The sequence below is a fragment of the Lonchura striata genome, chromosome Z (genome assembly GCF_046129695.1).
Source record: "Lonchura striata isolate bLonStr1 chromosome Z, bLonStr1.mat, whole genome shotgun sequence".
Taxonomy (NCBI): domain Eukaryota; kingdom Metazoa; phylum Chordata; class Aves; order Passeriformes; family Estrildidae; genus Lonchura; species Lonchura striata.
The window spans coordinates 57,547,827-57,692,005 of record NC_134642.1 but is presented as its reverse complement, the minus strand read 5'-3'; the positions used below and the strand labels follow the sequence as shown (position 1 = coordinate 57,692,005).

At 39.2% G+C, this 144,179-nt stretch overlaps 5 protein-coding genes across 6 annotated transcripts; 1 reads left to right on the top strand and 4 right to left on the bottom strand.

The window, feature by feature from the left end:
* Nucleotides 1-10,288: 10,288 nt before the first annotated feature.
* LSM5 (LSM5 homolog, U6 small nuclear RNA and mRNA degradation associated) lies at nt 10,289-14,835 on the bottom strand. The gene is made up of 5 exons (XM_021546184.2): nt 14,732-14,835; nt 14,218-14,313; nt 13,964-13,991; nt 13,285-13,357; nt 10,289-12,366 (listed from the first exon to the last, which is right to left on the bottom strand). Exons 1-5 carry the CDS (start codon nt 14,775-14,777, stop codon nt 12,334-12,336), a joined length of 276 nt encoding a protein of 91 aa, XP_021401859.1. The 5' UTR covers nt 14,778-14,835; the 3' UTR covers nt 10,289-12,333.
* A 9,270-nt stretch (nt 14,836-24,105) lies between these two features.
* TMED7 (transmembrane p24 trafficking protein 7) lies at nt 24,106-31,683 on the bottom strand. The gene is made up of 3 exons (XM_021546206.3): nt 31,460-31,683; nt 28,937-29,182; nt 24,106-27,044 (listed from the first exon to the last, which is right to left on the bottom strand). Exons 1-3 carry the CDS (start codon nt 31,625-31,627, stop codon nt 26,808-26,810), a joined length of 651 nt encoding a protein of 216 aa, XP_021401881.1. The 5' UTR covers nt 31,628-31,683; the 3' UTR covers nt 24,106-26,807.
* Nucleotides 31,684-70,498: 38,815 nt separating this feature from the next.
* CDO1 (cysteine dioxygenase type 1) lies at nt 70,499-80,513 on the bottom strand. The gene is made up of 5 exons (XM_021546203.2): nt 80,272-80,513; nt 78,057-78,134; nt 75,951-76,108; nt 73,386-73,555; nt 70,499-71,266 (listed from the first exon to the last, which is right to left on the bottom strand). The coding sequence occupies exons 1-5, from the start codon at nt 80,451-80,453 to the stop codon at nt 71,237-71,239; spliced, it is 618 nt and encodes a 205-aa protein (XP_021401878.1). The 5' UTR covers nt 80,454-80,513; the 3' UTR covers nt 70,499-71,236.
* Nucleotides 80,514-87,012: 6,499 nt separating this feature from the next.
* ATG12 (autophagy related 12) lies at nt 87,013-92,684 on the bottom strand. Its single transcript, XM_021546187.3, has 4 exons — nt 92,498-92,684; nt 92,213-92,349; nt 89,495-89,557; nt 87,013-89,143 (listed from the first exon to the last, which is right to left on the bottom strand). The coding sequence occupies exons 1-4, from the start codon at nt 92,667-92,669 to the stop codon at nt 89,084-89,086; spliced, it is 432 nt and encodes a 143-aa protein (XP_021401862.1). The 5' UTR covers nt 92,670-92,684; the 3' UTR covers nt 87,013-89,083.
* A 5-nt stretch (nt 92,685-92,689) lies between these two features.
* On the top strand, nt 92,690-122,028 carry AP3S1 (adaptor related protein complex 3 subunit sigma 1). 2 transcript variants are annotated; one of them, XM_021546186.3, is made up of 7 exons: nt 92,690-93,036; nt 95,156-95,247; nt 97,844-97,955; nt 106,396-106,467; nt 111,460-111,567; nt 114,552-114,593; nt 120,724-120,835. In XM_021546186.3, exons 1-6 carry the CDS (start codon nt 92,968-92,970, stop codon nt 114,585-114,587), a joined length of 489 nt encoding a protein of 162 aa, XP_021401861.2. In that variant the 5' UTR covers nt 92,690-92,967; the 3' UTR covers nt 114,588-114,593; nt 120,724-120,835. The 2 variants fall into 2 exon arrangements, with proteins under 2 accessions (XP_021401861.2, XP_021401860.2); XM_021546185.3 differs by lacking the exon at nt 114,552-114,593 and having other exon boundaries at nt 92,693-93,036; nt 120,724-122,028.
* The last annotated feature ends 22,151 nt before the right edge of the window (nt 122,029-144,179 follow it).

Genomic DNA, 144,179 nt, shown 5'->3' with positions numbered 1-144,179 from the left:
AGGAGTCAGTACTCCTGCTGCCCCACCTTCTCCCTTTCCTTCCCCTGCAGTGTGGTGAGACCTCTGGAACCCCTGTGCCAAGGAACAGCCCAACTGCCCAACGGCCACAAACTGCCCAACTGCCCAACGGCGTCCATGCTGTGCCTGTCACCCTGTGGCCCCACTGCTTCTACAGCACAGGCTGTGCTTGCTTTCACATCTGTTTGGGTGCTGACAAAGATCGTGTCTTCACTTGAAAGGTCTCAGCATGGACTGTAGGAAGGTACTTGTAGTCTTTTAAATGAAGAGGAGAGTTTTCCTCTACACATTGAATGTTTAACAAATTGTAAGCACTGCATAATTTTAAGATGGCAATCTTGTAATTACCCAAATGAGAAAGGTTTTTCATCCCTTCTTTCACCTAGAATAAAACTGACGGGGAGAAGGAAGAGGAGTTTTTAGTGCAAAATTGTGCTCCAACTCTTGAGTCACCTTCCACAGCAGCTGTAGCAGAGTGCAGTAACCATCAATCCACTGTCTCTGGGAGTCTGTCACCAAATCAAGAAGGGATACAAAGCATCACAGGTGAAACAGATGGCATGGCAGAGGCACAGAATACTGCAGGGCAGATGCAAGATCTACAGTCTCAACGAAATATTTCTTCAAAAGGTTTTGATGCCAGTGTCAGCTCCAATAGTGGTAATCAATCAGAGCCAGAGCATGCTGAAAATGGTACAGGAAAGGCTTAAAAGAGCTGTCTTCAACCTAAGCAACTCTCATTTTACCATTGCTTATGTATCTTCATTTTGTTATAGTTTTGCTGATGGGAAGTGAATTTTTGTAGGAAATAGTAGCCTCCTGTCTACTTCAAGTGTGTGGAAATGGTGTAATTATCTAGTGAAAAAAATACAACTGCCAGGAAGTTTCTTGGCCTTTTGTTAGGAATTATGAGGTTTCAATGAGGAAAAAAGTATATAAGAATGATGTTTTATACTGGACCTGACAAGAAAGGTCCAGAACAATCTGTAATACATTGTGTAAGGAATATTTATTGTAGCAAGATGAAAGCACTTTGAGTGCCCTGCTTACAAGTAAAAAGATGTTGTTTCTTGCATAAAACTTGATTCTCTGTAAGCTATTTCATTTGGGGGAGAAAGTGCCAGTTATTGCATATTTGGGCAACCATTGCCCCTTGTGAAGTTAATGTTCTGAAAAATGGAAGTCAAGCTGATGTCAAACACTGACCTTCTTAGTTGGGTTTCACATTCATGTGATTTTGAGATTCATCTTTAGACCGCCAGAGAGAAGAGGATAATAGACACAGCTAACACTTGTGCAGATAATGTCAGTGTACTGCTGCCTGCATTTTAACTGTTGGCAAGGCTGGATCCAAAAGCTTTCTTGTGAAAGTGACTGACTCTTTAAGCACCTGTATTGTGTCAAAAATACAGCTTTTTTCACTGTGCTGTAATGCCTGAAAAATTTATAACACTGATGAAGAAAACGCTTGTCTGACTAAACTTTTGAGATTACAGATTTTTTTTTTTCATTGCAACAGATTTCAGTTAACAATTAACTGAATTTCCACAAAATGCCTTTAAAGTGTGTTACTATAATTCATCTGTAAATATTGTTTTAAAAGAACGCAATATTTATCTCTAATATCTCTAAACAATATCTCTATTGTTTTATTAATCACAGACATACATACTTTGAGAAAAACACAAAGAAATGTAGACTTTTTAAAATAGTTTTTGTTATTTCTGTTTCTTTCTACTTTTTGGGGTCTTTTTCCTCCTTTATAGTGCTTAGTGGCCAAAAAAACCTTCTAAATGCTCAGGGAAGAAACAGTTCCTCCAAAAAGCAGAAAACAAGCCTCAAAACATCTGTGAACATCAAAAAGAAGAATAAAAGTAGTAAGTACAGGAGCTCAGTGTGAAATAAAATATGTGAAAGTACCATGTCATTTATTTGAAATTAATATTAAAAAAGGTGAATAGGAGCTAGGATGTAATAATCAGTCTTGCAAAGTCTTTTAAAGATGATATAGCTCCATAAGTAGAAACGTGGAAAATTTTGGCACCTACATGAACACATTACAGTGCCTCTTTACCTTATTTTCTGATGCAGGCAATTTATTTATGGCTGTGATTCTAAAGCAGTAAGTGCACTGCTGTCGTGATCCAGTTGGAGAGTAGAGTGGACTATGGCTATACGAACCTTGAGCAGCTGGATCGTATTCAAGAATCTGCTTCCAAGAAGTGTGTCCCTGCCCTACCTCCTTATGTTCCTGCACACACACATTCAGTTAAATACCTGCCAGTTTTTGGGATGGATTGTGGAGCCATAGTCTCCTACTTTTATCAACCTTCTATGTTTGTAGGACTTTGGTTCCCATAAATCCCATAAGATCTGAGTCTACATGCACAACAACTAACTGGCCGGTGTTTCCAGTGCAAGGTTTCCCTTTCCCAGCATGTCAGAATTAAAGGGGCCCCATTACAGACCAGGTTTGCGGTCCTGTACCTGGGCACCCATGGCGCAGAGAGCTGTGTGCAAAGCTACTACACCAGGATGGATTCTGTCATGTTAGAGCAAGACAGCTCCTGGTAAGCTTTGGGTTGGGTGGGAAAGTTGCTTTGTTTTGTAACAATCTACCTTCCCACAGGAAAATGTGAGCAAAGTGAAGAGAGGAAGTCTGATGTAAAAGAACACGATAATCATTTGCCCAAAGGTTGCAAATGGAGTTTTCAAGTGTGTAAGTATCTTCTTTGAAACATGTCTCTTGTGGTCTTGCAATATACTTTAAGAAGATTTTTGGAATTTTCTGGTTTTGAGGATTTTTTACCTCTAAAATCACTCCATCCCCAGTTTGCTTAATTTTGTCATATATCCTGATAATTTTCCTTTCTTGCTGCTTTACTCTTTGTTCTCTGTTTCTTGTTCCCCCTCTAAGATTATTAATTTTTAAATCTTCCCTTTCAATTTTGCCATAATAAACCAGGACTTGTTTAGTATTTCTTGTAAGAAGAAGTTTCAGTGTGTTTGTGTCAATCAAGGTAGTGATAATAAACAGCAGTTGCTGTTTCTCAGCTTTGCTGCCTGCTACCTCAAAGCACATCACTAAGATTTGAGTACCTCCCCGTACATTGAATCAGAAGGCTTGGGAACTTCTGCAATGCAATAATTAACAGAAATTGTTTCACTTGCAGCTGACTTGCAAAATTTGAGTAGCAACGAGTGCATAACAATTCTCCAAGCAAAAATGCAGGAAATCCGGAAACGCTATCGGTTGCTGAAAGCTGAGTTGGCTGCCATTGACAGGAAAAAGCATTTAAAGAAAAAAAAAGAGCTGGAAAGTAAGTGCTGGGAACTAAAATCTATTTTTAGAGAGCTAACTTGCATATCACGTTACTAAGGTTTTAACAAGAGTTGGGTAAACTTTAGGGAGATTAGTGCTGTTATGAGTGTGTTTAAGCTTGCTGTTTTTCTGAAAACACTGGATACATTTATTTTATGACCTTTAGAAGGTCCAGATCAGATACCCAGTGATGATGTAAGGGGAGAAAAATTAACAAGGCAGTCAATCCAGTTAATTCTGTTAAGGCAGAACTATTTTATACAGGAAACAATAAACAGAAAATAAACTTTTCCAAGCAGCGAACGAATAATGGTTGTTAATAACTTCTCATTTTTTTGTCAAGCTCGATTTATTTTCTGTAGCATTGCCTTTGTGCCTACTTAGTGCTTTCTACTTAGGATTAGAGAATTATTTCAAGAGTGTAAGGGAGATAATCAATAAAATGCCTCATTTTTCTGAAGATGTCTTGCTGCAGGAACTGTTCTAGCGTGCCTTCTGCTAAAAGTGTTAAAAGGATAAATTTTTCTCATGTCTTGTTCATGCATGCATGTAAGAGTTCACTGAGTACATGAAGAATAAGTGAAATCGCATTAAGATTTTATGGCTGCAGCCATTGCAAGGGAACTGCAGCTGCTACTTGGTTGCCAGAGGAGGTACAGATTCAGTAGTGGGACAGGGTCCTATCTGTGCCAACTCCCAGAGGAAAGAAAGAGAATAGCTGACTTGTTGGTGGGTCAGGAATGAACTCTGGTGTCCTCTGGCTAGGCTCTTGATCTGCATGGCTTATCAGTCAGGGCTTTAAGGGGCAGCAACGCCAAAACTGGGGGAAAGAGGTTTTATTTCTTGAACATCACTAGGGGCTAAATACTGAAGTCAGTATATATGTCCTCATTTTGGCCAGGACAGGGTTAATCTTTTGCAGTAGCCAGGAGGAAGCATGCTTAGATTATTCCATACCACCTCATATCACTATAAGGAGAAGGGGAAAGGGATCCTGTTCTGGAGAGGAGTTCTGGTCAAGAAAATGTGGCAGAGGAAGCTGTCCAATATTGTCTATTATCTGGGGGTTTTTCCACATGAATAGTTTCTTTGCTTATACCCTCTGACATTAGTATTGTTGCTGCTACCATTTGGTTTTATATCTCATTGCTGTTTCAATTAAGTTGTTCTTATCTTAACCAATGACCAGTACCTTTCATGCTTCCAATTCTCCTCTCCAGCACACTGCAGCAGTGTGGGAGAGTAAGAGAGAACAGTGTGTGGTTTGAAGCCTCAGTGGGGGCACTGAACTGGGAAGTATCATTCCTAAACCACAACAGCCTTGTTTGTCTCCTAGTGTAGGGCTTGAAGGGTTGAGATAATAACAGATCTGCCCAGTGTGAACTGGAAATAATTTAATCTAAACATTAGTTTTATTAGATATAGAGCCACTGGTCACAATGCTGCTTGGTCTACTCATGTGGGTGCGCTACCTAACCCCATGGTGGGTTGACCTTGACTTGATGCCAGACACACACCAAAGCCTCTGTATCATCCCCTCTGTGGCTAGACAGGGGAGAGAAAATATAACAAAGGGTTCATGAGCTGAGGACCAGGAGAGATCACTCACCAAATATCGTCACAGGCAAAACCAGCTAGAATTAGGGATACTAACTGAATTTGTTACTAACAAAATCAGAGAAGGATAAAAAGAAATAAAACAAAACACCTTCCCCCTACCTCTTCCTCCTTCCCAGCTCTACCTCCTCCCCTTCAGCATCTCAGGGAGACGGGATGGACAATCAGCTCATTGTGTGTTTCTGCTGCTGCTCAGGGAGAGGTGTCCTTCTCCTGCTCCAGCATGGGGTCCATCTCGTTGAAGACAGTTCTCCATTAACTTCTCCACTGTGAGTTTATCCCATCGGCAACAGTTTTTCACAAACTGCTGCAACAGGGATTACTCTTCCACCATGCGATTCAAGAACAGGCTGCTCCAGCATGGGTCCTCCAAAGGGTCACAAGTCCTGCAGGAAACCTACTCCAGCATGGGCTACTCTCTCCACAGGCCTGCAGGTCCCTGCTCCAGCACAGGCCTCCCATGGCTTCACAGCCTCTTCTCAGCATTCACCTGAGCATGTCTCTTCTCCACAGACTGCAGGTGGATCTCAACTCCCCACTTCCTTCACCACTTACCTTGGTGTCTGCAGAGTTGTTCCTCTCAAATATTCTTCTGCTCTTCTCTGGCCACAGCTACATCTGTGCAGTAACTTTTTTTTCCCCTTCTTAAATATGTTGTCACAGAGACATTACCATAATTTCTGAATGGCCCAGCCTTGGCTAGTGAAACACCTGTCTGGGATCTAGTTGGGGGGAAAGAGGAGGATGATTTTCCCCAGTCTTTCACCCACTTCTCCCCTTTCAGGCCTATTACAACAGCTTTTAAGAATTCTGAATTCCCTTTAGATGTTAAGGAAAGTATGTTCATGTTGTTAGGTCTGCTAGGTCTCTTCAGTGCAATGCACACCATATTTAGAGCCAAGAAAGATTTCTAGGGAGGTTATTCAGAGATCTGCCCTGAAGTGGGATAGTAATGAGTGGCTTGGAATATAGGTGGACATGAGCCAGTGTTGGGAGGACTTCTCCAATGGTTTAGCAGTTCACCCATTAACAACTACAATAACCTGTCAAAGTGATTAAATATGTCAAAGAAAAATGCTGTAGTAGCTCCAGAGAGGCATGAATTTGTGCAACATGTTCTGTCCTGGCTACTGTTTACTGGACACTGCTCAACAGCAGATATTACCCCCAGGAGAAGGAGAAAGAAAGCAGACCAATCAGCACCATGGCCACTCAAACTGCTTCTGAACCAGAGGAGCAACCCCTGCCAGTAGCAGTCAATCCTATTCAGAAAAAGAAATCCAGCATGTAATCAGCTCACTTCATGAGGGATGAAGAGGAAGTAGAACCCTCTAAACAGGAGGAAGAGGCAGCGCCAGAGATAATCACCCAATCCCAATCTCCAGGTGAACTGTAAAATATACAAATAAGATTTCAACCACTAGTCAGGAGAGCCCCTGGTGACCTCGCTGGTCTAATTCTGGGATGTTGTGGCCCATGATATGCTACTGGATGGCAGTGAAGCCAATCTCTGTCCTGGAATATGAGCATTGACAAGAGGATTGGGAAGAGCACAGAAACTCTCAGCCTCTGGAGATGGTTCTTGTCAAATGTGAGGGAAAGGTATTCTTGCCTGGTCTCTCAGAGGACCCTTCTGCTGTGGGACTCCTGAGGGTTGAAGAACAACAGGTGCTGATGGTTACTACAACAGTGCAGTGTTGGCAATATCACACCAACCAGGACTCCTTGACCCCCATGTAGAAGAAGATTTGAGAGCAGGAGAGCCAGGAAGTGGTCAGCAAGATTTGCCGACCCTTTAGTAGTCCTATATGGCCAATGTGTAAGTCCAATGGAGAGTGGAGACCGAATAGACTGTTGCCCCAGTGGTGGAAACACAGGCCCACTATTTGCCACGTGCCGATCCAGGCTGGATTAGAAAAGGGCGAGGCTCCAGAACACTTGCAGTACATCAATGATATTGTATGGGGCAACACAGCAAAGGAAGTTCTTGAGAAAGGGGAGAAAATAATCCAGATCCTCCTGAAGGCTGGTTTTTCCATAAAGCAAAGGAAAGCAAACTCAAGGGATCTGCCCAGGAAATTTAGCTTTTAGAAGTAAAATGGCAAGAGGGAATGTCACCAGATTCCAAAGGTGTGGTGGATAAACAAGCAGCTACATCCCCACCAAACAGCAAGATGCAAGAACAGGTTTTCCTAGCCACTGCAGGTTTCTGGAGGATGCATGTTACAGACTGCGGTCAGATTGTAAGACTTATTATATTATTATATTATTTTATTTTTATATTACATATTATATTATATTATGTGACATGGAAGAAGAATAATTTGAAGTGGCATCCTGAACAACAACAACCTTTTGAATGAACTAAACAGGAGGTTCTTCATGCAGTCACCTTTGGGCCAGTCAGGATAGGAGCGTGTGTGAAAATTTTACTCTATCTGCAGTCGCAGATAGGGAGAGTGGTCTTTACTGGAGTCTCTGGCAAAAAGTACCCAGGGAGACTTCAGGATGACCAGTTAGGTTCCAGACTTAGAGATACAAGAGAACTAAGGCGTGTTACACCCCACCTGAAAAAGAGATCCTGGCAGCTTATGAAGGGGTTTGAGCTGCTTTGGAAGTGATTGGCACCAAAGCACAGCTCCTCCTTGCACCCTGACTGCCAGTGCTGGGCTGGATGTTTAAAGGGAAAGTCCCTACCACATATCAGCGTACTGATGCTACATGGAATAAGTGAGTAGTGTTGATCACACAGCAGGCTCAAATAGGAAATACCAATCACCCAGGAATCTCAGAAATCAAGGAAGCCAAATATTTTGGACTATCATCAGAGGAGGAGGACAAAAAGGTGATGTGCTGAGGAGGCCCCACCATATAATCAGCTACCAGAAAAAGCAAAATGCCCTCATCATTGACGATTCCTGCCATATGTTGAGGATAAATCAAAAATGGGAAGCTGCTATATGGAGTACTAAACGGCAAGTTGCAGAAGCTACTGCAGGACAAGGTGGATCAAGTCAATTTGCAGAGCTGAAAGCCATCCAGATGGCTTTAGATATCACTAAACAAGAGAAATGGCCAGCGCCCTACCTCTACACTGACCACTGAACTGTAGCAAATGCTCTGTAGGGGTGGCTGGATCAATGGAAAGAGATAAATTAGCAGCAGAGAGGTAAACCCATCTGGACTGCTGAAATTTGACAAGCCATCACTGCTGGATAGAAAATCACATCACGTAGATGCACACGTACCTGTGAGTTGGCTACTGAAGAACATTACAACAATGGACAGGTGGATTGGACTCATGACTGAGGGGTGGGCTTAACCATGGATACTATTTCCCAGATTATCCTTAGCTTTGAAACATGCACTGCAGTCAAACAGGCCAAGTAAAGCCTCTATGGTATGGGGAGCAACGCTCAAAATACAAATATGAGAAGGCCTGGCTAGTTAGACTGCACTCCCACAAACTTGGAAAGCCAAGCGCTATGTGCTGACAGGGGTGGAATCCACCACCAGATAGCTGGAGATGTACCCTGTGCCTGAAAACCATCTTGAGTCTTGAAAAGCAAGGCCTGTGGTAACGTGGAACCCCAGAAAGAGCTGAGTCAGCCAATGGAATTAATTTCAAAAGTAGTCTCATAGACCCCTGGACCAGAGAGCACAGCATTGAGTAGGTATCATATTCCTTACCGTGCATCAACATCTGAAACTATGCACACTTTGGGAGAGCCTCGGTGGGGCACTGAACTGAGGAGTAACATTCCTAAATCATGACAATATACCAGTGCTTACTGAATGGAAAAACATTTTAACTGCTTATTTATAAAGCTTTATAACCTGTGTTTTCCTCTTCCTGTGCAGGGGCTGCTGCCACATCAAGTTCTTCACCAAATGGAATGCCAGGGGAATGCAGGTGACAGCAGGACTTGCCAAATCACTTTGCACTTAATAGCTGCTGAAGGCCACTCTTTTTAATCAGTACTGAAAAAAAAAATGTTAATCCATTAAAAGAAGCACACAAAACCAACCAACCACCCAAATACTGACTAATGTTTACAGGTTTGATTAAAAAGGTTACTCTGTAAATTCAGAGTACCCATTAATTGGAATAAAACTAAAGTACCTTGCCATATTGAAATGTATTTTAAAATTTTGATTAAATACATTATTAAAAAAACAGCTAACAAATTGTATTAAGTACTGATGTATGAAGATCCTATTCAATCTGCTTGAAGTATTTCTTCATCATAGATTAAAGTGTTTTCTTTTAACTGTTTTCCTGTGAAAACAACAAATACTTAATTTATAATGCTTATTTTGAGCTTCTAAAAGGCTTCAAGAGAATGTGAACTTACAAAAATTTATAGAAAAATGCTGTATTGAGTTTTGCATAAAAGGGAGATTTATGCAATATATTGTACAAACATAAGCAAGGACCTCTGAAACAAAATGGCATAGTTTTTGAATACCTAATTTTGTTTCTAACAGGTTAATTAACCAACCATAGTGTCTTCATGAAAATGACATCATGCTGCAGAATTCGTTGATAAATTATTAATTCAAATCCATTCTCTCTTTTAGCAGAAAGCAAAAGTGTGGCCCAGCATTAATGCAGCACCAGTCAAAACAAAGCTGAATTTTGATTCCTATTCATTATGGTAATTAGAAAATGTCAAAGTAAACTCCTGAAAATATTTGCTGACTCCTTGTATCAACTGTCTTGAGGTCAGATTAATTGGAATTGAAACTGGAATAAATATTCTGGTGTTCTCTGCTTACATGGTGTCTGGCTGTAGTTCAATTGACCAAAATATAACACCTGCAAAATGACACATTACTGATAAGACTGCTAAATTACAATGATAAGCTTTGGAAGCACTGTGTTAAGAATTACCAGTGACCTGGGACTGACAAGAGTCATTGTAATAATTTCAGTGAGGATATTATACCCCAACCAGAATGAGCAAGTATACTGAAATAGTAGGTAGAAGGGAACTTTCTCCATACTAAGATAGCCAGGTAGTGGAACTAAAGATCACTGCACCAGCACTATCCTAAAGAAAAACAGAAAGCAACACAAACATGAATCTGAATAGAATCACCACTGTGCATTTCATAACATGCATTTATCTTGGAGTTATCCTGCCCTAAACTTAAAGGCTCATTCAATTTTCTATCTTTTGAAGTCTAAGGTTATTATTTTAAATGACCTACATGTGGTAGCATCCTGAATAGTATCTTGGAGATGATCCATATACACAAGAAGACAGTGCAGTATGATTAAGCACTTGGATTTCTAGGGGGGGAAGAACAAAAACCATGACTACTTAGTTGCTGAATGGACAAGTTTATTAGCTGCACTTCCAAAGCAACAGGCTACGGGAATAATGAATGCAAAGAAAACCAGACCTACCTAGAATACTTTGTATTCTCAGCTGATAGTGAAAAAATGTTTTATCTTACAAAAGACTAACAGCATTTTGCATGCATAAACTCTTTAGAGGGATCTCTGTAGACCTGTGAGTCAGGAATTAAAACGTCTTCCTAAAAGTCTTAGCACTCCTTCTGGAGTGAATGGAACAAAACACAGCAAATCAAGCAAGAACTGAGGCAGTACCAAGTTGTTTGGGCTTTTTCAAGGCAACAAACTTCTGAGATAACAAGATGTTTGTGCTGTCAGAATAAAAGCTGCTTTTGAGTCAAGATCTACTCTTCTCTCAGAAGCGTGATTGTTTCCAGAACACTGAGTGAAATAGAAATTAAGTGCATATACTGGAACAAAACCAAAATGTTATTCTACAATAACCCAACACAGTAGTTCTGCCCTGACTAGATATCTTTGAAGTGCTCTCATTTCTTGTGAAAACTCAAATTATTTCTAGGAAATAAAGTGTTTGACACAAACACTCATAGATGATGCTTCAATCAAATCTAAGTTTTAAAAACGGTATCTTTTTTAATACATATATTTAAAAAAAGCTGGAAAAAGAAATGGAGACAGAAAGGGAAAAACCAAACACACTCAAGGAGTAATGGTATAGATTGCCAGGACACAATCTAAACACTGCAATCACAGATCACTTACTTAGAACACATGAGCCAGAAGCCAGACTTTCCCTGTGAGAGAGGAGGGACTCCCTCTCCCTTTTAACAGGCTTTCTCACTGCTTTGGGAGCTCACACCCAGCTAGCAGAAGGCAGCTTTTCTTTCAGATTAAGCAAGGCAGAAAGATCCAGTACAGCAGCTTCCTTGCAGAATCTTGCTTTTGAGCCCCCTTCTTCAACTCTTTTCTTCTGGTGATGGGAAGGAAAAGCACACCCTGTCCACATGAGCCCATGCTGCACCCACCTTGTCTACAGTGACAGCAGGCATCTGTGATTCCTCTCCAAAGCCAGCTGAGAGGTGTACTATGGAAGCATAAGCTGCACTGGGAGCATGGCATCATAACATAACAGCAATTACTTACAGAAATTATCCTAACATAGTAGCTTGCAATATCTGTCACACTTTTATATCACAGGAGAACAGATAGAGATACAAGGCTCCTGTTTACTCTAAAATGAATGTTTCGAACTATGTAAGCAGCCACAGGTACCTCCCAATTTGAGTATACACAGAATCATCGAGTGGTGAAAGCAGTCATCCCTGACACCAGTGAGAAGTCTGAACACCAGCTTTGGGGATTTTTAGTCTCAAAACAGGAAACAGGTCAGGTCTGTCTGTTCTCACTTGCCAAATGCCATTGCAAGGCCTTTGCTATAAGGAAGCATAACCACCAAGCAAAATGGTCCACAAAAGTTGAACCTCAAGGCCAGCACAACCAAAGGCTGCTAAGCATCAAACAGATGCACCCAGTCTGAAGGGCTTTCAGAACTCTACAGAATTCTGCCACATGGTTTCCAGTGACACAGACTTTGAACAAAACATCCAGTTCAGTATCTGCCTGTATGCCAAAGCACAGTAATGTCCTGGCTCATGACTTCTGTATTATATAGACTTTTATATTTTAGGTCAGAAACAAACACAACAGATGTAGAAAAAATGAAGACTGATGGCAACCGAAACACAACTGTCATTTTTCTACTCCATCAAGTAGTTATAAAATTATCAAACTAGTGCACTCACCTGACAGAACACAGTAACCAACAAAGAAAAAGCCTTTTATTCAGAAGAGGTTCAGGGGTCTTTACAAGAAAGTAATGATTTCAACTTACAAAGTCAACATTACCACTAGCACCTTTCCTAAAGAGCTGTCTTTTGTAAAATGTCAAGCATGTAAGTAAAGCAAACAAACAATCCATAGCCAAACACATTTCTACCCCAAAATCTCTATTTAGATTTTGCATATATATAAAGTACATCTGAATATCATGTCTTCATACTTCAGGTCCTTCTCCTCCAGGAACCAGCTACAAAAGAGTAAGACATTTTTGCATTAGTGCCATAGAGTTAAGTTTTACAAACCCATACATGACAGCTCTTACTTTGCAACAAACATTTGAGGACATGAAGATTTCATGCTAGACCACAAAAGTGGCTTTTTGACTCTCCCCTCCCTACAGAGGAAGTCAATTATTTCCCGAGATGCACAAACCAAAAATGCAACAGGGACTAAATCAGCATAGCACATCCTTGCAAAGGAAACAAAGAACTGAAGAACAGAAAAAAAAAAAAATACAGAAGGGAAAAAAAATATTAACCACTACTTTTACTGATATCTTTTTCATTATCAGCTGAGAACTTCTAAAGAGAAAGAGCTTCACTGGTTTTGGGATCAAAATAAGAGTAAGTCTAAAGCATGGACTTCCTCCATGGGGAAAATATGTCCCCAGAAGAGACATGAGATCTGATGCAGACATGTATCTATGTCTTGCTGAAAATTCAGCAGGTTCTTTTTCAAGGGCAACACAGTGTACCCCAGTGTAACTGGATGGTAGGAATTTCACACCATACAGGGAGTCAGAACATATGTTATCCTTTCAACATGCAGAACAATCATCAAAGCAGATAAAAGGCTTAGAAATTAACACAGGATGGCACCTGCTCTGACACACAATGGAGAAGTGCAAGATGGGTAAAACAACACAATGGAGACAACTCCTCATTCATACAGAGCCAACTTAGACTCAAATATTTCCACTTTAGCCCTCCTCTAACCACAAAAAAAAATTGGAAGTCCAGGCTTTGTGGCCAGCTATGCAGATAAGCTACTTAAACTTCCTGATGTAACGGAACTACCAGGAAAGCTCAGCTTAAAGGAGTTGAATACCATCACCAGTCGATTAACAGGCACAGAAAGTCAACACACGCAGCCTCTGATGACTCACCATAGTTATGTTATTTCCATTGAGCAGAATCTGGTCCAGCTTTGTGATTCTTCTGCCCTCAGGTGTGATCTCACTGAAGGAGCATTAGAAAGAGTAAGTAAGAACACAGAACCAGGGACAATGGCTCCAGATTCGACCATAGAACTGACAGAAATCTCTGCATTAAGGTGACCATGGTTGGAACTAACAAATAAATCAGCTACACTGCAGCATGATCTTGATAAATGGAGCACCTAGGTACAGAAAGCTAACTGAAAAGGTCTCTTCTACTCAGTACATGGAGATGTGTATTCACCCTCTACAGGCTGACAATTTTTTGAATATACATATCAACATGATATGATAAAGTAAAAACATTTAAGTTAGCTACCTCGCTGAATATTTGCCTAGGTCTTAAAGAAGTGTAAAACCAAATTAAGTACTGGAAAGTTTCTCACACAACCCATGCATAATTAGGACTACAAATAGGATCCCCATACAAGTATAAACCACGCAATAGCTACTCTATGACATGGCTGTCCTGAACAGATCACCTTCTATAGTTTTAAGTCCAATGTTAAACTAGTTAGCTGGTAATTATTCCATAAATGTAGAAACATTTTTCTAGCAGACCTTACATAGTGTTTTGTTTCAGTGAACCAAACATTAAATAGCAACAATAGGCAGAAAACGTACTTACAATTCTGTAACATCTTCTAGCACCATATCTGAAAATCCAGTTTCAAGGAAAATAACGCCCAGATTTTAAAACTAGACTAATTAATGCTATTTTCATCTTAGGCCAAATGCAATTTTACCTGAAAGTTGAAAATACCAGAATACAACCAATCCATATAAAAAGGTTCTAGTCAGTGAACTAAAAACTCTGAAGAGCTATAAATCACTTAGACCAGAGCATGAATCAGACAGACTTAAACATCCATCAAAGGATACTGACAAAGTCATCAAATCCTAGAAGTGTCCCAACTATTTCTTTGTCGCTTTTCATCACGATGTGAATGCGTGAACCGATGCACTTGTCCACAAGTTCTGTAGATACACAGAAAAGCATAGGTTCTACAAAGCAAGTGTTTCGTGCCTTACGGGTTTTTTTCTGCTTATTTACACAAACACAGACACATTCCACACAACCTTACACACTCCCCCTCTACTCTCCCACACAAACCACCCACCCCCCCGATCCTTACACCCATCCCCACTCCCACTGGCCTCCCTCAGACAGTCCCACAGCCCCACACCTCACCTCAGCCCCCCGACCCCAACACCCCCACACCTATCCCCCACTCCCATCCTCCCGGGCCGTGCGCGGGCCCCGCCGCCCGGCGCTCCCGCTCCCCGCCCGGCGCCAGCGCAGCTCGGCTCCCCAGAGGGGCCGCAGCCACCGCGGCCCCCGCACAAGGACCACGGGCCGGGCCCCGACCGGGGGCCGGGAATCCCCCGTGGTTACCGAGCGGCAGGAGCTGGGACGGGTTGGACACCGCGCTCGCCGCCATCTCGGAGCCGGCCCTGGCCAATGGCCGCCGCCTCCGCCCACAGCGACGGGGCCGGGCCGGCGGCCGCACCGCCCCCGGTGCAGGCGGGGCCCGGGAGCCGCGGGCTGCGCTGCCTCCGCGTACGGACGAGACTCGAGCGGGGCTCCCTCTTTTCCCTCTTCGTTCCCGTGCTGCCGGCCCAGGCTAGCGGCGCCGGCGGGGCTGCCGCCATTTCGATGTGCCCCCGCGCCAGGACCGCGGGCTGTCTGCTGTGCGCCGGAATGGCTCAGCTGCTGCGGCACCACGGAGCGGGCAGGTTGGAAAAGATCTCCCACGAATCCCACCACGTCAGCCAAAACATAGCACTCAGTGCCACATCCAGTCTTTCCTTATACAACTCCAGGGACACTGACTTTACCATCCCCTTGGGCAACTTCTCTGTGATTCTTTCTAATGTCCAACCTAAACCTCCCCAGCACAGCTTGAGGCTGTCCTCTCGTCCTGTCACTTGCTACCTGGGAGAAGGACACCAACCCCTGCCTGCCTCTGTGTACAACCTGTTTTTGGGCACGTGTAGAGAGTGTTGAGTCCCCCAGGTTTCTTTTTCTTGACACTGAACAACACAGCTCCCTCAGCAGCTCCTCGGGGAACTCGAGCTCCAGTTGCCCTCCTCTGGATTCACTCCAGCACCTCAATATCCTTCTTGCAGAGAAGGGCCTATTGCCAGATGAAGAATTGTTTGCACAATGGGTGGGTTAATACAACGCTTATTCTTCAAAAACCATTGACCTATGGAACTGCACAATGCTTATTCTGTAGGAAGAAGAATTGGAAAGCAGCCAGCCCAGTTGTGCCAACTTTTACCAGTTCAATAAGCCATCAGCTGTGACTTTGGTGTCCCTGACCACCAGGGATTACCAAAGAGACCCCCAGGACAGAGCACATGGAGAGAGGGGAGGGAACGTATGTTAATGACTTCAGGGAAATGATCCTCATATATATGGTTCTTCTAGGAAATCCTATCAATATGTATGTAAAATACAGCATGAATAAGATTTCGGAGGACCTATCCCGTCATGCATCCAGATGAATAAAGAATGCTGGCTTCTTAATGCTACATTAGTGTTAAGGAGTTTTTATTTTCACTGACTTTTGGTAACAGGCCCACAGCTGAGCACAGGATTTGAGGTGTGGCCTCACCAGTGCTGAGCACAGGGGAACAGTCACTGCCTGCTGTTGCTGGCCCCTCTGTTTTATGTGCAGATTTTCACCCCCCACATTTGTCCGTTGACTCACTAGAGGTGGCCATGTGGGAGGTTTTTGAAGCCATTCAGTAACTTCATCCCACCACCATTCCCAGCTGGCTTCATCTGTGCACAGTAGCCACAGGGGGCAGAGACAGCCCTCTGGGCCTCCTGGGCATGGGGAATGCTGCACATGGGGGCCACTGGCTATCACTCTGCATCACAGGAAGCCCCCAACCCTATTCAGAGAAGGAGGTGCTCACTGAAACTGTGGACACTGGAGTCACTGGCACTCACCTCTTATCCACCTGCTCCTGTCCTGCTGGGCACAGGCACCAGATGGCATCACAGGAGTTGTGCCAGTGGGAATGGGCCGTGAAGGCCCAGGCAGTACTCTCACAGGAGCAGAAGAGCACTCAGTGGACATGGGGAGTATTCTGCTGGTGCTGGGAGGTAGGAGGGCATTGGCCAGAGCTTTGCAGAGGGGAAGGAGGGCACTGACTCCTTCCTCGCCATGAAACTATCAGCAAAGTAACACTGAATACTATTGATCGTCCATATCCCAGTTCTTGTGATGGCCATTATTACTGTTCTTTGAAGGTAACCATTTCAGCATCCCTAATTTCGTTCTCCAGGCTCCATTCAAGGATGTGCCAGGTTTGCCCTGACACCAACATTTAATTTTGCATGTGAAAATTAACTGGCATTAATGGTCTGACTTGCTTATTGCAATTTTTATTTTAATTTTCTTTCTGTTTTTTCCCAAGAGGCATTGAACCCTAGATGTATCCACTTTTTAACATCACATCAGTCTACACTACATGCTCTTCTATGCCTGTTTGCTTTCCCCCAGCTTCTACTTTAAATATTCCTCTGGGAGCTTTTGAATTTTTAGGCCCAAAAGCCTTCCTCTCTTAAGATCAAAGTGCAGCTTTTTCCTCTTGTTCAGACTCCTCTTGTCTCAGAAGGCTTCCTAGTGCTCCATGAACCTAAGTCCTTGTTCTCTGCATCTCATTTGGACACTAAGACTCTGGATTTCTGTATATTCCTGTCTTCGTGCATGCAATTGACAGTGTTGCATAGAGTGCAACATCCTCATCCTCAGCTACCTCTGACAGCTGAAACTTGGCCCCTTCCATTGACCAGCATCAATGGAACAGAGATGGATCAAAATACCAATTTGTGACCCTGGAGCCTCTCACCTTGATGTTGCATAAAGCCTTTGTGCCCAGCAGCTGCCTCTCATTTAATTTAATTTAATTTTCTTTTAATTCTTTTAATTAAAAGCACAGGTACCCAGGTCTGTAACAGAATTTTCTGACAGCATCAAGTTGCTCCTTGCTGTTCTTTATGTTCCTTGCTCCTCCAAGGTGCACTGCAATCTTTGCTCTCTTGCCTAGAAAACTTGGGCCACCTGAGGAGAATATAAGTTTCAGAGGACTGCTACTGCCCTGCTACTCTCCTGAAGGTGTCTGCATTTGTCTCAGCTGCTGCCATTTGGAGAGCTCTCCAGCTGAGAAAACAAATATCCTTTCCACACAAGCAGCAGATTCTTGCCCCATAGCCACTGGTAGGAAACTATCCCTCATGAAGTAATTCCGACTCCTGCAATGCTGACCTTTGAGGGAATCTCTGCCTTCTTAAATGCCTGCATGTGCCATCTGGGGAAATCTTCTGTTGACTGAACTTCTGTAGTTCTACCAATTCAGCTAATTAACTTCTGTTGTCCTGTCCCTTCAGCTCCACACCTTACCTGTGCAAATGGCCACAGCATTTTCCCTCTTTGTGGTTTCCAGTGCTGCTCAGTTACTCCTTTACTTCTGCCTGGGTTTGGGAAAGATCTGGCCTTGCAGCCTCTACACTGTGTTCCCTATCTGCCCAGCCACTCTACGCAAAACTGCCAGAGTGATCTGTTTGCTGTCTTTCTCCACTTTCTGGAATGACACTGAAGTCTTTCTCTTTAGGCTACTGACATGGAAAAACATCATCTTCCATTTGGGTCCCAAATGCAGTGCAATAATCTCACAGCAGAAGTCTTGCAGCCCAGCCACAGGGCAGGCAAAACTATGGCAAGGGCATTGTAGTTTTGAAACACCCAAGCCAGCTTCAATATATACACTTATTCTGAGGGGAAGGGGCAAAGGAACGTATGTGGAACTCAAAGTCAGAGCTACATAAAAACTATGGAATCCTGTCTTTACTCAGAGTACCTGGTAGAGCACAGGAAGTATTATTTATTGGTCTAGAAAGTGTAAAGATATGCTCAGAGTACCCAGCTTCAGGAGTTTGCTGTCACACTGTGTTATCTCACAGACCTTGTTTCATTAAGCCATCTAGCAACAGTTTCTTCTGTCCTTGAAAGTTTCTCAGTGTTGGCAGCAAAAATAGCAGATCACTCTTTGCATTCACTTGCTGTCATGCAGTATTAATGTTAGAAACCAATGACTGGGTGTTTCCTGAAAGCAGTTTTTGGAAATGAAGATATGAAGGAAAAATCCTGACAGCCAATCAGCCAAATTGGAAGGGAAACATAAATAAAAATAAACTTTCCAAATCAATGGTTTCTTTTGAGGAGCTGGAATTAAGGAGCAGCCACCTGCTCTGCTTTAAGGCATCCCTGGAGCGCAGCACCACACTCAGACAGGTTGTCCAGTACTGTCTTCTGTCATTTAGATTGTTTCAACCTCTACAACTACACCTCAAGACTAGAACTAGACATTGTGCAAGAGTTTTGAACAATCATCAATCACCATGGACTCAAAGATACTCCACATTCCCATAGGCATGGCAAAGTGCTGGGAAGCAAACTGCTCCACTTCCCTTCTCCCTATCGCTCTTCCCTGGCTACCCTGTGCCTTCACTTTCACTTCCCAGTGACTTAATCTATGATCCCAGCCATGCAGGCCTAGCTGCGCTGAAAGCATAAACAAGAACAAGACTATGGGTTATTAGGTTTCACAAGGTGGGTAGAACGGTTTCTGTGCTGTCCTGGAGTCTGGAAGTTGTGATGAGTTGAGAGTCTTGTTCTATAGCCCGACTCAAGTATTACCTTGGAATTATTTTTACAAGTTCAATGAGGAACTTGAGACAGAAGGATTTGCCCTCCTCAGATCCACTGCCTAGTCTGCAGAATGGTGAAAAAAGAACCTTTGTTGCTCCAAATCCACAATAAAAGGAAGTAGTGTTTATCATGAGGAAAGGAAATACCTGTTCAAATGCACCTGTTTCTTCTGCCCATCTTGTACCACCATCTAGGTGTCCACATCTGGTTGATTCAAAGACTGTGAAGAACTCTAAAGGATAGCCACAAAAAGTTTGAAAGCCGGAGTTGCGAATCTGTGTGCAGAGCTGTGTTGGGTCTGCTATTTCCAGCACAATGTCTAACAGTGACCTAAATGAGCAAGTCTGGGAGTGCAATGGCTCTGGGTCTTTCAGAATTTAATTCTTTCTGAAGAGTTTAATTCTTCACTTACCTTTGTTTCAGATCTGCTAAAGGTTTTCCAGTGGACTAGTGTCTGGGTAATCTTCATGGAGACTTGTGAGTTTGTATTTTAATGACAGGCCATTTGCTTGCCATTGAGTGCTGAAGGCTGTAGTAGCTGGAGGATATTCTTTGAGCCTTTCCTACATAAATACTCATTTCATGGCTGAAGCATCTGAAGGAGGTATGATTTAGTAATCCAAATGATCCCTATTTTTATCTTGACATATTCCTAGGAGTTCAGGGAAAGTAGATGGTTCTGTGTGCCATGAAATGCACAGATGTCCTGAGGAGTAGGAGTAGGAGTAGGAGTCAGAGTAGGAGTAGGAGTAGGAGTAGGAGTAGGAGTAGGAGTAGGAGTAGGAGTAGGAGTAGGAGTAGGAGTAGGGCCTCAAGAGGAGATGGCACATCCAGTTAGCTTAAATGCCAGGCTAGCCCCACTCTCCTGGGGCTTTTGTTATGACTTCAGAACTACTTTTGGTCTAAGGGAATTTAGGCTGTATCAGTATACACCACAGATATGACAAAGATGAAGGGGTTTATAATTATTACTATTTGAATATGGTAAAAGCTCATCAGAGCTTTCCCTGTCCAAACATCCAAAGGCAGTGAGAGTGTCAAGTGACAGTTTGTATTCACCAAGCAGGGATCCCCTTACTACAATGCAGTGTTTGGTCTGCCAGTAAATGGAAAGGCAGAAATATAGTTTCTGTAGTGATTTTAGATGTTGAAATTCTCACATTACAGCAAGACACCCCAAGACTGTAATTTCTGAATACCTTCCTATGTAGAACTTGGCTCCTATCACTCATGGACACTGGTTTTCTTTATGCATTAGTAAAGAAGATGAGTTACCAATGCACCTATTAGCACTCCCTGCCCTAGATCAGTCATCCTTCCCTGTATGGAATTTTACCTGTATGACTGCCAGAAGTTCAATATTTCTATTTAATGTTGTACTTAATCGGATTTTTTTACCATGCACTATTGTTGGGATTTATGGTGGGAAAGTTCAGTCCTACAGAGATGAGGTGAAGGTAGGGAGCAATGTTTTTATCTTGGCATTCATGAAATGTATTGATTTACACTTGCAGACATGTGCCATTCATCCTATTTCTTTATTGCTATGCATTCAGTGTACTTCCAGAAAAGTGCTTCAGTAAAATTACTGATTCCAGACAAGTGCTCAGAAGCAATCTTAGTTTATAGCAGTCCTGCTTCCACTCAAGGTCATGAGAAAATATTATGAAAAAAAATAGATATCATGAGCCCAACCCTACAGAGTGATACAGATTCCCAGGACACCCACAAGTGGTTTCATTTGCTGTTGACTGCACTGCATGCAGGACTCTTGGCTGACAGCAGCTCAGCTTTCAACTCTTGGAGTTTTGGGGTAAAAAGTAAGAGGAAGTTTTTGGTTTTGAGTATTCTTGCAGGGAAGTATTGTAACGTAGAGGAAAGAAATATTTTAGACATCCTGCCATGTGCTGTGTTCCAAGATATTGTAAACAGTAAGTCTCTAATTGAAATGAAACTGCAATATTTAGACAAAAAATGTCATTTACTTTGCCTAAAAGCATTATTTCCCAATGTTTTTTAAAGATGCTAATTGCATTTTGAAATTCAAGCAATTTCTTTCTAAAGTGAGACTTGCAAGAGGGTAAAAACTCAATTCGCTACACATTTCCACTTAATGAAGTGTATCTCTCTAGGGGCTTGACCTATGGATTTTTACAATTCATGAAACATGGACTCATTTTCTGCTCTGTGAATTTTTGGATTCTGATGCCTTTTGTTCAAGAGAAGGGCAAGTGGGGTGTAGTAATAAGTGAAGTCTTTAATGTCTTAGGCATCTCCATGAGTGAAAGGGACATGCAGAACGGGTGGGCAGCTGATGATCTCGAGTCAGTAGTTCAGGACAATCACTGACAGAAATGCAGAGTCACTGTGGGTTTATATCAGTGCATTAAAGGGTGGTTTTAGGCAAGGCAGAGTATTTCACAGCTGACAGCACTTCACATTCCCTCCCTGTAGCAGCTGCCTGCTCTTCCAACTTTCACCTACCCTTTAACACATGCTTCTTCTGAGATTCCCCAGGGTAATTTTCATTGAATTCCTCATTATATTTGTGACAATATGCATTAGAAGAGTTGATTCTCGTGTGATTCTCAGCTATTTGCAGATTGTGCTGCAAACCTGTACTGGGAAAAGCAGCCACCAAAGGCCACCAGCATCCCTGGAGGGGGAGCACCTCCTGACCATAGGGAGCAAGCTAGGCACTCCTTAAGCCTCACAAACCCAGCACATGGGCTCCTTTCTCCACTTTGTCCCATCAGTCCTCTCCCTTTATCCCTTCCTTTTATTACTCCCTAACTCCTTCTTCTTTCTCCTCTCTTTTCTGCCTCTCTTACCCCCTTTTTCTGTCCCTGCTGAGTTACTTTTTTGACACCTAGTGGTATTGTGTTCTCTGAACACCAGAGCAAAAGCCAGTGCTGTGCCAAAACCACTCTAGTCTCTTAACAATGTAAGCCTTCCCAACCCCTTTTTCCTCATGTTTGATTTTTCCAGGAAGAAAATGCTTCTCTTTGGTTTTTCATATCCTGCATGTCAAATATAATAATATAGTTTCTTTTTTGGTGATTTATAACAAGTATTCATTTACAGTAAAGTCTAAATAAATCTGCTGTCCTTGGTGCCAGGAAAATCCCTGTACATAAATTTAGGTAAGAATGTCCAAGATATGCATAGAAACCATCCCTAAAAAAAAGGTTCTTGCTAAAGCCAAGAATACTCCATCAAATGGAGGCCTCTTAAATATACAGCTGATAACAGACTATGCACTGTCACACATGTCTGCAGGAGGCCACTGCATCCTTCTTGTGGAAACACACCAAAAAATGCATTCAGCTATGGAATGTGTACCTGAACAATGCAGGCTGTTGGAGGTATGGCATCCTGCTGTACTGCCTCTCATTTGCTGTATTCTGAACTAGACAGGGTCTCACAATGAGATTCAGATCACAAAAAGGTGGAAGTTCTGTTCAATGGCCTCTACTGATAACCAAACACACAACAACCAACAGTGAAATTAAGGAATTTGGTGTTCCTGTCAGGGTTAGTTTCTGCATTCTGGTAAAACTACAGTTCAGAAGACTAATTTAAAGACTTTCCATCCAGAAACATGAGGCTGGCAACAAAACTACAGCATAACTCATGTCACTCTCTTTCCTGTTAATTCACCAGTAAAACAGCCTGTAATAAGAAACAAAACATGGACACACAAGGCAGTCCATTTTGCTTAAAAATGTGTTGCACAATAGATGCTGACCAGGCAACTCACATGGGTATGTTGGTTCCTGTCAGCAGGTAGGGAGATGGCATGAGTCAAATCAATCTGCTTGTAACTGTTGAAAAGTAAAACCACCATAACATCTTGGAGTGCAACGAGGACTTTTTAATACAAATAATGAACCTTTTAAGAGCTGTTACTGTCAGGAGTTCTTACTAAGCTAAACTGAGTCTTTCCTTCATGTCACTTTCCTTCATGTCTCACAACACTTAACTTGATAAAAATCAGTAGCACCTTCAGTGTGCACATAGCATAACTTTCTTTTCAGGAATTGATTCTGAAAGTCAAAGGAAGACTGTGAAAGACTTTTCATCCATCTCATTTAGGGCCTGTGTTAAACTCTTGATTTCATATCACCCCTGAAGGAGGTGGTTGTGGTAGCCCTGCTGCACCTGTGCCCTCTGGTAGCCTGGAAGTTCAGGAATTGTTTAAATTTGTGGTGGTCCAGAGCATGTTTCTCCTCCCTTCCTTGATAAAAGCCTTCATCATCATCATGCATGTCACTTGATCCACTGACTCATCTTTTCACTTTGTCTATTTTTTTTTTTTTTGGTACAATTATCACCTTTCAGCAGAAAAGCACTTTAGACCACAACTAAAGTTAATTCAAAATCGTGCACATTAAAATCACAATTCAAAATCAATGCACATTAAAAAGCCCCAGACAACTACTTGGCCATAACAGTAACACATCACTGAAAGAGAGCTTACTCATACTTCTAAACAGAAGCTTTTCTTAATTCAACTGCTGCATAAGTAGTCTCAGAATTTTTTTAATATATAGCAACTGACTTAGCAAGAAATGTAATTCTGGAAGGTGTCCACACAAACAATGATGCCTACCACATCTGTTCTTTAAACCAATGCAATATAAAGTACCTCAAATCACACATTCAGTCACTACTTATTTGAAGTTCATATTTTGTAATTGGACAACACTAATTGAAAGCACCTTTCCACTTCCCTCTGTAACTCTGTATGTGAAAACATGCAGTAAGTCCCAAATAAGTCCTGGCATCTGCAATTAAATACTTTGAATTCTACTCCAACATGAAGAGATTTATGACTGTGACTGCCTGCATTACAGACATACTGAGCAAAAGAGCCAGTAACCAGACTACCTTGCTAAGCATGGCTGAAGTAATGACCAATTGTCAGGAGGTAGATTAACTGCAGTACATTAAAACACAAGCTGACTAATCAAATTATGATTCAAAGCTTTTTTGAAGAATTATGTTTCCCAATCCCATATGCAAACAAAACAATCAGACCACATTCATATATTAATTTTTTATTTTCCCATACAATATTCACAGGGTCTGCTTTTTGTCTTACTTAAAACTAAATTTCCCACCCACCCCCCCTCCCCCCACCTCCACCACACCCTCAAACTAAAATTCCAGGACACCAAACAAAGTTTTGTAAACATAAAACATCCAACGCATAGCTGAAACCCAGAGCATTTAGCAATTAAAAACACAGCTATATCCCCTTTAACGCAGGGTGTTTTCTTGTGTATCACACCATTAACCAAACTGCTCACATATTAAAAAGGTGCAGTTTTAACCAAAGGTCACAATGCACTTCTTCACCCACTGCGTGTTAGCATGTGTGTTTTATTATATCCTATTCAGTCAGTTAAAAACTATATACAGCTGTTTAAATGTGTGTTTGTGCCATGTTTTTAACAACACAAAAATAAAGGCATTTTTAAGCTGTTGCTGCATATTATGCAGCAGGATGACAGAGCACTGGTTCAGACACCTAACTTTAATGGAAAAGTCAAGTCCACTAAACCTCTGCTGTGGGAGTAACATTGAATGGAACAGTCCACACATTCAAACATTATGAAAGAATAAAGAGACATGTATGCGATAGCTGATCATCATCAGTTTTATAGCACTATTTACCACTTTTGCCAGCACACATAACAACTCGGTGGAAAAAAAACCCAACACTATTCAAACCTTCAAACAAATGCCTTTGCTGGGATTAAAGCTACGTAATATTCAAACTCCAGAAATAAAGAATACTAGCAAAAGTAAATAATGTTTTCATTTGACACTTGCACCTGAAGTGTACCACTTGCTTCACTACTGTGTGCAAGACAACACAAAGTACTAGACATCAGTTGCTGAAGCACAAGAAGAAAAAGCACAGGGGTACAATCAAGAATGTTGTGTGCAGGCACAGAATTGTATCACAAGACAAAAGCAGACTTTTGTTTTTTTGTATTAGTGGGTCTAACTATTTCTGGGGAACCTGCATCCCAAAATGTGACTGCAGTATTCGAAATTCAGTACAGGACAGCAGAACTTTACATCCTGAATTTTACTTAATTATTTTAAATACCTCCATGACCTTCTAAATAATCTTTGAGCTGTCTGATGTTTTCCTTCAATCTCCCAAAGAGCAGTCAATCAGTTCACAACAGAGTAGGAGCACTTTTATTTTTTTCAACCATGACATGATCTAAAATCAAGTCATCTTAGATCAATTCCTCAGACTGCTCAAGAGTAACCTGAACATGTAATTTCAAATTTTTGCTAGAAATACTGTTGACAATTAATAAGGGTGTAGCACTCTTTCTCTGCTTGTCAAAAACTTGTGTAAGAAGCATTCTTTGATTTAGCTAGTAACACATGACAAATTTTTCACTTTAGTTTATTTTGTGTGCATTTAAGAATTGGTCAGCCTTATTAAATTCTTTTTTTTCCCAGAGCCATTTAAGGAGTTTAGCCTTACTACGACCAGCTCAGTTCAAACTATGGGCATGTACATACATTTACTGCCTTCCACAACCAAATAAAACAGAATTTTGCAGTACATAAGCTACTGAAGACATAAGCAGTGAAAACAATGTAATTCTAATAACTCTACCAAAAAGATAACCTGAAATATTTAAAACATTTCCCAACCACTAACAAAACAGAGGGGCAATTATATGCACAAGGCTGTCATGTCTCAGTGCACCACACAAGAGGAATATTTACAGCACTTGTGCAATGCAATATCAGTATCAAATTGCCCTCTTACTAGGAAAACAATTTAGTAAAGAGCTTTGTACTTGACTAACAAGTACTAGCCTCATCCAGCGCTGGTGCTGTGCTGTTTAACAAACCAAACTACTTCTGGTCTTAAATCCAAAAAGCCACTGCAGCAGCAGCATGTATGAGTACTACACAGGTTTGATAACAAGGTCAGAAGACTCCCTATTCTATTGCATGTTTTTTACATAAACTTGGAAATTTGGATTTTTTTTGTATGCAGAAGTGAGTTTCCTGAGTAGTCTCAGCTTATAATTTCTTCAGTAAAACAAACATTGCAAAACAGAAAATGTGTTTATTTTAATACAGAAGAATGTATGTTTAAGCAATCATAATGAAGTATAAAATTCAGCAAATTCTGAAGACTTTCTAGTCTGACAAAGATGTGTAGTACCACAGTGTAGTGCCAAGCTTTCAACAATTTTACAAAAAAGCAAGTGGTGTGATTCTATTTTTTTTTTTTAAACAGCAAATCAAAAAACAGTGCACTACACTGTTAGTTAATCACATTTTCTTTTTTATAATCCAAGATATTCAGCCTGAACATTAAAATGAAATGAGATTTTCATATATATAGTCCCCTTTATCAGACACTAGACTGTTGGGTTATTTTGAAGTATTACACTGCAGATGACTAACTGTACTGGTAAAAATCAAACTTGGTTAGGATTAGTATCAGTAGAAATAAAGAGAAACTAGATACTGCCAGATATTTTAATATAGGAATTAAAACTTAAGTTTCAAAGGATCCTTAAAAATATTTCAGATTATGTGTCCCTTTCATAACTTTTTGGATCTGTTTTGTGATTTTTAAGAGATGATGAGTATATACATTTGAATGTTGCATATATTCAGACCTCTGTACCTACAGTTAAATTGGAGAACTGCTAATCTTAATGGGTAACACACCTGAAGCATTGCTGCTACTGGTTATGATCCAACACGCGTTGTCGTGGTTCTCTTATCTGAGAAGAAGCTTTTAAGGAGAAATACCTGCCCAATACTAACAACAAGAAGGATGATTGCTTCCCCTATTGACCAGTAGGCCACCCTTGTGTTTAAATCCTCTGCTCTGCTGCGGCCCTGTGCTTCCCTCAAGCGGAAGTGAGTCTGATAGTCGATGACAGACTTCAAAGCTTCATGAATTGAAACACACGCAGACTCCATCTGGAGAAACAAACACACAACATGGAATTAAGAACCTTTCTCGTGATTTTGTGTTTTGATATTTAAAATGAGGAGTTCATGTAACTTTGCAAGGTAAGAATTAACTCAGACCAATGTCAGATAGAAATAGTGCAAATACAATAAAATGTAACTTATACTAATGAAACTTTACACACAAAAATGTGACACTGTTAAATACACAAGCAGATAAAAACACAGAACTAATAAAAAGCACTGAGGTCTTAGAATTAATGAACAAATTCCAAATTCATATTTGGATTCAAAATGACCCTCAGAAATATTTTTGAAATGTCACTGATCCTCCAGCTGTTAATTCTGCAGGAAAATAAGCAGTAGGTTATAATATTAAGCTGCACACAGCATATAGTATATGCTTCTGTTTTCACAAATATGACATTCTTCATTGATTAATTCTCACTCAAGTTGTACAATGTCTATTCTGTTGTCAAGGAACCATTCTCTAGTCATCTATACAAAAAGTTGTTAGAGAAGAGACAATTGTTATCCTCCAGTGCTCCTGAACGCTCAATACCTTACTCATACAAAAATACTTACCAACTTGGCCAATTTCATGATTTTTCATTTTAAAAAAAGCATTATTAGTTTTCCAAGTTGTAGATTATTTTTTATATAAACTTCTTGCTGTTTCAGTTTATCTGCTGTAAGCAAAAGTACTCCTCTCTTTGTTTTGATGACTAAGAAATAGTCAATAGATCTCCAAAATACTTATTTTCTACTCACAATTTAGGTTTCTCTTTAATGGCTTCAAGTTAGTATTTCCTGAAGATCAAACAAATTACTATTATGGAAATGTTTAATGCCCTTGTAGGGCTCCTCTCAGTCCCTTATACCTGTATCTAACCACATTGTGATGACTTTCAAGACATGTGTCTGAACAAATCTAAGATAATCTTCTCAACAAAACTCAAAATGAGTTTTTCCAAACTAAGCTTTGCTATTGGTAAATTGTAGAAATATCCTGATCTGCACAAGGGATTTAAACACAAGGTCACTCTGGTTTTATGGATTTACCTTTAACTGTTCCCATGAAAGGCTGCCCAAATTTGGTCATGCCACAAGCCTGACCAGAACTGCAAAAAGAACCTCCTTCCAAAGAAGCAAAAAAAAAAGAAACTACAAGATATAGTATCAAGAATTTAAACACCAAATAAAAGCACTGCAGCAATTGATGAAGTGTTTCAAATAAAGTTTTAAGGTATTTAGATTGTGTACAGGTAGTACAAAAATCCTGAAAGTACAATAACAGTAATGCTCTGACACTTCGTAGACTTATAAAGCCCAAATATCTGGAAGCCAGATAAATACAGCGGACTTTATTGATTTATTTTGCTAGAATTTCCTTCTCCATTTTAAAACCAGCAGTTACATCAGTTGTCCTCCTAAAAAAACTCTACTGTTTTAAATATAGAAATAATTCTGAGAGTTTTTACAGAGCTTGAAAATTTTTAAAATCCTATTCCACCAATATCTCTATAGTGAAATCCACATGTCAAGAGCCACAAATACTGTATCATTAAAAGGATGTTTCCTCGGAAACGCCAGAAAAATCCCACCAACCAAACTGAAAACAAAAAAACCCCCAGAAACCACCTAAACAACAAAACCCCAAACAGCAGCGGCATTAAGTTTCTGTCCTAATTTCCTCTTAGACATTTGGCAATTCCTTCTCAGCTCTGTTTTGTGTTCTATGAATCTTATCTTTACAAAGAAAGCCTATTTGTTGCAATTCAGAACATTTTAAAGCTTCAATTAGTTTATTTTCAAAAGTTACGTTGATAACTAAAGCACCTGAACTTGAAGAAAAATTGCCTTCACCTAACAAACTTTCGTCAAAAACAACAGCATCTTACCTGGGTAAGTGCAGTTACTCTGTTCTCACTAGGAAACAGTGGTGGATCTTCTCCCACCTGGAAATCGAAGTACACAGTTTTGTGTGTGAAAGTAGAGAACTCATTGCTGAAGCAGAACTTGTATGTTCCATTCCTGGATGCAGTAAATGTGAAGCTATCATATTGTTTCTTCATCTCTTTGTACAGTACAATGCCATCGGGATCTTCTAACCGACAGTCAACATCATAATGACCTCCAGTGATCACCTGGAAACAAAAACCAAGAAATTGTCTTTTTTAAAAAAATGGACACTCACAGATTTCTTTAAGAAGTATGGTCTGGCAGGTGGAACTGCAAAGCTTTTTGCCTTGATAGGTGTTTTAAAACATAATGCATTCATTTGAGAATCTTTCAAAGCGAGTCTGCAAAATTATTTTCCCAAGAACAACAAACAGAAAAAAATTAAAAGTACTTCAGGTTCAGTATTTGCAATGTCAACTGTATTTTCAAACCCTTAGGAGAACAATTTTAGTTACTTTGTTATTACTAACTGTGCAACAGCAAAAGCTGCAGTAGATGAAACTCCATGGCACAGCAAAGACATGACAGGAATGAGTCTGACATTTGCAGTACACTCAAGTCCTCCGTGGAATTGATTTATCCAGCTGAGACTGCTAACACGAAGCAAGACAATTCCTACTGTGGGCCAGGAAAGTGTAACTGCCCTGATATATATCAGCTGCATTAGGCTGCAGGAATGGTGTTTGACCAGTATAACAGGAATTTCCATCTGTCCGGTTTTCCTGTCAACTGCTATCAACAGAGCAAGCTCTGGGGGACCTGCAGTTAGACAGAGGAGTTCCTCCAAAAACCAGCACATCCAGATAATGCCTGCAACTGACTCAAAACTTCACAACTATTCCAAGGGGGTTTTTGAGGCTTTGATTACTGTTGGTCTACAGTGTATTACTACCTGGATTCTCCAGAAAGACTGATCAGGAGTTTAGGTATTCACAACTTGGTATTCTGATGACTCTTACCATAGCAGTTTTACACTTCATCTTTGCTGCAAACTTTTTATTTTCAAATTAAAGCAGGTGGAAGGAGGAAGAGACTTGTTTCATATGTGTGCAGAAATCATGGAAATATTTTAGTGTCTCTGTATCTGCACTTCAGTCCACATGGCATTGTTTAAATGCTAATCAGTTTACTGAAGTATCAGGCTATTAAAATGATTACATTAGTGGTACAACTGAAATAGCAACAGACTGGAGCAGCAGCTCTTCCACAAAGGCAACGTTTTAGAAGTATCCAGATGGCAAGCAATAACACACCTCTCCATTTTTGAAATGTGATCTACAATTTGGTTAGTATGTGCTTTTTACCAATTACACGGAAGTCACTTGAATTCAGTTGTGTAGGCACCCTGAAAAGATCAGTTTAGAGAGATCGTAAAGACTGGCCAGAACTTTAAAGTTCCTCTAGGATTCCTTGCCACAGAACTTGCTTGTGCTGCCTGTCAACCCTTGAGACACACTGCCAAATGATATCCACACAGCACTTCAAGCTGGCTGGTCAAATACAGACTTTTCTTTTAGCAATGCTAATCCTGTTTTGGTCACCAATAAAAATGGCAACAGCATGCTTATCTGTCCAGTGACACCCACTTCAAAACTGCAGGGTAAAGTAGTGCACAGAAAAGACTGTGTGGAAGAAACAGTCAGGGCAAAGATATATTTGGGTAGAGAAAATGATATCTAAGACTTAGACCACACAGGACAGAGTAATAAGGACTGATATTTGGCAGCAACATTCCCCAGATATACTTGAGATGGGACAGCAACTGAGAAACTAGAAAGCACAGGACTTCAGCAAGAAAAGTCAGCCCATAAAAATTACTTAATCCTTTCAAAAGACCCCAAAGATAACTGTGATTTTTGTCATCAGGCATGAATTTTCTCTCATCCTGCTACTCTACTATCAGTGAGTTCACCTACTAATGTGGCAGACTGAAAAGTTCCAACCCTGCAGATACACTTAAGAGACACCAAACAGTGATGCTGTACCACATCCTTCTCCTATCAACCTTTCACTATTTAGTATGCAACCCAAACCTGAATTGTATTCTGAAATACAAAACACTAGCTCTTAAGATGTACTGTGTTCATCCTGTCGATGCTTCACAAACCACAAGGAAATTACGTCTGCGGCACCTTGGTCAGGTGTGCTTTAGGTATTCTCTGCGCTGTTCAGGTGGGGCATTACGTGGCAGCGACCAGGCTACAGACACTGCCAGTTTTCAGGGCCAACTCTGTGTCCCACTGAGCCCTGCACTACACAGAAGCCTCCCAGCCGCTCCCGCAGAGTTTTCCATAGTTAAGCTGGAAACCTCTCATTGGATGCAACCGCTGCCCCCTGGCCGGGCGCTGCTCCCACGTACTCGCTACAGGAAGGGAGCCAAGGGAGAGCCCCCGGCAGAGGCCCGGCTGCAGAGCTCGGGGCCGCGGCCCAGACGGCCGGGCCGGCTCCCGCTGCCGCGGTACCTGGAACTCGAGGGTGCACTTGGTGCCCTGGGCGATCTCCTCGTAGAAGCACTGCTTGGCGTTGTCGGGCAGCTCGAATGTGATCTCGGAGGCCCGCGCCGCGCAGGCCGCCAGCGCCCACACCAGCAACAAGGGCGGCAGCGGCCCCCGGGAGCCCCGCGGAGGCATCGCCCGGCTCGGAGACAGTGAGGAGGGGGCGGAGGGGCTGCGGGGCTTGGGGCCGCGGGGCTTGGGGCTGCGGGCGGGACGCGGAGCGGCCGAAGGGACGAGCGGCGGCCCCCGGAAGCGCCCGCGCCTTCCCAGAGCGCTTCCGGGACGTGTCCGGCGGGGCGGGGCGGGAAGCGGCGGCGCGGCCTCGGCCCTTCTCGCCGGCGTGTGGCGGCGGGCGCGGCGTCTGCTCGGCCGCCCTGCCCGCAGAGTCACTTTTTGAGAGTCCCGCTAGGCCCTGCGGTTGGAAATGGCGGGCATCGAGCTGTCCTAGTTTAGGGCAAATTTGAGAGAAAAACCTCTGGAAGGAGCCCCCAGAAAACAAACCCTCACGGCCCCTCCCCACCCACTTGGTTCGGGAAGAATTTTCTCGGAGAGAAAACCTGTTTTCTTTAAACCTGTTTATTTAACAAACAAAGCACGCCCAAGCACCAAAAAAACCCAAAAATAATGAACAACACCAGACGACAACAAAACTCTTTCACCACTCTGAAGAGATGACAAATCTAGAAAGTCTTTCCTGGGAGTGGTCGCCCGGGTCTGGGCGCTGGGGATTGCTCTGGCACTGGGAATGGCTGCTGCAGATCACAGAGCGCAGGCTCTCGGTGCTCCTCAGTGTTTCCCAGGTACCAGACCGGAGCAGTTTGGAGTGATAGTCAGGAAAGGGAAAAAAAACAGTCCAGGGAAAGAATTGGACTGCTTAGCTAAACTAACTGAAAAGCAAAGGTAAAAGCAGAAGCAAGCAAGTAAAGAAAAGCAAAGCAAAGCCAGCCAGCATGAGCCGCTTCTAGACAACAGACCACGGGGGGATGTGAACTGGCTGATAACAAGACAAAAGAAACCTTCACTTTCAGAGTCAGTTCTGAAAGCACAGAACATAATATCAAACGTAAAACAGAACACACGACTGGGGATACAAGCATCATAACGTCACCCCATGACATGAGCACACGCAAAGAACGACCTCGGTGCCCTCCAAGAAGAGGAGTCTGGAGAGTTCTGCTGTGCAAATCCTTGAATGTTCATTGCGGAGAGTGAATAAGAGATGAATGAATAAACAGAGATATAAAATGTTGATTAAAGTGCTCACACTGCAGGAGTTTTGACTTTCCAAGTTCCACTCCAGTCAGTCATGGAGTTGTAGCATGTTAAAAGTTGGAAAGATCAGTGAGTCCCAACCCACCTGCCATGGGCAGGGACACTTTCCACTCGATCAGATTGCTTGGAGCCCCATCCAGACTGGCCTTGAGCACTGCCAGGTTTGGAGTATTCCCAGTCTCTTCCTCTCCACTGTTACAGTGTCTCACCACCCTCACTGAAAAGAATTTTTTCCTTATGCCTTATCTAGGTTTCTCCTCTTTCAGTTAGAACCCATTATTTCTTGTCCTACCACTACAGATCCTGATGAAGAGTTCCTCTCCAGCTTCCCTGTAGGTCCCCTTCATATAGTGGTAGGTTGCTACGAAATCTGCACATAGCCTTACTTTCTCTAGCCCCAACACTCTCAGCCTTTCTCAGTTATTTTTTACAAATTAAAAAAATAAGAAATCAAAGAGACCCTCCATTCTTATTATATTAAGTTCTGTGGCAAATCAGCAGAGTAGGAAAAGGAAAACTCAGCTCAAACCTTGTAGGGAACTCTGCACTCCAGGATGGCTTAGATGAATGGAGATGAGAGATCTCTGAAGGCTGCTCTTAGAATATAAGGTTTATTAGGGATGGAGAAAGGTCTTGCTTGGAGCTGCCAGACACAGCACGTGGCAAGGCCTGAGGGGATGGGGGAGGGGAGAGACAAGGGGTAGAGAGGATTCTCTAGGAGAGGGTGGAAGGTCCAAGAGAGTGGGGATTCCAAGAGAGGGGAAGATCCAAGAGAGCGTCTGGCCCCTCGGAGACCCCTTATCAGGGAGCTTCAAGGTGGGCTGGAACAAGACTTGGGCCAATGGGGCCACAGACACCTGATGCTTCAGGGGAGGGTTACAGGTGTTGGATGAACCATACATTTTGGGGGGTGAGGTAGAACAGTCCATTTGACTTTTGGACCTATCTGTAGGTAAGGGCATTGTCCAGCCAGTAGGGGGGATTGTTTTCATCCTGGCTGTACTATTGTGAATCTTCTGCCAGGCAATTATATTTATCCATCCTTTCCAACAAAACCTCCCAGGCAAGAGCATGAGCTTCTAATGCAGTGGGTCTGGTCGCCCATTTTGCTCCTCTGGAAGAGGGGCTGAACCTGCATTAAGTACCTATTGCTAAAAGAGGCACCACAATGGGGTGCTGCTGCATAATCCTCTAGCCATGGAGAGAAGTCCTGTGCTAGCTTGTGAAATGTATGATTTTCATCCTCACCACTGCGTAAGAAACTTGGGCATCAGTTTGAGGATTGTGGATTTCATAGGGAAGAGGTACCCAAAATTCATGTATAGAAGGCTCTGATACGTATGCAGATGTGGATTACAGTGACACGGAAGGTGCTTTACCAAGTACCCACCTTACAGCTGAGGCAGATATTTTCCACTTACAATTAATCCTCAGGTGTTTGCTGTTTTCATTTAAACACACTGTTTTAAATGGCATTTAAGTGTTGGCTGATAGCTGAGATGGCTCAAAAGCAGATTATGTATCTGGGGCATGCAGATACAGCTCCAGTAATTAAATCAGTGACCAAAGATTTGCAGGATCTGTATCAACTGATCATTTTCTCCTTTATGTGGCAAGAAATACATTTTAGGAAGACTTCCTCTGTGTTTTTTCACAGCAACTGAAGTGATCATGTCCAGGTTACAGTTTCCTTGTTCATTCTTTCCAGTCATTTTCTGAAAGTTTCACTAATGGGCAAAATGAATCTTACCTAAGAAATTATGATTGGAAAGCCATCACCAAATAATCAACAACACAGAAGGGGAGAGATAGAGAGCAGGCAAGAAAGGAGTCTGGTGAGACCTGCAGAATAAGCAAAAACCCAGAAGGTGTTTCAATCCCCAAAATAAATCAGGAAGAGCAGATGAGATTACATCAATTTCTTTTTGGATTGGGGTCAGAGATATAAAACATAATTGGAAAAAGAAGGCAAATGGCATCCAAGAAGCTCTCCAGCCTGGTCCTCTTTAACCCTGGTGACTCCTCATTATACCACCACCAGGCAGAGCTGTCAGCACTGTCAGCTCCACTGTGTGGTGTGCTTGCAGCTCATCTGGTGTAGGTTTGTTAAATACTAATTAGTTTATATATGTAGCAATCATGATAGTAACTGAGAGCTAGTTAATAGCATTATGAACTGATTATGAATTATAGTAATTTTTTTGCAGCTTGGAGTAATATGAAGAATTTTCTTTTTCTACTGGACAATCTGTTTAAGCAGGGTGGGAATCAGTTTCAGCATAGTTCTTGCCTGAGAAAAATCTTTGTAGTTATTTTTTCTCTATTGTGACAGCATATTTGCCAGCAGAAGTCTGTGTTACAACTTCCCCCATACATACATGCATAGATACATGACTTTATTAATGATCCTTTTTATCTTACGTGCAAAGTCAAAGACTAGGAAAGAAAACAAGGATTCGTTTTATTTTTACATTAGTTTGATTTGTTAGCATATGTTGTTACTTTCTACATGTGGAAAATGAAAATTGACAAATGACACATGTTTCTTGTGCAGACAGTTAAAACATGCTCTACTGAAGACTGCTAATGAACCATAGTTGTACAAGCAGTTCTCTTTCCTTCAAAAACACATGGAAACCACTGCAGAAAGACCAGAGAAATCTGCAAATACAGGATATTCAGGTCTTAATGTTTCTTCTTGGCTTAGTAGCTGAATTAAGTTTCTAATATTTTCTCCTGAGATCATTGGAGATCTTTTACCTGTGTTACAGGTTGTAAATGTAGATGAAATTGCAGACTTATAAGATCTTATGACTGAAATAACATTTCCTATAATTTATATAGTGAGATAGAAAAAACCCTGTTCTTCACCTTTACAGTCCTTTAATATCTTCCCAGAAATCTGTGTGTAACAGTTCCAAAAAATCCACTTCATCATTTTAATTTAATTCTCATTTAAAGCATATTCCACAGTACACTTTATCTTGCAACTCAAACTACCTAAAATGGTCAAGGTTCCCTATTTCAAGTATATCTTTTTTAAAAGCCTTTGCTTGGGCTTGCTTAGGCATATTTTATATAAATAACAGACTTTGATGTCAAGGTAATTAATTCCTCTTTACTTCCCAATATAATGCTTAATTTTTGGACAGGCTAAAATTACTAAAATAAACCAGACAGGCTGAAATACAGATCCATCTTTCTTTTCACTGGCCTTTGTACTTTAAAAAAGCAGCATTGAATAACTCTGGCACTTGCAAAAAACACTTGAACTGCAGTCAAGTATACTAATACATTTTCACCACACTGTTTCAGTGTGATTTGTGCAAAGTCATGCCGTGGCGGAAAAAGTCACTGGACTTTAAAACTGCTTGAATTTTTCCTTTTTTCAAGGTTCAGTGCATTTTCTAACCTCTGTTCTCATGTTTCCAAAACTTCAGTGAACAAGAAATGAGCTTCTTTGAGTCTAAAAAGTCAGCGCACTAATGTTTGTGCTTGTGTTATTTGATTGCATAAAAGCACAAACACCTTCATAAAGAATACACCAAGAAAATAATGAATTCAAATAAATGTTTTAGATGGAAACCAAATTTAGGTGCACCCAAAATTAAGCATTTACTGTCTTTCCACATGTACAGCTTCACAGAGGAACAGGCTGAGAGCTGCTGCTGTGCAAGGAGTTGGAAGAATGGAGAATATTGGGGAAGCTGTGGCCCCTCTTATGATTTAATATCCCACATGCACTCTTCCAGAGTCCTGAGTTATTGACGAGGAGTAATTTGTGAACCTGTTTTTGTATAAACATAGTCCTTTGATTTTCAATGTCTTTAAAAAATATTTTTGTACATAATAAAGTCTATTGGATTAGAATTTGTTTCAAAATGTCTGTTTCATGGTGATTTATTATTTGTTTGTTTCTTATTTCTTTTCAGACAAGGTAGGGAACTCAAAATTATTGCAAATGTCTGAGGAAAAAGTTTTTACGTATGGGTCCAAAGTGAGACCTGTGGAGACACGGACCTGGTCTCTTTCTGTGACACACAAGAGGGAGCTCTTGGTCACCACAATTTACATGGAACCATTGCATCATGGACTGTTTGCGGTTGGAAGGCACGTTTAAAGGTCTTCTAGTCCATGCCCCTGAATTGAGCAGGGACATCTTGAATTAAATCAGGTTGCTCAGAGCCCCATCCAACCTGAACTTGAGGGGTGAGGCATTTACCACCTCTCTAGGCAAGCTGTGCCAGTGTTTGACCACCCTCATGGTAAAAATCTTCCTTAAATACAGTCTAAACCCTCTCTCGGTTTAAAATCATTAACCCTTTAGTTCCTCTTCTCAGTTTTTGTTCAAAGTATATCCAGTACCTGAGGTTTTCTTCCTTTCAAACTAACTTTTTCAATTCAGTGATAAGTGGATACCAGAAAGCTAAAAATATTAAAGTAAATAGTGGCAATCATGGCCAAACATAATGTAGGCATAGCTCAACAGAATGCAACATCTAAGGCCTACACCTTGTTTAGGCTCATGGTTCAGCAGGGAAAGCAACACATCCATTTATGTACCAGCAGTCCACATGTATAACCTACAGAGATCTTGAGCAATGAGGCTTACAAGCACCCATCTTCTGAGCAGAGAGGAAGCTGTAAAAGTTGCTCCATGGAAAATGAAGAAATGCTACCACATGGGAAATATCTGACATTTCTCTTTTCTGGCATCAGAGGTAGATGTGACCTGTTCTCAGTAGTCTCTGACTGACATTAGCAGTTCCCAGTCTTCTCCAGGGACAGTTGTCTTCTCCATCCCTGTTACACAGCATGGACTGCTAGGGTACAGCAGTGGGGCCATCCCCAATTATTTGAGTTTCATTAGGACTTGGAGTGCTCAGGAGATGTGAAAGATCAATTCCTGTTAGTCCAAACCTGGACTTCAGTGGATGGTGTGAACGGGAGGGATCTGGGGAAGGGCTGAAAAAACCCAGGAAGAGAGAGACAATGAAAGGCTGGCTGCAGTGAATTAGATAGGAACCCCAAAGGATACCCTGGCCAGATTTTAAATGAAGCATTTTAAGATTCCTTCCTAAAGCACTCCTCCCAGTGGCTCACCTTTTGTTTTGGTTTGGTTTTTTGTTCCCAGTCACGGCTGAATTTTGATAATCTTGTTGCACTTTACCTAATGAAAGAAAGATTTGTGTTTCCATATGGGCACATTTATTCACTCAGATTTAGATTCACTTAAATTTGTAATGCATTGTAAAGCATTCATGCTAATTTTATTTGGAATGGAGTAAATTTTCTTCACAGTAGCTAGTATGGAGCTGGGTTTTAGATTAGTCATGGCAACTGTGTTAATAATTCAGGGTGTTCTCCTTGCTGAGCAGTGTTTATGCAGGGCCAAGGCCTTTTCTGCTCCTTGCCTCACCCCAGCAGTGAGTGGTTTGGGATTCACAAGGAGCTAAGAGGGGACGCAGCTGGGACAGCTTATCCCCACTGACCAAAGGCACATTCCTGTACCTTATGGTATCATGCTCAGCATATTAAATTGATGGAAGACAAAGAAGGAGGAAAAGAGGGAGGTTCAGAGAGATGGCATTTGTATTCTCCAGTCACTCTTATGCATGATGAAGCCTGGCTTTCCTGGATATGGCTGAACACCTGCCTGTCCATGGGAAGGAGTTGATTATTTCCTTGTTGCACTTTGCATTCATGTGTGGCTTTTGCTTTGCCTATTAAACTGTTTTTATCTCAAGCCATGGATTTTCTCATTTTTGCCCTTCTGAATCTCTCCCTTATACCATTAGGGGTAATGAATGAGCAGCTGCATGGGGCTTAGCTGCCAGCTGGGATAAAACCATGATAATACTTGATAATTTACTGCCTGTAAAGGCAGTAAATTATCAAGTATTATCATGGTTTAACCCCAGCTGGTCTAATAAAATGCATCATTCTCCCTACAGAAACAGTTTGAAAGTATTAGAACCAATATTGTGGCTTTGTAATAGTTGATACATTTTAAAATACCAAAATCAATGACAGTTCTCCATATTTTATATATTCCTCTTTAAAAAGGGACAGGCAGGGGAAATGAGGAGGATATGTTGCCTTCTATATCAATTATAAGCTCAGAGTGCATGGAGTTCTTTCAGGATGAATGATGTGCCAGGATAAAAGGAATGGCAGGGACAGGGGACGTGAGTCCTCTGTAGGCATGTAGGAGCAACCTTATTTTCACTAGTCCTAGTCCTCATGGGGGACTTCAATCACCCTATTATCTGTTGGAAGGACAATACAGCAGGGCATTAAGCATGGAGTTTCCTGGAATGCCTCAATGGTAACTTCCTTCTCCAAGTCATAGAGAAGCCAACAAGGAGAGGTGCTGTGCTGGACCTTGTTCTCACTAAGAAGGAGGGGCTGGTGCGGGATGTGAAGCTCAAGTGCAGCCTGGGCTAGAGTGACCATGAAATGGTGGTGTTTGAGATCCTTAGGGCAGTGAGGAGGGCCAAAGCAAGCCCTGGACTTCAGAGCAGCCGTCTTGGCCTGGAGGGATCTGCTTGGTAGAGTGCCATGGGATAGAGCCCTGGAGGGAAGAGGACCCCAGGAAAGAAGGTTGATGTTCAAAGATCACCTCCTTCAGGCTCAGGAGCCAAATGAAGGAAGCCAAATGAAAACCTTAGGAGATGTGCACAGATAAATATGGAGCTGCTGAACACATTCAAACACCAAAAGGAAGCCTACAGAGGGTCAGGGCTAGGACAAGTAGCCTGGGAGGAATATGGAGTGATTGACTACCCAGGGATTAGGTTAAGAAAACGAAATCACTGATAGAATTAAACCTGACCAGGGACATCAAGGGCAGCAAGAAAAGCTTCTAGGTACACCAGTGATAAAGGAAGACTAGGAAAAATGTGAGCTCTTTCAGGATGAGTCTAGGAGACTTGGTTACTCAGAGCTGTAACCCTGAGATAAAAGGCTGAGATAATTACTTTTTTGCCTCTTGCTTCACCAGTAAGTTCTCCAGTCACACCATCAAATTGCAGATGATGAAGGCGGGGATTGAGAGAACAAAGAGCCACCTGCTGTAGGTCAAGTTCAAGAATATCTGAGAAACCTGAAGGTGTAAAAATCAATGGGACCAAACAAGATTCTTGTGTGGATCCTGAGTGATCTGGTGAAGGAAGTAGCTATCATCTTTTCCATCATACTTTAGAAGTCATGGCAGTCCAGTGAAGTTCTCACTGATGGGAAAAAGGGAAACATAATCCGTATTTTTAAAAAGAAAAATAAGGAAGGAAGATCCAGGGAACTACAAAACTGTCAGTCACCTCAGAGTTTGGCAAAACCATGGAGCCAAACCTTCTGGTAACTAACTAAGGAATATGAAAAATACAACAGTGACTGGTGACAAACTTCATTAAAAGCAAATAATGCCTTACAAATTTGGTGGCCTTCTATGACAGGATTACAGAGGTAGTAGATAAGGGAACAGGGAATGGCTTCATCTGCCTGAATTTGTGGGAAGTATTTGAAACTGTCCCAAACAACATCCTTGTCTCTAAATTGGACAGACATGGATTTGGCATCTAGACCACTTGAAGGATAAGGTGATGACTGGATGGTTGCACTCAGACAGCTCCAGTCAACAGCTCAATGTCCAGGTGAAGACCATTGACAAATTATGTTCATCAGGGAACCTTGGGACCAGCACTATTTAATGTTTTTGTTGATGACAAGGGACAGTGTTATTGAGAGCACCCTCAGCAAGTTTGCTGATGATACCAGCCTGCGTGGAGCAGCTGACACAGTGGAGGAAAGAGATGTCATGCAGGGGGACCTAGATAGACTAGAGAAGTTGGGCCATGTGAACACCATGAAGTTCAGCAAGGCCAAATGCAATATCCTGCACCTGTGTCAGGGCAATCCCAAGCACAAGTACTGGCTGGGTAGGGAGCAAATTGAGAGCAGCCTTGAGGTGAAGGTCTTGGGGGGTTGTTGGTGGGCAAGAAGCTTGACATGACCCAGCAATGTGTACTTGCAGCCAAAACCAACCCTAACCCTCAGCCTGGAGAAGACTCCAAGACAATTTTCTAATGGCCTTCCAGTATCTGAGGAGACCTGCAAGAGAGCTGGAGAGGGAGTTTTAAAAAGGGCATGTAGTGATGGGACAAGAAGGAATGCCTTTAAACTAAAATGAATGTGTTAAGATTGGATATTGGGAAGAAATTCTTTACTGTGAGGGTAGTGAGACACTGAAACAGATTTCCTAGGGAAGCTGTGGATTCCCCAGCCCTTGAAGTCCTTGAGGGCAGTTTGGATGGGGCTTGAGGAAGGTTTTGAGGATGGTGCTTGGCAGAAGGATTTTCTTCCCATGGCAGGGAGTCTAGTACGAGATGATCCCTAATAGCCCTTCCAGCTGAAACCATTCTATAATTCAGCTTTTATTTTCTGCAATATAGCTGAATGATTCTTCCCCATTCATAGTGATTCCAGCAAAATAACCAGGTCCACTGTGAATCAGCTGGAGTTTTGTTATGTGGCCTTTTTCACTTATTCTGTATGTTTTGCTGCCTTTAAGGTATTTGAGATGTTGGTACATTCATATATTCTTACAGAAAATAGAAGCATTTGAAGAAGCAAATGCTCAATGTCATAGTGTTTAAGAAGTAAGAGTTCAAACCTGGATGTGACAATTTGTAACAAATTAAGTCCAGGAAAGATCCTCCATTAAACAATTTAAGGATGAAAACTGTATGTAGCAGTATGGAGAGGGAGAGGAAGAAGTGGAGGAAGAGGGATTTCTTGAGATGGAATGAGGATGCAGAAAACAGGATTAAGGGGGAAAAGCAAGCCTCTTAGGTGGGATTAAAAATAACAACAAAGCTGTTACCCAGGAGCTTGTAGCTGTTCTAAAATTTCCTTGTGCAGAAAAAGATAGAGGTGAATGTTGGGACTTAGAACTATTTATAGTCCTCAATCCTCTCTTTTTAGCTGGAAAATAAGTACATGAAGGATTTATAAAGTGTGTATCACAGCAAAAGGCACATGCAGTTTTTATATGATTCACCAAAGCATTCAACAAAAATTGCTGTCAAGTAAAGGCTGGCTAGAAATGCTTTGAACTTGGGTGAGAGGTAATGACAACTTCTAACATACAGACAGGAGTGGTTGTTTACCTTTGTTGCTAATAAAATTAAAGAGGGATACTATTCAACAATTACACAAAATGCTCTGTGAACATTGTGCTGATATAAGTGCATCCAAAAAATTATATTGCTAAAGAGTGTCTCAGTTTGTAGACTTGTGCAAAGACATTGCAGATACTGAATTCTGGAAATTGTACCAAGAGAAGTGGAAAAGGATTTATAAAACCCATAAAACTATTTGGCTTCTTGCATCTCCACAAGAAGATGAGGAACATGCTGACTATTTTAGAACAGAGAGCAACTTTGGATTTCACATGATGAAATTATGGCTGTGACAGAAAATGAGCCATTGAATCACATGTTCCTTTTTCAGAAAGAAAAATTTAATGTGTAAACACCATTTTTTTTCACCTGTTTGTACAGGGAAAAAATGAATAAATGAATTAATAGACATGAAGTAAAATAATGCAGTATGCCTCTCTGATTTGTTCCACAATTCACCCACATAAAGAAATAGAGGTATAGAAACCTAAGAATAATTTTTTTGGCATCTAAATCTAAACCCCAATTTCCTGTAAATTTCAAAGGATATACTAGCACAAGGCTGATAGTAAAGATCCTCTGCACAGAACACAGTCTTTCCGAAAATGGTTCTCTGTACTGCAGATTGAATCTGACTGGAAGTCTCTAGAAAAGAACAACAACAAAAAAACCAACCAACCAACTGAAAAAACTCAAACAAAAAACTAAAAAAACAACAACAAAAAATAAAAACAAAACCCCAAAAAAACCAACACAAACCTTATACACAGACAGCTTTCTCAGCATAGATTACTCAAGAGTTTGGGCTGGAAGCCTGAGTCAAAATTGAACAAAAGCCATTCTGCTTAAGAAGAATTCACTTCCAGCAGTCTCTGTTCCACAATGACAAAACTCTGCCAGCCACATGGGGCACAGCAGGAAGAAGAAGAGAAGCCAGGAGAAAACTTGGCTTCATACCTATTCCAGCCTTAATCATCCTTTTTGAACTGGCTTCAGCTGTCAGTCGGGTGGAAGACAAACACCTGTGAAGAGATATAAAAACAGGTTATATTAGAGGTGATATTGCCATCAGCATCTGCTGCTCATCTGCCATTCTGTTAGGAGAAAACAGTAACACAAGTCCTGTCGTAAAATCTGATGAATGGGATGAATGAGGATATCCACTAGGCAATGCCTGTTTTTTGAGGGGGCATATTTTTTGAAAGAAATAAAGAACAAGTATGATGCCAGGCTTTAATGGATTGATTGTTGTTGCTGCTGTTTTTTACTGGATCCTGGGCACAAGAAAATAGTAATGTTGTGGACAACAAAACCTGCTGCCTTTCTCTCTCTTCAAGCTTTTATTCCAGTCTCATATTTTCTGTTTCCACTTCCTGTAATTTCTTAGGTTATCAACTCATCTGGCCCTTCTAAAGATATTTTCAAATTATTTGCATAAGTAATCCACCCAAACTTGTAATGTTTATTATTTCTCTCTATAAAGATACCGCAGGACCTATCACATTCATGTAAGACAGGTAGCTATCACTTAGGTTAATAGATAACCAGGTTATATACCAGTATGGACTATGAAACCAGAGATTTCCATGCTATATTTTGAATTACGTATTGAAATCTTCAATGATGGCTGGTAGTTAATCACAGACATGAAAAGATAGTGTCCTTGTGCCAGTCAGTAAAATTACACATATATCCACAGCTGCCTTCAAAAGATGCTTTTAGTGACTTGGTAATTTTGCGATATGCTTTGTGTCCCAGATGCTCTTTCAGGTTCTTTCAGGTGCTTTCAGCGCAGAAGGTTAATTTGTTTTGTTAGCCAAAGTGGTAAACAGATAATCTGACAAACCTGGTCTGGTGTGATAGAGGCATTTTAAAGCAGAGAATGGGGAGTTCTCAAGTGGCTGTGGTAGGGAAGCAAGACCAAGAATACAAGGGTTTGCTTCAACAGTTAGATTTGCTTATGGGCAGAAGAAGATAGGCTAGGATACTATTGAAGATGAGTGAGTGGCAGAAACAAAAGTCAATTTCCTAGGACATGTATTTATTCTAAAGTTTTAAATGCTTGTAGATCATCTTAGTGCCAGGAACTCACAGTTGTTTATTTTTCAGCATCTTTGTACTGGTTAGGATACTGTGACACATGTTCAATACAAAAATAAGGTATACTGTAAGCTCTCTATGTTGTAACAAGTATGTAATAATTAAAGTTATATACAGAAATAAAAACCAAGGTCTGGTTTAGTCATAGTCATAGTATGGTTTTAATTTGCTTACTAACTTACCATGGTACAGGCAGGATTTTGAAAACAGTTTTTTCTACATTAGATGAAATGGAAAGCTGACATCAGGAAACACTGCAGAGAAAAGAAAGTATTTTGAGAAATTCAGGGCCTTCATTTAGAGTACAGCTTCCATTTTTGAAAGTCACATGTGGCAGAATTTAATTCCAGAGGACTTTAAAAATGACACCTATAGTTACATTGCAAAATATTGGTGTTGAAATTGAAGAAATTTGTAGAAAAAGCTGTAGGGAGGTTGCAATGAACCCATGAACTTTTTTTCCCCTGGAATTTAGATGCTTATAGTATACATTCTGCTAAATTTTTTGGGTTAGAATTTATGTCCCTGGCTTGATATTATTACTAATTGGTGAGGGGTTTAAATTGTAGGGCTGTACCTGCAAAAATGATAGTAATCATGACTACTGCAGTCTGCAGGTCTGGACGCCAATATATGTGGTTCTGATGACAAACAGAACTGGTGGAATCTTTCATTCACAGACACCCTTTGCATATGTAAATTTCTAATATACTGGATGCTGAAAAAAGTGAGAGAACATGAAAACAAAAAAACCCTCCGTTTACCTCCTGGAATAAGCATGTTAAATATGCACACATTTCATTCTTGAAGCTGCTTTTGGATTGAACAAGAAATAAAATAGCCCATGAAACTGTGAGTAATACTTTCATAATATTAAGTCTAAAAATTAGAGAGGGAACTTTCTGAAATTACTCCCCCCTCCATATATATATATATGTGTGTGTTTGTGTTCTTTCCCTTTTCAAAAGTGTTGATATCTCTCTGTAGATTGTTGCTAGTTGTTGATAATTTTTAACTTTCTGTGTATGTCAGAGGACATGCATGCCATTCCTCCTTGTGCTGACTTTCAGAATATTAGCCATAACTTGAGGGGAAGAGTTATACAAGATGGCAGTCCTCAACAAGACTTCTCTATTTTATTAGTGTTACATAGGGAATGGAGAAAAATCTATTGTTTTGAAATAATCTGTTCAAAAACATAAAGAAATATAAGCAGGGGAAACAACCTTTTTCCTTTCTCTAGAAATAGCTAATTCTTTCACTGTGAGGTCAGCTACCTCCAGTCTGAAAGGATCTTGAGTGTGAAGATAGCTAAATGTTACCATGAATCAATACATGATACCTCTAATGCAGCAAACTGATTACCTCTGCACCTGCAGAGGTCCCCTGAATGAAGACATCACATTCTGTCCTCTCTTGCATCTTCAAAAGGGCACAAAAGTTATAACTCAGCACATTTCTTAGAGTGTAAACAGGTGAACTAGGTAGGGTGTTATTACAGACAAGGACTATAGCACTGAACATGATATATTCAGCTGGAGGGTAGTGGCATGTCAACAGTGAAGGTTTCTCTATCATCTTTCATATCAGCAGGTTTTGTAATTGGACATTTATACAATTGCAAAGTTGTTGCACTGATTAAAATAGGAAGCAAATGCAGTTGTATAATGGGACATTTGTCCTTGCAATTGCCAAGTCATTTGCAAACTGAGCAAATTTATGTTTGCTTTGCAAAATGGAAATATTAATGAAAGATGGAGAAGTGAAAGTAATCAGAAATTGTGATTTTGGGGAGAGAAGGATCTTGCACTGCTCATTGCTCACCCAGAGCAGCAATTTTATATACTGTCATGGTTCAAGAAGATCTGTCTCTTAAGTTGTATTATAATATACCAATACATATACTTCTAACCTGAAGAAGGGATTTCCCCTGATTTGCTGACAAAAAGAGAGAAAGAACCACTGTTCCACTGGACAAAAGAAATCTTTAGTACAGCTAGAAAAAAGGATGATTATTTACTTTAATGGGAAAATACCAGAGATCATTTATTCCGAGGCTCACTCACACAAATCAGTTTTTCCTGAAAAGTGTCACTTTTCCAAGGAAGATAGATTTGAATATATTAGGCTAATATTTATGTTCATGAACATAAATAATATTATAATATAATAATATTCATATACATATATTCATTCATATATAATATACTACTAATAATAATAATATTCAGATAGTCTTCCAACATATCAAGAGCAAGGTCTCCAGGGGTTAGTTGCTCATTTTCCTGGTATGGTGCTCTTCTGTCCTGCTGATGTGGCTTTAGCAACTGTTGTTGCATATTACTTAGAAACAGCAGGTTTCTTTCTTGTTCTGCTTTCCGCTTTCTTTTTTTCTTTTTTTTAGACCCATTTAGGCACATTTACAAGAAATGTTTCTTCTCAAAAAGCAGCAATACTGAAAACAAAAAATGAAAGTTTTCTCATATTACATAGTTTGAAAACCTCAGGCATAAATCATTGGCTATCAATGGAGTCATCAGAAGTATTAATGTAATATATAGCAATAAATTGCATCTTGCTCTGTTTAAATAAACAAGCAAACACAAGCAAACAAAATCAAATAGTGATTCAACAAGCTGCAAGTGAACTCTAGACTGCAACGAAAGTAGCAAAATTCCCATTGATGCCTTTCGACCAGATTTTATGCCTAAATACCCAGTGAGTGCAATATCAGAGGTATATACTGCAGTAACAAAGTGGTAGTTACAGCACTGAAGGGATTGATTGGAGCACAACACTGAGGCTCAGGTTAGTTAATAATCTTAACTCAAACTGCCAACAATTTAAGGTCAAAGAAAGCAATTTTGAGATGCTTTATATTACATAGTTTCCCTTCTATTTAAGGAAATACACAAGTAACACTTAAATAAAATTAAAGAGAGTTATTCCTTTCTTTTTTTTGAGTCTCAGTCCTGAAAGTGAAGAACACTAGATCTTTGTATCCTAGAGCAGCTGGCTTGAGGGAGGTCACAAGTTTGTTTCTAAATTAGCCTTTAGTCTGAGTTATTTCACTTCAGAAATGAAGAACCTCTTTACTTTTTGAGTTCCTGAGCATGAAGAACAAAGGAAATAGTGACTCCACAATAGAGAAGTGCAAAAATTTATTTTGGAAGAGAAAAATAACCTTTGATAGGTTATTTAAAATATTTGGAGTGGAGGGTTTGTTTGTTGGTATAACTGTTAATTGTCTTCAATAACAAATTGTCATAAGTAAAATCTTGGAGAAGACACAAACAATTATTTACATTGTGTCTCTATGCAGGAAGCCACAACAGTAAGCTTTTACTTCTAAGTAATTGCTGTATGAGCACCCCTATTCATTGTTTGAATGTTACACTTTTCAGGGTGATATAACAAGTTTCCTTCCATTCCCCCTTAAAACCTCTCCAGCAATTAATTTTCTGATCCTTTCTGTGGACATAGGGCTCCAATGTCATCCAGCAGCCATTGCCTTATATACCTCTATGTGTACCTAATGTGTCCACACAGAAACAACCTTCCAATAACAACCTGGGCAACAGCCATTTTCCCCAGCTGAAATGCTGCAGTCTGTTTCCCGTGAGATTCTGGGTTCTTGCACACAAGGCATGCATTTATGCTGATAAAGTAACTTTTTTTTTAATCAGCAGAGCATGCACTGTCAAGCATATTTTACTTTAATATATAAGCATAAATTGATTTACCTAGTTAAAAGCTTTCATCTGGCAGTAATAGATAATAGGTGGAGCTGCAGGAATCCACAGTGCTTATGGATCCAAATTTACTTTTGGTCTCTATAGCAGAATGCTAAAACTGGGTAGGAATTTCTTCACCAGCACTTAACAGAACACTGAGTTCTTGAGAGTGAGTTGCACTATTTCTCCTAATAACATTACTTCTTCATTGGCTTTCCCTTGCTAGCCTGACACAAATGGGCTTCTAAATTATCATTATGCCCTATGTTACTGCAAAATAGGAGGCATACATTGCTGCCATAAGACAAAAGTCTAGATACAAGCTGTAGGAACTTTAATGAGATGTACTGAGAAAAGGAGCCCTGTTCTTGTTCAAGAACATAAAATTTAGTGTCAGACTTTGTTCATTATAGTGTGTGGATAAAGCCAAAAGAGGCAGTGATTAAAAAGAATATGTATATATTTTGCATATTATTTTAGGACATGTCAGCCATCCTAAGGGTTGGAAATAGTCAAAATAGTGTGTTCTGTCCAATGAACTGCTGCAAAGATAACAGATTTTTTAATGACCATTAAGTTGGAACCAGATCAATAATGTAGTTATAATCCTCAAAATTACTGATCAACCCTTTTCACCTAGTCAGCTGTTTGCTGTAACAGGAAATGAGGAAACAGTTTCTTGGATGAGATAAACAAACAATTTTTATCATTGCAAATTTGAAGTATGCAGCACAAGTTAAACAGCTTTTTAGATTTTGTTTTAGCAATTACCTCTTGCCTTATTTTTTAACTCCATCTGACTGTTCCTGTATTCCTGCTTTGTGTTACCTTAAAGAATTAAACCAGTTATCCTCCAAATAAGCAGCCCAACTTTTTTTTTAAAACAATTGCCTTATTCACAGCTGTTACAAGAAATTTAAGTGTAGAGATTGGTTTACTTAGGTTTTTCGGCTAACAAAGGTCAAGAGTTATAAATGTGTGAATCATTAATTGTAGTGTGTGTTCCTTTTGCTGTGTTGCTGAGAACTGCACACAAGAACAGAGATTAAATACTTCCCCACAGGCTGCAGTGTTTTTTCCCCCCATTGCCAAAGTTAACTCTGCACTGGTACAAGGAGACATCTACTCAGTTGTATAGGTTGCTTCTGGTGGCCCCTTGGATATGGACATCCCCCAAAAATAATGTTACATCGAGTTTTCTGTGATTTTCTTGCTTTTCCCAAAGAACAGAGCATCATATTAAAGTGCCATTGACAGGGTGTCGATTTGCCATTCTGTCAGGTGCTTTGATACATGTACACATTTATAAAAGGAAAGGACTTTAGTTAGATCTGGGAGCTCATAGCATCACTGAGGTGACTGATCTCAAAGCATTTAACACTCTTCAGTAGGAACATTTCTGACCTTAAAGTGAAGTTTGTGAATTATTAGTTGCTAACTGGTGTTCCAAAAGTATGCTTGCAAGTTATGGGTCAAACATCTTGCTGTCCCAGTATGGTATCTTCTGAGGGTAGATATTACTTGTGACCAGGGCTCAGGAACAGATCCTAGCTGGTGTGGCCTGTGGCTTTTTTAATTGCAGTGGTCAGCCACTGAGTGTATTCATACAGTGTTACTGAGGGCCAGTGCTGTGCACTGACTGAGCAGTATTGCACTTAACATGCTACAGTTCTGAGTGGAAGTCTGGATGTATTTGGGGACTGTAAGAAAGAGCAGTCTGTCTCCATCAGACATAGCTGTGGAGTTTAGACTGAGGCAGCCTCTCAGTGGGGCTTTAGAGGTTGGCTCAGTGTGGCTGAATGGTGAATGTGGACCAAAGAGCAGTCTTGAATAGCACTGAGCTGATACTGCTGAGATATACAGAGCATGCAACACTTGAAGCATATGCTTCCCATTGCAGAAGAAGTATATCGATAACTATTACTGAAGAGGAATATTTTAGTATGCACGATGCTTTCTTACCAGCAGCAAGATTAGCACTCAAGGAAAACTTGCAAAACAAGCAATGAAAGCTTGAATAAGAGGCAAAGATTGCAAAGTACCTAGCTTTGTAAAAGGACGTGTAAAAGCCAGTAGCAAGAGCAGTACTCTATTTTGGCATCCAAATGTGACTAGCAACCTTTGACTCTATGCCAGTTCAGCACTGGGTGTGAAACTCTTGGCAGCTTGCCTTGGCTTCACAGCATTTTGAGGTCTGGAGACAGAGAGTGCAAAGAGAGAGGGAGTGCAGAGACCTGAGTATTGAGATGATTTCATAAATCTTGTTTGTTTCTCTTTTCTATTTACGAGAAATTATTGATGCCTTTATAGGGACTATGGAGGATCTAGCTCACAAAGCTTAGGTTGCCGAAACAAATTATATCCCCCATTTCTTTAGAAATGGTGCTTAGTAGTGTTAAGCTGTACTTTGTCCTCCCTTGAAACAAACAAACAAAAATATTTCTAGCAACAGAAAGCTTTTGTCTGATGTGATTTTCAGCAAGTGAAAATCTTATCTGCTTAAAATGCCAAACTTCCTTGTTAAGAGCCAACGTGTTTTTTAATGTCTCCCCTTATCCCAGAATTATCAGAACTGTGTAGAGTATCTGTAAACAAATGGCTACAGCTTCTGAAAAATCAGAAAAATTAAAATTATAAGAATGTTTCTGGTATAGTTTGTGCTTGCACAACAAATACACTACATTTAACCTTGACCTTTAAACAAACTAATTGTTGATAGAAGGGATGCTTTTCCAAAACAGTGGTATGATTTTCTGTTTGTTTGTAGGTGTGAATTTCCACAAGTCAGAATAAATTTTATGTTTGTATTTATGCAATGAATGGTATAAATTCAGAAGTCCACTCACTAATCTTCCTAGGAGTTTCAATTAAGAGGTGCATATGGGTCTTCAAGACGCTGGTAAATATGGATTTTTCTCAGAGATCTTTTGCCCATCTCCTGTTTAAGGCAGCACTCCTCCTCTGCATGGGAGGGGAGGGAGGGTGGCTTGTGCTTCCCAGGATCACTGCCACAGACCTTGGCAGCAGAAAGCCCTGTCAGGCAAAGGGGGGTGGTCTAGAAGCAGCAGGGTTAGCAGATGCGAAGCCTGCCAACCTCGAGTCACCAGCATAGGAAAGGATTCCACCAACCCTTTACTTCTTTGCTCATATTACCATGCAGTTGTGTACATTGTGACTTCTGTGCCTGTAGTACCAGATTTTATTGTCATTACCTTCCCCCATGGACAGCACAACCCACAAATTTGTTATTGTGGTTATTCCAGCATCCCTTTGGGAAGTTCAATGCCAAGCATACCATGATACTTCAAAGCAGAGATCCTAGAGGAAGGTACTGTGTAAGCTCTTACAGGCATTGCTGGGAGCAGCAGTGTCTCCCACATGCCTGTTTCTTCCCATGCTGGTTTGTAGAAAAAGGTAGAGCAGCAGATTTCTCTACACTGGCAAATCCTATATAGCCTGTTTTGTGTGACTCACACTATTTCGTTCCCCTGCATGTCTTGAATAGGATTAACAAATGGAGTTTTTCCTTTAAGCTCTAATGAACTTTACTAAGATACTTAGAAACTGTGTAAGAAGTTTGAAGCAGTCTTTTTCTCTAGTGGTTCATTTGGCACCATAATTTCTTGTCTTAACAAAGGCACTGACACTTTGTGGGTGACAGTTCTTGCTCTGTATCACCATCAGAGTGTGTGACATATTAACTTTAAAGCAACAAAGAGCTTTTATTTGCTGAAAACAGGTCTCTTTAAATATTGACTTTTTTAAACATTAAACATTATGGACAAACATCCCAGAATTGATGATGCAGGGATTGCAAAACAAATTACTGTTTAAACCATGGAATGTGCAGCATGACAGTTCAGTGCAGCTGCCAGGGCCACCTCCAGCTACCCTCTGGAAGGTGTTCACACCAACTGTGAGATCAGGGCTAACGGTGGTTTCAGACTTACTCCAGGAAGCATTATTGTCAAATAAGCATACTGATTAATTGCTTTAATGACTTCAGATCAATCTCTTATTAACTGTCTTTTGATTTCAGAAGTTACTGTTTTTGTGAAAAAGCAATAGAGAGAGAAAAAGCTTTTGAGAAGTTATTGCTTTTGCAAAAAATGATGTTGGTCATTTGGTCACATAAAAAATGAAAGTATGTAACTCAAGACATATAGACCTTCATAGCTTAGTAATTTTCTCTCCAGATAAAAATGTATTGGTCAGTTCTTTGGAAATTCCGATCACTGATATTTGTATTGCCTCAGTGATTGCACTTATGGAAATGGAAAACTTATGGCTTATCTTCAGGACAGAATGATAAACCATCCTTCTACACTGCATTGTAGGTGAGACCAGAAGCACAAGTTCAAAGAAAATCTCCCAATTTTTCCCACCTACTATGCTGCAAAGAGGTCTCAAAGCATATTATCTGCATTACCTGCAGGTAACTCCAACCCAGAAGATGAGCCCCTAGACTGCTTCAGCCACTAATGAGCAACAGAATCAGAGGAGGATCAATCTAAAATAAAACCTACTGAAATTAATATATTGTGGAATACCCACAAATTGTTTTACTTTACAGATTCACTCCTACTGTGTTATCCTACTTATCAATGCATGCACAGCCCAAACTATCTTCTGATATATAATTAATTGCCATTTCAGCTGCAGTAGCACCTTTGGTAGATGTTGAATAATTCATAAATACACTAATAAATGGAAAAAAAAAAAAAAAAAAACAGAAACCAAAGCCAAACAAAATAAATGGTCTCCAGTTCAAAACTGAAATGTAATTTTTGTATTTTTGTCTAATGCGTTTTCTTCTGCTACTTCAAAGCTTCGGAAGGAAACACTGGACTTCCAGCCACAGGCAGGATTAAAGCTCAGATGACTTAGGTCAGTGTTACTTCGCTGACTTCAGTGTACAAAATACCTTCATATCCTAAATAAAGATCTAGAAAAAAAATTTATTTTACCATAAGCACTGACTGAAAATTAAGAATTTAAGTGTATGTTTTAAATTACCATGGTAAGAATATTACACCAGCATAAATAACAAGATTCACTCAGTTATTTTCTGCTCTTCATTCCAAGCCACCAGTTCTACTACATTATAAAGGGCAGACTGGAAGCATCCCTGGTGCCATGAGAAACAATAGATTCATGCAACACACCTTTACAGAATGTTATCTAAAGCCCTACAATTTAGCCTTCCTTTTGGATGCTAGATATTTCTGTATGTATCTCTCCGTCTATCTACATGCATATATTTTCAGGCAGCATTTGGAAGTTACTTCTACCTCAAAGTTTACATCTGTTGCTTCCTGTTCAAGCTAACTTGCATTGATCTGCTTTAAATTAAGACCATGTGTTATATACCTCTTAATTCTGAGAAGGTTTACTCCAGCCTTCATTCTACCGATCAGTATTCTCCTCAGCAGAAGCTGCAGGCTAATTCTCCATCTAATTATTCACACGTGTCTTAGGTTTCCAGAAGATTGTTATTGTTATGCTCCAAGAGAATCTTCTTGGAAGAATCCAAGAGAATCTCTTTTTGGAAAAGAGATCCCTCCATGGCACCTACAGTCACTTAGATGAATTCTGCATTCCCCATTTTTCAAAGGCCCTAGTTTCTGTCTACCTTTTCTAGTGCTGCTGGCTTGGCATGTCAGGGAATTTCTTTCTTTTCCTAGTGATCAGTGAATTGATGACCTTCCTAGCAAGTGCACCTAGAAGCAGTCACCTGGGCTACTCTAATATAAACAATGTTGAGTATAAATACACTGGAATTTTACCAAGATTAATTAATTTAAAATCTAAGTGAGCTGAGCTGATCTTGACTGACCTATACATGAAAGACACAGGTTAAATCAGCTGTAAATCTGAACATTGACTATCCAGAGGAAGTTGTTGATGTAATTATAGGTAATCGCTGAAATCATAACAGTTCTATAATAGATGTGCTCTTGGAAAGGGTATTAGCTCACAGAAAAAAGATGCCAGATGACTGAAAAAGAACCTCCAAATTGTTGTATGTGAGCACAAAGTAGTTTACCCTGTTAAAAAAAACCTAAAACAAAAACAATTTTCTGACAATAAACTAGGACCAAAGTCTTAGTTTATTTTCATTGAGAGAATTTGGACACTCAGCAGCTTCTGAGCAGACTGTGCAGTGATGGTGCTTTTGAGTCTGCTAGATATTACATAGTTGCTAATAATTTTCCTGACATCACTGGTGAAAGTTAAAATCCAAGACAACTGAGAATAAAAGCAGTAGATAAATTGGCAGCTTTGGCCTATGCGCCCTTTTATCTGAACAAGTCTGAATACTCAGTTTTGCAAGTGTGATTGTGCAACTCAGAGATAACTGTTCCACTTCTGTCCCAGTGCTCTTTAGTTAGTCACTGCCTGCAATATTTTCTGCAATACCTGTCCTTGACACTATCCAATACATATTATTTTTAAACTTATGTGTATGAAAAGTATATTCTTTGTGTGTGTGAAATTTTGTTTTCCTACTGCCTCTTAAAAATACTGCCTCTCTTTCTTTGTCTCCATTTCTGCTCTCTGCACTTCACACCCAGAAAGGCTTTGCTAACAGCTCCAGTGCAGCATGGAGAATAAGCAAAACATTTTAGAAGCTGAGCAGCATTTCACTTGAATATCATCAAATCATCTCTGTATTTAAAGTCGGAGATACGCTTGTGTAATTTAATTGAATTAGGACATTACACAAAAAAAATATTTTATCTAAGCCTGATTTATGCTTTCTGCTGGTGCTACCAAAGAGTCATCCTGAGTATGTGACACCAAGAACATCCAGAATTTAAGCAGAAAACAACACAAACTCAGATCCTTCTTCTTCAGGGTAAGGAAATCACTCTGCTGGGGGATTTATTTGGCAGAGCTTAGAATGTATCAAATCTGACTGAAGATCTGGAAACTCAGTGTCTTGCTAATGCTTTTAAAAGGGAAGTGCACTTCAGATGAATACAATGATGACAGCAAGTGCTTCATGATTGTGAATAAAAACGCAACCAACAAACTGACACATCTAAGAAATACTTCTCTAAGACACACAGCTGCACTGCTGAACTACCTGATAGTCAGCTCTCAGAATATAAGCTTTCCTCCACTTGACAAATTCCATTCAATTTTTAAGAATTTATATGGGCAGCTTTCTAGCTGCCAAAGGTTGTGGAAGCTTTTCAGTTTGTTTTTTTTTTCACACATTGTCAAAAGATTTTTTGTTTTGGCTTGTGTGCTTTCAAAGGCAGAACAGAAATATTGACAAAGGCACTATTCATGTCAGTATTTAACTGCTGATTGACAACTCTTTTTCTGCATGCTGGTAGAGGGTGCTGAATTATATTTTTGGCTGGAAGGAGCCGACAGTGAAATTGAACACCTCTTCCTCAATCCCAAATAACTGCAAATCTAAAGGGTCTTTTGTTGAAAGATTATTGAGTTTCAGAAAATAAGGCAAGAAGGAAAAATATTTTTTTCCCAGTCAAACTCTGACTCCTAAACTCAGGATAGATATTTCTACCATCCTCATCAGCATGCCATCTAACAAAGAGGTTAGTTTCCGTTAGGTGTTTTTCTTCCTCCCAAATAATTTCAATGAAATAAGAGCAAAGTTAAAATGTTTATGTTTAAAAATTCTATGGCATAAAAAAGGAAAAGTTGAAGAGATGGACCTTGTTAAGTAATGAGATCTTATTTTCTATACAAGAAATATAAACCAGAAAAAAAACTCAGAGAAAATAGGCAAGTATTTTAGGGTTTATATCTTCTAACAAAAAGCTATTTCACATTTTTAAGCAGTATTTACACACAATTGCCTACTAAAAGAAATGATGCAAAGTTTCCATGAAACAGCTGCTACTTCTACCTTTTTTAATATTTTGAGCTTTCATTTTTCAATTTGTCCTTTTGAAAGGGGAGCTTTAAGAGGGCTCTGGGAGGAAATCATTGCTGTTTGCAGCTCCCTGTAAGGAGGTTGTGGTGAGTCAGGGCCCACATCCACTACAGTGCCTGCAGTGAGAGGACGAGAGGAAATGGCCTTAGGCTGAGACAAGGGAGAGTCAGATTAGATAATATAAAAGAAATGTCACTGTTAGGGTGGTCAGACACTGAAATAGGTTTCCCAAGGAGGTGGTGGAGTCACCATCCCTGGAGGTCTTCAAGAAGCATCTGGGTCTGGCATTGGGTGATGTGGTTTAGAGGTTTAGGGCAGTGCTGGGTTGGTGGTTGGACTTGATGAACTTGAAGGTCTCTCCCAACCTTGATTATTCTATGAAAACATTTACCTGGATATTGCAGGGTCAACATGCTGGACTTTGTCTTTCAAATACATGGAAACAACTTGGCATTTACATGGGCCAAAATACTTAGAAGTGTTTCCATTTCAGAGGTGGACTTTTTGAATGCATATATAGCAAGTGAGGCAGAGTCAGCCCTAATATTCACCATATAATAATGTACCAGGAATAAAGGGTCTATGGCTACATTATAATTTGAATTGTCTCTCTAGTATGAGACCATTTATCTAATTTAATGTTTCCAAATATTCTGATATGTCAAATAAATGTGAAACAATTGAATCCATAGAAATATCAAGATGATTATTTTTCAAAAGGGAGAAAGATGGTAAAAAGATGAGGGAAGCAGCAAAAAGGGATTAGCAAGCTACTCATAAATGTACATGTCCAATCAGCATTTTGACAAAAACTTGTGTGACATTTTGTTCTCTGGGTGCCCAATAGTTTTGCCACATTGCTCAGTCTGTAAATTCTGAAAGAGGCCCACCTTTTTTTTCAAGAGTTTTCACCTATTCAGGTGGTCCTCCATTACTTGACTCAGGACAGATCTTCTTGTCCTTCATGTTCTTTTAAACTTTTAGACCATTAGAGAGAATATGACTCTGACAGTCTGGAAAAAACCTCTACATCATTCTGGTCCCAGAATTGGTCCTAATTAAGGAGGTGTTTCATCACATTTCTTTAGCAAAGCTCTGCTGGTGTCATCAACCTCTCAACAGAGATGCCAATGGATCTCTTCACAGCCTAACTATAATAACTGCTATTATGTTGTGTTCCATAGGTTTTTATCATGACCTTAAAGCCTACATTTCTCCAATAATTGTTTCAATTCTTAAAAAAAAAAAAAAACAAAACAAAACAAAACTAAAAACAAACAATTACAATTTTCAGACTCCTTGTGCACAAGATTTTAGGAACACAGTGGGAGAAGAAGAGAACTTTGAGTAGAAGACATAGACAGCAAATTTTCTTCCAATTTTAAACTCTTTCTTACAAAAACTTAAACCAACTAATTTTAAATGTTTTCAGAGGAAAATCAGGAAAGTGAACCTACTAAATGACAATGAGAGCTTTGCCTGAAGGCAGGCAGCCATCACTTTGGCAGGCCTGCACAAGTAGCATGCCAAGACCAAAAAAAGAAATCAATCCCACAAAACTTTAAAATTCAGAACAAAAATTTCCCCTTGTATTGAAAAGGAAGCCTCTTTGGGCCCTACCTCCTTAAATTATGATGCCTTACAATCCTTGCTTTCTACTTTACATGCACCTACATCTTGTACATACATATGTAAACACATGTAAACACCACCATTCTTTCAAATTCAATTTTCTCCATGTTTTTTTGGAATTCAGGTGATTCCAAAACTTGACTTAGAGGTTGCTACAGGAAAGGACTATTCTAACATCAGAAGCATGTTGCTAAATTCAGTTAAAATGCCTTAAAAATTCATAGTAAATTGTACAAAATATCTCCAGAAATGTATACCTTTTAATCAATCCTATGTGGACTGGTTGTCACAAGCTTTAGAGTATTTTACATAGCCCTATTCTGTGGTGCTCTCAGCCCAGCAGTAACTGTGGTCAGGTGAGTAAGGATGTCTCAAAACTTAATCCAAACCCTCTTTTTACTAGTAAATGTGATTCCCTTCTTCCTCATGTGTGTCCCAGTTCTGCTTCTATAACTATTTAGAAAGTTGATCTATGTTACTATTCTGTACAGCTATTTTCACCTACATTATGGGGGACATAAACACACAATGGGTAGACATAAACCACAGCTAATCAGAACTACTTTGATTTGTGTTTTGTGTATTTATACTCTGCCATGCATGATATTAAATGTTACTTCAAGAAGCAAAACTTCAGTGGAAAAATACTCTGGTGTTTTGTTCAGGAGCAGTGAGTAGAGGTCCTCAGAAAACTACAACCTCTGGTAACTCTGAGCAAATAATTCTTTCTTTGCCTGGTGTTTTTATCTCAGCAACTGTGTAGTAATTCTTCTTTTCCCCTACAACTTTTTCTGGTTTTATTTTCAGACAATGTAAGCTCTTGGTACAGGAAATTTCTTGCTGTGCCTTTGACTGGAACCAGAATGAGAAAAATATGTCTCACCTTCAACTTTCTGTGCACTCTGTTGGAATGACAGTAAAATAAATGCTAAAAAAATATGGCCAGCTCTGTTTAAGCCATTCAAACTAACATTACTTTTAGCTGTTTTCAGCTTTTTGTTCCATTATGCAAAATGGGAATTTTAACTATGTTGTTATTAACTTAGTTTAAGGGTTCCTGTAGAAACAGAACTAAGTACCATCTAAACAGTTAAACCACTATTTTTCACTAGGTGCCTGACTGGGGGTATTTCCAATAAGAACTGATGTAATACTTCTGTTTGTGAAACAGACAGTGTCATCCCTGGGCTGCATTGCAAAGGCATATCTTTGTGTCAACAAGATGATGTGACCTGTCCTCATCATTGATACAAAAGTACTGGCAATCTGGGAGAACTACAGTTGGCAAAGTCAGAAGTTAGCTCTGTGACGTTGAGGTGAGGTCAGATAATGGGAAAAAACTCGCTTCAGACCAGCAAAAGTAAACAAGTCTCAAATAGGCAAGGTTTTTGACATAACCTCTATTCCCAGAGGAAAGCAAAACCAAATACACATTCTGACCAAAGGCCAAATGCTAAGCCTTGGCTGCATATGCCTAATTTTTATTGTAATCAACAGGAACTCTGTGTATGTCAAAGGTCAAAACTGAACCCCAACTTCAGCTCAGATCAATATAATCATTTTGCCAACTCCACCTAAGCGTAATAAATTAGAATTCAAGTTATCACATCACTAACTAATACATTAGAATAAGAGATGTGCTAAGAAACCAGACACTAAATCTGCGGAAGAAGAAGAAATTAATGGATGGACTTAAGTCAAACATGTCACCTCAACTACAATATACAAGGTTAAAGAATAGCAAGCAATCTGATAAATGCCACTGAGAACTGAGTCTTTGGAGTTGAATCCAAGTAAAAATATAAAACCATTATCCAGCCATTTTTCCTTGAAAGGAGGAGTGTTTTCCCTTTTGAAGTACCTACTGGCTTGAATTAGTTTGGCACCATCTACTTCCTCTCTGCCCACCATGGTATGAGGCTACAATGAGTCTTCTCCTTCCAGAGCATCACAGTTTTCATTCTGTGCTCTGTCTTGGCTATCCCTTTGGAATATGACTGTATGAGGTGCAAAGTCTGCCATACAGCATGAATTAAATCCCCAGGCACTCTGCTCTTAGCAATCCAGGTTATGAGGTCCAGGGTACTTCTAACTCTGTTCCAGCAAAAGCAACACAGGACACCTGCTCAAGCTCTGATAACAGTTGTATGCATCCTTTGAAGGGAGACAGGTATGAATAACATTTAAATTTTAAAATAGTAATTCCCATCTCACACATACAATCTGTGCACACAAATTCAGATACAGATCTTGGGGTTGCTTGGTTTATATACACATAGATACAGTTGGCTGCAAATAACCACCTGTCCTTAACTAGCACATCTCTCACTGTAATTATTTTTATAGTCGAAGAACTCCTATTTTGACAAAGACATCTTGATCTTAATTTTGGGATGCATGTATGATTTATATGCTGAAACAGCAAAACATACCTCTCAGAGCCCTCCCAATTTGTTTTTCTGCATATATTCAGTTTAGCTAGGTTTATATATTCAGAAAGTAGAAAATTAATAGAGAGAGGGAAAATGTTAAATAAATATGAAGTGTGTGCATGTTATTACACAGTTATTAAATTTCTGCCTTCCCAAGTGGGAGTGGAGATAACATAATATAGTGTGACTATATATATATATATCGTCTATTTTAAACTGTATTATGATTTAAAATATTTTACTACTAAAGTAGAGAAGCACTCAGATCTTAAACAAACTAGTCTTAGAGTTCTAATTGTAATGTAATGTCTTCCAGATGCTAATGTGCAGTATTCCAGCAGAGCTTTTCCTGTTGGCTGCTAGGATTTATGTTACACTTTACCTTGAAGTGTTCTGGCAATGCAGGGCTTGGTTCCACTTCTCTGCTCTGTCATGCTCACAGTCGTGTGATGATGCCTCATTAACATGGCCCAGCATGTCTATCAGGGATCCCCCCAGAGGGTGCTGGGCTTTTTTGTTTGCAAGGACAGCACAGACATCCCTTGGCGATATAAGACCATTGAGATTTTAGTCGTAAGAACTAAAAGGACTCCTTGCATGTTGTGGTGACTTTTCATTCTGAAATGGCAATTTCTTTGTTATCTCAATAGCCTCCTCCTTCAGTGCCATAATTGTAACCTCAATATCCTATTTGACTTAAAGGAAGGAATTTGACTTGATATTAGCAAGTATGAGGTCAGTAAGGAAATCCTCTATTGTGCCTCTATGCTAGCCTTGCTATTGGCATCACTGACTAGGAGAAAGAGGCAAGACAGGGAACCCTGGCAATTTGATACATTTATTTGGCAGTTTTGATCCCTGTAAAAAGATATAATTTGAATAAATTATTGAATTACTGAAGAAATATTGTTTGGAAACAGTATGGTAGAAGAGTGGACAAAAAACCCATGTATCTTCCATGCTGAATGTGTTGCTTTGCTAATCCATGTAAACATCCCACTCTTACTCTGTTAGAGCTTCACCACAAAATCAAAATCCCTCTCCTGGCTACAGCCCCTGATGCTTAGAAAATATCATTAAGGTGGGGAGGGGGTGGTGATAGGGGTGTTGGGAAAAATGAGAGGGAAAAGAAAATAGCATAGAAAGACAGGAAGAAAAAGGAGTAAAAAAGCAAGAAGACAAGGTGGTGGGGAGAAAGGAGAGAATAAAACCTGATTTTAAGCTGACAGCATACTCCTGCAGACCCAAGATAATGAAAAATAAGTTACAAACTACATCAAGATCACACTTCAAAATGCCTGGCTTATTTTCCCTGCTTTTACTCCACTGAGTTATTACTGGTAGGCATCCAAAAAAGAAGACACCCTCTTAACTGGAGAGGACCTTCAAACATAACAAAAAATACAGCTGCAGGCCAACTGGTGTTCTTCAATCAGGAGTAAAGGTACTTAAGGGAGTAAAGCAAAAAGTGGAAAAAAATAGTATCTAATCAGAACTGTAGAGGGAAAAATGTGTCTGTGTGGAAACAGGTAATTTCCAAGTTGAAAACTAACCAGGGAACAGGCTTGAAATAGTGGAAAACAGTAAACAAATTCCTGTGAGATTAACTAACATTGTGCCCTGCAATGAAAAGTAATTGGAAAGTAAAGAAAACAAGTGGTTTGGAGCCAGAACATAACAAAAACTATCATGGAGTGTCAGATCCCAGATAGCCCACACACTTCTGGTGCTAGGCACCTCTTGGAAGAACAGTCTGTCTCCTGTTAGACTCAGGAGAGTTCACAGGAATTTTTAAATCACAGCTGTCTCTCCTGAAGGGGATCTAAGAGATATAAAGAGCATTGCTGAATTTGTGCTGCTCTTTCCAAATGCACAACCTCAAAAACTCACCATTACATCAATAGAATATAGAGACACCAGCACCATTGCATCCAGTTCTACTTCTGTGGGGACCAATAGTTCAACTAACTCAAAGTTCAATATGAAAGCACTTCTACGAAAAGATTTTCTGAACTTTGACATTGTCTTACTTTGCAAATCTCCTGTCAATCCCATTTTATTTTATTTTCTTCAGGGTGATATTGCCTTTTTATTAAAGAATCCCCCCTCCATAAAGAAATTTCCTGTAAACCACTGGACTGCCATTTTAGGAATAAATTTCTTCTGAGATTTAATCCTATGTGCTCATTATTTCCATGCAGGAAGGTCTATCTGCCTGAAACTTGTCCTTCTTTCTTAATTGTGATAACTGATGTAATGACTCTTGTGATACAATTTAATGTTTTATTTTTATGGGTCTCTGGAGCATTATTGTTATTAATTTATTAATTATAAAAATTAGTTACAAGATGCACCCTATCACAAGGACACCACCCTCCCATTATGATTGCCTGTAAGTCTGTTACCTTACTTGTGCCTCATCTGGAAAAGATGCCAGAGGAGGAGGCCATGGAAACTACTCACATATCTGGAAGAGCCAGTGGTAACACAAGAAGTTACCTGGAAGTCATTTGACTTGTGAGATCCTATGCCAGCACACGGGTAGCTAGTGCCAACTCTGTTTTCTGGGAGAAATGCCAACGAAGCTGCAACAACCCAAAAGCATTTAGGAGCCTAGTGTGTACCCCAGAAACATGCTTCAGTGGGTGTGATGCAGCAGATCTATGTGAATCAGCAAAAGCAAATTAGTTGAGATATACCCATGATTCATTCAAATGAGATGGCTCCTGTCAACTATTATGTCCCTACCCCAGCAGGCAAGGCCATGTACTTTGATCCCTAATAGGAACTTCATGTAGTTGTTAAACAAAAGTAATTCTCTTCTCAACACTCCTAGTGTTTGGTATAAGGTATTTGCATCACAATAATATGAGTACTTTTAACACTGAGAAACCAGCATGTCTTTCTTGATGACTGCTAAGTCATTGCCCTTTTACCAATCAGCAATTCCAGGTCTCTTCTAAGGGTCCAATCTCAGCAGAGTTCTCAAGGGAATCTTGCATGTGTTCTGTGCTCCTAGGAAGCAAAGACCATGAGCTGATTGAAGACTTATATAAAATATTCTTTTGAGATCTGATTTGTGTAGGCAAATCTGGTCTTAGGACCCCATAATTACTGCCAGTAGAACTGCTTCATCCAAGGTCAGCATCTTTCCTTCTTTTCTGCACAGTCCATCATCAAGGGCCATTTAAATTCTCTTTATTTAAGCATGGGATAATTTCCAGAGTGTGGCATAATATGTAGAAATACCTGTATGCTAACTTAATGTGCTGTCGCTTTTCATTATGTCATGAAGCTGCATTCAAGACACTGTATTTATTTAACAACAAGGACGGGACATCTGTGTAGAGGGTTAAAGCAACCATTAGGAGTTCCAGATTCTTACGTTGATGAGTATACCTCATCATTACAACACCAAACTACTTCTTCCTTCCCATCCTAGGTAGGAAGGAGGGGATTTACAGTTTAACGGGTTTCTGCTTCACTGTTTTTTGAGTGTGACCTTACTGGCACATTTTCTACTGTGCACCAAGTGCAGCTGAAACTGTGCATAGCTCTTAATGAACTCTGGTGACTTACTGCTCTACATGTATTAAATCCAGTGTTAATTTCAGTGGACCTTAATATGCAAAGCTGCAGTCTTTAGTGGCTCAGAAGGATGTTCCACCTACAAATAGGCTCCAGCCTTTGCAATATGTATGTTCGGATGGATGAAAGTAGCAACTGTTTGGCCTGTCTGTTTCAGACAACTGGTAAATCTTGGTCTTTGACTACTCCTCACTGAACTATACAAATCTCTTCACACAGCTTCCCTGCAGCTTCACTGCAGTGAAGTTTCAGTCCATGGCAAAGCCTGAGCTTTAGAATCCCTCTGGCTTGTGATATAGCTGGCTTTCAACAGGGGTTGTAAATACAAGCTAGTGGCAGTGTGAAAATGCCCTTGTTTGCAGTTGCTTCATTATTTTCAAGTCACAGTGAGCTATCCCTTACAGATAGAAAGCAACACTTGTTTCAGAGAAATGCCTTATAATTAAGGTAAGCATTTAATGTTACAGTGACTCCATTACTCTTCTTGGGATCCTCTTAACTAGCTGTTCTGCTGTTGAAAATAAGGGAATTCTAAAGACAAGTCAATATTTGATCTTGTTTTGTTTAGAACTAGATGGTTTCCAAAACCCCACCTTTATTTTAATATGACTCTATGAAAAGAATTTTCCATTTGGTTTGTATAATTTTCAGCTCTGTGGAAAAGACCTGCACAAGTGTTTGGGAACATTTGATTATAAAAATTGCTTTTATTGAATGTTAAGGTTGTGACTTAGTAGTAGTCAAAAACTACTACAAAATACCTAACATTTTTTTCTTTTTGAAGTGGGCTTTCTCAAATGCAAAGGTGCATTTGATATTTCTAGGTCTTATTTTCAAATTTAGTCTTTCAATAGGAGGGCAGGGTAACTGAATGATGCATCATGGAATCATAGAATGGCTTTGGCTGCAAGGTACCTTAAAGATCATTTTGTTCCTACTCCCCTGCCATGGGCAGGGACACCTCCACTAAACCAGGTTTCTCAAATCCCTGTCCAACTGGGTCTTGAACGCTGACAGAGTTTGGGCATCCACAGCTTCTCTGGGCAACCTGTGCCATAGCCTCAGCACTCTTGCAGTAAAGAATTTCTTCATAATATCTAATCTAAAGTTATTCTCTTTCAGTTTGGAGACATTGTCCTGTCACCACAGTTCCTGATGAAGAGTCCCTCTTCAGCTTCCCTGTAGGTCCCCATCAGATACTGAAAGGTTGCTTTGAGGTCTGCACACAACTTTCCCTTCTCCAGGCTGAAAAGACCTCACTTCCTTAGCCTACCTTCATAAAGGGCATAGTTGCTCTATAACAGCAAGTCCTTATATTTTAGCTATCCATGGAAGATGATATTTTTTTAGGCAGCAACAGGAATAAAGATTAGCTAAATTAATTGAAAACTAGCAGAGAATTTGCAATGTTTTTGTAGAACTATCTGACCTGTCTGACAAAACGCCACCAACTTCTCTGTGCTAAATTCCTTTCTAATTAAAGAACTTCCTATTACTTGTCTTCTACAGGCTTGATACTGTAGAACTAAAAACTTTCAGGAGCTCAGATGCTGAAGTAGTTGAGGTTATACAGGTTACTTAGGCAAAATTTAACTAATTTTGTGTACAACAGTCTAATTCTTTCTAATTCACACTCGAATGCCTATTACATGCTTCTATAGTCCAGGAATGGAGCAATAGTATCACATTGTATATAAAAGGGCAACAATAATTTACATTTTTGTACTTTATGGAATTCAATTTCATTGAGACTGTTTCACTGAGACTGTTTTTCTGCCTGGTTTAAGAAATTTCACAATTGGAATATTGCAGTGCTTTGCCAAATGCCCTAAACATTGTGTTAGCAAAAATTCCATGTTTGGGAGTCTTAAAATTACTTGAGCTGTTTTTTCAAGTGTTTTGTGCCAACAGAGAAGGAGTCAGAATTCAGATTATAAACCTTAACACAAGGTTTTAATTTTTGCAAGGTATCAGAACCCCAAAATAGCAAAGGACCTTCTTAATCTCTGTCTACATTGCAATGCAGCAACAAAGTAAAGTCCAAAAGCAGAAATAGGTGCTATTTGTTTTCACAGATTCAATGATGTAGGAAGAAGCTTTTCCTCGCTACTTGCCTGTTGTCTGAAGACTTTAGTTCTGAATACTCCTGGTGGACATGAAACTGTCTGTTAGAGCTTTTCTCAGTCAGCATCTCTTCACTCATAAGTAACCATGTTCAGGGAAGGACATAGTTTGAAATCTGAGGTAATACAAGTAACCAGAATTAAATACTCAATCCTAGTAATGGTTGTTTCAATCAATGTAAAACATTTCAATTTGGTTGACAACAGTACAGCTATTCCAGCCTCAACTGGGTAAAGATCTAGCCCAAGAAGATAAGGTTTCCTCTGGTGTCTGAGTTTTAACAGGACTATTTTGGACATTTCTTATGAAAAAATCTTTTTCAAGTGCTTGTTTTCTCCCTGTTAATGTGCTTGGTAAATATGCTCATACAAGCAATGTCAGGCTCATTCTGAGCCCTGGCTATGTCAGAGGAATAAATACGTGCTGCAGGTCTGGCTGCCTCCAGTAGGTTTTTTCAATATTCCAGTGAAAGGTTCAAACCATATGCTCTACAAGCATATGTAACCAGACCTCAGGTGAACTTGGTCTTTGAAGTAGCAACAGATCGTCAGCATTTACAGAGTAAAAAGCAATTCCTGCCCCTCAGAAATGCCTGTCCTTATGCTTAGGACATGCACCTTCAGGGCCATCCACTGAGACAGTGATCAACAGGAGGTCTCTGCATCTGGTTCCAAGCACTCACACATTTTCTTAATGGAAAAGCTGTATACCTGTCTGCAGACTGAAACAAGGGAAGAAGCATTTTTCAGCAACCTTATTTGATCAGATTGTTCATTGTTAAAAGGGCATGCTTTACTGGGGTGTCTTTTTCACCTAGGGAGAGGAGGTTTCTTTCTCTTCCCAAGACAGTGATTTAGAATGAAAATCAAACATCTTGCATTAACAATGTGGTTTTATAAAGCAAGCAAAACTGAGACAAAACAAAAACAAAAAAACAAAACCAAAAACAAACAAAAGAAACCCCAAAAACCAAAACAAAAAAATCATGAGGATCTGATTCTGAATACTGAGTGGGAGCTGTCCTTTGCAGCAGAAATTTTGCTTTCTGGTCACGCAATATATTTTTCTCATGGTAGCTTTGTGATTCATGTGATTCATGGATCTCAGGGAAAGTGGCCAGGTCAGGGTAGCATGTGCCACACAATCCTCTTATGCTGTTCCTCTAATCATTATGAATTAAAGTACCTTAATGATGTTTCATCTCCTAAGAAATATAATTAATTCACATGTATACATCATGTTTTAAAATGTTCTTCATCACCACATGTCAACCAAACAGCTAAACTAAGCCTGGGAGGAAGCACATGGGGCTGAAAGAATAGAATAGACATAAAAAAATAAACCAAAGCACAAGTCAGTGAACAGCATATACACAATTTTTTCCTACTGGGAAGTGAAATGCAAATAGAGTTGATTTTAGCATTATGTGTTCCTCTCAACCTGCAATAAGAGAGGAAGGAGGTACACCTTAAATGCCAAGAAGTTAAGTTTTAAGAGAAAATAATGTACTTATCTGTCTGTACCAAAGGTTTCTAGTGAATTAGAGAGTAAAAGCAAAGGGGAAACAGATCTGGAAAAGGCATAAGATGCTTTCATTACTTTTTGAAAAACCCCTCAAATGCTTTTTGTGTGGCATGCACAAAAGACCAATTGGGTCAGAACAGTTTGTCTATCCCTGTTTTGGGGGTCATTCATGCCTGAAAAAATATACTGTAGTCTTAAGAACCACAGGGTTCAAAGATTTGAGATTAAATTGTTGAATAAAACTTCATAAGAGCTACAAGTGTCAGAACTCGTCTTGAAGACCTGCACATCTGATCCATGGTGGTTTTGTTTCCTTTAACAGACACAGTGAATGGAATTACTCTCCATTCACAGAACATAAGACTGACATTCAAGGACAGTGAAATCTTTCATGAGCTAAACTGGCAAGAGCAGAGTATATGGTATGGTTGAAAAGCACTGAGCTTCTGCTTGATTTGTTCTGTTTGTCTCTACAAATAGTTACTGTAGGCAGGTCACCTCTTTTACCCTTGGGAAGGCTATATTCTTGCAACACAGCTTTCTCTCAGTGATGAGAGCAGTGTGAAAAAATAACTACGGGGACTAGCTAATAAATAGCACACCTTGTATCTTTGTGGTTTAAGGAAAAGAACTGTAATAAAAGGGTTATGTATAGGGTGGATTTTGGTTCTGTGTTCCTCTATACATCAAAAATGGACAATGATGAACAATGTTCAAACATCAAGAGACTCAAGGCTTAAATAAAAAATTGAACTGATTTGTGTATGCCAAGATTTTGTAGTGAGTTAGACACTAAGTAACTATCTGCAAGAACATTAAGAAACTCTTTAGGCAGCAAAGTACCCTCTTTGAGAAACAATTTCTGCTAAAGGCTTTAGAGGTCCCAGACCTCAGCATGTGAAGCAAATGAACTGCTGACTTGCTGTTTATACATAAATGAACATCCCCCCAAACATGTCTACAGTTTCATTGTATCTAGCCCTTTTCAGCTATTGTTAATGCAGGCGAACCCAATGGGAAGAAATGATGATGTCTGACTCAATTCAGAAGGTTGAATTATTTCTTTATTATAACTATGCTAAAATACATTAATATGCTATATAAAATGAGGATACTAAAACTACATACTACTTTCTCTGACTCTAACACAACTCGTGACCCTCTCTGGAGAGTCCAGCCACAGGTGGAATGGATTGGCCATCAGGCTCAAGCAATCCTCACCAGAATCCAATCAAGCCCTCACTCCAGGTAAACAATTCTCCAAACACATTCCACATAGGAAAAACAAGGAGCAGAAATAGAAATTGTTTTGTCTTTCATTTCTCTCTGTGCAGCTCTACAAAAAATCCTGAGAGTGAGAGAAAATGTGCTTGCCACAGTCAGCCATAGCCAAATAAACAGAGAAGGCTTTTCCTTTTCTGGAGAGCCCCCATTTGTCCTTTCATATGGCACATGCCTTCCAGTGACTCTTGGCTATACAGCCTTCCCATCTCAAATATGTCTTTGAGAAACAGTTTCTCTTCTTGCTAAATTTTTAATAATAACAGTACTCCAAACCAGAAACATCACACCCTTGGAATTTGCCGAGTTTATGTATATTGCACTTCACTCAACTCCTGGCATTACTTTGCCTCTCTATGTCTTTCTGTTGCAGCTCCTTCACTGAAGTCTTGGTTAATGCATCAAATCATATTTAGGCTGAGTTCCTCCTACTGTTATGAACCTTGATGATTTGAGGCAGTATCTCTCACCATGTAAGGATCTTAGCAGTAAGTCAGGTAAATGTTAAACTCTCTTTAATTTACAGTGACACTGGTCGACAGCACCTTTCAGGTAAAAGCATATGAAATGCTAAACATCTATTCATTTCCCAATGAAATCTAATTGTTAGCCTACAGCATATTGCTACCTCATCAGATGGCCAGTTAACACTCCTCCAAAGCTAAGGTACATTCATATGCTAGAAGATTTAATACCTTGGCTGTTCAGCCATAATAGTGTGCAAGTACTATTTTGCTATTACTAGTTCCTATGTTTTAAATCAGCACAAGTTATACAAGCATATTTGTGTGAGTGAAAAGGTGATTATATTTCTCATTATATTACTTGATATTTGTTGATTGAATATTGCTTTTAGTAGGTAGTAGCTTTATGCTTGTGCTGTTCAGAGCACTTGATGCTTAGCTAATGCTTGGGAAGTAGCAAATGTGGGAGCTGTGGTATGTGTTCTAAGGACTCTGGACCCAACTAAACATTTCTCTTGAGGTTTCCTCTATTTGTACCCTTTATGTTGGACAGGCTACCTCCTATATGTTGAGCTATAGAGGACACAACTCCCTGTTAGTTACCTTCTTCTGAACACCTTAATTACTGTATTATGCTATGCAATGCATGATATCATGGTTACTGTGGCTAAATGGTATTTGGGACAACTTGTGAAGATTGTTGTTATCATTTCTGCCTCTGTTTCCTCGGTCCCACTTGCTAGGCATGAGTGACTAGCTGGAGTCCTATCTGGGGTTCTGTGTGTGTGTGTGTCCTAGAACAGCTAGCTGCTCTCATCTACTGTGCCTTCTTGGCTATCTCCCTGATTTTCCATTCCTCCTGGCCTGACTGAACAAGATATAGAGTTCATTCTTTAATTCTACCTAGTAAGCAAAAGCCCAATTAATATGCTGTAATTGAAGTTAGTTAAGTGAAACTGCTTATTTTCTGAAGGAAGATGAGGAGAGCAAGAGGCACTGGGTGCAAACTGAAATGCAAGATATTTTGTGTAAACATAAGCCTATTTTACTGTAAAGGTGATAAAACACCAGCCCAGAGAGGCTGTAGTGCCTCAGTCCATGTAGATACTCAAAATGCAACTAGGCATAGTCCTGAGCAATCTGCTGTAGGTGACCCTGCACGACCAGGACAGTCAGACTGCTAGTCTCAGCTCATCTCTCATGCTGTCACACTTTCAAAACAAGGCATAGGTTCATTCAGAAACACTGCTCAAACATTTTCTAAAAATTTGACATGGTCTTTCTGGAAATGGGGTCTCATAAAGTAAATATTTTCTGGGCTTGTCAATACAGAGGAAAATATGTGACTCAACCCAATACTGATAAAATTTAAACTGCTGTCTGTCTAACCAGTAGTCACCTACAAGACTAGGAGAATTGCTACACATTCCCTACTTGAGAATATGTTATTAAACGCATTAAATGAATTGGATAGCCTCCAGGTGCACAGCTTTGCTGATTTTTATGGGTTTAATTACAGTAAATTCTTTTCAAGAAGGTTCTTTCCCTGTGACCAAATCTGGAGGCTAAAACTAAACTTCAGTGCAGTGACAGAATGCCCCCCTTACTTGAGTCAGGATTCTTTGCATGTTTGACATACTGCCAGCTTTTAAAAGTCTTTTCTAACACTGTATTACTTGGAAAAGATTTCATGAGGAATGTGGATTTTGGTAAAGTGTGATGAGTATTTTAGTTACCATGAAAAAAATACTGAAAACTCTGAAATTAGTGCAGAAATCCAGTTTTATTTCAGTTTTCTTCTTCATTAGCTACACAGAATACTTTGGAAACTGGACATTAGCTGAATTAAGTATGATTAGTCTTCTTTAAAGTCAGATCTCTGTCCAATTAGTTTTGAAAATCATCACGCATGAAGCATTTCTCTGATCCTATCTAAAACAGGATCTGACCAATTAAATTGTAAAAAAAAAAAAAAAAGGTAAAAAAATGCACAAAACTATCGAGATGGTGTAAAGCATTTAAACATAAAAGACTTAATTTGAAAAATAAAAAGGCGCTGATGTTAGTTGTATCTACTGTACTACCCATAGGTACAAGTGACTGGAAGCTTAGAAGTTTATATAGTTACTAATTACATTGAGAGCATATATCCCCATAGGTCTATTGAGAAGAATCAGATGATCTTTAAAAACCCTATTTCTGATATTCTTAGTGTGATATCCAAGGTGGAGTTTAAAAGGTGCTAGAATTAGGAAACAAACTACTTAATTCTAACAGGAGCCCAAGAAAAGGCATCTAACCTGTGAAGCAGGTTATGGCACTAGTTAGCTTAGTGTCCCGTAATTGGCATTTGCTCGAGGAAACTGTGTGGTCTGGAGGCTGCCCTAGTGTACTCCGATGTACAAGTAATGAAATGGATCTGGCTGTCAGCCTTAGCCATGCAAGTCTTCTATCCCTGGTTAAACATTCAGCAGGTCTTATGCAAATGTGTGCTGATGCTTCTCAGTTGTTCTCCTGTGGCACTCCTGTAGCCTAAAAGGAAAGAGGAAAGGTTGTTGCTTTAAGGAAAGAAATTGTCACTGCCTATTTTTTGGTCTTGTTGTGGACCTTTGTTCTCATAGTAGCTTCTTAAAATACTTAAGAGTGCATGTTTTCAGTGCTCCTTGCCAGAGTTTTGTTGAAGGCACTATGTGTCTGACAAAGTCACTCTATCTATGGGCTCTGGGTGACCATGAGTAAGCTCATAGCAGAAGGGACTGCTGAGGACTGCTTCCTCTTTCAGGCTATCTTGTCTCCTCAATAGCCTGTTCTATTTCATTTTGACAGAAACAGCTAGAATGTCCAGCTTGGAAGACAAACTGCAAACAGATACTGCCTCCCCCTGTAAAATTCCTGGCAGAAGAGACTGGTGTGCTGTGACACATAAGACAAAATCAGCTTTCTGTCAGTGAACTTTCCTATGAGTATTCTCACGGTTTGTACTTGAACTATACAGTTACTCCCATGGGCAAATCCTTTGACACACATATTATGTTTTTTATGAAACCTATATTATTTATTTTGTATTTCCTGGTGAGTTAGTTAATCAAGACTTCATCATGGTCAGAGGCCAGAAATCACAAGGGATTTACATGTGTCTTTTACCTATAAAGAGGAAGAACTGAATATGCTTTTGTTCAGCCGATCTTCTCATAAAAAGTACACAAACATACTTTACATTACTCTCTTGGTATTTATAATTTATATATCTCTGCCTCCCTGTGTCCTTCTGTGATCTGGTAAGCAGAAGGAAGTTTTCTTTTCTAGTGTGTTCTCCAGAAACCAAGTCACTGAGACCAGAAGGTTTTTGTAGCATGAAGTCATTTTAGGCAGCTGAATGGTCCAGACTTGCTATCACCTTTTTCTTTAATGGAATTCCATTTAGAGGAATTTATGAAAGAGACTCGATGATTAAGATTTAGCTCTTTCCTGTAAGCCAGATGCACTGCTCCATAAATGGTGAAAACACTGCCAGATGGTTACAGATCAGAGTAGGGAAACACTCCAAGCCAAAATATCTAGTCTCACTTACTATCTTATGTAATAAATATTCAATAAAGACTTAAAACAAAAGGAAAGCAAACAAACACCAAATCCTTGCATTAATTTTGTTCAGAATTCATCCATGTTACTCTTTAAAGTCTGACTTATAAATTCAAATTTATTTCTCAAGAACTTTTCAAACTTGGGGAGGCAAAAATTTGTGTTTCAGCTGTTTGGTAATGTGGCAGGCTTCAGAGAAGTTTACATAATACTTAACAACTATATAAAACTTTAAATTGATCTGACCAAGCATTCACTCTAGGAAACTCCTAAGCACTGAATTTCTGGCTTCAAGGAAAACAAAAGTGTTCAGTGTCAAACAAAACCAAACAGTGTTTGAACGTCTGTGGCTGAACATCCAGAATCAGTCTTTTCGCCACTGGTAAGTAGTTATTTTTCCTAATGCATGGAATAGTGCTGAAACACTGTTAATCTCTCCCACATATTCCAACTTGGTTGCTCCAAAAGTTGTCTTAAGATTTCTTTCCTATCCAAATAAAATCTCATGCCATTGCCCAAGAATGCAGACAACAGACAACAGGCCTACTCTTACTCTCAGAGCAAGTCTTACTCTGTGAATATTGTGATTCTGAAGAATTGAATTGATTAAAGAAGTATTTACAGTAAGTTACGAGGTTTAAAATCTCTTGAAATGTGATCTTTTTGGCAGAACAGTTTACGCAGGAAATGTTACACCTGACTAATGTTGGCCAAACCAATGTAGCTAGTTCAGACTTTCCATGGGCTAGGTTGTATTCACTGTCATTTGCTGCCTGAAGGTGCTTAACTAATAGCAGATGTCTCATTGATCCTCTCTGTTCAGAAGGAGAGGAAGGGTACAAAACAGGGAACTCCACATAAGGGAAGTGCAACTTGACCAATCAAACAGTACTTGGAAACAAGTTTTATCTGATCCTAGAGAGGATGGCCCAGGAATGGCAGAGGCACTGACCCTTCTGCCTGTCCAGTGTCACTGCAGCCGGTGCAGGCAGTGTTGCAGCCCCTTGCGCCCGTCCCTGCAGGGCTCAGAGCCCAGGGCTGAATGAGGAGCACCTCATCTCATACTTACACAGACAGTCCTTTCTCCAAACTGGCTGTAGAAGGTCATTGTGACTTTGTGCTTGTGCCCAGTCCTCTGATCAAAAGTGTTACAGGTGTTGAAGGGTGGGCTGTACAAATGCAGGCTAACAGCAGGCTCTGTGTGGCTTATGTTCTCCACACGGTGCAGGCCAATGGAGTCTATACCAGCAAAGGCACAAAATGGCAAAAAGAAGGTGTGTTAGCAGGAAGAGCCAATGCCTGGGAAAAACACTTTTTAAACTGTAACTCATGAGCAAATAGACATGGCCAACACTTCTGTGGGCAACAAGTAACTCAGTACAGGGAATTTGACTGCTGTTCTCTAGCACAGATTCCTAAATACACTGGTAATTCAAAATGTGTTACTGCCTTCCACAGTTCATGTAATTTCTAGATTGTCTGCCACAGGATAAAGGCCAACAGAAATCCCAAGAAAATTAAGGAAGTATTTTTCTAGCTCTCATTCCCAAAGGACTTCAAGCTCATTTACTGTCCAAGGAGAGCTGTTGCTATACATGCTTCAGAAGCTGCAAGGGGCCAAAAGCTTTTGTGTTGCTAATTCTTTACAAGTAACAAGGATATCAGTCACATTAAAAGTCAGCTACATGCATTTGGAGCATGGACTCATGGGCAGAGATGTGGTGTCTTCTACTGCAGGCATCTGTTTCCTAATTAATCCTTCCAGTTTATTGTTTTGGAGAACGTATTTTTCATTTGTTTTCTCTTTCTTATAAGGTGACTAATCAATAGTGACCAGTACACTTCCAAACATGACTGAATAGTAAGCATAATCAAGCCATTACATAAAAATGTCATGAATGAAGAGTAAATCTGTGCAACAAACCATGTCCATTCTACACTAAAATGGAGATTTTCAGTTACTTAAGATAGACCTTGAATTTAATTTATGACCCTGCTGTAAAAACAGCTCAGGCCTTTGTACTAGAATTTGTTCTATAATACCTGGACATGTGTTGTGCAACATAGTCATGGTACCCTGAGAGTCATTAGTACACTCTTAACTCTGATTAGAAGCCCTAAGTGTTGTTAACATACTTTATATAAATCGAGGATGTAGCAGCTGGGGGGGGGAAAGTCCTAAATCTTTGCTCCTCTAACGGGGAACTCAAATAAACACAGTTTAGTGGGTTCTAACCCTTATGTACAAGACCAACCAAGAAGCATGCAGCAAAATCATGAAGGTACTTGCTATCAATGTAGTCATGGCAAACAACACACTGTCAGTGTTTTCCTTCTGCTTGTTTAACGTGTTAGTTTTAAACCAAAACATCTGTTATGAAACATGGCAGAGATCCAAACAGCCTCAGAGAACTGGATACCAAATTTGTTTTAAACTGAGGAAGCTTTGGGTAAGATGCACACAGTCTGCAGTTGTTTGCACCGGAAAGGACTGCATATGTAGGGAAACCTGACTGAGATGGAGAGCCCATGTCCCTGGCACAGGAGCATCAGCAGATGTGTCAAGCCGCTTCCTGCATTTCCTGCCCTATCAATTTAGTGTTTTCATTTAGCATGCCAAAACTTCAACAGAGGGCTGCAGAACATCAGTCTTTCTCCCCAGTGCCCTCACGCTGGCTAATTTTCTAACCCAACATGAGTCTCCCTCTAGCTGGGAAGTTCCTGAGGTCAGCCCCACAAGGTGTGCTCTCCAGTATTTAACCCATGACATACAAAGCAGATGACCTGCTTCTCTGCTGCTTCACCTTTGTTCTGTTGAACTCAAAGTGGTGCAGCATGATGTGCAGGGTCTTTCATAGCACCAGCACACATTACACCCAGATGGCAATTCCAGGATGGTCTCCAGCAAACCATAAGGTGGTAATAGTTACAGATACAGGTGATGATTGAATGGATTTAGGTGCTTAAAGAGCCTTACTGATAGAATCTTAGTAATTCTCAACATTCTGGGTTGTTTTTTTTTTTTTGTTGATTGGGAATTTCAGTTTTGCTCACACGTCAGCACTACAGCCTTCTGTTGATTTGGACAAGAAGTAGCACTGTCTCAGGTTTCTGTTCCTGGCTGGTCAATTTATTGCATAGACAGCTTTTACATTTTCAACATAAATTTTCCATAACTGAGTAAAAAGATTACTTCTTTGGGAACCAAAAAAAAAAAAAAAAAAAAAAAAAAAAAAAAAAAAAGCAAGGTGATCAAGCTATCTAAACTTTGTTTCTCTTATTTCTTAAAAAATGCTATCATGCTATTCAAGTTTATGTTTAATAATTTTATATACTGGATATCTCCAGCCAAAGGCTGCTTGGGCTAGAGAAGATATCCAGTATATCAAATTATGGCTACAAACAATTCCTACAATGTTTTAAGAGTGAGTGAAAAGCACATTTTTGTTGTTGTTGTTTGTTTTACTGAATCTAAATAGAGGCTTGTGCAGAGTCTAAAGAGTCACATGCTTAAACTGTGCCTAAAACCATTGGTATTATACTGTTAAATGTAGGAGACTAAAAGCAGATGAACTCTTCTGTTAGGAATAAGACTCATGGACAGATAGTTGCCAAAACAAGCTTAATATCTTACCATTAATGTATGCACATTGATTTTCCCTCAAAACTCGTTCTGATTTCTTAGTCATTTCACCATTTCCTTTTTTCTCAGGCCATTCAAACAGAGTCTCCTTTAGATTTCCCTGGAGGATCTTCATAAAGCAGTGTGAGTCAGTGTGATCATGGATACTGCTATATATGTAAAAAGAACAACCAAACTCAGTGTGATATGCATATTTAATTTCAGTTCAAGACAGACAACGTAGTATATTGTATGGGGACAAAACCTTAGCATGAAATTCCATTCCACAAGGATGCGCATTAAGGGATGTCTACTGAAACTGCTACTATGGAAATATATTGAGATAAGTTCACATACAGCAGGATTTGGAAAACAGTCAGATATTGGTCAGCTTATGACTTTGATATGGAGAAATATGAAGAAAGTCTGGAGAAAGGAGTAGAACTGAAAATTTCTCCAGAATGCAAAAACTCTTCTGGGCCAAGAAACAAAATGATGCTTCTACCATGGTCCCAGGCAGGGGCTGGTATAAACTTGCTCTTTGCAAATATTTGCAAATACCTGCTCTTTGCAAATCCACCATGCTCACTCCCAAAATGTGAAGAAATGAGCTAATGCTGCTTTATTTCTATAGCCCCTTTACTGTTGGGATTCACATGCATTGTTGAAAAATAATGCTGTACTTCTCAGTCCTATAGTACTAAATACAACCACCTATACTAAGCTCTTCATTTCACTGACATTTTCACATTAAAACCCAAGAGAATCTGGTAGGATTTGTTTGATTTCTTGATCTCTCTTCTTGCTCTGAAGCATGTTTTTTTTTTTTTTTTGCCACATTTAGAGATTACATATGGATTAGAATTTAGTTTAGTATTGGTTTATTTTTCTTTAAGTACAGGACTAACTGTTATAGAAGTAAATGGGATTAGGACAAAGGAAGGGCTCTCCACTCATCAGGGCAAAGGAGAAGAGGAAATTTGACCCTCTGAAGTACAGCACTAATGAGTTTCACTCAACAACTTGGTATACATGACTGTACTTGGTACTTGTACATTACATTACATTACTGCTTTTATTCAACAAAAATTTAAGATTTCTTGCAAACTGAGATGCTGAGAAAGCAGAGCTTGCTTCAGGCAGAGAACACTTCACAAATGCCACATTATCACAGTCCTTCCAAAAAATATGAGAAAACCTTCTTCTTGCAGGAAGCAAAAACAACTTGTCTCAGTCTAGCTGTAACAAATGGCCATCCAACTTGAACACAGTTTAACATAAATTACAGGCTGTGTGGGAATAGCCTAGAAGGAGTAGAAGTGGTGAGCTCAGTTGCTATATTGCTCTAAGTATCATGTTAAGGCATCCCCTAAAGAATACTGTATATGATAAATTGCAAGAAACAAAAAAAACTGTTCCAGCATTTCCTTAGGTTTTCTATTTAGATGTGAGAATATTCAGTCCACAGCCTGCATATTTTGCTATTTTGCTTTAGCCCACATTTTGTGAAAGACAGATCCTGCCCTCACATTGTGCAGGACCATGCAAACAAGTGTACAGTCTATGCATACGACTCAGGAGCATTATGATCCATTTTGAGGGAAGAGATGGGGTGCACAAACCTAGAAAAAGCCAAACAGTTCTGGAAAGGGGCTCCCTCCTCACTATCTGCAGTCCTAATCCAATTCCACTTTTCTCATCTTGCCACAAAGGCAGATTTAAACACCCTGAGAGAACAAAGACTACTTAAATTGCACTTAGTCCTGCTTCTGAGGTCGGGTGTTATATGGGTCCATTGCATGGGACAGGTTGAACAGGGTCATATCAATCACTGTATCTCTGGGACTAAAAACTTTCTCTGACAGTAGAGAAGCTTAGCTTTTGTAGAAAAACAAAACATTTTTGAAAGAGTGCTTTACAAATGGCCATGGAGTACAAATTTGCAAAAGTTACAACAGATATCCAGGACTGGTATACTAAGAGGAGCTCTGGATTGCTTACTTTCTAGACACCTTCTGATAGCTCCAATAGGATTGATTTCTTTTTCCTCTATTTTATATGACAGTTAAATATATGGAGAATTTATGTTTGCTAAAATCATAGTCTTTGAATACAAACCTGCCATGACCTTCACCCCAGCACAAGATCATCAAGTTGAACTTTCCATTTCCATTGTCCACAAGATTTCTTGTATACCTGAAATACAAAGTGTTTGCTTTTTACTGAACTAATATATCTATAAAAAATATATCTTCTTTCATAAACATGTTTATGAAAGAAGGTTGTGACACACAAAACCTCTTTGTCTTCTGTTTTCTTGAAATCCAAATTTTACTTAGAAAAAATGAAATTGTATTTATAAGTTTGCCTTTCTGGTAAGAGTTATTTTTCTGGGAAGGAAAGGGAATATCTAATATTTTGGAATACTATTTGTTTTGAATTACATAGATGATTGTAGTTTGGGAACTGTGAGTCAGACTAGAGTGGTAGACAGGATGAAATCAAAATGGTTATTGAATGAAGTCACTTCAGCAGCTGGCTTATAATTAGAAACAGAGGACTGCAATGAAAAAAGAAAAATACATAGTTACATTCTTCTGCAGTTCCTTTTCTGATATTCTTGGCTTTTCTTCTCTTACACAGAACTCATTTGTACAAAGCCAAAATAACAAAGAATGAAGATGCCAGACTTCCTGTACATGGTCTTCTCACTCTGTTCCTGAAAATTCCATGTCTTGTATTGTAGCATTTTTGTGTGGATAAAGCATCTGTGAGGGATGTTTTCCCAGCTTCTACTTCTAAACAAAGTTTATTAGAACAAAGTTTCTTTTAAAATAACATCTTATGTTTATTTCCTTTTACTCTCCTATAAGCTTCCCCTGAACTGCTGATCATCTTGTTCTATTGAAAAGCTCACTAAAGAAGTGATTTGGATTTTGCTGTATTGCTTCCCATACCGTGACCCTTCTGATCTGGGTCTGATGCTGTGGTACAAGTAGCTCAGTGGGAGACCTTCAGATTTAATTTTAGCTGTAGTCATGAGTATTTGCACTTCTCCAACTAAAGAAAATATTTATGCCTACCGTGGTACACCTCAGTTTCACCTGAAAAAGGTGAGCAAGGGCACACAGAAAGTGCACTGATGTCAACTGAATGCTTTCATATTAGCATCTCCAAAAGTCCACTCTATTTTGCTCAAGAAAGGATGTTCATAAAGAACTACTTTTAAAGGAAACATGCATATCTATACACTGCCTCTCACTGCATCCACAATCTGTACATATAGACATATTTGTCCTATGATGTCAGAAAACAAGTAATCATTGCTGGCATTTGACAGAACTTTTCAAGTGCTGTTATTTCTGTACAGGTCTGGCTGGACAAAAATAAATTTATAAATAACGGATAATAAATAAATATATAAATAAAAGGTTGCTATGCATACTTTCAATGTTAACACATTTTGTTTTCCTGATTTTTAGTTTCCTATGTTCTGTTACAAATGTCATGACTTGCTCCAAACGGAAGATAGTCACAGAGAGGTTAATGGAGGCTGAATAAAGTCAAGCTAGAATTATGTTTTCACAACGACACAGTTAAAAGGATGTTTTGGTGTTTGGGGTGTTCGAGTCGGTTTGTTTGTCTTCTAAAGAAAGCACTCGAATAAAATGTACTTATCGTGAAATTTAAGACAGCGAAGCCAACAGCGGCAGAGATAAATCAGTTGCTGGCAGAACAACTGATTTAGAATCCCAACAGGTATTTTCCTTCTAGCCTGTGGGCAGCAGAAAGCCTCGATCTGCACTACGCCGGAGCATGGGGCAGCTCCCGGCCCGCCAACACGGCAGGGCAAGGAGAGAGGCACCAGCTCCGCCACGGCCACCGAGCACGCCCTGGTCCCTCTGCGCGCCCTGCTCAGCGCTTCGCGCCAGACCCGCGCCCTGCCGTGCTTCTCCCGGGCTCCTTCTCCCAGCTCGGTTTACGCGGTTTTTCTCTTATTTCGGTGGCTGCGGCACACCGCTGTGTCTCCCGGGGCCAGCGGGGCGGCCGGAGCGGAGCGGCCGGGGGGGCCGTGCGGGGCCGCCGCCCGCCCGTGCCCGGGGCCGCCATTGGCCGCGGCCGCTCCGCCCGCTCCCCGCCCCCGCCGCGACCCCCGCCCCGCGGCCCCTGCCCCGCGGCCCCTCGGCGCCGCCGGAGGGGCTGACGGCCGGGTCAGGCGGGGGCGGAAGGGGTTTGCCCTGTGTACCCGCTGATCCCAGTCCCCGTTCGGGCTCTACCTCGCCGCCGCTTGCGCGGCGCGGCTGGGGGCTCCCTGCTCCGGGATGTTGCCTACCTGTACTGGTCGAACTTGGCGTACTGCAGCCACTCCTCGGGGTTGCTCTCGTACGACTCCATCAGCGCCTGGACCTCGTCCACGCTGACTTTATCCTCGGCGAATATCTGATGGAGGATACGGACCAGCTCCTCCAGGCTCCGCGCCTTCCAGGTCTCCGTCTGCACCGGCTGCTCCATCATCTCCGGTCGCTCCCCTGCCGCCGCCAGCCGCTGCCCCTGGCCGGCCCCCGCCGCCTGCCTTTATGCGCCGGGAGGCACGGCGGGAGCCTACCACCGCCCTGGCGGGCGGGCCCGCAGCCAGCTGCCCGTCCCCGTCCCCGGGAGCGCGGCCACCGGCCCCGGCGGGCGGGGGCAGCCGGAGGCGGCTGCAGAGGCTCCTAGCACCGCCCGCTGCTGCTGCCCCGCCGCAGCCCGGGGGAAGCGGGGGAGGTCGGGCCGGGGGGCGTCTGGCGGTCCGGTATCCCGGGCGGGGGAAATAGAACTGGCTATTGCTGCCAGACGGAAAGCATCTCCCTCGCTCGCTCTCTCTCTCTCTCTCACTCTCTGCCGAGGAGGGCGGCCTGCCACTGCCTCTGTTACTTACACGTTGGTTTGAAAAAATACATCTAAAAGCTCTACTGAGACATACAGCCATTTCAAACCACAGAAGATTGCTCCTGGAGATTACTTACAGCCAGCCTGCCCGTTGACAGTGCCGTTTCTTGAAAGCCAGTGCACTCTGCAGGAACATTCGGGGCTGTCGTAACCATTAGCACTCAGAATGACACCCAGAAACAGTGAAACGGACAAAAAAGACCGTTCTAACACAACAGACCGTCCTCATGCTCCTCAGTCTATCCAATCTATACATTGGCAGCAGAGCAAGCAGATGCCACACCAATCACCTTCCTTCCACATCAGCTGTTAATAAAATGCTTATTAGTCATGAATTATAGCAACAGAAGTTGCTATACATCATAGAACACGGTTTTAAAAATTTCCATCTATTTCTTAAAAAGAAAAAAAAGGTTCAGCTCTTGAGGTCTGCTTTATGATTATGGAGCTGGAAGTAAGCAGACTGGTTGTGTGGGCTTTGAGGCTCAAAGGTGCTCACAACACTGGCAGCTTGCAGTTTCTCCTACAGGCACACTGAAGGATTTTTAGCATACCTGCTTTCTCTTCACTCTCCCTGACCACTACATGAAAGTACAGACATGACAAAAAGAAGTGCCATTAATAAAGTAAATATAGCTTGAGAAGCTGAATGAATTTCTGGCTTCACTGCGGTAGGGAATACTTTCAGTTTTAAATGGGGCTGGAATCTAGCACACTGGAGTGAAACAAAAGTCAATCTGCATAGGTACATTTTCAGCCATCACTCCAGAACCTCTTCCGGCACACAGAAACCAGACCCTGCCTTATCAGTATTTTTGTAAAGTATTGTTGGTGTGGGGGTGTGAGAGAGAGAAAACTGCAATGATTTCAAGATTTTTTTAAGGTCTGAGAGACCTAAGACTATCCTAAATCTCTTAAACACAATCCTTGTGCTGATCTCAGCAGCCATGTCCAGTCTTCCTGGGGCAAATGCAGGTAATGAACAAACAGATCACTTCCCGTGGTAACTTTTTCAAAGTCACAATTAAGAATGATGAGTCTTATTTCTTAACAAAATTTGCCTTTGTTCTATGTTAGCTCTTGGTTGGTGCTCTCCAGAGATTGGATGGGCAAGTAGCACATTTTTCAGTACACCTCAGAAGTCTCATATAGCACCATTAAAACAGCTGTACGTTACGAGTTACAATTAGTGTGAAATACCCTGTAATTTATTTCAAAGGTGGCTGCTGGAAGCACCACCCAAAGGAATAAAACGTCTCTCAAGAATAAATTGTAAGAATCAGTTTTGGGTTCTGAAATGCAGCGTAAGTTTTCAAGTATTTTTTGTCTTACTCTAATATTCACAGGATCTGACAGAAACTAATTGCCAGCAACTACATTTCTCTGCTTATTTGTACACCTGTCCTTGGAGGTATTTTCTCTGGTATTTAAATCCAAGAGAAAAAAGTTATGCCTCTGCCGTTAATCCCCATACTGCCAGGAAAAGGACATTTTATACCTCCCACTATTACAAGTAAGGGATCAGGCTGCATCTACCTACTGCACATTCCAGCTGCAGTTTATATAGTTATACTTTTTATTTGCTCCTATTCAAAAGTGTTTACCGCTTTTTATTTGGAATTGTTCAACATACTTTTTGATCTCCAAAACTTCTACAGTTCATTACTTGACTGACTGAACACCATTAGGAACAGTATTTATGTCCCTCCAACATGTGCTTTTGCTTATGCCCTATTAACAGAAATGGCACAAGGATCTGAGCATATACAGCAGTTAACAAGTAGTCACTGAAAATTCAATATAAAAAATGAGAATACTTAAATCCACACAGCACGGGAATTGTTTTTACTTTCTCAGTTGTGATTCTGCACAAGGAGACTGCAGGACTTGATGCACTTTTATTGCTGGAAATCATACACCTGCAGAAATTAACTATTGCATGTATTTCTCAAGTATCCTATTAAAAATTTGGAGGAGTTTAGGCTTTAACCACAAAAACTTTATGTATAAATGATGAAGCACTCTGCTATTACTCAGAAGACAGGTATAGCAAATCAAGCAATCATTTGACATGACAGCTAACTCCAAGAGACACCAGCTGAAGTGCTCAATCACCTACTGGCACATCATCTCCTACTGGGGTGCAGCTCACAAGGTTTCTTTTTTGCTTTATTGAGGAAAATCTTCAAGTCAGATCAATGGAATTATCAAGCTGCAGCTTTAGACACTTTGAACCATATACAAGGCCTACAAATTACTGTACTTTTATATCTTGTAACTACAAATAAAATCGTGAGCTAGTTAGCTGAAGGTGGGATCCAAGGTGTCTACATGACCTGACTCATGGCAAACAACTACGCTGTGTCTCTTTGGTCTGTTAGCCTGGCCAGCATAATGATAGAACTTCAACATCATCATGCGTACTTACACCGCCTGCTCCAGATGAAATAACTTTCACCCCTTTTACTAAGTCACCTCTTTGTTAAGTCTCTGTTCACCTAAGATTCTGATGTTCATAGAGGGCTCTAAAGAGAAAACCTGGATGTGCAGCTGTACTGCAAGTTTTGCAACTACATGACTCAATGTAGTCGTGAATCAATGTATCAGTGTAGCTGTCCCTCAGTCCTATAACCTGTAAAGTGAGCTTGATCATTCAGTATGCAGATCTTTGATGAGAAACTGCTGCATGCACAGCAATTCTCAAAAAAAAGCTTGAGAACAATTGTATCAAACATCATGCAGTTAAACACCATCTTCAGTCTAAAAACAGGCAGTAAAACACAAGTAAAATGAGGATGCCACATACAAAAAATCATGTCATACACAGAAAACACCCACAACTACTAAATGGCATGAGCCCTGCTGAAGGTAAAAGCAAACTCCAAACAATGCAGTGAAGAGCTGTGGGGCATTAAACCACACAGCACAGAAGGGACTTTTGGAAGAATCAGTCTGATCCACTTTTGGTGGGACATGCATATGCTATAAATAAAATACAAAATATTGACATATTTCTCTGCAAGGAAGACAAATAAATTTGGGGGCTTTTTCAATTTATGATATTTACAAGAGAAAGCCAAAGTACTGGCTAGGACCTGGATTAGGAATATTACTGCACAGTTTTAGGTGGAGATCTTTTTACTTTCTTTGAGGTTTCCCATTAGGAGCTCTTTAGGATTATAGTTCTGTTACCAAACAGAGTTCAAGGGAAACATCTTTATCTGCTTTAAATCAAACATTGATTTTTGTAATTGGAACACATTAACTCAAAACTTTTTTAAGGTTAGGCCCTCAGTGCAATTACATTTAAATGCTACATTGTGTCAGTCTAATTGATATAAACACACACTATATAAATAACTTGCATATGGAATCATTCCATGAGAAGATACAGAGCAAGGATTCCAAAACTCCTGTGCTTTTAAAAAAAAATTATGTTAATCATCTACTTTTAATAAAGAAATATATGATGGAGCAAAGACATATAGCTAGTACTTTGCCACCATCTATAATCTGCATAGTCAACAGAAAATGTTGCTGAATGTGGCTACTGGTAGGCATTTAGAGCCTAACAATTTAGTCATTTAGAGACGATTACATTGAGGGAATGCAGAGGAATTATTTTTTGAAAATTCCTAGATTGCTGTCAAAGTTTGATGAGGAACCATGTTTTTTCTCCCAAAGTTTAATTCTTCTCATTACATTCTCATTGATCCCTTCTCATACAAGGAATTAAATCTCACCTGAAATTTCACCTGTGTATCTAGCAGCAAGTATCCCAAGGACTGATCCCTAGCACAGGGGTCAGCTTGAACAGAACAAAACTCATCAGTGTTATTTACCTCCTGAAGCCCATAACAGGCTGATCACATCTAAAGTGCCCATCAGAAATGCTACCTTGCCAATTCCTGAATTGAGCACAGGCCAAAATCTGTGCCAGCACGTGTTTTAACACCCAACTGTACAGATGAGTGAGCTACAGCGTCCCAGAAAATTTCCTGGCACTACCAAGTCTAGTGACACATATGTGGTGTGACAGGCTTAACATTAAGCCTTTAACATACTCATTTTGGTCTCAGTCAAAAATGTGATTTAACCTTTTTTAACCACCTATTTTAGGATGGAACAATCTCTAAATGAGCTTTTTTTACTCTAATTCTGACTAAAAGATGCACCTGACATCTCACAGTGTTATTGCTATTAAAGCAAGAGCAAAGTGTGGGTTTTTATGACATTTAGCTTTGGAAGTATATTAATTATGGTACTAACAAAGATGAAGTGTGGTCTTTGCAAATAAGAAACCTATTTTACATGTTTTCTTGATGATCCAATCCAAAACAAGGTTGAAAACCTCTTATTTTTAAATGCACATTGAATTTTATACAAGCTTGTAATTGTCACAGTCTTCATGAAAAACTCAAGTTAAAGGAATTTTTGCTCACCCTTTTTTTTATGGCTCTCAAGATAAAGACATTGTAGTATGATAATGTCTTGAATAACCTTTGAATAATATCCCTAAAGAGTAACTGAGACTTCAGGGTAGTCAAGAACAACGTGAACCAAAAAGCTGTGCAAACAGGCAGAATTTGATTTGCAAAATGAGCATGAACAGCAATAATTGGTAAACAGAAGCTGCTTTGGCATTGGAAGGAGTTTGAAGAATAAATGTGTAGATCTCCAACCCCCTCACTGTGAATTTACTGTGTATCAGTACATTCAAGTTTAAGTTGTGGGGATAATTAGCACAGACACATCTTCTGTTAAGATCTTAGCAGTAACTTTCCTGGACTTTAAAGTCCTGGAAATTATGACATTTATTCAGTATGCCCATAGGTGGCACAACTGTGTATTTCATCACTTCACTCTTGACGTAACTTTTGTTTCATTTAGCTTCTTCAGGTTTCTGCATGCATTTAAGTTTAGCTCAAGCTACAAATGGCAAATCTATTACTAAAGCTAGTCTCTAAACCACTATAAAAATTAATAAAAATAGTGCCTCACAGTCTGAAGGGTTTACACCTGGTGATTATTAACTTGAAACAGGGTAACTGAATTTTGCATAGCATTATTTTTTAGTATCAGGATGTTGTGAAGTACTAGGTCTTTCATAAAAACAGTGTAGTAACTTCCCCTTCCAATACTTATTTCCCAGCCTTTAAAAATTATTTATTGATTTTTTCAATTTGTCTTTTCTGTTAATTCAATTACATTAAGTGAATTAAATTACATTACAAATATTGGCAGTTCAATATAGTAGCAGTATCAGTACAGTAGCATTTTGGCTGAACACAATATCTCTGAGTAAATCAAGACTTCTATTTTTTTGTTTTGTACAACTCTCACTGGTCTGTCCAAGAGTCAGTCCTTACTTTCATACCCTTTCCCCCCCACTAGCAAATGAAGTCACTTATACGATACCAAAAGCAGAGAACACAGCTCAAATTCTACTTGGGCTTCTAATGGAAATATTCTTTTCAAAGAGAAAAGTATATCAGGACAATCTATGATTTTAGAAGGTATAACTGTCCCTTTCTAAAACAAGATATTTAACATGTCTCTAGCAAATTCTACAAGCAATGTACTGGGATTCACTTATTTGTTCACTTAACACATTACCTACTTGATGTTTGCAGTCTAGTCTGTTACTTAATAATATGAGCAAGGAAAATTTTCTGCCACCTAAAATCACTCTTCAACTCCAGACAGAAAGAGTCCATGGCCCTTAAAGAGCTACCAAGGTAAGTACTGACTACCTCCCTGATGCAAGGTACAAAACCAAAGGAAAAGTGGCAAAAAGGAGGACTCTCTCTGAAAAGAAGGTACAGAAGTTATATGGGGGAATTAGCAGAACTGGAGTTGGCAGTCACTAAAAGGAACAGAATAAAGGCAGCTGCTTAGGAGCACTGAGGAAATAGAAAGCAAGGGCTGGATCAGTAAGTACTCACTGTATAATTCTAAACTAGGGGCCAAGAAAAAATTACTTGGGGGTGGAAAAAATTAAGAGCAGAAAAATGCTGAAGCAAACAGTAAAAAAGAACAAGCTGTATTTTAGATAAATTAATAATTCAAAGCTTCATGATTCGTTTATCCAGGTCCAAAAATGCACATGGTAAAGACAGAAAGAAATCCAGACCATTACTATGGGTTTTACGTTATTGGATTACCATATTTTGAGGAATTGAGGCAAACGGGGTTTTTTTATTCAACTTCAGAGGATAAAAATTATTTAGAGATTCAGCATAAATGACAACCTTCTATAATTAGTCAGCAGATACAATGTCCTGTAGTTCTTCTTCAAGATCTTAATACATTTTTATTTTTTAAAACAAAAACACAACACTCCCAATACACGCACAATCAACCTTCTTGCATCACTTCTGAAGAACACATTTGCAGTTTATCAGCAGTTTCATTTGTTAAGATCAAGTGAGGTAAAAGGCACCAACAGAACATTCTTTAAAGAGAACCAGACTAGTAGCTTATCTTAGGTAAACATACTGTCACACGGGAGAACAAACTACTTGTATCTGTAAGGCTGGCATGTGGACATACTATGAAAAAGATCGAAAAAGAGCCCTAGATAAAACTATGCAAATACCTTTATCCTTGTGCACCCTCTAGTAGCTGTCAGGTTGTGCTGGCCTGACAGCGACTAAGCAGGTAATTTCCTCAGCCAGGCAGAATCAGTGGCCCCTCTGCAACAGCTCTTTTAAAGAGATGGAGATCCATGAGATAAGGGTTCTGAGCAGGCAAAAGTATGGATTATTTGAAGTTTAAAGTTTACAACAAATTCTGCCTTGTTAGTTTAATGAAGTGAATCCAAGTTTTCCACTTAAAAAGTGCCAAGATACATCAAGCTATCTACATAGCAAGCATTCAAAGTACGTGCCTGTGTAACTGTGACATATGTAAAAGCTGCACGCAAACTGTGGCAATGTCAGTAAATTAAGCTGGGTATTACTCTTCCAGAAGTCCTCCAAGGTGGAAAAAAATCCAATTCACAGGTTGCAGAGACTACATAAGAGCCACTTATGTATGAAATAGCAGTTTCAAACTATTGTAAAAACATGATTTAAACTAGAACTGGCTATTTTGTATGTGCTGAAGAACTGGATTACATCAGGGACAAAAACTGTCATCCAGCATAAGAACATTCTCCAAGCAAACAACAGAAGTTTCATTTGGTTCAGCTTAAACAAACATAAAACAGTGTAAAACAGACATTTCAAATAAACCCACTAAAAATCTCCACCCCTCACACCCAAACTCTCCAATAAATAAAAGCAAAGGTCAGCACCCTAGTCAAGGTACGAAGTCCTCCCCATAATGGAAAAAAACTGAAGTCAATTATTACTGCTATGATTTAGCAAAATAATATAAATTGTCTTCTGTTTAGTGGACTACACAGCTGGTGAAACACAAAACAGTAAAAAAACAAATATCTAGTGTTTTTAGCAGCTCATATCTACTTCTTCATGAGCTCTAGATGCAACAGCTGGTAGCACCACTCAGCTAAATATGAAACTCATTAAACAGCATAAGAAGAAACACCTTGAAAACTGCTAAGTTTTGAGCCTTCAACAAAACATTTTGTGTGGAGAGAAGTACTCTGAGGCCTTTCTTGATGCTGTGCCATTATAAATGAGGTACTGAAATTACGAACATGATGAAGGCAAAGGATGGATTAATTAGACTAGATACCAATTCCTATATACTACAAAAAAAAAACAAACTATCTTGAAATTATACGATATTATGTACATTCAAGATAAGACTTCACAAAGAACTGGATGTACACCACATATATACAAGTCAGAAGTAAACTGAATCCCAAGCTACATGTACAACAGACATGACTTTTAATAGAAAGTCTCTTTTCTTCAGTACAGCATATAGACAAAGCTGTCCAGTCAGTCCTGCAGACAACTGAAATAGTTTGCCTTCAGATACAGCAACTAAGTAGCCAGCAGCAAGAACGCTGGCTCTACTCTACATGGCAGGTGCAGGTGTTTTTTCTGTACCCCCGATCTACATCAGAAAAAAAGCCATGTGATCATATAGCCTAATCAGCTCTTTGCTAATGCTATTCACCTGCATCATATTTTCATAGGCAGAAATGCAAAAAATCCCTCTTCTGGTGTGTTTACAGCTTGAGTTTAAGCTAGTCCTTTCTCCATTTTTGAAGAGAAAACCTGAACAACTGTGTGGCCAGTCATTCATCCCCATGCCTGAGTTTTGCAGTAATGCAGTACAAGCTTGCCATCACTTCCAAAACACTGCAAGAAAAGCAAAAAACAAGAAATGTTACAATTATTAATGGGCTATCATATACAAGAAGCAAAACAAAAAGTCTTCCTTATCAGATAAACACAGATAATAGTGTTAGGAGAAAACTTCTCATTACAATGAGAGGCATTAAAACACACTGCACATACAGGAATGCATTTCCAGAGAGTACATGAAGTCACATCTCTTTGGATCCCATTCACACATATCTCTGAGTATCAAGTACTCTACATTAAATGCAAGCTATTACTGCTAGAGGCAGTGAGAGATTTCAAGTGCCCAAGGTGTGCTGACAAATCCTCCTAAATACATTTGGAAAGGATATTTAGGATGAAAGTTACCTCATAAAGGGTCCCCACTTCTTGGTCTGGAGATGGAGCAAAAGACTGGTTTACATATATGAACTGCAAGAAAATGAGAAAGGAAGAGATGGAGATCACACAAGGATCCCACTGGGAACACAGAAGAATCATCGTGCAGTTAAAAGTTCTCATCTTTATCTTTAATCTTTAAGCATGTAACAGAATATGACCAGTTACTATCTTCAGCATGGATGAGCAACAGGACCATGAGGAGTCCCCTCTGTCTGGCCAGCCAGACCAAGCCAAAGTCCGCATGATGACTTCCTTTTCCTGCAAGCAGACCCATTACTCTCCCATATAGCTGCACAGAGTGGTTTAGCTCTTGGTCTTATTTCAACTCAAACCACTCATGCTATTCCATATCTGCTCAAATAGAACGGCCATGACAGAAATTAGGAACATCTTGTTCTATTTTCAAGTAACCTTTCTCACTTCCTGTTCCAAAAAATACATTTATAGGAGCTAATTCTCAATGACAAAGAGGGCATTAGGATCATGTTAGGCAGCAGTGAGCACCAGAGTATCATATGCTATTTCCGAATAAAAGACATAAAATTCCTAGGGCTTTGTTCTTCAAGTATAGCCTTAGGCTTCAGCCACACAGGAAGGCTACAGGCTCCTGTGTTTTTTTGTCCTGAGATAATGAGATAATAGTCACTGAATCAAACTATCAAGAATGACCTTATCCTTCTTTCAGATATTAAACCACAGAAAAGCAGATACCTCAAGATTTCCAGGTGACTCAGAAGGCCAGTGCATTTATGCCTATATACTTAATAAGACCCTCCAAACCAAAAACGGAATGAATTCAGCTACATTTCACTTGACAACTTTAATGAGTCTAGCTTTAACTGCCTATCTTAAATAAAAACTTTGGACTCTAGTGAGAGGTCAGTGCAGAGCAACAAAATCAGTGCAACTGTATTTCCAGGTCTTCTAGTGTTATCATGAGGCCACTTTGGCAAGTCACTTCCACAGGAAGAAATCCATAAGTAACATTGGCAATCTGCTGACCAAGGACAAACACTTCCCAACTCCCCATTTTAAAATCAAAATCAGTCCCATGACAGTAGCTAAAATGTTTTAAATGTGAGATCTCAAGCAAACAGACACTTGGATTCAGAAAGCTGATCCCAAAAACTATGGACTACTTCTCAAATACTCAGTCACAATACCCAGTTCCACGGTGCCTAGCAATGTTTCCCTGTGACACATGGCTGCCCAGCATGCACACAGCTCTGCCTGGCAGATACCAAGAAATACAGACACTACAAAAAGCCCAAAGGTCAGTGCCGAGCACATCCACACTGTGCTGCTACAGCTCGCTCAATATTACATCCTGTTCAAAAACACCTTAAAAGCACTGGGTGGGGGATCTTTCAAAAATTGGGAGCAACATTTAGCAAAGGCCACCTGGTTAGTTAACAGCCGAGGTTCCACCAATCGAGCAGGTCCTGCCCAGTCTGAGTCACTGAATATAGCAGATGGAGATAAAAGTCCCAGTGGCACATGTCAGAGGTTTGTTAGGGAAATCAGTGTGGATCAATTCTGCCTCAAGTACAGGCAAACCCATTTGTGGGATTGTGTTTGCTCAGGGACCAGGTTGTACATCACGGATTTCACAGAGATGGAGCAATACGATGTGTACCTCAGGGAGATCTGATTGTGGGGTGAGACACATGGCAAATATCACTGTTTGCTGGATGTTACTGCCAGTTTCTGTACATGAAAACACACAGACATGAGACAGAAGGAAACGTGTGTCAAAGGTCTGAGCAAGTGACATAGAAGGAAATGTGTGTCAAAAGTTTGAGTAAGTGAGATGGAAGGAAATGTGTATGAGTAAGAGAAAGATGGAAGTTTTTACTTGAAGTTTTTACATGCTGTTGATGATATGGAGATAAGGGGTGTAATGTCATGGGGTGACATTATGATGCTTGTATCCCCAATCATGTGTTCTGTTTTACGTTTGATATTATGTTCTTTGCTTTCAGAACTGACTCTGAAAGTGAAGGTTTCTTTTGTCTTGTTATTAGCCAGTTCACCTGCCCCCATGGTCTGTTGTCTAGAAGAGGCTTGTGCTGGCTTGTGCTTTGCTTTGCTTACTTGCTTCTGCTTTTGCCTTTGCTTTTTAGTTAATTTAGCTAAGCAGTCCAATTCTTTCCCTGGACTGTTTTTTTTCCCTTTCCTGACTATCACTCCAAACTGCTCCGGTCTGGTACCTGGGAAACACTGAGGAGCACCGAGAGCCTGCGCTCTGTGATCTGCAGCAGCCATTCCCAGTGCCAGAGCAATCCCCAGCGCCCAGACCCGGGCGACCACTCCCAGGAAAGACTTTCTAGATTTGTCATCTCTTCAGAGTAGTGAAAGAGTTTTGTTGTCATCTAGTGTTGTTATGTTTTTTTGATGCTGGGGAGTGCTTTGTTTGTTAAATAAACAGGTTCTTTTCCACTTCTCTCCGAGAAAATTCTTCCCGAACCAAGTAGGTGGGGAGGGGCCGTGGGGGTTTGTTTTCTGGGGGCTCCTTCCAGAGGTTTTTCTCTCAAATTTTCCCTAAACTAGGACAAGGGTCTACTTGGAGTATTTCTCTCGGTGTTCCTACTACAAGTTTCCTACAGGCAGCTGTAGCCTAGACTCCAACAGGGTTTGATAGCATGGGCCCAGCGCGCTCAGCCCCCACCCGGTGCCCGCACGTACCAGCTGTTCGGAGGCCATCAGCTTGAGGAACTTCTTGATGAACTCCACGAGGCCCTGGATGGTCCGGGTCCGCTCCACCGCCCACTTCTTGGTCCTCATGATGGGGGTGTCGCCCACGGCCTTCAGCAACACATCAACTGCGGGGAGTTGCGCCCCGTCACAGCGGGCCCGGCCCCGCCGCTCACAGCCCGCGCCCCCCGCACGCCGCCCCTGGGCCACCACGGCTGCCCGCCACCGCACCCGCCACCGCGCCCCCCGCCCGGCGGACGCCTCCCGCCCCATTACTTTTCTTTCTCCCGTCGCCCGCGGGCTCCTCAGTGCCCGGCGACCCGGCCGGGGGCGGGCCCGGTTCAGCGGGCCCCGCCGGAGCACCGCCTTCCTGTGCCTCCTCCGCGCCGTCGCTGCGGCCCCCGCCGTGCGGCGCGGCGGGAGGCGGCAGCTCCCCGGGCTCCGCCATGGCACGGCTGCTGCGCGGGCGGCGGGAAGTGACGCCGCGCGAAGAGCGGCCTCCGCTCAACGAGGCGGTTTGTCCCTCGTGGGACGCCGGACTTCCCGTCACGTGGCACGCCAGTAGCGTCACGTGTGGCGCGAGCCGTCCCGCCGGCAGTGGTCGCGCCCTGCCGGTCACGTGGTGCGCGCGCCCCGCCGGCACCAGCCCGAGAGCGGGAGCGGGCGGGAGAGAGGAGGGACGGCCGGGAGCGGGACACAGCGCGGTTTGTCCGGCCCCCGCCGCCGGCCCCCGCCGCCCCCCCACCATGATCAAAGCCATCCTCATCTTCAACAACCACGGCAAGCCGCGGCTCTCCAAGTTCTACCAGCGCTATGTACGGTGGGCCGGGGCTCGGCGGGGCGGGCGGTGGCCGGGCCGGGTCGGGGCCGGGCGGGGACCGTGCTATGGCCGGGCGGGGACCGTGCCATGGCCGGGCCGGGGCCGGGCGGGGACCGTGCTATGGCCGGGCGGGGACCGTGCCATGGCTGGGCCGGGGCCGGGCGGGGACCGTGCCATGGCCGGGCGGGGACCGTGCCATGGCTGGGCCGGGGCCGGGCGGGGGCCGGGCGTGGGCCGGGCGGCGGGGCTGTACGCGAGGCCCCCCGGCCCGGCGCAGCCGGCAGGGCCGGGCCCAGGGCAGCGCCGTGGGGAAGGGACGGTGTTGAGAGCGCATACATGAGGAGTTGCCTTTTAGGAGCTGCCGAGGTGAAGCGAAGAGGCAGGGAGCGAGTCTTGTCCGGCGGCGGGCTCGGCTCGCCGAGCTCCCGTGTGAAGCGTCGCTCTAAGCTCCGCTGTCTGGCGCGGTGCTGTGTGCCTCTGTTACGGCAGGGCTGACAGAGCAGGGGAGATGGGCTCTTAAACACAGCCTTTTCTTTCGGAAAGTCTCAGTGTGCTGTGAAATTGCAGTTGACGTGAACAACGTAACGAACTAGAAAAGAGCATTCAGTTACGTGGTAGAAGGCAGGCAGCTCTGAAAATGCAGCACAAACGCTCCATCTGAATGGAAAAAGGTGCAGTGCAAACTCGTGATTTAGTTGAAGGATAAGAGATTTTAATATAATGTTTTGAGCGTACTGTATTTCCTAGCAAATATGCTTGGGCATTAAAATACGAGAAAACAGTTGGTATTTCTTAAGGTCAACAACTCGTCTTCTAGCAGTGCAGTTACTTGGATTTGTGGCCGCTTTCTTGCAGTCCTGGTTATTAGAGAACTCATAGTTCATCGGAAGGGATGTATCTTACTTGTGCACCTCAGAGCAGAAATGGTGACTGTGACACTTCAGTTTGCGCGGTCAGGTTCTGAATTAAAGGAATGTTAACTGCTACAGGTCCTTCTTATGTATGACTGAAGTAGAAGGGAAAGGAGATGAACAAATGGCCAGAGGATACCAGATTATTCTTGTAAAGCCATTCTGATCTACTAGTTTCATAACTGGTCCTTAGACAAATTCTTAGTGCTTAAAGTAGGGTAATAATCTGTTTGTATAAACAAAATGCTTTGAAGTTTAGAAAATGTGAATAGCAAATGAAGAAACTTTCTGGTGTACAAAAGCAGGTGCAATCGTATAGATTGTATTTTTTTGTGTGATTTCAATAATGTAAATTTTTTTGTGGACCTTTTAAAGCTTATGCATTCTTTAGTGTCAATTGAACTGGTACTGCAGGCAAATCAGCTTTTTTCTGTGAGGGGATGCATCTCATGCTTTCTAGAGAGATTAATTTGGTCAGATCCATGAAAGAGGTACTTCTTTCATAATACTAAATCTTATATGAGAACAGAAACTGAATAAAATGAAGTTAATAATATTTTGCAGTTATTAGAAAAATAATTTATAACAATTAAAATATATGTCTTCATTTCATCTTTCAGAATATAGACCCATGGCCATAATTTCAAAGTTCAAAATTAAGTTTCTAAAGAGCCAGAAGAATTCTGTCTCAGAAGTGATGTTTCTGATCTGCTAAGAGTTAAGATCATGGCTTAGGAGAACCTGTTGCTCACAGTGCCCTTGTATTTCAGGAAATTTTTGGAAGTATTAAATATTGTGGGGTCTGTAGCTTCCCTGCTCTCTTCAAGCTTTGGAGACTTCATTTTATTCTCTGTTTATGGATAAAAGTAGTTTCAAAGCATGCCTGTAACTGTTCAGGCTACATTGAAGATACAAAAAAAAATCAAACTACTTGAGAGCACTTCTGGTTTACTTGAAAAAACTATTTTTAGACTAATTTTTACCTAAGTTCCCAGTTTTCCACATTTCTCAGTAATACCTTCTTGTACAACTTGTAAATAATGGCTTTTTGTGTTGAAATGACACAAACAATCCATGTCGTGTTAACTGGCAGCTTTAAGGCTTCAGAAGTAGATTGAGAGTGCTGATACACTTTGTGTTTTACAGTCTTTTGTGCTGTTTTCATTGTCAATCCTTTTTAACAAAGTGTATTTGCTTTCACAGAGTGAAGATACACAGCAACAAATTATCAGAGAAACTTTCCATTTAGTATCAAAACGTGATGAAAATGTCTGTAATTTTCTAGAAGGAGGACTGTAAGTATCAAGTTGAAATAAATGCCAAATACTGGCTTTCAGGTATTTTTATTTCTGATTGCACTACAGCTTTTCATGTTGTAATGTAACTGTTATGTAACTTGAGATTTGTTGATACATGAGCAATTATATAATTTTGCAGCATATGTACATATTCTTTACTAACTGAAGCGTAGCTATGTGTACCAAATGTCTTGGGCAATATTTTTTTTTTCCTAGTGCTATAATGGCCACAGTGCCATACCTAGTGTCATGGTTGTTTCAGATACAAAGATGAGGAAGGAACGGGCAGATACTCTTTCACTAGAATCAAGCTAAAGATTTCTGGTCACATTTTAAGAGGCACTGGCATTTGCCATACCCAGTGACTCACAGAATCACACAATATTCTGAAGGTACCCACAAGGTGTCTGAAGTGAATGACCTGTACAGGAATCCACAGCCAGCCTTGCTGGTTTTAGCACCATGCTCTGACCAAATGAGCTAAATCTCCAGAAAATTAAATACTTCGGAACTGTTCTTTGGCTTGAGATAAAATTTGAGAAGACAGACTTTGATAGTAGGATTCTGCAGCCTTTTTATCAGGATTTGGGGTTGCTTTATGAATTAGGAAGAAAAAAAAATATTTTTAAATGTGCTAACTAGTATAGTTTCAACCAAGGTATTTTATTAATAAAGGAAAAGCAAGGTAGGAGGAAAGTGAGGCTTATGTATTCTGTCTCTGTAAAATACAAAAAAAAATCTCTTTTGAATCATCTTCATTGTTTTTGAAAGTCAGCTTGCTTCAGCTGAAGAAATTCTGAAATTGAGATGTGTTTTATTTTTAAGTATTTATTAGCCATTGAGAGGAAATCGATAAAAAGCCATCTTCTAGAAGAAGGGATCAGGACTGATGGAATAAATTCATGATCTCCAGTCTGTGACAGATAGTGTCATAGTCTGTTAAATATTGGATTTATGGGAATTTCTGGTTACTGAATGTTGGTCTGCTAACACCTGGATTTTCTGTGTTCAGAATCAATTAAATGCTTAGCTGTACCATATCAGCTAGGATGTCTTTTTTCTTGCTCAAAATGATTCCTGATTTTTTTATATACTGTTCTTAAAATTTAAATTATTCTTTTTCAACTACTCAACTGGTGATTCTATCATCAGGTTCTTGGAGATGATCTCAAGTTGGAAACATTCTGGCTTGAATTCTGTAAGTGAAAGGAAGAAGACATTTGGAGCTTTTTAAAAATCACAGCTGCTTGACAAGAATAAACTGAGACAGAGAACAGAATTCTGTCTTTCCTCCTACTGCTCAATTACAGGGTTACCATTTCAATATTTTTTTCTCTTTTTTCCTTTCAGGACAGGGTTCACTTTATAGTTTGCAGTTTACCCAAAGGCCTCAATAGTTTATGTGTAGAACTGTGTGTATTTCAAGTATGAAGTATTTGAAAGAATGGGTCAGTAGATGACAAAAGAAGGAACTTCAATTGCTAGGTCTTTCACTGTCCTATTTGTTTGTAACAGTGTTGTCTAATACATAAATGTAATTCCTGCTCTTCAGAATCAAAGGGTTCTCCTTCTCTACCCCCCTCCCTGCTCTCTGCCAAGCATTAATGCAGCACAATGTGCTTAAACAAAAGTGAGCTAAAGGATTTTTGTTTTTTAAATCTGTGTGTTCTCTCCTTGTGATAATGACAGAAACTAAAGGGATGAGTTACATTGCACCAAATGGGTGATTCAGTTCTGGTACAGAATTAAGGAAAAATCACGATAGTCATGGCCATGTAGGTTCAGCCTAAAAAATACTTTTGTCTCTCTACGAGTGGATCTCTTACAGCTCAGAGCAAATGTCAGTGATCTGATGTAGATGTACACTGTTTTACGTGCCTTTTTTCGTAAGGCCATAGCAGAAGACTGGAAGAACATGCCTCTTTAGACCTCATTCGGTGCCATGATGATTAGTGAGTGCATAAAAATCTGATTGCTTCTGTGACTGTAACATTGCATCAAAATCTGATTGCTTCTGTAACATTGCATCAAGTATGATCCCACTTCTCAAGATGTCAAATGTTTCGTAGAATAAGTGTTACATGTTCTTGGTTATTAAATGGATCATAAACCAATTTAAGGCTTTTTTTTTTTTTTTTTTTTTTTTGTAATCCAAATGCCAGTCTTCATTACATTTTTTTTTCCTCTTGATGCTCTTTTGAGAAGGTAAGGGAAGGATTCATAGGCATACACTGTTAATCTGTAAAGCAGATTAATCTCTGTGCAGTGCTTGCCTGCAGTGTGGAATGGAGGTACATTTAATGCCTGCTTTTATGTGATCTGTTTGAATTGATTTTCTTAAAGGTGCACAAGTTGATGTCATTTTTATCCATAGAGATAACAGTAACTGCTTGTGTGGTAAATGTAAATTGGTCTGTCTTGTTACTTAGTCTTCTACTGGAAGTACATTGCAAAACAAATTTGCAATGTAGTTGGATTTGGGAGAGCTCCAGATGTTAACAATAGGCCTCCTGTTAATTGAAATAACTGTGAGGATTTGCTAAACTTATCCTGAGATGCTAACTAAACTTTCCGTGTTTTATTTCCTCTTTAGATTAATAGGTGGGTCTGATAACAAACTAATTTACCGACACTATGCCACCTTGTATTTTGTCTTCTGTGTGGATTCCTCAGAAAGTGAGCTTGGTATTTTAGACCTCATACAAGTAAGTTCTTTTTGCTGTGGGTTTTTAATTTTTTTTTTTATTCTTAACTAACTCTGAAGTAACTAACTTTTTTTATTCTTAACTAACTCTGAAGTAGCTTAGAACTTAAACATTTTGCTTGTCTTTTTTTGCAATATTTAGAAGGTTGCTTTTATACTGTGAACATACCAAGAAGTGCTGAGTATTATTTTCAGATTGTTTACATTTTTCTGGGCTGTCTTTGAAAAAGTCATTGTCCAAGTTGACAGGAAAGTGAGGAAACTATTGGGAGCCTCCTGAACACAAACTATATTTTGTTTTGGCTTTTCAGGACCTTTTTTGGCTGCAGGTAAAAATGACACAGTGCAAACATTTACTATACAACTGTAGATTATGAGAACTTGGGTAGGCAATGCTCTGTATGTGTATGTATATTAATATATATCCAGACTCACACACTCATACATGCATGCATATATATATATTCACTATAAATGTATAATGCATAAATATGTCCAAAACCTCTTTGGATTAAACTTTTCTTGTAGCATATGAGCTTTTTGACAGGTATGCCTTAGAGAAGGAGGGCAAATGCTCCCTTAGGTATGTGCTCTGCACCAGGGGAATTGGAATGGGTAGGGTGAAGAATTGGTTGGGAGAAGGTGATCCATAAGCCTAGGTTCTTTCTGTATCTCAGTAAGAAAGGCTCAACAGCACAAATGGTTTAATAAGATAACCGATTAAATCAGCAGAGTGAGAAGATGAGTATAGATGGTAAATCTTACAGCCCTTCAGGTTCTGGGCATGCCACCTTCATGTGGCCCCCAGTGGAGCCCAGCTGGGTTTTCCTGCACTGTGTGGGGCAGAGCAGATCCTGTGTATGGAGAGTTTTCCCTCTTTTGAATCTTTGAGCTATTAGATAATTTCCTTAACGGAAAACAGCTCTTGCTAAAGGATATTTTCAGGAGAACTTCTTGCTGCAGTTTGAGGCCATGACAAGGCCATGCAAGTGGCATGCCCACTGGTACTATGTGGGAGCTGCCTGCAGGATCCTGTTACAGTGAGCTGGCTGAGTTTATCCCTTAGCCAAGGAATTTTTGCATCACAGCACTGGTCTCTGTGTCTATTCAGGTTGTGTAATGTGGATGACTAACCCCTGACCATGCAACAGTCTCTTAGTCAGAATCAGTACATTCCATTCCTATGGTTCATTTTAGCCAAGGTTATAGATTATATTGAGAAGATCTGGCCTGCTCAGCCCAGTAGAGCAGACATGGTCTGTTCAAGATCACTGACACCTCAACAGAATGTCTTCTGCAAGGCTTCCAAGTACAGTTTCCTTTCAACTCAAGGACCCATCAGGACCATTGAGTTCAACTCCTGGCATTGCCCAGGACACCCCAAGAATCACACCATGTACCTTAAAAGCATTGTTCAAATGCTTCTTAAATTCAGGCAGGCTTGGTGCTGTGGCCAGTATTTAAACTGCTAAATATGTCCATTATGAACCCAGTAACAAATAGTATGTTTGGTAACACTTCTAAGTCAAGAGGCCTCTGATTAAATCAGTGATTTTTTTCATCTTACAATTTGCAATAAACAATTTCAACGATGATCGTTAGTGAACTCGGATGTGGCAAAAAAACATCAGTTTCACACTAGGAAGTGATTTATGTAATTGCACAAAATGGATCTCTCTTTATATATATATATATATATATATATATATATATATATATAAAACAGTAAATATAACTTACTTTTGAGCCTTTTAAAAGCTTGCACATCAAAACAATTGATTTATTACATAAGTAAAATATGTCCTGAGACATGGGACTGTGTCACTGGTTATTTCACTGTAGAAACACTGTGCATCTCTAAAGCCTTGTGGACCTTTCTTGAAGCTGTATAGCTTCTCACAGACACCTCCTACTGTTCAGAACAGCTGCTCCAGTGTTGCTGTTCCAGACAGTAGATCCAGAAGGGTGTCTGTGTGGGTAGCAGGGAAGGAAGCTCTCTTTTGGATTCTTCCATCATCTTTGGTGATATAACGTTCTGCAATATGGGAACAGTGCAGCATTAACAAGTAAGGTACACAATGGGTGTACCTGTTCATAGCAGGTTGTTGTACAGCGTTGCTTTATTGCCTGTTGCATAATGTGTCTTCTTACTTGGAAGTGCCAAAATATTTATGAGCAGAGAAAAGAAACATATTCATACATAGTGCAGCCTAAAGTGTACATTCACGTGGTTTAGGTGTTGAAGCAAATTGCTTAAGCTTAGTACTACCCATAGTCCTCAAACATTGTGAATTAGAGAATTTAAACTTTTCTCTAAAATGTGTTGCTTTTTATACCAAAAATGCTTCAATAGATTTTCATCTCCTAGTCTTTGTATTTCACATTGTTTCCAAAGTACCCCAGTGTTTAATTACATGTCAACATAATTTCTTAAAGGAAACTGAAGTAATAAAAATGCTATTTTCATTTTTAGAAATATTTTCTTTATCTGACTGTTTTGTTTATAAATCATACAGTCTCACCACGGTACCTACAGCTATTGTGGATTCCAAATTCTCTTACACACTGTAATTCAACCATTTGATTATAGTATAGAGTATTAGAGAAATATTAAATATTAAGAGTATTGAGATTAGTTAAATATTTTTAATTTCTGGACTGGCTCAGAAGAAGGATCTGTTTAATCATCTTAGCAGTAGCAATCAGAATTGAATGTATCTTTTACTGAAAGAGGGCCATCAGAATGTTTCTTATTGCTTGTTAATCCCACATGCAGTGTATACTAACAGGATATACACACGGATATTGAGTTGAGCAAATAAGCTTTGTTTCTTCCTGAAAGTGTTGAACCATTTTTATATATCTTTGTTTACTGTAGTTCAGAGATAAAACAGGTAAGAGTAAGACATCTGGGCTTTGTTATGAGTCATACATACAATGAATTGGTTAAGTAAGTAGGTATGTAAGGGACCAGTTTATGATGGAAAGTAAACTGGTGAAAGGAACCTAGAACTCAGTATAGCACTTTGGAGGTTTCTGTCAATGTAAACTGAAAAAATGCATAGGAGATTAGATTACATATGGCAGTCTGCAGTTCTTTTCAGCAGAAAGTTTTGGTTGTGGTACTTAAGATACTTTTGTGATTGTCACTTATCCCTCTGTTAGGTCAGAGCTGTTTCACAGATCAATCTATGCTTAGGTTTTACAGTCTTTTGGATTCTGTAAATTCTGTCATGCTATTTTAGCATCTTTGTGTTAGCCTGTGAAGCATAAGGTTTTTTAGTGCATGGAAGGAAAATATGTGTGAAAACACAACTAGCTGTAGACTGCCGTAAGGAAATAATGAGGGGTGTTTACAGTGGTACTTTAGCTATGTTACGGACCTAAGAGCCTAGGTCAGTCTTCCATGGGAAATTCAATGGAGCCTTTCAAGGTAATGGTGTTCAGCGAGAGGTATGTGGGAAGTGAAGTGCAGTTTATGCAAGATTTTATTCTCAGTTCATAAGAATAAAGGATCTTGACAGAGATGCTTTTATGCTAATTAAATAAAATCCAGAGAGGTGTATGACTGGGATGAGAATTCTCCAAGGGCAGATTGAATTTCTTCTGTCCTCAGGTTTACCATTGCTGTTTAGGTAAGGGAGAAGAATGGGATATTCTTGGTAGGAGTTACTCTTGTTGTTTTTAGCTCATCTTTTGTAGCTGCTTTTGCTAGTATTTGGCATTATCTATGCTTCATTACATTTAATTGATTAGGTGTTCTGAGTTTTCTGCTGTCCTTGTTATCTTCCTACTAATGTATGATTTACTCCATTTTTGTCTTATTTGCTTATTTTAAAAATAAACCCTTTATTAAAAAACTGGTGTTTTGTTTTGACATATGGCTGAGGGAGTCCCAGGCTTGCATATATTCAATAAAAATTTAATATTTTTTCATGTAATTTACATTCCCAGTGTGTATCTGTCTTTATTAAAGCATATTTCTTACAAAAGAAAGGTGTAGCAATCTTCCATTTTTTTCTTACATGCTTTCTGTTTACTTACATGGAGATGTGCATGGTTTTTTCTTTTCACCATAAAAGATTATAATTTCAAAAATGAAGCACAAGGGGGAGCTAGTAATTAATTGTACATGCATCCTTATTTTCCTGCTATTTCACTCTTTTATTTATGTTACTCTTCCAGTAATGTCACATTGGTGCATCTGAACTGATGTGAGTGGAGGGTTTGTGTGTCTCAAAACTATGGATGCATTTTCTCTTCTGGTTATTGATCTACAGATCTGCAGCATTTGAAGGGATTACTGAAGTGCTTAAATTTTAGCAGTGCTTGGAACAGCGTGCAGTTCATTTGACTCAACTAAAATTCAGATGAAAGTGACTTTCATTTTATTTACCATTTCAATTATTGCAGGCATCTTCAAATAGTCCAAGAAATGTTAGTGTAAAAAATCTAGTCTACCTTGCAGGCCAATGGTTTAAAAGACCATTTATAATGGATGTAGACCCTGTCATTTCTGGCATTATTCTGAGTGAACTCACCATCATGAATGGAAGAGGGGGGAATTTTCAAAGTTTCCATGATCTCTGTGAAGGAATAGTGCGTGCCAGCTGTTTCCTCTTAGATTAAAAAATGTTTGTTGCACATTTGGTCATGCATTGTAAGCAGAGATTTGTGAGTTTATTTAGTGTGTGGTTGGGTTGCTATGTAACAGGTGAAGGTTTAAAAGCAACCACTCTTAACAATGAATCTAGTGTTGCTATAGAAGCTTTATGTACTGGAAGAATGACACAAAAGTTAAACTTTTATGTTGTTGATGTGTGAGCCTGCCTTGCTACTAAACACATGGGGAGAGGGGGCGATGTTTTTAGGATTCTTGAGTTGCCTTTGTCTTCAATGGATTCTTTTGTTTTCCAAGGAACTAGACAGATGTCAGAGTGTGTGAATCATGTGCAAAGTCGGTGACTATAAGAGGAATAGTGTCAAACTCTTAGCTCTTGTAACTAAAATTGTTGGACAGAGGTTGCATTTGCACTTTTCCAATCTTCTTGCAGCTAATGTCAAACATCACTGTCCTTGTAACTGCATTCTCCTAAGGTGCAAGGAAAGTAAGAGAACATCTTTGGTGATTTGTTTTGCTGCGCGTGTTGTCAAATATGTAGTTTTTTCTGCTTAACATACAAGTTTTTTTGTTTGCTTACATCCCTTGTTATAGAAGACTTATTATTGCAATGAATTAACAACTGCTAGAAGAAAAAAATCTTGCTTTGCTTAGCTTTAGTATAATTTAACAGAAATATTAATTTCTTAGTTAACTTGACATTGAACCTTACTGTCCTGAGTCTGCCTCTGAATGTGCTCTGTGTTCCTAGTTTAGGTGACAGATTTGTATTTTTGGTGTTAAGGAATTGTCTAAAAATGCATGGATCATCAGTTGATTTGCAGTTTGATTTCAACATTTTAAAGACTTTAGAAGTAATAGCAAGGGCAGGATGTGTTCATCTTCTCTCTTACAGTGTGAGCAGGATCTGAAGACCAGCGATTAAGATGTGAAAGTAATCTTTGTTGATAATGAGAAGTAGACAATTGGGAATGGGTGATGTCAAGCAGATCTGTTTCTCTGGGTCCATAGATACTAATACATGTCTGTAGAAGCAGGACTTACATCCAGAAGGAGTGGAGGTGAATGGAGTTACGTCCAGGTGATGTCTGGTCAGCAGTGGTATTGTCCAGAGCTGAGTGTTGGTGCCAGGCCTCTTTAATATCTTTATAAAGGATCTGGATGAGGGGTTTGAGTGTTCCCTCAGCCAGTTTGCAGATGACTTTGTGCTGGCTGGGAGTGTTGATCTGCTGGAGGGATTCAGACAGGCTGGAGGGATGGGTGAAGGTCAGTTGTAGGAGGTTTGACAGGGCCAAATGCCAGGTCATGCCCTTGGGTCACAGCAGTCCCTGCAGTGCTTCAGACTGGGGCAGAGTGGCTGGAAAGCTGCCCACTGGAAAAGGACCTGGGGGTGCTGGTTGACAATGTCTGAACATCAGCCAGCTGTGCCCAGGCAGCCAGGAAGGCCAGTGGCAGCTTGATTTGATGAGTAATAGTGAGGCTAATGACCCTCAGTACTGGACACTGGTGAAGCCATGCCTCAAATCCTGTGTCCAGTTTTGGGCTCCACTGTACTAAAAAAAGACCCTGACGGGGTGGAGCAAGACCAGAGAAGGGCGGTGGAGCCGGTGAAGGGGCTGGAGCACAAGTCTTATAAGGAGTCATGGCTGAGAGAGCTGAGGGTGTTTAACCTGGAGAAAAGGACTGGGGGACCTTCTCTTTCTATACAACTATGTGAAAGGAGGTTATAGAAATGCTTCAATCTGTTCTCCCAAGAAAGAAGAAATGGGACAAGAGGAAACAGCCTCAATCTGTGCCAATGGAGGTTTAAAATGGATATTTTAAAAAATGTCACTGAAAGGGTTATCGGACATTGGAATGGGCTGCCCGTGCCTGGCTCTCAGCGGCCGAGGGATGGAGGATTGCTGGCAGCTGTCCCACTTGTGGCCGGAGGGGAGACACACAAGCAGCAACCCCCCAGTCTCTGCTGAGACTGCTGCGGGGGGTGGTGATCGCTGCAGCGTGGGGAGCGCAGCAGGGCACAGAGCACGAGGAAACTGAGGCACAGGAATAAGGGAAGGACACTTGTCTGAGTCTCCAAAGATGTAATCTCGAAGTCGGGGCAGAGCAAGTGACAAAATCTGAACCTGAAAGGGTTACTTTTAAGGGATGGCAGGAACATGGGGAGGATGCAACCTTTGAGCAACAGGAGCGCATTAGGGGAGGGGTGCAGGGTAAGGGCTCCCCTATAGAAGTCAGCATGGGGAGGGATGAAACCTCACAATCCAATTCTGCTTCGAAGAAGGGATGAAAGACAGGGAACACTCCAGAACCAAAGGAGTGTGCTATCTTTGACAGGGGTAAGACAAGGGAACAAGGGAGGTATACAGGTGGATTAACATGTGGATTGACATACATTTTGGTGTGGGAAACTGTGGTAAACAACTCAGGACTGAACCATTAGGGAAGCCAAATGGGGTACATAGACTGAACCATTACTAATTTTTAACAAGGAATATTAAAACATCCTACAGAAGAACCAACTGTAAAATAACAGACTACCACAGCTGCCCAGGGAAGTGGTGGAGTCTCCATTCCTAGTGTTTTAAAAGCATCTAGATGTGGCACTCAGGTACTTGGGTTAGAGCTGGATTTGGCAGTGCTAGCTTACCTGTTGGACTCATTGATCTTTAGGTTTCCAACTTAAACAATTCTGTATTCTATGTCAGAACATGGTTCCTCATTCCTGTTTTTCTGGGCCTGGCAGTTTATAATCTGGGGCCTCTCAAATACTGAATAAATCATGTGGAACAGAGAAAGAAAATGAGGTATTTGTCTTCCATATTGCATCTTTAGGATGTTTGAGTTAAGAAATGAATAAAAAATTGCATACAGTGACAGCTTAATAAATAATATCAAATACACATTGTGATAAAATGGCTTGAAACATATAAAACTTACTAAAATTTTTAACAAGCTGCAGTTTATTTTCTTGCCATTAATAAATGATCAATAAATTTTTACAAAAATTCGTTTTAACTTTGAAGACCCTAAGCTCAATCTTACATTTAACTTAGAAAGATCCTGAGGTAACTTACATCTGTAGGTCTTATCCCTTAGACAAAGGGAGCTGTGCATACAACTCTGTAAGACTCGAGTCTCTGACAGCACTCGCCACAAGCACAGCATTCACCACAAGCACGTAGTGATTGGCATTCAGGAATTTCAGGACTGCAAGTACAATCATCATTTCATTATCTGGACTAAGTGAGGACCAGGTGCTCTTGGCATACTAAAGTACAAACATAAATGCCAGGATCAGGAGATGTGACAGACGGATGCCTTTTTCATCCTGGATTCAGTGGGTCTGACTGTACTGCTACTGAAGGAGTGATGCTAACAGTTAACAGCAAAGTTAACAGTCTGGTTAAATAGGAGATGTCTGCAATGCAGTAATTATTAAAAATAGTGATGGGAAAAGTTGGCTTTCTTTGCTTCATAATGGAGTTATATTGAAATGAGAAGGAGTACTTTGAATTACAGCTGAGAAAATTAGAGTGTAGGTTATATTACCGGTTTTTCAATATATATCTGTTTTTTAAAACAGTGTGACTTTATACAGAATTTTAACCTAAGTTGGCTTCTGCATACAGTTTTGCCCTCTACATAGATAACATACTTTTGACATAATGTTAACAACATAATTTCTGGAGATACCTTTAATGCCTTAAGATCTGACCAGTGTTTAATTTCTCTATTTGCTTTTCTCAAACCTCACACCTAATGGAATTGTAGAGTTTTTGTTAGATTGACCTTTGGTGCTTTTTTCCCCTTTTTGCAGGTATTTGTGGAAACACTAGACAAATGTTTTGAAAATGTCTGTGAGCTGGATTTAATCTTCCATGTAGACAAGGTACTGTGATGACATCCTGTAATATTTTTACCAAGTAAAATGTTTGTTTCTGCTGATACTTGTTATTAAACTCTGCCTTACTTTCCAGAGAAGAGTAACAAAGCTGGTGAAGGGTCTAGAGAGTAAGTCATGTGAAGTGTGGCTGAGGGAGCAGGGTGTGTTCAGGCTGGAGAGGAGGAGGTTTGGGGGATTCATGCTGCCCTCTGCAGTTACCTGAAGGGAGGTTGTAACAGGATGAGGGTTGATCTCTTCTCCCAGGTAACCATGGACAGACAAGAGGAGATGGCCTCAAGCTGAAATACTTCTTCCCTGAAAGAGGTGTCAGGCATTGAGGCAGACTGTCTGAGAAAGTGATGGAGACACCATAACTAGAAGTGTTCAAGAAATAAGTGGACATGGCACTTAGTCCTGTGGCTTAATTGACATTGTGGTGTTTGGTCAGAGGTTGGACCTGAGGATCTTGGAGGTCTTTTCCAACCTTACTGGTTCCTTGATTCTGTTAATTAATTGTCAGTGAAATCTAGACTGTTTCTGCTAAAATATTATTTTTATTCCTTGAAGCCACAATGGAACGTGCCTTTCTGAGGAACAATAAAGTAATACAGGATATTTGCATAATAATATTGCACATAAAATGGTAAAATTTAAGACATCTGAATATTCTTAGAGTAGGTAGAGCTTCAGGAAAGAATGTGTTGTATTTTGTTTATGGCTACATTTTATATAACTCAGAACTGAAGTTATTAATGTGTTTTCCAGTTAGGATTGGAAGGTGCATTTCATATGCTGTGATTATGTCATTTAAATGCTGTGTGGATCTTTCTGTTTAAAATCTCAAACAGACTTAGTCTTTTTTCAAACATTTAGAAACAATGTTGTTTGAATATTCTCAGCTATAAGAAACAAGTATTGTACTTAATAATCTAGTTTAGAGAAATGCTCTTACAGTCACCTTTCATTTAAAAGGACTTTGGCATTTCTTGGTGTAATACCCAAAATGCTGAGAATTTAATATACAGAATTTATTCCTTCAGTTGCATTTTGTGTCTGCTGTTGATTTCTGTACAGTCGCCTTTCCCTATCTGTGAACATCTTTCTTCATTAACAGCAAAAGATGTCAAAGGAAAGTAAGATAGAAAAAACAGATACCAAGTTAGGTATCTGAAAGAAATATTTCAAACTGACTCAGTTTGTTTCAAAGTCAGGAAGTTCTTTTGGAAGAAATACTTGCACCTTTACCAAACAGTGAAATGCAGATTACCTAGAGTGTGTGTTTAACCATACTTAGGTCATGAAAAGTCATTAGGTTTTCTAGTAATTTCCATTACTGGAACATGTTGGATATTTCCAAGTGACAGATTAAAGTACAAAAGAGTTTGAGTGTTTACATATTGGCTTCTGAGCTTAAAGGACAAAAGTACTGCAGTCATTTTGTGGGAAGGACTTTGATCTCTGGCTGAGATGTACTCCAAGATGTTACTCTGTGGCATGTTTCATTAAAGAGTATTGAATAACATAACTTCATAGACAAAATATTTCTGATAATATGTAGAAAACTTAGGGGCTTCAGTTAAATTTCTTGAAGAGTATTTTACTTTGTATTGGCTATGAGATTATATTTCTTCTTGAAAATGACATATCAAATGGAGAGTAGAATGTAACTGTTTTGTTTGATTTACTAAAAATCTAAAAATCTACCTGAGAATCCCATTAAAAGTTTAGACCAGATTTTTCAAACTCTGAGGAAAATGGGAACCCTAAACTATACTAGTTAGATACTTCAGTAAAAATAATACATTTTCACAATAAAGGCTGATGAAACCTTGAGTTAAAAAACTATGAACGTGATATTAACCAGTGCAATAATTTTTAACTTGATTGTAAATGAACAAAATAATTCAATATAGAGACATGAACTTCTGTAGTAAGGCAAGGCTGTCACCAGCTATACCAGTAGCAGTAGTTGGGCAACTGTAACTAATTTGATGTCATCTCCATTCTTGCTTTTTTTCCTCCATCCAGTTTAAGTTCAGCAGTATTCTTAGAGGTCAGAGAAGAAAATAGGAAGATGTATCTGTGAGAATTAAATGAGAGTATTAAATTGTCTTTGAACTGCTGATATGGTCAATTTGTCAATAAACATAATGCTCTGAGCCTTCAGAACAAATGCATTAACTTTCTCTTTCTTGTTAAGATATTTCAAGTGCAGAAAAGGGAAAAAGCAGCTGCTCCTGTTTGATCTAGACAGTCTAACTTATGTGTGGGTGCTGTTTGGGGTGAAATCTTTAAAATGTTTGTAATTTGAGTGGTCTGATATTGAGGAAAAGTGAGGATTTGTTGTTATTTTAATGAGAGTTACTCTGTGTCTTCAGTTTTTGGTGGAGCTGTGGGAGGTTGCTTTCTTGCACTTCTCTTGTGACAGCTGCCTAAACCAACATTTTTTCTTGTAAAAAGATGGCATGGCATGTAGAACAGTTAAACTGTGTAATCTCAACAGCTGTTGCCTCCTTAGTAACATTTTATGTGGTATTTCTGTAAGGAAATGTTTATGCTCATCAGCATAATTGTGTTTATAATTGTACAGGATTCTGCAGTGACTTAGAGTAACCTGGAGCTAAGACAGATGCTTATTCAAGGATATTGATAGAATATGATAAATTCATTTAGAGAATGGAATATAGATGGGAATGAGTGTTTCTAATATGTAGTAGCAGATGAGGACTTGGGGTGTTGGGGAGTGCGGTTCATACAGGAGAGAATTTAACTTCTCTTCATCTGTATTACAAGCAGCCAAAAATTTTGCTGGAGCAAGAAATTTTGACATGTCTTGTGAGGAGGAGGGGCAGGTTTATTTCAATCCTGCACTGATTCCCACACTGGATCCAAGAGCCTAATGCTCTCTGATGAAAAAGACACCACTGAAAGCTATTATACAACTAAAATAATAGAATACATTCAGCTAGGGATGTAAGGGAATACTTTGGTTTTTTCATTAGTTTTTGGCACCTGTTGAACTATCTCTGGGAGTATCATGATCTCTTGCAAGAGTTTATTATCTAACCAGATGAGTGAGCCATCCAGAATCAAATTTCTTGAAGACAGGAAAATGTGTTTTGCCAAATTTTCCTGAGAGAGTTTTTTATTCATAAATTCCTTCTTCTTTAGAATATGCATTCATACTTTTAGAGAATGCATCAAACATAAATAGGAAGCACTCTTGATTTTTGTAAAAACACTTCAACATTTTTATTACAGATCAGCAATTTCAAATTTTAAAAAGTTGGTGTTTTCGACAGTCAGATCCCTTTTGGAATATAAGATGTCTGTTTGTTGTGCATACAGTCTTTCACTTAAATACTATTTTGAATACACTATTGAAGTCTCTTGCACTTCATTTCCTCTTAATGCATTTTCTTTAAGATGTTTTTGTTGTCACTGTTTCTTAGCAAAAATAATTAGTGATTTTTTTAAATAAGAAAAAATAAATACAATCATGTGTATTTGTACATTTAATATATATTTCCAATGAATTTTAATTTGAAAAGAAAAACCAGTTATTGTTTACTTTTATCTTGCTGCTGTTTGCATATGAGCAAAAATACATTTAAGAGGAGGGTGTCAATGGATTACGAGAGTTATGTAACTTTATTAGTTAAAGCTCTGATTTCCTTTCCTATGGAGATTATCAAATAAAATTAATTAAATGCTGTTATTTAGAAAGCCATCCCTTTAGAAGAAAAGTGGGGCAAGACAAAATAGTTAACCTTCTTCAAAGCCATATATGCTTTGAACATTTTTAAATACTGTGTGTTAGACTTCATTATTGCACTCTGAAAATAGGAAAAAATGCAGAGAAAGGTAAGAAGCATGACCCAAGGTACTATGGTGGTTTGCATTGAGGAAGAAGTTAAATGTTCTAGAGACTGGAGGCAAAGGAGTAAGAAGTATATAAAAAGAAAGGTGTTGGAACAGCCCAAAGGGCCTGAAGAGGAACTGCTTTCAGCCTCTCTAGATACATTAATTATAATTTTTTTCAGAAATACACTTAAAATTTGACAGGGAAACAAATCTTTTTTAGGTATGGCACAAAACCAAGAACTGTGTTGATTTTTGATGTACTACCTCCAGATTATTTGATTTCTATCCTCGATCCATTAGGAAATTGGGAGAATATCCAAAAGAGTAGTTAGAATTATGCTTTTGAGATATGAGATCGTATATGTGTATTTCTGAAAAGTAGAAAAACCCTCCTTTTCTTCAGATTTAAATACTAATACAGGATTAAAATACTATGCGTTACATTGTAACCCTAGATTTTTACAAGTAAGTGTGCAGAAGGATGCCTTTTAAAAACAAAAAAGACCCAAACCATGTCCTTAATACGGTTTGAGTGCAGAATGTGAAGTAGTGATTCATGAACCAAGGCTTTCATCCTCAAGTCAGGGCTGCAGGGAAGAGAGATATTCAAGCATACCCATTTCAGTAGTGTCCCTGGCTGGGACATTTGCTTATGGTTTTTGTGGTCTTGCAGTTTGGGTCTTAGCTGTCACTCTTAGCTGTAGATACTGAAGACTCCATATTTATCAGGTGTCTCAGGAATGTCAGTTCTACTTCTGAGCCAAATCTTGGTATCTGTAATAGGTGAGCATCAGTGTCTCTTCTCAGGTGTAGACCAGAGGAGTGTTTACACATCTACTTGTGAGCAATGTGTTTAGTCTTGTAGGACCTGCTTCCTAGAGGTGTTGTTGCTGTTGATGCTAATTCAAACTCTAATAATGTGATGGAAAATGGGAACAAAGAGGAGTGTGAAAGTTTCTTAGTGTTGATAAGTGGTATAGCATGTGAGTTTGTAATAGAGCTGTGAACAAAGATACTGGAGAAATGAACATGAAATGATGAGCTTTGTTTCACTGTATTGAGGTACCTATACCTTTTTTCCAGATTGTATATAGAATGTTTCGCATTTTTAAATTCTCCTTTGGCTTCTTTTAGGTCCATAATATATTGGCTGAAATGGTCATGGGTGGAATGGTTTTGGAGACCAATATGAATGAAATTGTCACTCAGATTGATGCTCAAAATAAACTGGAGAAATCTGAGGTAAGAGTGATGCACTGTGTAGCTTTGATTTGTGTAGCTTCTAAACTAAACATAGGGTTGTAGTAAATGCATGCTATATAATGCTCTTTGTCCATCATAGAAAACTAAATAGTGTAAGCTGCCTGCTTTAGTGACAAAAATCTGCATTGTATCTCAGGGTATTGTACTTTTCATCAGAAGTAATAAACTGTTTATTGCTGCTGGTTAGATTTTGCTTTTCTTATCTAATTGCATTGTGCACCATTGCTATTAAGATACTTCTGTAGTTCTCCAAGTTTCTGTTGTATAAAGCCTTTTAGTTCCAGCCTACTTGTTATGCTGAACTAGTGACTTCAGCACTTAAATAAAAATTAGATAAAGAAACAAAGTGTGTCTTCAAAGACTACATATTCTTGTTTGATAGTGTGCTTCTAAGCACCTGAAATAAATAACGGCAGTAATACTGCAATACAAGGAAATAAATTGGACTGAAGTGGACTAGATAGACTTTAAAGCCCAGTTTTAGACGCTTCAAAATGAATATGAATTCTGCAATTTTGATAATCTGAACCTTTGGTCTTCAGTGAGTGAGAAAATTATATTTGGTATTTGTCCATACTGGGCTGAGTGAGGGATCACACAAGAGTTTTGGGAATCTTTTTTCAATTCAACAATTGTTTAATTTGTGTTTAGGAAAGACATTTAGCTTAAGAAAGGATCTTAGAATTACTTTATCTTTGATACAGAACTTTACTGTCCCATTAACGTCACCCTTGGTGCCTTGTAAGCCAAAATGCTGCTAATATATCTTTGCTAAGTCTGTGCTGGATTCTACGTGATGAGAGTAATTCCACAGAGGAATTCACCAAAGCAGTAATATCCAAGTTTCTAAACAAGCCTTTGCTTGAATTGAAGACTTTCTAAAGTTGAAGTCAGATGAGCAGACTGAAATCTTGGAGGTGGCATAAATATGAACTAAATGGCATTTTAGGAAAGGACCCAGAGAACTTCTTAGTTCTAACTGAAGTGCAGTAAAGAGAAAAATTAATTTTTCAGCTTTTTTTTTTGTACCACAATGTATACTGTTCTCCTGATTCTGCAGTCTCAAGTTGTGCCACCTCAAGTTTTTTTAATACATTTACATATTTGTTTTGCACAACTTCCAAACTATATCCAAGAACAGGACAACAATATGTGAGAAACAAGAAAAAGCTAGGTATGATATGACACAGTACATGGCAGTATGCATCTGAAAGGATTCTATAGTAGATTTTGAGCATATCCAAAGTGTTCATTTTAATGTTTTTATCACACTCAGAATGAAACAGTGATCACAGAGATTAATATTTGGAGTTATTCTCATATTTTTTTATTATATTTGAATAACTTTTGTATACATGCATTTTTCCTTATTTGATTAAAAAAAGTAGCTGTGTTCCCAAAAGCTGAGCTTGATCAGCAGGTGTGTACTATATATTATGTACATATTGCTTGTATCTGAAAGCATTTAATTCTGTAAATTTTACCAAATCAACTGTAGATCAATCTCTGACTGGTCTTCTGAAACACATCGATTCAGCACAGCCAGCTGCAATACTTGCTGTATTCCATTATTCATCAACAAGTCATTCTTTCTTGTAAGAGCTTTTAATATAAAAGTAGACTGTAGACGATCTGAAAAAAGACTGTAGACGATCTGAAAAAAACCACATATGACTTGAAATATATACAAAGCAAGAGGAACTTATTCCTTTACATTCAGTAATAAATTATAGAAGGTAAAGAAGTAGCAGTGATCAATTCAAACACTTGGTGACTGGGATGAAGCAGAATATTACACAATCTGCTCACCACAAATACTTTCTTTTTCCTTAATTCAGTTACTATTTCTTTTCAAATTTAACAGTTATTGTAATGCTGAGATACATCACAATAATGGATAATTATTTCCTTAAATCATTAATCATTTGTTTCATGTGTATCCACAGAAAATTCCTGATTGCTATTTCTTTTCCTTTTGTATTTTTGATCAAGATTTTAAATCTTTGAATATGTCTTTCCTGAACACATATTTTCAAGACACAAGCAACTCCAAGGGAATCAAAATAAGTAATAACTTTATAAATTTTGAATGCTGGTCACTAAGAAATCAAAACTAGTGAATCTTCTTAGTTTTCTTTAATTAAAAAAAAATAAAATTGAGAAATTAGTATTGATGTAGTCAATAGTTTAGAGGAGTGCCACCTGTGCCCCACAGCACTGTTGCTTTAGTCCCTTTGGCTCTTAGACCACCATCATACCTCTTGCATTTACAAAGCAGCTATTTTTAGGGTAAATGGCCTTTTCTTTTATAGCTGAAATGATGAAACTAATAAACCTGTAACTAGGTTACATTTTCAGAAATACTTCAGTTTTTATGGTGCCTATCTGGCTTTCAGTAAGGCACAGAATTTAGCTATTTAACATCAGGTATTTGTTTAGTTATGCACTAGGCATCTAAACAGGCTTTCAGTTAGAATTTAGTGAAAAAGACTGAATGTATTTATTAATTTCACATATATTTGAGCAAAGGTATCAGCTCGAGTAATTTGTGAATATTTTCAACAGAGATTAATTAAACAATTAATTAATTAATATAAGGGAGTCTCTAGCTTTGATTTGTGATTCAGCTAATATTGTTTGGATGGGCTATAAAAGAAACTATTTGTACCCTGAGAAATGTTGTCTTATATGCATTTCCCTGCTTTTCAGTTTAGTGTTAATCTGTGAATGGGGTTCTGGTCAATCCTAAAGCTAAAGAATCATTGTGATAAAGGGAGGGAACTCTTTGGGAGAGGGGTCATTGGGATTTTATTCTGAGCTTCTGGAAGTATTGTAGGTAAACCTGGGCTACCTCTTCTCTATTTGGAGTGTTCAACTGCATATGATTTAGATTTTTAAGCTGGGCCTCATTTTTTCTGAACCTCCTGATCTTTTCTGGCTCTTTCCATTCTTCTCTCTTACAGACCTTTATCTTTCAGTCTCCCAGACAGGACAGGTAGACAAAGGTATTGCTGACTTATAGAAAAAAATGTACTTTTAACTAAAAGGGAAAGCAAAATGATGTCAAAGGCAATAAATTACGTAGGCCAGACTCAAAAATTATGTGTAAAAATACCCATACTGGTCCTTGTAGCCTACTTTTTGTGCTAGTTTCTTGTAGTTCCCTCATCTTTTTATTGGCTATAGTGTATTTTACTAGCTTTTCATTGGCATCATATTTTTTTTATTTCTATTCCTGCATTATAGAATTTAACTTTTCTTTGTATCATTGTTAAGAAACAAAGGACTATAAACTTGTGTGAATATTAGCCAAGAAATGCTGCGAAATTAATGTCAATAAAAAATAAACACACAGATAACACAATATGATGACATAATACAAATAACTTCTTTGTTGGGAGAATTTTGTCCCTGATAATCTAAAATAAGTAGTATGAACTCTTTTGCTTCACTGTTTAGTATTTCCAGATAAAAAGAAAGAACTTTTACCTGCTTGCAAGTAGAAGTTTCAGAATAAGCTTCAGGTGAATGAAACATTAAAAATCCCACCACCAAAACCAACAAACTGAAATAGTTCTGTATAGAGAGAATAAATTTATCAGTGCGATTTGTAAAGATGGTGTAGAAATTCTAGCATTGATTATCCCACCTTAAGTATGTTGAACAAAAAATGAAAAGGGCTGTCAGCATGTACTCAACTTCAGATGTACATTTGCTGTCATTACGATCTGAATGTCTGGATTTTGCCCTAAGATACCCTGGTAACTGCAGTCCCGGAACGTGAATGTTAAGAAAGAACAGAAAAAAGAGAAGGAAATTGTAAGATTGAAGTTCAGTTTATGGTCAATGTCAGCTGCCATTTGTTGTTTGAAACATTTAGTTTAGCTCAACAGTTTGAATGATCAGTCAGTATTAATGGCAGTACTTGAAAATTAATTTCCACTTGTTTTAAGTCTCTGTGTATTAAAACTGCAGGTATTTTAAACAGGTGGAATCCTAAGCAATTGAAACTTATTGAATATATTAATAGCTTTGCTCTTTACTTTTTATGTGATTTTCCTATAATAGTGTACTGCAATACCATTGAGATTTAACAAATATAACTCCACAATTGGACTTAGTAGCACTGAGTTGTAAAAGCATTAGCTAAAAATAGTTCTTGGTAACATGCAACATTTTAACCTAAATTTGAAGTGTGCTACAGCACATGAAGAAAATCAAGGACGTGACCTTTGTCTGCCTAAGATGTTAACTAGCACTTGTAACATACAGTCTGTATTTCATTGGTAGCGCTAGGGAGCTTGATCTTAGATTTTTGGTTTGGTTTCTTTTTTGGTTTTGTGTTTCTTTTTGTGCAAAGCTACTTTTCTTTTTCTGTGTTCTGCTCATACATACTCTATTTTTATTTTTGGGTCTGGCAATGAAAAACAAACAAAGAAATAATTAATCATTCCCATCCATTACTCTTTTTGTGATTCAAGTGCTTAAAATTTCTAAGAGTATGTCTTAAGTCTTCTTATCTGTTTGGCCTCATTTTGATATACTTGCAGACTTCATTTTGGTTTTTCTCTAATTACGTTCATTTATTTAACCTCATGAGCAGGGGACATGATCATTCCTTTATATTATGTATCGCATCCTTTCATGATTTCATATCCCTGCTGCTTTGAAGTCATACTTGTTCTGAAAAGAAGCATTGCTATGAAACAGCAGCAGCAAAGAGGTCCTAGTACCTCTGAAGTATCTGGAAAAGGGTGGCTTATTTTGCAGTGTTAGCCTTCATTATTTTGTTTTCCGGTAGGCTGTGTTTTTTTATATATTTATTTTAGTGCTAGCTACCTCTGTGTAGAATTATTTGGGATGACAGTTGGAACATTTTTATTTGTGTATGCATATTAACGATGTTTGTGATGTGCAATACTTTACCCAATTATCTGAATTTCTTTTTAAAGAGTAAAATGAGGTTGCTGGGATCTCTTTGATATGAAGTTACCATCTGGGAATTCTAAGAAAGGATGATGATAAGAACAAAGAAAATTGATTCCTATAGTGATTCATAATGACCTAAGTAAATTAATGACATCTTATATTTCTCACTTGATAGATTAGGATTAGTAGAGTAAAAATCCTGTTATTAAATGTGTCTATTTCAATCTGTGAAATAGTGTCTTCTTTTGTATATATTGTATTGCTCTTTAAAAGTATATGAACATGTTTACAAGCATTTTTTTGCAATTATGGAACCTAGAATTTTAATATGCAGCATGTCAGCATTAAAGCACATCCTTAACAACAAATGAAATTGAGAGTACAAAGAAGCTGCAGCAAAACTGTATTGTATTGGCTTATTGTTATACCAACTGTATGCAATTCATATGGTCTTTCTGAAATTGCATAAATTATGTATTAAGAATTTTTAGTTTCACTTGCTTCAGTCATTTGCTTGCTGTGACAGACAATTCATGATTCACTGCATGTTTGAAGCTTGCTACATGTTTGTTTTTTCAAGTGGAGCAGTTTTTTCTTTGCACATCACCAGCTTACCTGCTGAATTACATGATAACAAGGGCAGGTGAAACTTGTTTAGTTCAGTATTACAGTGGAAACTGTATTAGTCAGGTGTCTCTAGAAAATGCCTCAAAAGGACATAGGGCTGAAAGTGCCTACTTGCTGTACTTTTGTGCTTGCAAATACAGTTCACTTCCAGTAAAAGAAATGAGAGGGCTGCATACAATCATTTGAATTGTATTCGTTACCCAGCTTGGGAGTTCAAGTGCTTTTCAGTCATTTTATCCATTAGACATTTTTTATGAGCTGTTTGCTCTCTCTTAGAAATACTGTGTAACTGTATTGTTCTTGATAGGGTGGATATTAGTTGTGCTTAATAGCATTCTACTGTGCATTTTATGTATCCACTAGTCTACAAATTCACTTAATACAGAGAATTACAACAGGAGAAGAGAATGTAATAGTTTGAAAATCTCTACTCCAGCATCTGATAGGGAAAGATAATCTCACTGTCAAAAAAAGATCACAGCAGTTTTGTCAGGGATCTTCACTGATCTTGATCCAAAATGATCATCTGAAACATGACTGGTGGAAGTTACGACTGTGTAGAGGGGTGGAAGGGCAGTGATCGTGTCAATTGTGGTATTTTTCATAATTCTTAATTGTGTCTCCATTGTATTCCATGCCATTGGGGTGGGAGGCAGGGGCTGTAAGTCTGTATAAATAGGATAGTAGCAGGTAAAATAATAACCAGTTATACTAAAAATGTTATTTGTCCATTAAGAATAAATAACTTCCATTAAATTAGGGTAAAGAATCTCCATCCAAGTCACCCAGAAGGCACCTCTCCTTTGAATTGCCAGCCATGTGCTGCCATGTCATTACTTATTATATTTTCCTGGTTTCCTGTTGTTTCAGTTATATATTGTATAATCATTGCTTTTAATTAATATTTTCATCTTCTCTATGGAAAACAGTTTACATTGCCCCATTTTGCTTAATGAATTTTTCTTCCATTACTGCAAATAGAATTTAGAGGATTAAAAGCATTTACTGTTTTATCCAATAAGATTTCACTGGAAGTTACCTCTTGATTTAAAATTAGTATTTCCAAGTTCTCAGATCTAACAGAACAGTGTTGGGCATCTTCATTCCTTCTGCACTGTTTTTTAATAAGTAGAAAGAAATTACAAGGTCTAATACTGCTCCTTTAACTTATTGCAGATTCAGGGATGCAGATTTTGGATACTTGCATTTCTTAATACTGCCAGTGTTAGGTCCAGGTTTTCCCCTTTAAGAAAATACTGCTTTTGAAAGGGCAATAGTGAATGAAGTGAATGACCTCATAGATTTGGTGATGTTAAGGAAAATGAAGGAAAAAGAGGGTTTCAACATACTTTTTTGCACCTTTTGAGTTTTACTTAGCCTGTATTTCTGAGAACTGATAATTTGGGTTATGTCAGGGCCAAAATGAGAGCAAATTTGATGACATCAGAGATGGCAGTTTTCTGAGCTATCTTCTCTGCCCCCACATGCTTTTCCCAACCTTACCATGTTTCACATAGGAGGGTTTGACAGGGAAGACATTGTTAGTAGATGACTTAGGGCTTTCTGGTCTCTGTTTCTTCTTCTGGGAATCTTCCCATGACTAAAATCTAGGGATTTATGATGCTTTACTCTTTCCACATAAAGGGTTAGTTCAGAATCAGAAACTTCAATTTGTTTTATTTTGACTTGGGTTATGTTTTTAAGAGGAGAAGGAAGAACAGTAGGTAGGATTTTAAGTGGAAATCTTAGGTTAACTTGACTTTATTTTTTTATAAGAGAGTAGTAAAAGGAAGAAAATACATTTTTTCATAGCCTTCAAAAAGTAGAGTTGTTATTTGACGAGTGTGTTGGGTGTTTGTCTCCTTTTGTGCAGTAGACCAGGTGGACACTGTAGAAGTCAGGTGTACTCAGTAATTTTACCCTGCACTTCCAATGAATTTCAGTGAAAACCAAGAATCTCAAAAGGTTATAGTTTGAGTGGTAGTCATGTACCAATGCTTTTTAATAATTAAATATGACACCACTTTCTCAATTTTTTTCTACTTACATTTTCTGTACTTCTTATTCAGAAATACTTTGTATGCAAACAGGCTGGTTTCTTCAGTCTTTGACAAACCTAAAATTAAAGATCTTCCATTTCTACAGGTTTAGTCTTTTTTTAAACCACTTCCTAGCATCTTGCTTTGTTTCTTGTGGATTGCTCCTTTTTACTGGACTTGTAAGACGCCACAGTCTAAAACTAGTAGTTCTGAAAATCACACTGCGAATTTATTGTTTCTCAATATTTTTAATCTTACTTTTAAAACATCAACATAAAGGTTAATTCTTTTTACATATTCAGGGCATTTGGAATATGATGTCTTTTTCTGGTAATAAGAGTCCTTACAAAAATCTTCCATGATTTATTTCCTTGCAAAAATAAAATTATTTTTACACTTTTGTGGCAAGCCTGAAGTAAAACCGCACTACAAATTATAAATTAACATAGAGAATCTAAACTTTTAGGAGAAACATTTCCATACTTAAAATGAATAAAATTTTTTTTCACTACATCAAATATAGTAGTAACACTTACCAGTCTTGTTTTATTAGTCCTTAAAATAGCAAGGTTTTGAATAGGTGTTTTCAGAAGCAATAGGGGAAGATAATTTTTGGTATGTCTTCAGGTGTCTGAGCTGTAAATTGTTAGCATTTCATAATATACCTCAGAGTGTGAACTTGGCAGCTACTTTAACTAAAAACATAACTAAATGGAAGTCAGTAATTCTTTATTAAAACTTGCATGTTTATACAGAAAGGCTCTAGTTTTGTATTCAAAGACACTGCATGCAGTAGAGAACTTTAATAAAAAATAGTTGCTATTTAATTTAATAGTTTAATTTAGCATAACTGTGTTGTTGTGTAAGGCTCAAGGGGATGCAGATATGTTGGTGTAAATTTAGTTACTGTGGGACAACAGGTTATTCTAGTTTGTCTGGAGAAATTATCTGTCCGCATGCTCTTCATCAACCACAAATGCAAGGTGTTTATCCTTTTCATCTTAGTCTAAGCCACTTTGGAATACCTCTGTGTGTACATATATATGTATTTTTGTATATATGTATATATATACACACGTGTGTGTATGTGTTCATTGATTTGACTGACATTCAGCACCTTGTTACTTTGAGGTTACTTATTCTGAACCTGTAACCAGTGCTAGTCAAGTGTGAACCACTTGAACTTTTAGAATAGGTAAGAGCAAAGGCAGCACACTGGACACCCAACACCTTGAAACTGTCTGTTCTGTAATGTGCACATTACATGTGCTTGGATAAGCCTCCTGTTCCTTCCTCCCATACTTTTCCATCCAGTTGACATCACATGTTTTACCATATAAAAAGAAATATGTGAACTGTTTTCTCTTTCTAGTTTAATATTTCCAAGTAACCCATTTCATTCCAAATACAATTACCATGTGGTTTTTCTAATTGTGTAACCATGGAAATACTTGAAAAGTTAGTTGTCTGTGTAGATTTCTGGTGAATATTCCTGTAACTGACTTTGCCTGACTTGCATTTTTCCTTACTTTATATGCAGGCTGGTTTAGCAGGAGCTCCAGCCCGGGCTGTTTCAGCTGTAAAGAATATGAATCTGCCAGAGATCCCAAGAAATATTAATATTGGTGACATCAGTATAAAAGTACCAAACCTGCCCACTTTTAAATAACATGGCTACTCCAGGTAATACCAAGGAAGAAATATAATAGAGATTTACTGCATAATTGTTTACTAAATAAACATGTCTACCTTTTACTGTTTGGATAAAACTCAAGGTACTGCATAGAAATAACCTGAAAAATGTGTGTGGAGTTGAATGTTGCTTTTGTCTTGTTTGTGAAATTAAAGGAAAGGGGTAGTTCCCATGTGATTTCTAAATTACATTCCCATGCCTTTGCAAGGCATATCACTGTGTCTCAGCTGCTACAGTATTTTGGGGAAGTATTTAAAATGTTCTTTAATTTGTATAACCTATAATGCTGAGGTTTTTTGTATATTCACCAAAGTCTATAATTAGTGCATTCTTTAACTAGTTCTGTTTGTCATGATTATTTAAGACTTAAGTGCAAATGCTGCATGAAAACATTTAATTCATGTTTTGTTTAAATAAAATCATAACAAACTGGACTTTGAAATACCTGTTTTTTGAAGTCTACTGTTTGCAATAAACCATGTTATTTCCTATTCATGGAGCCAATTGACTATATATAAATACTGTTGTAGCAGAATTGATGTTGTAGTTTAATCTCTGAAGGGCTTACACAGGGGTATTTTGCTGAACATAACTGGCTCTTTACATTTCTCACAAAAGCTGTTCATTATTATACTGAAGGAGAAAACTGATTTACCGAAGATCTGATTACATTTGTTTACATATACATGTTGATACTTACACGATCTGATAGACTTTTATTGATGGTCTGATTTTATTTTCGGGGAAAATGGGCCCTATGATTGCTGTATGTTGTGAGAAGCACAGAATGGGCTGAAGACACTATATGTGGGCAGCTCAAACCTGTACATGAGAGTCTATCAAATAATGTGATAAAGAAAGGCACTCTGGAAAGATAACTGGGGATACTTTAATAGGGCCTCTGTGCCTGATGACATTTGTGTTTCTCTACTTTGAGAATTAGATTTATGAGACACATAGTATTGTCAAGATCTCAGAGAAATCTAAGTGCTATCACCTCTGCGTAAGTTGCTCAGCTCTTAAACTCTTCTGTGATTTAAAAAAACATAAAAGGGGGATAGTGATTGTTTTTTATAATCATGCTCTTAAGCTCTGTGTGATGTACAAGTCTGTTTTAATGAATAATAAAAATATAATTGGGATATTTAAGAACTCCTGCAAAGTCTTTTTTTTTTTTCTTCTAAGAAGTATTTAGTTCATACTGTATATGAAAATGCAATAATGCTGTATCAAGAACCACAGATTTCAGGGCTAGTCTGAGAGTCCTACATTACTTCAGGGATTTGGATGTGATGTAAACTAAGTATTGTATTCCTTTCAGTTAAATAGTAAGACATAGTCTGTAGGATAAGCTTTGAAGCACATCACATTTACTGTTTGATCAACAGTAACTTAACTTTTGGGAGCATTTGAGAGATAGAAAAAAAAAAAGAGAAATTACTTTTGATGTAGAAAAATCTGATATGATCCAAGGAATTTTAATGTATTTCTTAAGGTGGAGGTGGGGGGAGAACAATGACTTCATGTATATTCTTCATATTACATTTAGTAAACATCGACTGATATACACCATTGAAAAAATGCTTTTGAAAACAGAATGGCTCTCTCCCAACCTCTCAAAAAGAATATTTATTCTTTCAAGTGAACTTTCTTAGTTTGAGGCTTTCAAAAATTTCAGACTGAATTTAAGTAATTAACTGCCTCTTTATCATTTTGACCAAAAAATTGAGAGAATAAAACATGCGGCCAGTTTTTTTTCCCCTTGTGAGGTATTCCTCAGCATTCCCAAATTGGACATCTTAGCTAGTACAGAACTGAAACTCACCATTTCACCGGCTTTTGCCTACTTTTGTTTATCTACTTAATGTGTGGCACATGTGACATTGAAAGTAAAGATGATGAAAGTTTTCCTCATTGTTGCCCCTATTATGATATGGTTAGTTTCCTGCCAAAGAAGGAATAGGACATTTTGAAACATTTGGTACTCTGACCTACAGAATGTTCTTTGGACTATTTGTTAAAGCAACTCAGAATTTCAGAAATTCTGAGTTCTCTATTTTTGTCTCACTTTCTTCCCTTTAGATATTTTTCAGATTTATAAGCTTATGTAGTTAATAATTTGTTCATTTCTTGCAGAGAAATATTTTCTGTCTTTATTTGGATGAAACACCCAAAAGAAAGTATGTCTGAGATGCCGCTTGACATAAAGCATATTTCAGATTAACTTCTTACCTGTCTTTCATTTTAGTGATCTAGGTTCACTATGTTTTTTGCTTTTAACAATTATATAGCTATTCTAAATTATTTTGGCTTAGTTTTATGGGTTTTATAACTGTTGTCTGTGCTGCTTTTTTCTGACCTGATGTGTCTTCTGCCAAAAGACTTTTTCTCTGGACTCTTCTATTGATACCAAACTTCTCTGTGACTAGCCAGCAAATATTTAATGTGAGGCTGTAGCTCAGAGCTGGAGCTTCCTTATTCAGAAGATCTTTAGATGGGAAGAAACACGTTATCAGATTTTTCACAGTAAAATTGCACTCCTTTCAAAGACAAGCTCTCATCCATAGAAGAGCCTCAATGATAGCACTTTTCCCTCAAACAAACACTGCTGCTGTGACCATATTGGCTTTCTCTGGGTAACTGAACCTGTCTGCTTTGCCACCCCTTTGCCAGAGGAATATCTTTACTTTGCCTGGGGAGGTACTGTCCTCTTAGGACGTTGTTACACACTGCTGGGAAGAGGGATATTTGATTAATAGAAATTATGGAAATAGTATTCTTTACCTTCTAAGGCTTGCCTTTGTTGAAGCCCAGGACATCCCTCTGGCTGCCCTGGCTGTCTCGAGGCCCTGACATGAAGTCAAAAATATCTGTGGCTTCAATTTTAGCCCATGGAAAAAGCTGTCAATTTTGTATGAGGAAGTTGAAGTCACAAGGGTTTTAGTAGTGTGATATTTGAATTAACACAGGATGGAAAAGTAGAATTTTGGGATTTTTAGAATGTGATTCAGGGGGTACAAGATGGAGGAACTTGGGCATGTTCAGGCCGCCTTCTCCTTCATCTTGTCCTCCATGTTTTAGTGTGATAGTGGCACTTTTTTATTGGTTTAAGGTAGAGACACACTGTTCAACATAGATGTTAGATATCGGCTATTATTGTATATTAGATGTTATTATTATGCTATTATATTAGAGGTTATTGTAAACAGACTATACATAACTTTTGATATAAAGGCTAAACACCACCCGAGAGGGCAGAGCAGAATGCCATGGCCTGCTTTGCTAGTCAGAGCTCAGCAGGTCAGAGAAAGAATGTTATAGATAAGAAATAATAAACAACCTTGACAACACGATCCGAAGCACTGCAGAGTGCTTCTTTAGCTGCACAGGCTGGGGAATGAGAACTTATTACAATCTCGGGTCACCTCGACCTTCTGAACCCCGAAACATCTACATGCTTTGTGTCATATTCAGATATTCATAGGCTTGCCACAATATTGATCTGCTTTTGTTCTTCACCTTCATGAGAATGATGTGCCTTTTGAATTCTTTCTCCTATTTCATCCGTTTCCTCTCAGCCACTGCTTGGGATTTAAAATGGAAACAAAATGTGGCATCTAAACGATTAAGCTCTTGATTATGAATTTAAATGTTTTTAATGATTTTATAGAAGAAAAAACTACCCTCAGCAGATATAGGTGTTTGTGTATAGGTATGTCTATATAACATCAGTCTTTTGCATTGTTAAAAAGGAGAAAAGGTCATAGAGTAATCGTTCACCTGCAGAAGACAGGCAACTAATGTGCCATTTGGAGAAAAGGGCCTGCCTTTTAAATGGTATCGTTAAGGGTACCAGCACGTGTAAATAGATCACTGAAAGGCATTTTTCCTAACTCCAGGCCTTTCTTAGAACTGTAAAACGGATTCTTCTAAATAAATAGAAAGGGCAGAAAGGATAATATTTCAATATGGTGAGTAGGCTTTTTCATCTGCCTCCATAGACCTGGAACAGAGGAGCTAGTTTTCCTACTGGGGGGTGGTAAGTACTGCTGAAAAAAACATTTGGCTCTTCTTTTGTTAAAAGGTAAGTATTTCTTGTTGGCAGAGAATGCTGTCTGTGGTATCGGCAGCACAGACAATGCACATGCTGTGTTATTGTGTTCCTCTCTCCTCCCTGAGCACCACTGTTTTGAATATATTACAAAGAGGGAAAATTTTACCTTACAAGTGTATACAGAATTCCTCCTCTTTAACAGCTGTTGCTGCTGAGATTCCTTCTGCTTGACATGGGCGGATGGAGGAAAGTGTCATTTGTTGTAAGGAGAAACAGGTTCAAGCCAAGAATTCAAATTGCTGCTGCCTTCCTGTGAGCTCGTTTGACCTTTTCTTTCTAGCAGCACATTTCAGTAAATGCTAAAATTAGTGGTGAGTTTTACTTAGGCCTATGATAGTCAAATGAGAACTTGCTGAAGTTATGAGTGTTACCTCATAAAACTACTTGGTATAGAATTATAGCATATGCAGGGCATACCAAAGGAATTGTCTGCTTATAACTGTTAAAGAGAAACAGAGGTCTTGCAGGAAATATATTTCTCAACTTCTGCACAGAATATTCATAATTTTTAGGAGGAACAAGGAAAGCAACCTGGTACTGCCAAAACCTGACTGAAGGTTGAACAATTAATTTCACAGAAAGTACTGGTTTTTTATTTGTTGTTAACAAGTACCTTAACAAATCAAATCTTTTTACATTGAGTAAAATGATCTGTCCTTGCAATTTTTGGTGTTCAGTGATTACCCCAAAATACTTGGTTAGTGCTTTCATTCTATGGGCAAGAACACAAAGGTAGTTACTCTGCAATGTTAGCTTGGCAGCCAGATCTCTTGTGTGCTGGTTTTGATTTTGTGGGACAATAGGAGTGCAGTGTGACCTGGGAGCAACCACAGGTCAAGACACCCTCTCTTTGCACACAGAAAATATGCCCATGATTGGAATCCTAGGGATATTGGAGTTGATCCAGCATCCATCCCATGAGGCGGACTGACAGGCACACTTATTTGACATACTCCAGTGCTTTCCTGCCCAGCTGGGCTCTTCTTAGACCCAGCAGCACATGCAAACTTTGGGTATCCCTTTCTGTGCTGTCTCTGCTGTACAACCAGCCAGAAGGGCTGCCAGAGGAGTGGAGCAAATCCCTCTCCAGGTTCTTTCTGAACAGGACTATAAGCTTACCAGAGCTGCATATGAGCACAGGCCTGTAACAACAGCTGTGACCACATTAAGATAGACACCTCTCCGTAGCTTCCTTATTTTTTGTTAGCTTTCACAGATAAATCCATAGATCTTCTTCTCATAAGATTGTTAGGACTTAGCCAGCAGTGTTGCTGTGGAACATGGCTTGAATGTCACAGGTCGGGATGTGTGCTGGGTAACTGAATGACCTGTGTGCATGGTAGGATACCCATGTGACCAGCACTCTCTGTGTGCACCTGGGAAACTTTACTGGTACAGCCACAGTGTGTGGCACCCACATCTTCCCCTCTAAAGGGGAACAAGTTTGGCCCAGCAGTCTGCAGAAGAGAGAAGCAAAACCTGAAATGGACTGTGCATTTGAAATAGTCATTGCAATAATTTGCTCTGCTGATATGTGTCAGAACAGCAAAAATCTTTCACAATTCAAACAGCCATCCATTCCCAAGTGAGGTGCTGTTTTATTTCATGTGAGAACTGTTTGGGTCATAGAACAGAACTCATAATTCCTTTCCTTTCCTCAGACACTGTGACTTATCAAGTGTCATTCTTGTCTGCCTCTCATACAAAGTCTGTTTCCACAGGGAGGCCTGTCTGCGTCTGTCTGTCTGTATTTTGTGTGTTTTCAGGATAGGTACCACAGCCAAGTCCAGCAGGGCACATCCTGCCTGCTGTCCCTCTTCAAGGTGTTGAGCAGTCATTCAAGATGTGATTGTGCTGGCAACATGTAAAACATAAATTCAAACTGAGAGACAGTGAGTTGAGATTACATGTTAGGAAAGCATTCTTTACTGGCCAGGTGGTGAGGCAGTAAAACAGGTTGCCCACAGAAGTTGTGGATGCCCCACCCCTGTACATGTGTAGTGCCAAGATGGAAAGAGCTCTGAGCAACCTGGTTTAGTGAAATTTCTCCCTGTCCATGGCAGGGGGATTGGAACTATGTGACGTTTAATGTTCAATCCCAACCATTCAGTGAGTCTGTAATATGTTTCTGTATGGAACTACGTTAATACGGACATCTACATCCTGGATGAGGTTTCCCTTGCTACATTAAAATCAAGGGCAAGTAAAGGTTGGTTAGAGACAAGCCCTTCTGTGGACCTGCATGCTGGAACCACCGTGCAGGCAAAGGAGGGAGAATGAAAGTTAGTATGAAAGCCTCTTGCCAGATAGTAACTTGAGGCTGCAATATAGCACTGATGGTCTGAGGAAGCCTCATGAGGTGCTACAGTTGTCCTGGGGGCTGTGAGGCTACACAGAAGGCCTAATCCAGGTCTTCAGCAAGAGGTGCTATCGCATAGATGATCTGCAGGAAAAAAAATTGGCATGTGGGAGCAGAGAGGGTATTTTACAATTTAGAGTCACACAGGAAATCAGAAGGAGGGTAAGAAATAGTGCTCATCCTTTCCCTCATTGCACTAGTGCAACAATTTGCAAAAGCTTGCAAGTATTACCCTATTAAATGGGCCTCCTTGGCATTGGAAATTTCAATTCTTAGGGATCTGTTACAGCCCATGAAAGTAGTTTAATGCCCCTATAGTATCTCTTTAGTTTGGTCTCAGTTTACTAAAATACTTAGTAATGTACTTATCCAATACACTTACCCAAAAATACTTATCCAAGGATTGTGAGTTAGCACAACACAAGTTAACAGCTGTCCCAGCTGTGTCACCTCCCAGCTTCCTGTGCACTGCCAGCCTGCTTGGAGTGGGTTGGTGTCAGAAAAGGCCTTGCTTGACCCTGCAATACCTGAAATTGGAGTGCTATCTGTGCTGGTTGGTTACAAATCCAAAACATAGCACCATATGTGCTGTTATGAAGAGAATTAAATCTGTCCCAAACAGTTCCAAGGGAATAGTAAGAGAAATAGTAGGACGAGGGAAGATGATATGAGAGGGTAGCAGGTCAATAAGACATTGTATCACATATGAAATAATTATTTTAAATTCATTATTTCATAAGTATATATGGTGAAAGGCTTCCTGCCACATCTCACTTAGGTTTCCCAGGAGGTAAATACCAAAGAGGGGACATGGGCAATAATAAATTGGTAGTTTGCAGAGCAGCTTGGAAAGGATGCTACCCAAAAGCTATTAGAAAAATGAGTGTAATTAAGGTTGTAAAAGAAGAAGGAGCTAAACAGGTAATTTTATACTCTGGGAACAAAAGTGTGATGTAATTGAGAAATCATTTCTTGGGTTAAGTGAGAGAGAGAGAGAGAAGGAGGAACAGAAAATAGCCGTTGCAAACCCAGGTCTTTTTTGGCTAAAGACAAAAGCAGTGAGCTTTAAACTACTGAACCAGCTGACAGTTGCTAGTTGATCTAATTTTGCTTTTCTGACAATCATTTATCTAAAGGCAGCATGAGTGATGAGGAAGCACTAACAAAGATGAATAGAAAATGAATGGATTTAAATGAGGGAAAATAAAAAACTTGCTGTTTCTTAGCTAGTTCTACATAGTATTAGCAGCATTTGTGAACGTAAAAAATTACTTATACCATGTTTGTCCACTTGCTGATGCAAAACAATGATAGGGCTGCTGTTGGGGTGAATATTCAAGGTATGTAATGTTAACAGATGAGTTCTCCAGTCTCCCTTTTCCCCTAGGCCTCTTCTACCTGTGCTACCTATTAAATAAATGACAGCCTAAAAGGATTCCTTTAGAGTTATGTCAATTTCAGTGCCAAGACTAGGATTCCCAAGTGATGTTTTCTTTTAAGAAAGTTTCTCTCCTGCCCACCAGAAGAATGAATAACATTCCAGAGTCATTAAGTTTGCTTGGCACCCATGTTTTTCAAGTTTTTAGATATTTCAATTTGTATGAGTACAAGGAAGACAGAGCCTCTTGATCAAAATCAGGAGTGAAAATTTCAGTTTGTTTCATACTTCAGAGTTGTATTTATAAGTTATTCTCTGAGTTTGACTGTAATGGTGTCTATCATCCACTCACTGTTCAGTGTGTGCTGTGACAGTCATAGCTGTTCATAGGAGGACACACTTCTGGAATTTCAAATGTCTCTCTTTGTTCTTCTCACTTATCACTCCTTCCTCATCATTTTTTAGCCAAATATTTCCAAATAAAAGTTTTAATATGTTGGGAGTGCTAGATTTATTAATGGAGATGGCAAGGGTTTTAAGTGAGTTTTCAAAATTAAGCTGCTTCGTTCAGTTTCCCCCAGGCTGATCCTCTAAATTTTATCTTTGTTGCCAAAAATAAAAACTCCTTAACACAAGTATAGTATTAAGAAGCAGGCATTCTTTATTTGGGTGGATGCACAGGGACATAGCTCCTCCAAAATCATGCATGCTGAGTACAGGATTGTTTCTCTTTTTAGATTGTATTTTATTGCTGTATTTTACACACATATTGATTGATTGTCCCAGAATAAACATATATATGATAATCATTTCCACAAAATTATTAACATATTTCTCCTCCCTGTTATGCATGCATTCTTCTGGGGGTTTCTCTGGTAGTCCCTGCTGGTCGTAGGCCCCCCTGTTCTAGGTGACCTGGCTGAGTTGGCAAGGCACTGGGGCTGGTGAACTTCCAGCTCCCCTTCTTACACAATGGGTATTGTGCAGTTTTATAGGCCAGTGGTTTTGGGGAACAATCACTGTGTTAGCTCACCAGGTGTAGACAATTTATCATCTGGTAACATCTTTAGCTGGAGATAATCTGGTGTGTTAGCAGGGAGCCTGGAGTCTTCTAGAACGGATGTGGAAACTGCAGCCTCCCATGAGCCCTTCAATGCACAGCATGTATGAGAGAGCTGAGAATGTGCTGCTGTGGCTTCAGGCTACAGACTCACCCCAGGGTGGATGGCAAAAGCAGAGCTGTGTCTAGACAGCAGCAGGGTGGCTGAATGCAGGGTGTTTCAAATCAGGGAAAACAGTGAAGAAAATAGTCTGTTGCCAGAAGACATGCTAGTGGCTTTTCATTTACTTAGTCTTTTTGTTATATGTTAATACTGTGCCAAATATTTGGGAGTTCTAGTGACATTTAATGGACAAAGACCTGTTTAACATACAGGGTTTCAGCATAGGGCCAGTGCAAGTATTTTATCTTTTTTTTTTTCTGTCCCCAAGTTAATTATTACACCATATGTTTTCTTTGCCTTAGCAAAATTGTTCTGTTTCCCCCTTCTTAGCTTCTGAGTTTCTGTATAAAAAAAGACTCACTTGGAGTTTTTGTAGAGATAGAATTATAATCATCATTGTTACAGTTACTATTATTATTCTTACTGATTTAGCAGATTAGAGGTTTGGGGAAGCAGTTTGAGTGAAACTCTGGTTTATAGGTAATCTGATGGACAGCTTGGGCTCACAGCTTTATATGTGGGAAGACCTCCTAATTCACTTGGTTACAGCACACATGGGAAGCTGCAGACCCCTCACTCTCACTGGAGACAGAACTGCAACTCTGGTGTTTCTGTGTGAGAACTTCCTTGCTTGACATCAGGCAAGAGTGGTTTTGACAAGATCCATTAATTTAATAGATTCAAATGAAAGAAATAGAAAACTTGGGAATGTGAGTGGAAAGTGAAAAAAGGAAGTTTCTTTGAAAGAAGAGAAAAGAAATTAAACACAGTTTGGGAAAAGGGATTTGAGAGAGAGGTGATAGAAAAAGTTGTGGGAAGGAGGACAGGCACACAGAGGCCATATGTAGAAATTTTTGAAGAAAAAAATCCCAGGATTACTCACAAGTGTAGGATGGGAAAGTAGGAATCAAGATGCCACTGGAAGACTCTGGCAAAAGGTGAAGTTCATTAGAGGATTGCCAGATGAGAAAATCAGGAGGGGCTGTGGCTTTGCTGCAGAGCTCTTTGACTGAATGAACAATATGGATCCCATCAAGCCCCTAGGGAGAAATGTTCGTGAATTGGTGAAATTGTCTCTTTGAATGGCTCTGAAATGTCTTCTCCAGGTGGACTTTTCCATCATAAATGAAATCTGAATACCAAATTCACATTGATTCTATTTTGTGAACACAGTAATATAAAATACATACATACATACATAAACACACACACACACACACACACACACACACACACACATATACACACACACACACATATATATATATAAAAGTTTTATTCATGATAGAGAACTTGAATGAGTTATGTTACCGTATTTGCCGAAGTATACAGGTCCAAATGAGCGCTGTACAGCTGCTTAGCCTTGGAGTGAACATGTAAAAGCTGTGTTGTTTTTATTAGTGCATTGTTTTAGTATAAACTTAAGAGTAAAATGGTACTGCACTCACTTTCTGGTTATGGAATTATTTGGGTGGAGGAACTAGAAGAGAGAGGAATGTGAATCAAGGTAGGATTCTAGTAGTTATTGTTGATGCTTATGGAGGAAAATGGGATTGAAATTGTGTAGGCTTTATTTCTAAGTGTTCAGGACAGGGCTTAAGGTGGGGATAAGATAGGCAGGTAGAGAGATACACAGATAAAAGTGCAGTAATTTATTATTCTACTACTTTTTGGAATTCCTTTTATAACTGTGTACTTTTATAATGTACTTTGTCCAAGATGAGTAGGATATAGCCTTATTTACATGGCAGTTTTGTCAAGATGACTCTGCAGTGTACACAGTGACCAAGGAATAAACACAACTGTCATAATTAAACTGAATGTATCATGGTTTCTCTGCATTTTAAAACAACAAAACATCCCACAAAAAAAAATATATATACCGACACAAAATTTCTATATTAGGTAGCCAGTCTTCTCTTTTCTGTTTTCTATTGAACAGAATTGTACAAAAGTAGAGCAATCAAGAAACTGGAGTTGTAGCTGTCTAAGGTGCACTTCCAGTCTAAAAAATCACATGCCTGTAATTAAGAAGTAATAGGATACAAAAATAAAAAAATCCATGAGAGGTTGTGAAGGCAAATATACTTAAGTCTCTGGATTTTGTGTTTTGAAGTTTGGGTTGTGTTTGAAAGTGTTCTTGTCTGCCCCTTTGAGTATTAGAATAACCTTTAAAACTAGATTTTTAAATGCTTTTGCATTTGAGGTGGTCTGAGCAGGTGTGACTGGGATGTTTTCAGATCTGTTAATGTAGTAGAGCACTTCTTGAGCTCTGCCACACTCAAGCAGTCATACCACTTGTCACAATGAAGCTGTGTTACTGCCTTATGTAGAGCTGTGTAATGAGAGCATAAATGTGCTAACATAAAGGAGATTGATAATTGTGACCTAAACTGTTTCAGCTGTGATGATTAACTAGTGCTGCTAAGAAATCAGCTGTGCTTGGGGAAAGGAAGAAGGACAAGGACACTATTTTTTGAAGCAGTTGTAGAACTTCAAGCACAAAACTACCCTATTAACTAGCACTTTATTGTGACTCACTGGTGTAATTAGAAACACATCGTGTTTATTTGTATCCCTAAAACTAATCAGCTAAACTTACTCCTCTAGGAATATTGTGATCCATCTCATGTTTCAGTGGATAACAAAAAGAGGCTAGCATTTTTGTGCTCAACATCATTGTTCATTTAGAAATGTCCCAATTCTCTACCACATAGCAATTCCCAAATTCAATCACTTGTAAATCAATACAGAGTAGCCTGCTTATCTGGGGAGATAGGCATCAATTCAGCAAACTGAATTTTTCAAAATTAGAGTTTTGTAGAATGTGCATGGTTGTGACCATGGCTGTTAAGGAGTGAATCTGAGCTGACAGAGATTTTTAATTACAGTTTCCACTGCATGCAGTTTTTGTTAAAATCAAAGCAACTACCAAAGCAGCCCTGGTGCATGGACAGCTAAAGCCCTGAAGTAAAAAATTAGTTCCAAATTAACAAAATGTTATTATGTACTCTGAACTTCTCACTCCCAGTTTCTTTGCAGGAAATCTTGAAATCTTGAATCCTGGGTTTCTCCCTAAATGGCACAGGAATAATTTTCAAACTTGGAACAGTTTCCAGGCACTCCTCCTAACCCCTTCTAACCTGTAGTTGTCTTAAGACACCATCTTCCTTACTAGTTAAATTTGAAAAATACCTGTTAAGTCCTACTTACTGAAGATGAATTATGTTATTTGTTTTTATCAGACATTTCCATAGTGAAACACAAGTGTGGGATTTAAGGTAAAATGCAGCATCATTAAGAGTTAGATTGTGAGGACGTTAGTGGAGTTTAGCAAGACAGGATGTTTCAAAGGTACTCACTTTAAATCAGACTTGGGTAAGAAAGTTATGTATGATAAACAGCTTTTCATAATTGGATGCTGATGGTGTGAGGGTTTATTTCAGGCCTATAGGGTTTTTTTCCTCCTTTGGATGTCAGCATTTAGAAAACAAAGGTGTGTTTTTACAACTTTTCACTTTTCAGAATTGTTTCCAGATTTTTTGATTGAGACTGATTATTTTGGATGTGAGTACATTCCCTATTATAGAAATATGTCATTTTGAAATGCAATACATTACAGTGCTTTCTTTAGTGTAACATGACTACATAAAAACAGTTTGTTCCCCCAAGATCCAAATAAACAAAATATGTTCTGTATTTACTTCATGGGTTCAACCACAAGAAATTTGACCTTTATTTTTGCATAGTTTTTTCGGTTTGAAAGCATGCAATATCGAACACATCCATCTAACTTGTATCAAAACCACTATAAAAGATTATTTTTTTCTCAGAATGTGACATCTCAAACTAATAGGACATTGACATTTTTGTCTTCTGTATTATGCAATAGCAAAAACCTAATACTTTCAGAAGGTAGAGAAAATTCTTTGTTTCAGGTGGCAGTTAATATTATACTGGAGAAATATGCCCATGTTTACAGTTACCAGTATTTGTTTATATGAAACATTATATCTTTATATAATTCTTCATATCCCTCCCATTTAAGTTATGAAGGTTGTAGGGAGAGGTTACAAGCCAGGCTTATACCATCTGGAGTTTTTTCTTTCTTAGTCTTAAGCACCAGGAAACAGGATCAGGAAATCCAGAGTTCTGACCATAGGGAATATGTTTTTCAAAAATGTCACACTAGTTTTAACAGAGTTAAACTTTTCATTTGAGACTCCACTCAGAGTTAGTGGAAACAATCAGTGTGTATAGCTGCACACTGGGAAAGTAACCAATAAACCTACAATTTACATTTCTGAGACCAAGCAGTACTGATCAAACCAGCTTCCTTGATGCCCTGGCACCACTGTGCACAGAACTGTGACAGGAACAATTGAAACTGAAGATAGATCTTGCTTTAAACACAGGGTAGCTTTATTTAACTGAGTATTTTTTTAATGGGACTAAGGGGTTAAGCAAGTTTCATAAAGGGTCTTGAAAGTAGGATGAGGGGCTGAACCCTATGATCAAATTTCCCAGTGTTGTTCATGCATTTTTGCACTGTCTTGTATTCTTTTGGGACCTCTGTAATTCTGGAAGCCTCTTTGATATTACAGTTTGCATAAACTCCTCTAAATCCTAAAATTAGCAAAGACTGGCAAAGAGTGATCTAAACAAGTCTGTCTCTCCAGGGTCAACCTCAGTGACAAACTCAGCATCATTTTGAAACCACATACCAAATCGAACCACAAAATCCTAACATTCCTAAATGGTTTGCAGTGAGGCTGTGTGTGCAAAGACAAGAAGGTCCATTAGGCCATATTTAAAAGGCATTTGAACACCTAACTACTACTGTCCTAAGTCAAGGTTCATGAAATAGCTTTGGACTTCTGCTTATGGTGCTCTTTTTTCTAGATAGCAATTTTTTTGCAAACAGAAAAGAGAACCAATCTAAATTAAAGTTCTTTCTTTACACAGATAAAAATCTGCCCAGCTGTAGATGAATTTAATAATGATAGGCTCTGCCTCAAGATAGGAAATTGCAGCTCTCCATCTACCTGCCTATTTGGATTGTCTTCCAGGCTTCCGAAGAAAATAGTCAAACAAGATTTAAAACAATAAAAGGGGATTAAAGTGTCTTTCTGCCACCTGGATTTCATGGTCCAGCTTCTTCTCCAGTGATTTTGGAGAGACAGACTTCTGAGAGTCTATCCACCCAAGCAACAATGCATGGAAAGATAATCACTAAGGATGCTGAGAAAAGAAACAAGGATTAATTGTTTAAAAAAGCACAAGAATCAGTGTCTTGATGCGTGTGTCTTCCTGAGCGTATAATGAAGTCTAGTTAACCACTCAGTGGAAAGGTGATAACATCTATGACACCAAAACAGGTGATTCTTGAAGGTTCTGCATACTCTGAAGCTCCTACTGGCTTGGGACTCTTTAGGGTTCACTGAGCATCCTGACTTGAGGTTTGCTCCCTTGCCAAATTCCCTATTCTTGCTGTGCTCGCTGTGTTCCTAATTCACCACTTGCCTCTATATTCTTGTCTCTTTTCCCATCCCCTGTGTTTCTGAGGTGAGGGGACAAACACTGGCTACAGTTAAGAACAAGCTAATGAGCCAGACAGTGCCAGGTGCCCAGGGGACAGCCAAAGCATGTGGGATGGATGGCCTGCCATGCCATGCCAAAGGGAATGGTGTATAGCAGTTCCCTCAGCAAGAATACTGGATTTCAATTTTTTCTCTCTGTAGATACAGAACACCTGGGTAATTAAATGTCTTTGAGACTCTGGTTTTGTCACACAGGCTGAGATGGATCAACAGATTCAAAGGTAAGAAGGAGAAACTGAAAAAGCTTTCTTCCTTAGATATGCTGATAATGTTAGTGTATCTGCCACTTAGCATAGGTAAGCCTAGCTTTAGCTTTTTGAGACATCTGGATGGCATGTAATGATAGCAGTATGGAACTCAGATATATAAATAAACAATTACTAATCTACTGCAGTTGGGTAATTCCGTTTAGCATAAAAACCAACTGGCTGCCCTCTCATGTTGTAGAGCTGGAGGGTTCATCTATAAATTAGCACATGGATGTGGGGTCTGCTCTTATTTCCTTAGTCTTAATTATGTGTTCTATAAAGAACAAAAGTTGAGCTCTACAGATTCTCTTCTTAAAGGTTTTATTCTGTTTAATAGAGCAACTAGAGATGACTTCCCAAAAGACATATTATTTAGAATTGGATAAATGTTGTTAGCGTTTGGAAAGCTTTATTTGTTTTCTTCACCTAGCCATGCCAACTGTGTTCTAGCAAATAAACACAAGTATATGAAGTAATTTTAAAAAGAATTCTAGTACATTGTGTTTACGGGAGTTACGATATCATAAGCATGTTGCATATGTTATTAACATGAGACTATCTAGAGAAAAGAGTGCTTTAACCCTTACAAGAATACTAATCTAGATTGTTTTATGAATTTATTTCCTTCCATTATATGTAATTTTTCTTTCACTATGGATCCTCACATAAGGCAGTGGTTTATTTTAAGTCTTTTCCTATATTTCTTACTAGGATTTAAAACTTGACTGGTTACATTTTATATAATCCACATCAATGGATGTAACCGATTACACATTGATCCACACCAATGCTGTAACTTGATTACTCTCCAGAGGTCTTTTCATGTTGATCACACTGGGATAGCTTTCTTCATGTGGCTAGGGCAATTTATACTGAAGTCTCAAGAACCAAGTCTGTATGCTTTGGAAAGTGGCTGTTTTAACTGTATATGAAAGTATAAGCTATTATGTACAAGTAAATGCCATATAATGTAAACATAAAAATAACTAACCTGAAGATTCAAAATTATATGTGCCTTTCTTGCAGCTCACAAAATAACTTTTACTAATGTCTCGTACAGCTGTTACTAATAAAATATGTTTGTGATTCAGTTGCTTATTTCTTTTGGGTGACAGAGTAACTTAATAGACAGCGTTTTGCTTTCAAAGAGATTAAAAATTCTGGAGAATTCAATACCTATCTACTTATTTATTGTAAAGAGAATTAAGCATGTATCTGTCTCAACTGAGCTGCTTGATTCACTCTCTGAATGCCTATAGCAAAGTTTAGTACTTTGCGCAGATGAAAAATTCTGATTTTTTTTTTCTGTTCCTCAACTAGCGTTTTATTTTCTTTCTTCTTGTACAGAATACAAAAGGTCAATTTGTCTTTAAGAAATTAATCTATTTTGTATTGTGTATGTCCTTTTTGCCTTTTCAGTAGCCGGTGGTAGTTTGTAGTTTCAGTAGCCTCTAGCTGTTGCTTCTAGTCACTATTTCTCAGAATTGTTAGTAGTCTTTAGTTATTGTTCCTACTCATTGTTATCTTGCTTTACCTGCCTGGAGAAGGGCTCTGTCTGTGTCACAAAAAGCTCTTCAGAGCTGCACAGACTTCATCAAACATAACATCACTCCTTTACAAAGCATCCTGCTAGGTCTTGTCATTTGTGCATGATGGATTGCACAATGAATCCAAGATTCTGTGCTGACTGCTTGTGCCAAAATGTCTCCTGCCTTTCTTCTCCTGACATGGGAGGACTCAGCCTTAGCAATCCATTAAAATGTGCAAAGCTAAGACAGATAAACCTCAAGACAAAGCAGAAGTGAAAAGGGCCCCCTGAGATAAGTTGCAGAGACAGATGCAGTGTAGGAAGTGTGAAAGTGTAATTCAAGACAACAACCTTGTACTGCTTCTCAGTTTTTTATAGGACCTGGAGCATGCCAATACATCCTCAAACAGTATCTCTGCTTTTCCCTGACCTCTGAGCATAAAAAAGTGTTGCTGGCCAGTGAAACCAGCTGTGCCCTACAACTGTATAGCTTAGCAGTGTTTTGATGGGTTTGGCTTTATTGATTACTGAGTAACAATACCAGAACGTAAATTTTGGTCTATGCTTTCTCCCCAAGGCTCTCTCTTCCCATGATTCCCTGTCTGCAATGTCAAGACTGTGGTCCTACCCTCACTTGTCATACCCAGATACCACAGGATCACTGAACTTGAAGAGAACTCATGTCTTTCCTGGTATTACAGTTGAATGAACCTGATAAAGTTCATCAGGCATTTTACTGGACCAGTTTTCAGGTGTTTTCTAAGCCTTCATCTGACCTGTGCTGTCTATTGTAAGGAACAACAATTTAGTATGTAGAGAGCTAAAGGACAGGCTTTTTTGGATACTTCTAGGCAGTATATACTGTATGATCTTTCTGAGAAGTTTGGGCATGCAGCCAGTTTATTTAAAGGCAACAAAACAAAGACTAGGGTAAAAGTTTCTCTGTTAAACAGTCTAACATGAAAATTCTGAAGTGATAAAAGCCTAAAATGAATAGGTCTGGGAGCAAGTGTCTCTAAACACGTGGTAAAGTCAGTATTGTGCATCTGCCAACTACTCTGTTTTTCTCACCATGTGCTGGCAAAGAGGCTGTGGCTTTTTCAGTATATCCTGTCTCTCAATCAAAAACAAAAGCTTGCTATGGCCTGTACATTGTGCAGAAGCCTTCCCAACCATTCCATAAATCCTTTACATTTTTTTCACATGCAGATGGTTTACATTTTCCATTCTCTCTTATATCTGCATTGAGTATTTTTTTTTTCTCTTACAGTGACTTCAATTGAAAAATAAGCACCCATCCATTATACCCTTATACCACATTTCTTTGCTTGAGAAAGAGTCTGAGGAGAACTCTTCTAAGTTTAGTACCTTTGCCTTAGGACTTTGTAAACCCCTTTGACATTAAGTACTCATTGGAAGCTCTGTGGGAGTTAAGAATCAATAATTCATACAGGATTCCATCTGCACTTTCTAGTCAAAAACCTCAGAGATGAGGATAGTATTTTTTTTCTGGGCTCAGAAGAAATGGTAATATTGATGTGGTTCAGAAAAAGATTATTTAGTACCCTTCCAATTTGCTTCTCCAAAAGTATTTTCTTTGCTATCATACTATAACAAGATGAGTGCTTTCTTGAGCCAGTGTTGCCAAGAAGAGGGTGTAGCCTCTATGCAAGTCATTAGTTCATTAATTCAGTAGTCTAAACACGAAGTTTAGAAGGCAAAATAATATCACTTGTAGTAATTTGGCTTTACCTCATTATTCATGATAAGAAACAGTTTTGTTATGCTAACCCAGAGTTTGGTCTGGCTTGCCAGCCTTTGAAGATCTAGATTTTAACTGGGAAGAGTACCATGCTAAATTGTCACTCAGAAAATGATACTGCATAGGAATTGACAATCCTTACATGGAATTTAGAGAAGAAAATAATTAATTAAATGTGAATGGAAAGGGGGCAATTATCACTTCATCATTGCTTCTCTTTTTCCACTCTCTGAATTTCTTCTTCAAGGGGAGGGGGGAGGTTTATATTCCTTTCCTTTGCTCTCACAGATCATAACACTGGCTCAGCGCAGGAGGGGATGAACAGCTGCATGAAGGCAGGAATAAATAAAGGACTGAAGGAGGACAGGAAAAAACCAGTGCTGTCACTAGAGATGTGTAAGATGAAATTGCACCTTCCACAAAGCTGAAGTTTGCTGATTTACCAGAAGTCTCACAAAGACATTCTGTACATGTGTATATATCACATGCCCAGATAACAGTGAGCTGGCTGCAGCAAAAAATCCAACTGGTGAAAAGTTCCAGCATTTCTACATAGTTTTCTTCTCACTTTAGTTGAAGGTTCTTTGCTGAATTCTAAATACTTCACTCTGAATTTAGAGGTTTGTAGATTTTTTTGGGCTTTTTTTAAATAGCATATGTATTTTATCATTTTACTGTATGTCTGTTAATAATATTTTTATTATAAATACTCTAGACATTCTAGTAATAAATATATTAAACTTTTTTCAGTAAATTAATTACAGAGGGTGGGAAGTTGTAGTGATTATTTAATTGTTCACTGTTTCATAACTGATATTAAAAATTATAAGATGACTATAAAATTAAGACATGAACAATTTAAGAAAACCTTTCAAAATTAAGCCATCTTGGAAATTATACAGTCTGATATGTTTGAAGTTATTTGCTTCACATTAACTCAAAAGTATCACTTTAATATTTCTCACCAAAATTAATGTTTCTTGTTTTTTGCTCAAGATACATTCATGTTCTACCTCTGCCATATAGCAAGATTTCCCTGGGTAGGTGTGCTAGCTAACAGCTATAAACTTTTCTGTCTGTAGTGGGCAAGAATAAAGCTAAGGATGCAGTCTTGAGCATGCCACCTCAGTTGTGAGAGGCTTTTGAAGAGTAAGTAAAGAACAATAGAATAAAAAAAAAGTCAAAGGAGAATAAAAAACCATGGTACCAGCATGCTGGATGAAAACCCCTAGTATTACTTTGCTACTTACAGTCTCTGTTACTGGTTATTTGGTGCTTACCTATTTTTCTGGACTTCAGCAAGCTGTGCATTTGGTTTTATTCATTTCATCAGATGGCTCCATTAATTGTATGGTCAGGATCTGATTTCTGGGGCTATTAGAGGGCCTGGTCCTTTCTGTATGGTAAGATGCTTGCTTAGTTTTACCCATTTTCTGATACTGCAGTCATTTTGTTGTGGTAATCAATTTTACACAGAAGAGGTTAGATACTTTTGGAAACAACCACAAAAACTTTCTATATTAACTGGAGAGAAGTATGTTTACACGAAGCATTAAGTGTAAAAGTTGGAACATTTGACTTCGAATAATTTCTCTTTTGGTTTTGAGGCAACAGTGTTTCTACAAGCATTAAAACATGTAATGCAAATAAGGGATTGATCATTCAGAATTTCCTCTCTCTTTTTTTCCACTCCTCCTGTTCAAACCCTGTTGTTCCAGTTTTCTGATTATTTGGACCATTCCTGGAATTCTTGCTTTTAATTTAAAAATTCCAGAAATGTTGTGTAGCTTGTCTGCATCTTTTTTTTGTAATTGCAAATGAAATCACTTTGCTGGCAGAATTTACAATATAGAATAAGAGAATCTCTAACTGTCCTAACCAGCTGTGTATGTTCATATTCAGTGCTTCTTGTTTGAATAAAAAAGCATGCATGTAAGTTGTGGCATTTTGTGAAGGTATCCTGAGATCTATGTGTCAGACAGCAGAAAAGTAATAATGTGCACATACATAGGGCAGCATGATGCCAAATATTTAAAAAGGGGTTATCAGAAATTTATGCTCTTTTAATTGGCAATATATATGACATTCCTTAATTAGAGATACATGGACTCCTTCCTTTTACCTGTAACATTCATACTTTTACATGCCTTCATACCACACTTCTTTCCAGTTCCAAATCTGGCACTTAGTTCCCACTGCATGGCCTCTTTCCCATTCTGCTAATTTCAGAAAAGCTTCTATTTTTGGCATAACAGTCATGGCAATGGCAAGTGTTGGGGTAGCAAACCACTACACTGGCCATTGCCAGTGCCCAGATTTCTGCATGTGAGGCATTCATGCCTGGCAGGTTAGTTAGATGGTAAATGAGGCAATAGGCTCATTTTGGTGTCTGTGACCCATTTTCTTAAAACTGCTGGTGAATATAATTTTTTCACAACTGTTTAGATAGATATGTGGGTGATAAAAATTGTGAGTTCCTGACAATTTATATATTGTGTACAATATATATCCAGTACAGTATACTGGATATATGAGCAACATGCTAATGAGAGTTCAGGCAAGGAAAACTAATGGAATATGTCTCTCTTTGGAGAACTGTTAGCTTGGCCCTATCTTCCCTGTGCAGTACTTCATTGTCTCATAGAGCCGTGAGCTGCTGGAGTAGCGAGGAACCTTCTTGAATGGACCCTCTCTAATGGTACTAAGGGATACAGCATGGCAACAGAGATATCAATAAAACAGCTGTTAGGCAAAAGTTAACTTATTTGCAGTTTTACACAGACAGTCGTGATGTTAAAATGAAGTTACCATTCCCCATGGCAAAGTCATTAGCTCTTGCCTACTATGATCACATCATTTTGTTTTAGGATTGACACAATGAATTTGGGAAGAGTACTGAGATAATTCTTGGGATAGACTCTGCCCCATTATTTCTACTACATACCCACAGCAAGGAGTCATTAAGATATTTGAAGCAATCCCTGACTGCCATTTTATGATACAATAAAATATGATAATATTCAACTGAATATGATACTTCAACTGAAGTGTCTGTTATGTGAGAGAAAGAAAATAATGATCAAGTAGTGTAACAAAAGTGGCGTACTGCCAGGGCTTTAGCTTACTTGCACTTTTTATAAATACAACTGTGTTAACTAAACTTTGAAAACATTTTCAGTTTGAGAAATAAAACCCACAAAAAGCGACTGTATGCAGTAGTTCTGGTTTTGAGATGGAGTCCTGAATAGCTGCATTTGGTTCAAAAAGTTTGTTTGGGATAGTCCCCCTAACCTTCTTTTGAAAGACTACTTCTTGTTGTAGAAGATCCTCTAGCAATGGGATTAACACCATAATAAACAGAATGTTATCAGAGGGAAGTAAAGAAATTGAGAATGGAGTAAGTCATTACCATAACTGTAACTTGATGTGCATTTACCATTCAAACTGAATTATTTAAGGGAAAGTTCTTTACCAAGGGAAAAGAAAACATGTATCAGGAGAAGCAGCTACTGAAGAGATAATGGAAGGGGTAGTGCTCTTTCTTTGGAAGGTGTATTGCCCACTGTGCTCTACACTGCTTTTTGTCACTTAAAAGCATCTTCCTGGCCCAGAGAAGTAGTGACTAAATACTCCAGACACATATAACACCAAATTAATTGCATTGCTGTCTATATAATTTCTGGACGAGTCAGCACCACTCTATTTTATGACAACATTGGCTGGAGATTATGATCCAGAGACTTGCAGGAAGACGGTGAGATGAAATCTGCATTTGCCCTTCGTGCTTCCTAAGTCTAAATGCAGGCAAGATGATTGGGTTCAACATTTGAGATTTCCTTGTATTTTGAAATTAAATTGGACAGATTGTTGTAAAGGTTTGGGTTCTAATGTACTCCTGTTTGTATCCAGCTTTAAGAAACTGCTCACAAATGTCTCTTTGTTCAATACAGATGAGGTATCTCAGCCTTCACTTGCACAATACATGCAGGAAATCTTTGCTGAATATGTTTTAATGTAATCTATGTGATATAGGAGTATCCCAATTACATGTTGTGTGCCATCTTTACTTTGAAATACGTTCTCTCTGGTCTGACCAAGGTGAAGAACAGGCAAAAGGGGAATCAGAAAAATGTGTGTAATATTACTCTGCGCAGTGGTTTCCACAATTTTGCTGCAGTAGAAGGCCGGTGCTGGTGTCATTTTTTGACAGGCCTGGAATTGTCTTCTTGCCTTTCACAATTCATGTCAAAATCATTCTGTGTTTTAATACTTTCACTTTCCTAGTTACTCTTTCTTCTGCATTTTGGAATGTCTTGATTTATGGAAGAATAAAGGCTCAGGGTAGTTATAATCTACCTTGAGATGAGTAGTTGTTGCTGATGTGTACTCTCTATGCTGTGCTTCATCTTTGTCTATCAACCATAGCAGGAAAAACCTTTCCTGTGACGTATCTGTTTATAACCTCTAAGGTGCTACCAGCTTAAGCAGAGTATGGAACAGTAGTCAACTAAAGGGAAAAGAGAACACTTTGTTCTGTTACAGAAAGGAGCACTTCAGAGTTCACATTTTATTGGCACATACATTATTTTGTGCACATGGTGAGGGAAGAAGTCATGCAACAAGGGACCAAGGGAATATTAAATGAGTCAACATATTGAGGAGGTGCTTGAAAACAATAATCAAAACCAGGAGGGTTTGTTACTTCAGAAAAGGAAATGCTACAAAGAATAGACTGTTCATCCTGGACATCACTTGAAATGTGCATGAAGTGGGTGTAGGTTTGGTAATAAAAACTCAGCTTGCTTGACAATCTTCCAATAGCTTCCCATGAGTTCCCAGAACAAAAGTTATTTGAAACTTCCCGTTTGTAAATGAGCCCATGATAATCCTGGTATAGTTATGTTGGACATCTGCTTAGGCTTTGAGGTTTATCTCTCCTGAAGTTTCAACTTCGGGGGATGGGACATGGATCTTGTGGGGTTCTGTTTTGAATTATAGTTAAAATTGCAGCTGGGATCATACATCCTTCACTCTGGCCAGAAGTGACCCCAGGGCAAAAAATTTAAGACCCATTCATTATGCAAGGGACAG

Coding starts and splice junctions, on each gene's coding strand:
- LSM5 (XM_021546184.2), bottom strand. CDS start 14,777: ATGGCGGCGAGCGCGGTGTCCAACCCGTCCCAGCTCCTGCCGCTCG. Junction 13,992..14,217: donor AGGATTTGATGACTTTGTCA/GTATCCTTTGAT, acceptor CTGGATTTTCAG/ATATGGTGCTAGAAGATGTT. Junction 13,358..13,963: donor CTAGAAGATGTTACAGAATT/GTAAGTACGTTT, acceptor ATGCTCCTTCAG/TGAGATCACACCTGAGGGCA.
- TMED7 (XM_021546206.3), bottom strand. CDS start 31,627: ATGCCTCCGCGGGGCTCCCGGGGGCCGCTGCCGCCCTTGTTGCTGGTG. Junction 29,183..31,459: donor AGTGCACCCTCGAGTTCCAG/GTACCGCGGCAG, acceptor TTTTGTTTCCAG/GTGATCACTGGAGGTCATTA. Junction 27,045..28,936: donor GAGTAACTGCACTTACCCAG/GTAAGATGCTGT, acceptor TTGTTTCTCCAG/ATGGAGTCTGCGTGTGTTTC.
- CDO1 (XM_021546203.2), bottom strand. CDS start 80,453: ATGATGGAGCAGCCGGTGCAGACGGAGACCTGGAAGGCGCGGAGCCTG. Junction 78,135..80,271: donor GCCAAGTTCGACCAGTACAG/GTAGGCAACATC, acceptor TTTGTATTTCAG/GTATACAAGAAATCTTGTGG. Junction 76,109..78,056: donor TGGGGTGAAGGTCATGGCAG/GTTTGTATTCAA, acceptor TTACATATATAG/CAGTATCCATGATCACACTG.
- ATG12 (XM_021546187.3), bottom strand. CDS start 92,669: ATGGCGGAGCCCGGGGAGCTGCCGCCTCCCGCCGCGCCGCACGGCGGG. Junction 92,350..92,497: donor GGGCGACGGGAGAAAGAAAA/GTAATGGGGCGG, acceptor AACTCCCCGCAG/TTGATGTGTTGCTGAAGGCC. Junction 89,144..89,494: donor AAGTGGGGACCCTTTATGAG/GTAACTTTCATC, acceptor CTTTTCTTGCAG/TGTTTTGGAAGTGATGGCAA.
- AP3S1 (XM_021546185.3), top strand. CDS start 92,968: ATGATCAAAGCCATCCTCATCTTCAACAACCACGGCAAGCCGCGGCTC. Junction 93,037..95,155: donor CCAAGTTCTACCAGCGCTAT/GTACGGTGGGCC, acceptor TTGCTTTCACAG/AGTGAAGATACACAGCAACA. Junction 97,956..106,395: donor GTATTTTAGACCTCATACAA/GTAAGTTCTTTT, acceptor CCCTTTTTGCAG/GTATTTGTGGAAACACTAGA.